The sequence below is a fragment of the Bactrocera oleae genome, chromosome 4, assembly GCF_042242935.1.
Source record: "Bactrocera oleae isolate idBacOlea1 chromosome 4, idBacOlea1, whole genome shotgun sequence".
Classification (NCBI taxonomy): Eukaryota; Metazoa; Arthropoda; class Insecta; order Diptera; family Tephritidae; genus Bactrocera; species Bactrocera oleae.
The window spans coordinates 18,540,842-18,666,593 of NC_091538.1; the positions used below are offsets into that span (position 1 = coordinate 18,540,842).

Genomic DNA, 125,752 nt, shown 5'->3' on the forward strand with positions numbered 1-125,752 from the left:
AAATAGTATTGCCAAAGTTATAATGCTCTAGTCAGCCAAAAACTTATTACAACCGCAAAATATACATATGTATAAGTACATACATAGGTATATGTACTATATGTACAAGTATATGAGTCTATGATAAAAATAGCCGAGTGCGTAAATGCGAAAACAAACATACAAACATATTCCATATTTAACGCAAATCACAGAAAATTTTCTCAATATCTCGCGAGAACACGCCCCTTCAAATATATGTGTATATCTTTTAGCATATGTATAATATGTATGTAATACACATATTTAGCTTAAAGTGTCGTCAGTGATAAGCCGTATCACGCCTTTGTCTCTTTGACTGGCCGTCAGCTTTAACTTTATTTATATTAGCCGGCCTGTGAATGGGGAAAAGTGCGAAAGAAATGTAAGTCAGTGAACTTTTATAGTAAGCACAGTGAAGACAAATATATGTATATACATATGTATATACTTGTACATACCATATAACTGCTTTGTTAATAATTGCCAACAGTTACCAAAGAAAAATGCAGCGAACAGATCATTCGATTAATTTTTCTCAGAGCCATAAAATTATTCACAATATAATATATTCTTGTTATTTATGATACGGAAACTCGCGTTAAGGTAGAGCTGAGTAATCGCCTACAAATTCGTTTCCGTTTTTCAGAAATTATGAAAAGTATCGAAACAAACAACCAACTGGTATAATTCGCATAAACTGGCATAACTAACGAGAGATGGGACATCGAGCAATTTTACTAGTTTAATGACGTACTAGACATATATGTATGTAACATTATACACTTATCTGTTGAATTGAATTCGAAAACTTTGTATTTGTTTCTAGAGGTAAATTTTTTCAGAAAGCATAAGATGAAGTATTCGATTGCCAACTATTATATATTAAAAACAAATTAAATGGTATTTTTTGCGGTTAAAAACTGTCTAGTATAAATAAATGTAATATATAAATAAAAATTAAATTTTGTCGGAAATTGCAAGTCCTACTGTAATTATAAATTGTAGATTGAACATATTTTCCTGCTAAAATTTAGCACATTGATGAACCTATGCATACCGGAATGAGTTAAAAATTAAGAAACAATATTGCATTCCGAGTAATTCAGCTGAGCGTTCGATTAATCGCTGTTCAACGGTAATACAATATTAGCAATTGATAACTTTGTATGACCAGTTGCAATTTATTATTATCAATTACAACACACGAGAGCGTTCCATTAAGTAGATGGAAGTATGTAGAAGAGTGAAAACAATTTAAAAATAAGTATAACATAATTTGAAATTTTCGATATATTTCATTTTTAACTTCTTGTTTTGGAATGGTTCCTGCTTGCTAGGTTTGTAAGCTGAAATGATACAATTTTAACCGAATCCTATCAATGTTGCCTGGAGCATGGTGAGTTTGATCGTCTTGTTTATTTCGGGTTTAGGGAACTAAGATTGAAGCTTTAATTTTATTTTTTAAGATTAGTCGACTCATTAGATGGGTTCAAGACGTTTCGGCTACAACAAAATTTTCGTTTCAAGAATCGTAGTATCACAAAGCCACTGAATGTGTCCAACTGTTATATTTTCTTTGGAGAACAGTTGCTGCTCTTCCATTAGAACCTTACTCAACCTCTTTTAATGAGTTTCACTTTTCTTTCAAAAGCTTCGATACATTGCTTATAAAAATAAACGATTATTTATAGTTTTCTCTTTATTGTTATTTTTCGATTCGAGCGAAGGAATAAAAATGTATGTACGCTTGATACTCCAGCAAAAATTTTAAAATTAAAAAATAATTAGTTTTACTAAATCTGTAAAGTAATAAATAAGATGGATTATATCAAGTTATGATCACACTTGTCATTAAATATTTTAGCCTGTACGTCTTTCTTGATAATTTAAGTTCGGTAAAAGGTACGTACCATAGTTTAGCCAGATCTTGAGTACTATTTTAATTGATTGCACTTTGATAGGCTAAGAGGTCATCCCATGTGACGGCATGTTTTTTTATGGATTTTTCAGAAATTTTTTTCTACGACCTGTAAATATGTAGAGCTTTTGGTTTATTATCATTTCTTAACATATATTTCGAGAGTATAAATTTGCATTTTAAGCTAAAAATATTGTGTAGAAAATGGGTTAGTGTTTTGAACACCCCGCCGGCTGATTGGCTTATCCGAAACAATAAAATTAAAGGAGTTTTAATCTGTAAGCCTAAAATGCCCAAATGAGCTATTATCAAATGATTATATCAAAAATTGGACTTTTGTTAGATATTTGAAAAAAAAAAACAGTTGCGAATTTTGCGTTTCTCTGTTTTGTTTTTTGCTATAAAAAAAATCGAAATTTTGGGAATTTTTCATTGATAATATTTCTTTCCATGCGTTTACAAGTTTTGCGTGTATCCTACAAATTTCAAGTCATTCGGTCAAGCCGTTTTTGAGATGCGTTGGAGGAAAGTTTGAAAAACACTGTTTGGAGAAAAATGCGTTTAAAGTCTCAAGTCCGCTTAGAACCGCTCTGAACAGCTCCTTCTTCTAACTGCTCTATCTTTAAAACGATTTTTCTTCGAGTTTTTAAAAATCACTTTACTACCGTATTCTAGACATGTTAGGATAGCGATTTATGAAATCAATAATAAATAAATTTGTTGAGCCCATCACATGGGATGACACCCTTAATAGAAGAGAAAAAACGATAAGATAGGAGCACTAGTAAAAAAAAATTTAATGTTGATCGAAACTGGAATCGAAGTCAAATAGCAACTTTAATCTTACAGTCACAATCACCGTCAAAAGAACATCATCTGCAAATAAAATTTAAAAAAAAATCTCAAAAATGAAAAATAAAGTTAAGGGACTATTATGAATAATTCTGAATAAGAGTGCAGATAACGGTTAAAAATGTTAGTCATCGCAACAAATCTGAAAAAATAACCAGCTGGGAAATAACCAGCTGGAAAATACCCAGCTCTTCAGTTTTCAATATTAAAATAACAAATGAAAAATAATGGAATAATGTGGTAATGGTAATGAATGAAGCACTTCCACGCGTCTTATCGAAATTCTTCCTTTCTTTTGTTTGCTTGTCAAATCTCTCCCTGTGCAATTAAGAGGGCGTGGAAAAATTTGTTTAATGAATATTTTTACAAAAATATGCACGAATTCACACACCTACTTCGAGTTGAATATTTGTAAGTATGTACATACGTATGTACTTATGTATGTCAACATTTAACCGGTGCTTTCTTGTGCGAGACCGAAATTTATTGAATGCTGACTTCCAAATGAGACATCACGGAAAATATTCACTCACACCTAGAAACGAAAAGAAATTGAGTTCTTTCCACGAGCCGAACGCGTGAATGGTATTTGCTAATTTTAAAAATGCATAAATAAAATTGGGAGTTTTGTATATATGTCAGTCACATCTCAGGTTCTTTGTTCCTTTAGCCGCCTTAGCTCTTAAAAAACGTTTGCCTTTTTTTATTTGAAAGTCCGAAGATTTTGAAATGAGCTAGTTGGTGAGCTTTCAGAACACCGCCGTTACCTCATGAGAACTTTTATAAGTAATTGAACATTTTCAAGTAATTACAACGGCAACACGGTAAAATTTGATGGTTGCGGAAAGCGTTAGCAGCGAGTTATTTGACTAATTAGTATCATTCCACCAGATCAGCTTCGGGAATGCTGCCGTTGGCAAAATTTTGATGCTCAGCTTAGCCGTCTTATTGTCTTACACGCACCTTATAGATCCAACCTGATTATTTAGTCCTCAATATAAAAATAGGACCTCATGCGAAAAACATTAAGTGTAAATTAACGGAAGGCCCTCGAAAATATAATAGGGTAGCAAGAGAATATATTTCGTAATTATATACATATTTACACGTTTAAAATTTGGTTATCACTTCATTTCGTTTTGCCACTTGCAGTTAATAAAAATAAAATGCAATATTTACTTTCTTTTATGATAATTCAGTGAAATGAATAGCAAACTGTTGGCCATGCAGCTCATAAAAGACTCTTTGTGGCTTTCAAATTATCCTTGCGTTCACATATAGAGTGGGCGAAATAGGTTTTTATTTTAACAACCCTTGTATAGAATGAATAGATATTTTAAATTGATTACATCACTGGCCTAGATAAATCCTAAAAACTTTAGCGCTTTGATAACTGAACTTTGCGGTCTAATCAGAAAAAAACATAAATGCAACTATGAAAATTGCGAGCTCTTTTGTTACAAAGTAGATTAAGAAACAGGTAATAAATAGTAAAAGAAAAATAAAAACATTTTTTTGCGTCGAACTTCAGTGCTTCCCAACTCGAAGCTTTCAGAATTTTTAAAATCACGCTGGAGAGAAATTAATTAATTTTATAGAAGCATTTCAAAGAGGATTTATATATGTGTGTATATATAAATATATTCCCCATAACTGATCAGCTTATAAGCTATTAATAATAAAAATGATTTCTTTATAAAAAAAAATTAAAACTGACTTCTAAAACACGTTTTGTTGGCGTTAGCAATTTAAATAAAAACCATATATACAAAACAAAAAAAAAACAAGTTCTGCACTATGTAAATAGAATACTAAATAAAGCAATAAAACAAAAATATATAAAAATTTTACTGGTTTTTTTAGTATTTTTTGTTTGGAGCGTTTATACACTATCTATCCATATCTTGTTAAAAGAAAAATACAAAAACAAAAACAGAATTACAAAAGAAAGAAATTTTTAGTAAGTTGAAACCCATCCGAAACGAAAGATAAAATGACAAATATTATAGGAAAAATAATTTACGGGCGATCTGAGGTCAGAAAAGGCAGAGAAGGGATGTGGTTGAATTTTTGAGGGTTAAACTACGAGTCCTATAGAAAACCGATATACGGCATATTATAGGTAATGAAAGAATCTATAACTTTTGTTTATAAACTTTTTTCGCATAACCTTAAAATTTATGTGAAAAATTCAAATAATCAGGTTTTTGGGTTTTTTATTTTTATCTTGTACAAAAAATAAGCTTATTTTTATCTTGTACAAAAAATAAGCTTATTTTTTTATTTAAAATATTAATTTTGTCTCCTCTATTTTTAACTAATACCGAATAAAAACCCCTAATTTTCAATCAAAAATTCTCAAATCAAAATATCAGATTTTTTAAAAAGTCAGTAGTGTTTATATTTGTTAAAGTCTCTACTTTATGGTGGTATATAAATTATTGTATATGAATACATAGCTACCATATGGTAAATTTTCTCAGAAAATACATAAATACATCTTTTCATTACCTACAACATTGCCATACAACTTTTTTCTATAAGATTCGTAGTTGTGATGGAAATCTGGATAAACCATTTTTAATGCTTAACATTCACTGGGATGGACGTCTGTGGTGTGGTTTTTGGCAAAGTTTTATTATTTATAAAATTTAATATACCCTGTTCAGGGTATAAAAATAATCATGAGAACAGCAAAAGAGCCGACATTCAAATGATTCGTTACCACGACGGCCGGGTCTACGTAAACGGAACGGATACGGATTTTTATCCGGCCAAGAACTGTCAACTCGGTAGTATTCTTCAAAATTATTTCAGGAATGTTTTCGGCCGCTACAACAACAACATATTCTCACAATAAACAGGATACAGAAATGTTCGAATGCAAAAATCATTAAGACCATCACAAAAAAGAAGTTCGACAACTGACAAGCGATTTCAAGAATGGTTACAATTCATTAGAGATGAGCTGATTCTTGACTGTCATCAAAAGGTCAAACTTAAACTCTGCTGACTGGTAACTGTTGTGAAACCACTTCTATTTATTAGGGAACTGCCATTCCCCGCACTGCTAAGTTGTCGGTGCTGCTCGAAATCATTTGAGATATCGTATCAGCCACTACAACAACATGAACAACGTGACACTACAAACACTTTTTGAGCACAAACCGAATAAACTGAACCCTTTCTAGAACTCAGATTGAAGTTGCTAGACATTTTTTTGGTATAAATATGAAAATAGATTCTGTCAAAGTTTTATGAACAGCAATAAAATGAGCTGTTCACCTTCTATGCTACAGTGCTTAGTAAATTAAAACTCACGTACGGACCCGAATGATTATCTGGCTAAGCAGCATTTGTTAAAAAAACATTTGGTGAATGTTCCACGACAAAAAGAATAATTAATTTAATTAATGATAGCATAAAAAATTGTCATACAAGTCAAAGGCAAGCAAGTTTGAATACATTTTAATATTCGTTGATTTATTTATTACCAAATATTATCATAGTTTTTATTTTTTTGCTTTGTCATTTCAATAATTACGAATTAGTTTGTAAATTTTGTATATTTTAAAAATAATTTCTTTCTTCATTCATATGTATGTTTGTTGGTTTGTTTAATACATATCTATGTATTTTTTAAATGTAATAATTGCTATTAAAAATAACCCTATATTTTAATTAATTCTAATGTTGAATTGTTTGTTTATTTTGTTTTGAACAAATTAAACATTAAATCTAGCACATTGGGAAAGCATTCTTTTTCATAGAGGAAACCAATCAAATTTACAAAACTGGCGCTAAGAGAGAACGACTGAACGGAGAATGAACGCAGCTTGCCTAGCAACTGCGTAACTAACCCTGCGTAACAACAATTATAGTGTTACCCGTCATATTGCCGTCCATACAACCCGAGCCATCTATACTGCCACCACCCGAGCCACCGGCACCATTATTGTCTCCGCCACCGTCACCATTTTCCATTGTTATCGTATCACTATGCACACCCGTCTGCACATGCGTATGCAGCATGTCGACATCGTCAAAATGTAAACTACATTCGCCACATTTGAATCTCGGCTGCTTTGAGTTGGGGTGTTTGTTGTCCGAGTGCGTACGCAACGTTTGTGGCATCGAGAATGTTTTACGGCAATTATCCACGGCGCAAGCATAGGAGCGCAGTTGATGCGTTTGCCGATGACGATACAGTATCGCTTTTGATTTGAAGCTCTTGTTACAGATATTGCAGGTAGGTGTGCGCGCAGCGGATTGATGTGTCTTCATGTGCATCTTTAGCATGCCTGGACCTTTAAAGCTCTTAAGGCAGATTTCACACTGCGGTTGTTTTTTGCAATTGGCACGTATCCAATTCGAATGTTGGTGCATATGATTATGCAATGCTTTAAATTGTTTAAACTCATGGCGGCATAGATTGCATACATGGCGACCGGAGCCGAGCAAACTCGTTTGCTGACTTATAATTTCGGCAATGAATTTTGGATCGATATCCAAATCGTCCGAGGTCCCTGATGTTGCTATTGAGGATGCGGTGGCAACTAGTTGACGTGAATTGGCTACAGCTTTTGAATTCGATTTACGTTGACGCTTGGGTGTCGGAGTTTGACTGCCTACAGATGCGCCACTACCTGATCCAACGCCCCCGCCACCACCACCACTTGCTACACTGCTGACTGTTTGATTAAAATCGACCACGTTCTGCATTTCCGATCCGCAAGCAGCTTGAAGAACTTCTTTTACGTCGCTTTCAACGAGCTCTTCATCGTCGGTGCCTGCTTCTAGTACAGTGTACTGCAGCGGATCCCCGTTCTCGCCCACCAAATGTTGCTGGCTTCCATCTTCATCACTAATAAATTCGCTACCATCTCCTTCCATCACATGCATCACATCTGCACCATCATCTTCCAGCATTTCCTCTTCATCCATGTGTATCTCTTCGATTATATCATCATCGTCATGCAGTTGTATATGTTGCTGTTGACTTGCATCACCATCACAATCGCTAAGCTGTTGATAGTGCTGAGTATGATGATGTTGCTGATGATGTGAATGTCCTACATTCGAGGTCGTTACAGTTACATCCTCAAGGTACTCCAGTTCTTGTGCCTCGCCTTGCGATAAATTATCTTCATCTACTATTGTATGGTGGCCAGCAAGCAACTGCTGATGCGTGATCTGATCATCTTCCACCACAATTGTTTCACAGATTTGTTCTTGTTCATCATCATCTTCCAGATCAGCTTCATCATCGATCAGGTGATGTTCATCAGGTGTGATCAATGTTTCATCATCAACTATCGTCGTGGTGCCATCTTCGGAAGTGGTTACCATCACGCTTGTCCCATTTGCTGTGGTGGCAATTGTACGCTGCGGCATTACGTGTACTAACTGCAGCGTTTGCTGCCCATTCGGCTGCTGTATTAGCTGTAGCGTCTGTCCGTTAGATGTTTGTATAATCTGTGGCGTGAATTGTGGTTGCGCTGCTACGGCGTTAGAGGCAGGGTTTGCTTGTACCGTTGAGCCATTCGACGTACTAATAATCTGCGCAATCTGTGGAGGTCCGGCGTGTGTGACAATTTGCGCTGTGGTAATTATTTGCCCATTGGGTAGTACAATTTGTTGTGGCAAGGCGGTTGTGGAAATTAGTTGCTGGGGTTGTGGCTGTTGTTGCTGCAAGGACGATTGTGTAGTTTGCAAATGTTGAGTTGCAGGTTGTGCTTGTGTGCGCGGTGGTGTTATATTCTGTACCATTGTTTGCAACGACACATGATCAAGTGTTTGTTGTTGTTGGTGCTGTTGTTGCTGTACCTGCTGAGGCAACAAATGTGATTTTTTCGACTGCCGTTGAGATTTACGTGATGTACTAACGGCCTTACGTTTGCTTGGCTCTTGTTGTTGCTGCAATTGTAAATGCTGTACTTGTTGCAGTTGTTGATTTTGAGGCTGATGCTGTTGCTGTTGCTGTGGTTGTTGCTGCTGTTGCTGTTGCGGCTGTAGAATTATTTGCTGTTGTTGCAATTGTAATTGATTTTGCTGCGTCTGTAATTGAAATTGCGCCTGCGGCTGTATTAGTTGCAATTTAGGTGGCTTCTGCGACAACATTTTTGGGGGAGACGCGTCCAGCTTCATATCATTGGTTTCTTCTATGACCACACGTACAGTTAAACTTTTAATATATTCCCTTAATTCCTTGTCGCTGCGTTCAACCTGCTTCTTGAAGGCATGACACCGCGACACAGCGTGTACGCATTGCACGCAAATTTTATCGGGCCAACCTTCAGTATTTTCAATATTTACAGTAGCACACTCCATTAGCATCTCTGCGATCTTTTCACTAAATAGTGGACGCATATCTTTACGTTCTGCTATGCATACTCGACAAATCTTATCCAGCTCAAGAACTTTTTTTCGTTCCATTTTTCTTCAGGTCTCCAACTTTCAGATGTGTATCAAAATTATGAAATCTGGCGCAGCACCTAAAATTAATAATGTTGTATAAATATTTGACTGAAGATATTTCAGTTCGAAGATGCAATTCTAAATAAGGTCGCTAACATTTTAAGTTTAGAGTAAATTGATAGATTGAATGCATTAATTTGAAAGAGAAAATTACGAAAATTATTGTTTTCATACATACAAATACATCTTTGTATGTATATCTGTAAATTAGTTTAATATTTACTAGAGAAAACCAATCTGTATCGCGATTTAAAATTTTTTAAGTTGGCAGTGTTCCATTGAAACAAATCTGTAAAACAAATGATAATAATTACGTAGAATATAGAAACCCTTTATCTAATATTTATAAATCATTAAGTTTTAACTTCTTTAACTTATAGTTTTTAATTAGTCACTTTTTTGGTCGACATTGGTTTTGAAGACGAAAGATTTAAAATGTTTGTACATATATGTATGCCACCCTTTAGGATTAACTGCTACAAAATAAATAGATAACATAAAAAACATTTCTCTTTGATTGCCTCAACTAGTCTTTAGTCAATATACAAAATAAAATTTAAAAAATAAAATAAAAGAATTAAAAAAAACATTATAAAAAATAAAAAAAAAATTTTAAAAAAATATAAAAAAAAATATAAAAAAAAAAATAAAAAAAAATTTAAAAAAACATTATAAAAAATAAAAAACATTATAAAAAATAAAAAACATTATAAAAAATAAAAAAAAAAAAACATTATAAAAAATAAAAAAAACATTATAAAAAATAAAAAAAAAATTATAAAAAAAAATAAAAGAAAATAAAACTTTTCTCTTTGTTGTCTCAACTAGGCTTTAGCTTACATAAAAAAATAAATAAATAACATAATAAACATTTCTCTTTGATTGCCTCAACTAGTCTTCAGTTAATATACAAAATACATAAATAACATTTAAAAAAAAAATTAACTAATTTGAGCGCCGAACGAGTCAGCACTACAATATCGTAACAAAAAAATAATAATTGGTGGGAACACTAGCTACGCGACATTTTTAATATTCGCTACAAACATGCAAAAATGAGATGGTGTTATTTTTAGTCTTGACACATAGTGGCACGAGTGAGTGAAAAGGAATATGGAACGTCTACTGAACACAAAAAAAACAACCAATTTAGTTGATTTTACATTATTGCATTGCACTAATTTTGACAGCACTAACAAAATTAAGCGATAGGGAGAATTGTTTGTGCTCTTTAATGATGCATCTATCAATTTACCAGTACCTTTTATTTGCACTTTCACATTGTAAAATTGCAAAGCGCTGTAGCACCTAACTTACCTGCTGCACTCTTTACTTATTAGGAAATATTCCAAATATCAATTTTTTCCTTTTCAATTCACCAAAGATATCACGATTCACGTCACCTTATCCAGATTAATTTTGCGCTTGACAACTTATGTCTACAGTCGATATATCTGCGAACTTTTACCAATTAAGTCCATATTTCCATAATAACTGCACCCACGATACAATTATAGCAATATAAACCGTTATAAAAACACTAAACAGTAAGGAAACGAAATAACTAGATTTTCTAATGTGAAATTTTATTGCAATATATCTGAAATTTCTTTTTTAATAAGAGCGCTTAAGCAGTATACGTCCTTTTGTCTTCTTCTGTCGTCGGTGAATCACAATGGCTGTCGTTTGCATTTTCTATGCGGTGCGCTGAATTCGTTTCGTTTCGTTCGTTAGTATGCTTCGTGCAAGAAAGACGATTCGATTGTCGTTGCTGTAGTCGGTTGTTCAAGTGGTTGTAGTGAAACTAGTTTTTGCTTTTCTTGCAAGCCATCTGCTCTTTTGCTGAACAAAGATGGAAATAAAGAACATTAAATTCATGCGTGCAACAGAGATGTTACTGAATGCTTATTTTATACTTATGGGGGACTGCAATCAGATGTTTTGTTGATATCATTAAGATAATGTTGCCAGATTATATTTCAAATGCGTTTTGTTAATATAATATATAATATTAAACCTGTGTTGTATAAACAAAAACATTGTTCAATCGGTATACATACGTAGAACCATTAATTAATACAATATAACTCGAAAGATTCAGCTTATAACCTTTTTACCACTTTAGAATACGAGAAATTCAAATATTAAACTTCAAGATAATATTACCTTCATAAAGCAGTACTTATTATCAATATATTAAGCGACTGCATTTACTTACTCGCGGTTTTATAGCTTCAGATTCAGTTAAAAATCGAGAAACTGTAAAAGTTTTTGTATGTATAAAAATATTTAAGGTAGTAATATTTTAATGCATCAGCGATTAAAAATTGTTTATAAACAATATTAAGATTTCACTTACCAGGCGACAACGCCAAAACCAAAAACTACCAACCACTTTACAACTCGCGCTCCATATTTGGGTGCAAATGTGTTAGAGAGAGAGAATTCACAGATAAATTTTGTGCGGCGCTTGCCATACGATTTAATATCGTGCACTCTTTTTTATTTATCAAAGCTTTTCCATTCACTCACACTTACGAAAAACACTTGCAATTTTATGTGAATTGATTTTTGATAGTAGTAATACAATAAATCGCATACCACCCTGTTATTCTAACCCCCTTTAATATGAGCAATTAAACTTTTCCAACTAGCCAACTTCGCGACTAAATTGAGAATTATTATTTGTTGCTTGGACTATTGTAGAAAGAACTTTTTAATATACTAACAACAGTGTTTGAAGTTGAACTTTTTCTTGTCTAACTTTTTGTTTACGAGATGGTTTTGGAGATTTATGTTATGTGAATTTCGCAAATATTTTGTATTTTATGTTTTTTTCACAAGCGAACCGAGAGAGAACATAAATGTCACATCGAAAGCTGAAGGAATCCGACACGAAACTAAAATTGTAAACGAATAGAGCAGTGCAACAGAAAAATAATAGCAACATACACAGGGGTTGTATTGGAATGGATCGTTCGTGGTGTTGTTGATTCTAGTTATATTTTGCCGCAACAACAGTAGTAGCGGAATTTGAGTATGTTTTCCTTTCATCTTTTGTATGATAGAAATTGAGCAACAGGACTTGCATTTGCAAATCGACAGACTATGCGCTAATATGCGTGAGTGAGATAGAAGGAAGAATTTTTTAACATGTTTAAAAGTGTTAAAAGCGGAAGGATTTTTGGTAGTGCTTCTTGTTGTTACGCGAATAATTAATGCTGCCAGATTTATAAGAGTGACATCGTTAGATTGATACAGTGGAACAAAGTAATAAAAATCATGTTCAAATTCCAATTACAAAATACGATTAAGTAGATTATACAGTAAATAAAATGAGATTTAGCTAGTTGGAATGTAAAATTATTTATTTCAAAATATTCATAATAATTTTTTTTTGTTTCTACAATTAACACATCAACAATTTAGTGAAACGAAATACAGCTCAAATACTAAAGCGGCATATGTTAGCTCTCGTTTGTGTTTATACAAAATGGATTACGTTAAATATAGCTAAATACAGCAAATAAGTATGTTACATTTATTGAAATGTATTGTCACAGACCTTTCGCATGCTGCGTACAGACATGTACATATATGTTGTAAATGTTTAACAAATATTAATATCTTCGATAATACTATTATAATAACAAAAAAAATGTGGTTGCCCTCAATGCATTTAATTAATTATCTCATTTTTTCATACCATTTCCACATGATTCTCTTCAAAACTTATGCCGATGAAGCGGCCAACTTATAAAGTTTCTTCTCCTCCTTCTTGCTCCATATGCGCACCATGTTGAATACCACCACCAACAGTACCACTGCTACTGCAATGCTACCAGCTACAAACCACGGATAGAAACCCGGATAAGGATGAGAATCGTAGTAGGTGTTAATATCCCAATTGGATGTTTGTGTTATATTTTCGGTGTCAGCCATTTCCAAACGTTCGAATTTTTTTTCTTCCGCCGGGTATAGTGTAATAGACGTAAGATGTGTGGAATCGGGTGTTTCATAAACTGGTTCGGCGCTCTCAATGCGTGTAAACGTAACCTCACCACGATGGATTTCATTACGGTAGCGTTTTATGCCATAACCAAAGTAGTCGAAGACATCAGCATTAAATTGTTGATGGTGCTCGGCCCACTGACCGATCACTTCCACCTTGACCGAAGTACGTGGGTCCATGAAACGTTCGAAATAAGCTTTCTATTGAAGGAAAGTAGAGCTCAGTAAGTATATACCTATTAGCATACAGTATGAATTCGTTTACCGCCGTTACATCCACACCGCCAATACCCAAATCATTCAATTCCAATACAGCGCCCGCATGCTCAAACAATAACGGCAAATGATCCAAATTTTTATTGTATATAGTGCTCACATTAACGTGGACCTTCTCGACAAAACTATATTTTACGCTGCCATATATTTGCTTCGCCTCACTATTCGGATTGTTGAGAGTTGAGCGATCGAGCAGCGTTTTGTAGCTGGTCGACACGTTGACCCAAGGCAAATAGGTTATGTTGCGCAATTCGTACATGAGCGGCTCTATTTCGACGAGCACATTAATATTGGAATCTTGTCCATACTATTAAAAATTGCATAGATTATAAAAAGGAAAGCTTATTAAGTTTAAATGTTTAGGCTTACAAAGTTGTCCTCGAAAATCATTACAATGCAGGCAAAGAGGTCGGATGTGATGTTAGTGACAAGATCGGTGTGGCTGAAGTGACAGAGCTCTGTCTTTGCACGATCCACATCAGTGGCTTTGCCAATATAACTGAGTTGCTAAACAGTGGAATAAAAATAAACGAAATTTAAATATAGAGTGCGCCATAAAATCAACTTTCTTCTTAAGGATCTTTCACTATCACTAAGAATAAGTAGTCTGGACGTGCTGAAATCTCTTTGAACGGTTTGAACGACCCGATAAAATCTAAACTTCATAAAATATCATTTCAATAGTAGTTTGTCTTGTCAATTTTTGATCCATCCGAAGTTAGTTCTAGATTATTTACTCGTCTTATAATGTACCCTTCCTTTTTAGGAAAATCGGTTTTCTAAGCGACATCTTTTAAAATATATTTACTTCGCATGTGGATTAATGAGCCTATTATTCAGATTGATTAATATTTTTGTCCAAAAATATTGTGTGAAATACATATTATTGCATCTTGCAAGAATGAAATCCAGGGAAATTCATATCCATTTCATTCACATCCATTTTCCCATACAAGAATGTTAGAATAATGCTACCCACCGAATTTGGTTGAAATCGGTTGAGCAAGTCCCGAGATATAAGTTTCACCAAAATATGGGCGGTGCCACGCCCATTGCCTAATTTAGACCCCGTCTCCTATAAAGCGCTCTCGCACCATCTTGGATGTGATATTTAATGTCTCTGGCTAATATACTTAATGATTTATAGCGCTTTTAGTTGTTGTTGTTGTAGCGGCAGAATTCTACCGAGTTGACAGTCCTTGGCCGGAATAAATCCGGGTCCGTTCCGGTTACGTAGACCCGACTGTCGTGGTAACGGATAGCGCTTTTTGTAGTTTTTAACGGTACCTTTATATGGGGAGTGAGCGGGGTTATCATCCGATTTCATTTTTACAGTGTCGGTAATGGTGCCTAAGGGATTTGTTCTGAACGAATTTCTTGATTATAGCTTGAGCTGTTTAGTAGATATGTACATTAAACCTCTTAAGGGCGGGGCCACGTTCTTTTTGTAATTTTAGCCCACAGGTGCCCTTTGCTACTGCGATCCCCAGTGCCAAATTACAGTTCTATATCTTAATAAAGTGCTGAGTTATGGTACTTTATAAGTTTCCGTTTAATGGCGTTTTGTGGGCGTGGTCCGATTACGTCCATCTAAGAACTCGCCCTTACTTTTTTGCCAACGAATACTTGTACAAACATCGTGTTCATTTATATACATATATAACTCCATATTTATGTCAATTAGTGAACAAAACTATTACTCTCTGTAGCAACATGTTGCAAGAGTATAAAAATAATTCACGGCGTGGTTGAATTTTTAAGGGTTAAAAACGGTTTGTCTTGATTTTCGACAAAACTACGAACCCTTATACGGCAAAGTTGTAGGAAATAAAAAGATCTATAACTTTTGTGTTCACATAACCTCAAATTTATGAGAAAAATTCAAATCTCCAAGTTTTTGAGCTTTTTATATTTTTTCATTGTACCAAACCAATTTTCTTCCACGGAATTTGGTGTAAACTTCTTATGTCCCAAAGATACGGTAATTTTTTTAATATAAAAAATTACCTTATTTCGACTTAAAATAGAAAGAAACCGTAATTTGTACCTCAAAGTATCAGATTTTTAAAAAAGTAAATCTTGTTATGTTAATACACCAAATAATTCGAGTAGAATTAGATTTTGCAGACAAATAAAACCTACGCATATTTATTTACAAATTTGTTAATATTATTAAAAGAGCTGTTTGCACTCTGACTGTCACAAATGCCTGCATTTGTTGTTATTTTCTAATCGAAGTGTGAAAAGATTTTTTGTCACATGATAGGTGTGCTGCCATCGAAGCAATGGCGCACTTAGTCATAATTTGATTTGCATTCAGTGAATACTTCTTAATTTAGTATATTACCGTTAATTTCGACTTTTCTCACCTCTTTCGGATTTAATTCTTGTGCGAAATTCTCCAGCACCATATTGTATGGCACCCAAGCAAGCAGTGGATTTTTCACACCATTGCAAATATCTTTGTGCGACCCGCGTCCTCTCAGTTCTCCATTGCGTAGTTTGAAGAAATAATAACTATCCTTATATGATGTGCCATGATCCTTACACATGGTCTCCACGAAAATGTCCTGCAATTCACAAATTTTTTAGGTTTTATTATACGATAAGCATATACGAGTATGTATGTCAAAATCAATTAAACGACATTTGATTTGATTGAGTGAATGATTGAATTATGAAAATATGACTCAGGTTTATAATAATGATACATTGACGATTTAAATGACGGGGGTGTATTTAGAGCATTTTACCAAAATTAAAAATAAGTCATCGTATTTGAAAAATTTATCTAAAACGTTTTTGATGAGTTGTAATAAAAAAAATTTTAAATTTGTTACTCATTTAAAGCTAAATCTAAATGGAAATCGGCGTCATAACCTTGTCAATATTAATTTAATAAAAAATATTGCATATACATACATGTGAGGTTGCGAATATTGCATTACAAAATAATTAATTTAACATTTAATTATTTTTTTATTTCATGATCCCGAAAATATTAATTAACATTTTTTTCTTATTTTTAATCCCAAATACTGGATGGAAAAATAAAAACAAAAGTTTAAATCCAAAAAGAAATTGTTTAATTCAAAGCTTATACTTAAAAATATAAAAAATTGATTGTTTTAGAATTTACATTTTTGGCATTTGCTTACTTCGTGTTTAACCATTTTGGTTATCTTTTGAGAAGATTTAGTAAAATATCAACAAAGTTCAGCTTTTTTTGCTTTATTTATATTTAAATGATCTTAATTGCAGTATTTCAGTTAGAAATATGTAAATCTTTGCTTTTCAACCTTTTTATTACAGCTTTCAATTGGAAAAATAACATTTTTATTTGTTACTCCAATTTGTTAATTAAAGAATATTTTCTCAATTTTTAATTCAAGATGTCCCAAATTCGAATTAAAAATTGAAAATTTAATTTTTAGGGCAACATTTTTTATGTAAAAAAGGCGCATCCTGCATACATGTGTACATAGCAATTTTTTTTCCTAAAATCCTCTTTAAATAATGAGTTTTTGCATGTTTGAAATATAAAAATATACAAGAAAATGTAAATAAATAGTACAACCATATATTATTTAACAACAATCAGCTGTTTATCAACCAACTAATAAGCTCATATTCGTTTTGGAATATCCCACGCTTTTTATGATAACGGCATTTCCTCGTTTAACTATGAGTTCTTTCAAATTTGATTTCTTATCATTATTGTCGCGTAAAGGCTTTCCGAAGAAAGCACTTAAATCCCATTAATGCATATAATTAGGAGCCGAAATCAAAACGAATGGTGCCAATTAATTGAGTAGATAAACACTCGAGTGTAGATAATATTGCTTTGCAAATAAAATTATTTTTGGTGAAACTTTTTTTGCAAATGTGCATTGACAGATATCTGAAAGGTTTACACTAGGTTATGAACATCTATTGTGTAAACTCAACGGGGATACTATATGAGGTTAGCAAATGTATACATATATCAACATATATTCTTAGGATTAAGCATAAGTCCGATAATTAGATATACTGTTGGTATAGGATACGATAATGTCAGTAAACAGTTAGTTGATGGAGGTGCTACGCCTTTGCTTTTTCTTTGCTTTCATGAGTTCTTTTCTGAACAAACTTTCAACCATAACAATTAAAAAAAGTGGCTGGCTATGATCTTTTAAAGCTATTTCTGCTCCACTAGATCATAAAACATCGTATGACTTGGAATCCTGTATAAACGATTACTACTTAGAATGTGTTCTAATGTTTAACCTTAATAGTGGCTTATTTGAATATTACTAATATAATATAACTGCTTTCATTTAGTCATAACTTATATACAAGTATGATCGCGATTTAAGTCATCTAAGTTTAAAACAACGATATACTCTTGATATCCGACAGGGACTAATTTTGGTTTCTACTAGTAAAACGGATGTTGCAAAAAGTCGAGAAAATTAATTGTAATATCACATTTTTTTTCAATAGGTACAAATTTTGAACTTAGTAATCTACAAGTATACGTATACTAATTACTATGTATGAATATAAATCCGTAACAGACACCCATCATAAATTTAAACTCGTGTTTTTTACGATAACGTTTACTTTAGCAAATTAATGTTATTTGACATTTTCATTGCTAAGAAAACTTGTTTTCCAGCCAAGCATTGCCTCATTGTTGCACTGGCGCACATACGTCCATATGTATGCAGGCCTGTAACTCCATGCTTTATTCCATGTACATGCAAGTAATACATATCTACGTACTCGTACTCATTTCTATGTCATGTATTTTTTACCAAATTTGGTTGGTTCTTGTCAATGAGGAATCTATTTTTGGTTGGTGTGAGGTAATTTAGTTGCACTGGAATATTTTGTTAGCAGCTACATATGTACAATGTGGGGTCATTGAATAGAACAACTCGCTGGCTGACCTTGCATTTTTTATAGAAATTGGTTGACGTTTAATGTCTTTATTAGTGAAATGAACTAATTTGTTTCACAAATATTTTAGGCCGGTTAACATTATAACGGAATTTCTATTCAAAATGAAAGTTGCCAGAAGCAAAGAATTTTGCCATGCTCTATTAACTCTTAATTACTGTGTTCTGTGAAGCCAAATAACAACGGTGGCGGTGATTTGGCCAGAAAAGTCCACAGAAATGGATTTTAAACTGTATTTTAGTCATATTAACAGATCCTTAAATATTTATTATTTTATTTAATACTCTGGTTAGGCATAGGCGTTAAAACCGCTATCGCTAACTGATATCATTTATATTAAAATACCTTAAAATAAAGGAAATATCTGAATATATATGTTTCTTTATTATTTTATTAATAAATTATTGCGAAATTTATTTTAAAAATTTTCAGTAACATATATTATGTCATATGGAACTTACGTGATAAAATTGAAATTCTACGGCGTGGACGGAGTCGAAACTTGAATATTTCGTAGCGCGTATCTCACTACCTTGTTAATGGTAAATATTTTAGTTTATAAGGATTTTTATGTTCAAAAACTTTATATAATATTTTCGCTACTTTTAAAAATCGTTACGCCACATTGAAAATGATTTCCGTATGGCAGCACCATTTTAAAACGGAAATGCAATAGATACGTTGTGATAAGGAGGCATTTCAAGAATAGTTTAACAATAAATCAGTATACGTTTTCTATTTCTTATACCATATAAGTGTATATCCTCACTCTTACCTTTTCCTTCGTGGTGAGCGTTGTGGCCAGCACTTTGCAATTAGGATCATCATCTATAGGATTCACATGCTTCTCAATATCTGCCAGCAGCATTGGTTGAGTGCGTATGCAAAATTTGTCGTTTTCCTCGTAAGTGTTGACCGCTGTAAGCAGCACTATCAACAAAAAAACACTTGCAAAATAACCCGAGTGTAGGGACAACACACTACCAATTGAGTGCATTTTGTGGCGTTGCTCTGACGTGACACAAAAATTCGAAGCAGTTTTTAAAAATAAATTGATAAATTATGAGTTTAATGTTGTTGTTGTTGCGGTTATGTTAATATATGCAAAATATTAAGTTCTTCAATACGCACAACTTAAGCATTAGCGGAAATTGTACAAATTCGACCGCGCGATGGAAACGCAAAAACTCAACTGAACAAGGTGTTAAGCATTCGAATTCAAATCGATTTATCAGCTACTGAATTAATATGTACACTGTATAAAAAGTTACAAAAAGCATTGAGTGTTAGCAATGAAGCGCGCCAGTCAGCAGCGCTTTTATTAAATTGATCTGTTAGCGCGCCATTGCAACTTTAATTTCAGTTATTGGATAGCAAAGCAAATATACATATGTACATACATTCAAATATTTGTTAGAATTTTAATAAAAATACTGTCGTTATCTTCTCTGGTTGAGACTAATCGGATTATTGTATTAAATAAATTCAGATAAGATAAATCTAATTGCATGGATTGTGATTTATATATGGCTAAACTATTTATTAACACGCTTTTTTTCCCTGAACAGAGGTAAACGTATCCAAAAGGAAACCTCGGAGACACTATAAAATATAAACATACATACATATATAAATGATCAGCATGGCGATCTGAGTTGATTTAGTCGTGTCCGTAAATCTGTATATACGCGAACTAGTCCCTCAGTTTATGAGATATCGATCTGAAATTTTGCACACGGCCTTTTCTCTCCAAGAAGCTACTTATTTGCCGGAACCGTAAATATCGGACCACTACAGCATATAACATATAGTGATCCTCAATTCTGCAGCCGCAATATGGTCGCCTGGATGTAGTGACACGCAGAATAAGAAGCTCCAGACTTGTCAGAACACTGCACTCCGGACTATCACGGGGTGCCTCTTGATGTCCCCAATCGAACACCTACACAGTGAGGCCCGTATGCTTCCGGTTAAGGAACATAATGAGCTCCTCTCCAAGCAGTTTCTGCTGGGATGTTTTCGCAGAAACCACCCCTGCAGACGCCTGCTTGCAGCGGAGCAGCCTCCTAGGAACATCAAGAGGTCCTTCCTTGACTACGTCGACGACATCAGACAGCACGTCGACCAGACTTCGGACGCAACTAACTTCAGACAAGCACTGACCGCCATTCACAGTGGAGCCATTAACACCTTCACCGACTCCCTTTCAGTGAATGGCGTAATACGAGTCAAACCACCACCCATTGCAGACACAGAGCTCGAGTTGCCTCGCGAATCTAGAGTGACCCTCGCGCAACTTCGTTCTGGATACTGTAGCAGGTTAAACTCCTACCTATCCAGAATAGACCCCGACATACTAAACACATGTCCTGCATGCAATGAGTCTCCGCATGACACTAACCACCTCTTTGCATGCCCTACAAACCCCACTCATCTAACACCCCTTTCCCTATGGTCCGACCCCGTCGAAACAGCTCGTTTCCTGGGCCTTTCGTTAGATGACCTCGACGACAACGAATCTAGAATTTATCACCCTAACGGGGATTAGATAATCGTTATAACAACAACAACATAACATATAGTGATCGATCAAAATCAAGTTCTTACATATATGGAAACTTTTTTATGGAGCTTCGGAGCAACGGAGTTAACGTTTTTTTTTTGTTTAATTCTTATGTATATATGTGTAATTTTGTATAAGAGTTGATGTTTAATAAGATAATCGTTTATTTCCCTAAATTTAGAAATACATTCGTTTACTCTTAACTTTAAAATACTTCTTAAAGATGACAGTGCAATGTACCGCATATGCAGCGCGTAAAAATTGGGTAAGGTTAACATATGATTGATCATTAAGAAACAAAATAAGATCATTTTATTCATAATTCGAGGTACAAATTTTATTAGATTTTAATATGTATGTGTGTATGTTACGTTTTAGCCATCGTTTTCGTTACTAAGTTGCTTTGTGTTGCGGGATCGTTGGTAACTATCAAACGCTGCTTTTTAACGAAATGTTCAATACGATTTTCCAAACTCTCTGTAAAATGTAATAATTTCGGTTGTTAAGTAATATATAAATAAATTAAGTATCATTTATCTTATAAGTACGCACCACAACGTTTGCGATTTAAAAGTTGTTGATATTGACGTGGACGCACTCCGTCTTGCAGCAACCAAGCCTGCGCTTGCACCTGTGGTGAAGACTGATATTCTTTTTGATAGGTGCTTTCTAATTGGTGCAACACATCGCGTATCATAGTACTTCTGAAACAATATCATATTTAGTTTGTAAATATCCGAAATTCGAAATAGAAAATTCCAATGGATACTAACTTGATATTGTACTGCATCCATTCACCTTGCACATTCTCGATGAGTTTTTGTAGGTGTTCATCACCGTATATCCAAGCAGTTGTATGCGAATCTTCTTTTTCTGAATTCGCTGAACCCCCATCATTTGTAATATTACCAGTAGGTTGTATGGTATGCTTGCGGAATTCACAGTGAAAGAGATTTAATGGCAAACCGATAGCTGGAGTGTATTGCGGCTTGCTGACGACATAGTTTTGAAAAATATTGTAAGATTTTTATTTGAAATATAATAAATACCAACCATGGGTTTTTGGCTACATCCAGCAATTCACTTATTACTTCCGCCTGCTCTTTACCCTCACCTATAAGCAGTAAAACTGCCATAATGCAGCGAATTTGATGCCAAAGAAAGGCATTAGCTCTGATTTCTAACATATACATAGCATATCCTGCTTAAAATATTAAACAATTATTATATGTTATTTTAACTATAATTTCATTGACCTAACCATCTAAAGAATTTTTTCCACATTGTTCCACTTCGCACCTTTGTACAGTAGCTTTAAAAACTTGCCTTATATAATTGGTCACGCCGTTGTTAACATCCATTTTACAAAAATTTCGGAAATCGGTATGTCTTGCTAGCAATTCACATCCTGTTTGCATCGCCTCTATATTTAAATCTCCTTTTGGAAAGTAATAACGATATGTGCGCCCGACACAATCGAAACGAGCGCTGTACACTGGACTGCGGAGCGGCATCCATGCCACCGCTTGTATGTTGCGGGGAAGGACACGGTTTAATAATGCACAATAATCAATTTCATTAGCTATTGATTCAGTTAAAAGCTGTTGTTCCAATGGAAATTTACTGCGTAAGTCTATTGATATAACTTGGCAGAAGGCACTTACTTCTTTGTCAGTGCGACCACAACGGTGATAATTGGCAGTTTCGCGCGACTCTATCAAGCAGGTGCGAATTAGCGCTTGAAATAGGTGGTGCTCTGTAAAGAATAATCGTAAATAAAGATAATTTAAAATAAAATGGATTATTTTGTACCTATTGTAGCATTTGAATCTTCTTGAGTTGCCAAGCCGTGGTAGTCCCAACCGAAATAAAGCAATTTCATCAGCACGTGCCGCTTGTGACTCCTATGTACAATGAACAAATTAAATGCATTTTGAACAGATACGAAATATTTATTTATTTATTTTATTACTTTTTAAAGTCGAATTTACGTTTTTGTGGCTTTTGAATTGGTTGTGGTTGAGTATGTTGAACTTTTTCTGTATTTTCCTCAGCGTCCAAGCTGGCGAGTTCTTCATAAAATTCGCAGTCATTTTGTCCCAACTTTTTTTGTAACAAATTTCTTATTTGGAAGTTATACGCATCCAATTGTAAAATCTTGGCTATCAGCTCCTCTCTGCTCCATTGAAGTATTTCTTCACGATTTACACGTCCCTTTCCGCGTTTGTTTATTTGTACCTTTTTATCAGTCATTGTCCTGCTAGAGTTTAGTATTGTAAACAATGTGAATGTTTAACGAACAAAGTGACGGTGTTTTGACATTTGTCAAAAAACTAAGCAAAACAAATTCTACCGTGAGATTATGTGTAAATTTTTTTGTGTGGTTATTAAAAATTATATTATTTTTTTCATATTGTGAAAATATGGAAGCAAGCATTTAATTCATGTAATTATATGAAGATATGATTTGAACATTTTCTGTATATATTATTAAAGATCTAATATTGGCCGATACTTATAAATTAATAACTTTAAGACAATAAGAAAGAACGTAAAAGTCCATTACGTGCTTATGAAAACTTTATTTAAGTATAATTTTTTCCTAACCGATGCAACCCTGCTGAACTTTTTGTATATTCGCCATTTTTGGGGAAAATTCTATACATCTGTCTCGTTCATGTCCATGAGCACAAGGTGAAAGACGACCATATTGAATTTTCATAAATTAAAATAGTGACGCGTCGAGATTTCGTTGTGTAGAAAAGTTAATATTTATTATGGAAAAAGTGAAAATTTTCTTACAAAAATATTAAAAAAATATAGTTGAATACACATTTAATACGATAGTGATAAAAGTAAGTAGCGGAAAAGTTGGAAAGTGCGCAAATATTGGAAGTGAAAAATTGTCAGCGGAGAGCTAGTTGAAAGTTTCCATGCATATATATTTCACAAAAGTTGAAGAAGAAGCAATAGGCAATTAAAAAGTTATATGAGCATAGAAAAGTAGCACAGAGGAAAGAAAGAAAGAAATAAGTGTTCGAGAAGGCAAAGGAGAAGAAGCGAAAGCAACTCGTGAAAAAAGCCAAACAAACGCACCAGGCATACGTGCTGCTGCGTGGCGTGTTAGTTTGTAGAAAGCAATCACTTTGGAGGTGCGGTGTACAACAAAACTAACTTCTGCTTTAGAGCAAAACGTTAATCAAAGAAAAATTAAAAACTTTATAAACTAGTTTTGTGGCACGGTATTTGCCTTCTGTACTGTAATGAGTGTCGCTGCAATGACTATGGACGATCAAAGACCTTTGATGAACAGTTACGATAAAATGTCGAAACAATATGAACAAAATTTGCATGGTAGTACCGGAGTGGGCGGTGGGGGTGGCGGCAATGGTTTAGGTGCTGGCGGTGCACCACCGTCTGGACCTGCCTCGCCAACGCCATCCGGTAGCGAAGAGCCTTCGCATCAGTACCATCATTCACATCATCATCATTCTCATCATCATCATCATCATCATTCGCGGCATATGCATCAACTTGTGGAACATCAGCCACCATCGCCGCCGCCAACTCAGCAACAGCAACAACATGTGCACCATCATAGCCAACACCATCAGACTCAACAGCAGCAGCAACTTCAACAGCAGCAGCAACAGCCAAGCTCTGTCGCTGAGGCCGTTGCTGCTGCCGAACATCGTCAGCGGTTGCTCGAAGGTATATATTGAATACAAAAAACAAATTAATAGTAAAAAAGAAGTAGGGATAAATTGACAAAAGGACAAGTATGAACAAATAGTATGATCGTATGCTTAAATACTCGGTGTGTGTTGAACTATGTTTTATTTTTTATATATTTTTACTGGTAAATAATGTACTTTTACTTTGATTTATTTTTGAATTGTTGACATTTTCTGTACAACAAATGTACATTAAGAATATTGAATAGACCAATACTCGATGCAAGTTAGCCAGCTATGACTGTAATCCATAAATAATGGACTAGTCGGGCTACGCTAAATTTGTGGTAAGTGCGGAAAATACGAAGTGTACTAAGTGGAGCGTGTGCAATGATTGCTTTTTAGAAACTCAATTTGTTAATCGATCAGCGAACACTCTTTTTGACTCTTTCAGAACATTTTATTCTAGTACAAATCATAGTTTGTAAGCGTGAAATTGTGAGGTTTTAAATCAATTTGTAGATATGATGAAAAGAAGTATATGTATGTTCCTCTTGAACTCTGGCTAATAATTGTGATTTTAAAAGGCATAAAAAAGATGTAGTGCGAAAAAAACTGTGAAAAAAATAATAATAATGTAAATAATGAAAAAATGAACTAAAGTGCATGACAAAAAAATTATGTGTCGATTTTTTTAAAATTATAATTTGTGTTATAAACACAAAAGTCTGGAGACAATATCAATGAAAAGTGATATCTATGAAAATACGCCTATTACAAAGTCATTTCTAATTACAATTATAAATTTATTTTGTGTTAAAATCGCCATATTAAACAATAGAAGTTTTCTCTACATATAATCATTATATATCTTAAGTCTCTATCGTAATTCACTATTTTAGCAACGATAATAACAAAAAAAATCAAGAAAACATAAAAAAATAAGCGGTCTACATTTATATTGTTAACGCCATTTCGCCACATCGTCGTCGGTATCATATTATACGTCGTGTGTTCTGTTTTATGCTGCTGTATATCCCTTCGTCCGTTTTCGTTCCTGCCACACCCACGTTGACGTTGGTATGGTATATTGTTTCTTATCCTGTTAAATCGAATTCTAACAGCTGTTTTATAACAAATTAAAACATATAACATGGAGAAATTAAAAAAAAGTTTACAGCGAAAAAATGATCTACTAGTACGAATAAGTATAAATTGAAAAACTATAAAAATTTTGTGTTATAATGAAGGTGTTGCTAATAAGCGTAAATAAGTATATATAAAAATATATGCAAAGTCATGTATGGTTATTACTATTAAATAGCCATTAAATAGCCTGGTATTGAAATGAATGCTGTGGTGGGATGTGAGTGATATAAAAAGAGTGGCGCAAAAAATATACATATAGTAATAATGGAAGCGGCAGAAAAAATATAGTTTATACGTATAAAGCTTCTTGGTTGTGTTAGTTCAGAAATCTATTGAAGTAAAATTGAAAAATAATTTCTAAACAGTCTTTCAAAATATCATAATCTGTTTACTTACAGATAAGCATATCGAAAATATTCTAAGCGTAATAGAAAATAATATTTAATCATTGAAATAAATTGTAAATTTTCATAAACATTGTATATATATGTACCTTACAAAGTGTTAAACCGGTATTATCTGAAAATGTCAGAAAAGAGTGTTAGTTGTCGATGTAATTGTGTTTCAAATATAAAGATATATCTATATATCTAAAATAAAAATATACGAGTGTCTCGCCCTAAAAAATGTGCGCTGTTGGCATTTTGATTTATGGAATCTAAAATCAAAAAGCATTTTAGAGAAAAGTTTATCAATACAAATGCATATATTATATATTTTAATGCTTATTTCATGGCACATAGAAAAAACTGTTTGTAAATAATTTGCAGTGCTGGTTGTGCGGGAAAAAATAAATTGAAAAAGTATTATTAAGTTCGTTACTTGTGTTTGTGTATTGCGAAAAATAATTTAGAAAAAATTCGCTTTGTAGCTTTTCTATACTGTTTTGGTAAAAAATATTGGCGTTTGATTCGCGTCGCAATATACATAACGATATGAACTGCTCTGAATGGTCTGTTGTCACACTCTTCAACACTGAGCTGACCGTCCTCCAAGAAAAATAAATATACACAACAACAACGTAACGTAACGCAACAAATCGCAGAGTCAACACACTCAGAAAACAAAAATGCCAACTCGAAATTCACGAAATGTGCGGCAATTCGCACACAAACGCACCTTGTTGCACCCAGTATTGGTATGATTTCGTATTAAGTTGAATTTAGAAACAAAATGTACATAATTATTTATTATAACTTGTTCATATAATCTATGTATGTATGTATATTCAATTTATGTTATATTTTTAAATGTGTAAATATTTTTCATCACATATTAGCTTATATTTAAATATTTACAACAAATTTTCGTACATTTCAAATTTGTTCCATGTATAATTTATTTATTCTTTTCATTAAATATGAAATTCTCTGCGTTGTTAATATAGATGAAATTGAAAATCTCAAGTTGGAACAGACGCGCCTATCGCAGCAATGCGTTGATGCACAACGTCGCGAAAAAATACTCATGCGCCGTTTGGCCAATAAGGAGCAAGAATTTCAGGATTATGTGGTATGTTGAAAGAAAAAAAAATTTGGTTAATTATATTAATATAAATCTCTATTATATTAAATTTCTTGCAGAGCCAAATTGCCGAATATAAAGCAGCACAGGCACCTACTGCATTGGCACTGCGTGCAGCTTTGCTTGATCCAGCTGTTAATTTGCTTTTTGAGAAGCTCAAGAAAGAGCTAAAGGCTACCAAAGCAAAGTTGGAGGAAACCCAAAATGAATTGTCCGCTTGGAAATTCACACCAGATTCAAATACAGGCAAACGTTTGATCGCCAAATGTCGTTTGTTATATCAAGTAAGCAAGAAAAGTTATATCAATTTAAAAGATATTTTATAATTTGTAAAAATTCACTTCATTAGGAAAATGAGGAACTGGGTAAAATGACTTCGAACGGTCGTTTGGCCAAACTAGAGACTGAATTGGCCATGCAAAAGAGTTTTTGCGAAGAAGTAAAGAAGTCACAATCAGGTAAACAAGCTATAAAATTAGCGAAATAAGTAGCTGCATCTTATATTTATTCTATATTTGTACTTAATTTACCTCTCTCCTTCCTGCCACAGAGGTCGACGATTTTCTACCCGAATTAGACGAAGATGTTGAAGGCATGCAAAGTACAATCTTATTTCTGCAGCAAGAACTGAAGACCACCCGCGATCGCATACTAACGTTGGAGAAGGAGAATTTTCAATTGAAAACTGGTAGTTTGGACAATGAGAATACTATAAAAGTCGCAGATGCAGAAGTTACTGATGCCAATATCTCTGCTCTGCACAGTAGCCACAATGGCGCTGTTGCTCCTTGCAACATAACAGTAAATGTTGCCGAAACCTGTGCCATACCCTACAACACTAACGCTACAACTATTAACAACGCTAGCAGCACTGCTCTTCCGCTAACGCACAATACGCTCAACAATGCCAACGAACTGAAATATGCTGCACCTCGACCTTTGGAGACCATCGATGAAAATTCTTGTCTACGCAACTATGGCACACCAAATGATTTCTACAATGGCAATGAGGAACAACCACATGTGCCAATCGCGGTTGGTAAACCGATGTTGGAAGCTGATGGCAACAACACTTTGAATCCCTTCATTACCGCCTCACCTGTTGTGGCAGGTGGCGCCATGCTACGCACAGTCGCCTCGCGTAAACGTAATTATGATTGCAGTGAACTGAATGATAGTCCAGCCGTTATAACGCCTGCTACGCCGACGCATGTAATCGCGCCACGTACGTTACCACCAAAAAAGTCCAAATTACGCCGCACTTCGGTGCAATCGAATGAAATCAATGAATATGACGCCGGCAATTGTCTTGGTAGTAATAATGCACAACAACAAATGTTGGGTGGCATTAATACCGTCATTGCCGCAGTGGATCCGCTAAGTATTGTCGATAATGCGGTGGTTGGTATGGCGAATGAAGAGCACACCAGTGGCCTGGCGATCGATGAGTCCGCCATGGATGTTGGTGGTAATAACGGCGGTGTTGCGCTGCGTATAATGACGCGAAGACGTTCCGTCCGCCAACAGCAAAATGGCAATATTGGTGGCGATAGTAATCATTAGGGCGGGTGTGTTGCATGAAAGCTGCGAAGTGCTGATGCGCGAAACTGAGCTAATTCTATTTACATACATACATATATCATGAAGATATAAATGCATATATTTTTATTGCGACTTGAAAGTTAAAGTGAAAAAGCGATACTATAGTTTACCATACGTTACTATAGAATATGCAGAATATAATGATGCTAAGGGAAATTAAACAATAACTGTGTAATAAAAAATAAATAAAACAAGTAAAAAATTTAGTAACCTGCAGCAAATATATTAAAAATAATTTGCAAACTTTATTTAAAGAAATATTACGGGTACTATATTCAAAAAAAAAAAAATAATAAAAAAAACAATTTGACGCTCTAATTAACTCGTATGTGTTGCTGAATAATGTGTGCACTTTTTTCTAGCTTTTTTTTTACCTTTCAATATGGTTTTTACATATTCAATTAGAAGAATTTTTGCAAAATATTATTTTATATAACAAATTTACTTTAGTTTATGCATTGTTTTATTTACTTAGCTGTAATAAAAATAAAAAAGAAAAAAATTATTGAAATTAACCGATGAAGTCGTGTTGTGCTTTTGCTCTGCACTCTATTTTGTTTCAATTTGTCATTAAAAGCAACAACAACAAGTAGATACGAATATTTTGATGTATTTCAAAGTGTTGAGATTTCTGTAGTGAGATTAAGGCCTTGATGTGGCATTAGTTACATTGAATGTTTAATAAAAAACACAAAAACAAAAAACATGAGAATATATAAACATACAAATAATATGTATAAATTAAGTTAATAAATAATCAGGTTTATCAAAAACAATTGCTGAATTTCATTTGTGTGGAAGCTGCCGTCGAAACTCGCCCTTCAAGTATTTCCGTTTGGCGCGTTGCTGCTGAGTGGCGAGAGAGTTTGCGCGTAATTAGTTTTCAAAACCAAATTGTGAAAATTCATATTTTTTTAGCTGCAAGTATTCAATACAGTTAAATTTCGAAATTTTATTTTTGAGCTTGAACTTTTTTGTCGCGAAACTTTTTGTAATTATACATTTCCAAAGCATATGCTTAAATTATAAAATTCTAATCGCAACAACAATATAATTATTAAGCGTTACTCAGCACGTTTGTAAGTAGTTTCGATTAATCGAGCATCCACTGGCATAATTTTTCAACTACATGAGATCTGCAGCAAATTTGCAAGGAAATTGGGAATATACGAATATAGTGTTATATCTTAAAGTTGCTTAAGTCGATTTAACGCATTTCAAGACAAATTGAGTTATTTTGTAGTTTATCATCAATAAACGCTTAGATGTGGTATCTTGAAAGTAGGTATTTTTTTACTGGAAATAAAAGCACCTATGTTAGATAAAATCGACTTCAACTACCTTAGCATATTGCTACAAACATATAAATTTGATGAGTTCAAGTAATTATTTGGAAAATACTTCATTAGTTGTTTGTTGATATAATTATTTTTATTTCATAATTTTATTATTATTTTTATTTCATTATTTTATTATTATTTTTATTTCATTACTTTTTTTTATTATTATTTTTTTCATTACTTTTTATTTTAGTGTTTGTTAAGTTTTTTTTTTATTTTGTTAGAGAAAAATTATTTTTGGTTTAAAATGTGTTAAAGTTTATTTTATTTACATAAATGACATTTTACAAAAATACGGCTTACCAATAATATATATTCATAATTTTATAACTCATATACACAAAATATTTTTTATACGTTTTTATATTATTTTAGACCAAATTTTTGTTTAATAATTTAATTATAATTTTATATATAATTAATTTTTGTGTATTTGTTATGTTTTCAAATCGTTGTTGTCCGACTTTTATAATTTTCACAATTATTATTAAAACATTTGTTTACTATATTCTCTTTTTTGTTATTTAAAACATACTTTTAATTTAAATTTGTTATTAATTGTACCTCTTTTAATTTTAAATTCTTTAAATTATGCTTATTAGTGATTTCTTCTTTTTTAATTTTAATTGTGTTTTAAGCATTTTATCTACTAACTCATTTCCAGCACACACAAATATACACATATAGATAATCTACCTTTGTAGTAGCATTTTTAAAGAGCAAGTAAATATAATTAAAATATCCTTATTGTAAATTTTATAAATGAAATGAAATCTGCAATCTTCCAAACTGGTTTAAACCCGTAAAGGCACTTATATTTAACCACTCCAGCAACAAGTAAAATTAAGCTTAAAAATGAGTGTAAAAAATACCAATGAAAAATATCAATATTAATATAAATAAATAAAAAGTAAGACAAAATTTACAAAACATTTTTTATTTAGGTTATTAAGTGATATGTAAAAGGTTAAGCTTTTAAATAAAATAAGAATTTTAAAAGAAAGAAAATGCTTAAAAATAATTATTAAAAAAAATAATAAAAAATTAATTAAATACAAATTTTGAAAATCATTATAGAATTAAAATTTTACTTTTAAATTAATATAAATGCAATTAATTAAGCAATTTAGCATATTTGCAATGGACGCCTGGTTATCTCACAAATATTAGTAAAAAATATAAAAATATATAAAATAATTAAAATTAAAATAATTAAAATAAAAAAAAATTAAGTACATATGTATGTCTAATTGTAAATTACTATAATATTAATAAAATTTATATATAATATAAATAGTTATATAACGCTGTATATAAGTAAAGAAAACACCAAAATGCACTAGTAAGTAAGTAATAATAAATAACTTAAAGCCTGTGTGAGTAAGAATTTTAACAAAAAATTAGGAATAAAAAACGAACAAAAACACTACAAATCATAATAATCCTACTTGTAAGCGTAAAGTATTATTAGTATATTTAAGTATACTCTTATAATTGTAACTAAAATACATATTATATGTGTGTATGTATACATAAAAAATTAACTATAATATGTAAAAAAGACAAAAACTACAAATTAAAAAATCTTATTGAAAAAATTCCCCTAAGAAAGTCCAAATGTTAATGCTGTCGCGTTGAAATTTTATGTTCTACCAAAATGTTATAAATTATAAAGTAATTGACGGAATATATTTATAAAAAAATAAATAACAATATATTTGAATATAAGAAACACATGTTTAATTAAAATTAGCGTAATTTCAATACTTCAGAGATTGCTTACCTAAATCAGAGAATGTTGATGAATAACATCAGAGAACGTAAATGAATAGAGAAGGAGCAAATGTTAGCAGTACCAGAGAATGTTGAAGAGTAGAGAAGGAGCAAATGTTAGCAGTACTAAAATGTTAATTGCTAAGAAGGAACATCGAAAACGCGCAAGTTCGAAAATAAAATGTCACCACAGCTGTCAATTTACGCAACGAACTACACCACTCTATAAGCAAAATGTATATACATACATATGCACAGATGTTCTTTGATATGCGCATAAACAAAAATTGAAATAATAAAAACGAAAGAAATTGACTTCTGACAGGAAAATTTAATAATCAGGGAAATAATATTAAAATAGAATTCAAATATCAATTCATAAAAAAGGGTTATAAAAATAAAAAAGGACTATATAATATATGATTGGATTTGAACTTAGGCAAAATATTTCACGTTGCAATAAAGAAGTCTGCTATACAAGCAGCACCACAGACAATATTCAATCTCTTATGTCTAATCTGTGAACTCAAACGGCTATTGTTGTTTATTTGCTTCAATGTTCATATGTCTATATGTGAATATTCTTGAAATTGCCTTCCTTCATTCGCATGTCCAAATATATTTGCATATATGTACACATATGTACATATGTATGTACCTCAATATGTCTTTCGCAAAAAATCAAACATTCGCGCAAGTGACAAAAAACGTAGACGCACCATCATCGACCAATAATATTCAAGCGAACTCGCGGCTTATTTTCTAAGTATTTCATATTACAACGACAACAAATTCATTCATAAGGAACGTGCGTCTGCTTCAAAGCAAAGTGCGCTTGTTCATAACTCTGCACCGCGCTATTTTTTCTGTGCGCCTGGTAAGCCACATTTGGTTTTCATATAGAATTCCTACGCATATGCGAAATAATATGAAATGAGTAAAACGAGAAAAATTCAATTTTACAATTTGACAGCCACCACTGAAAATCCTACCATCCCCCTCGCATTTGTATGTCCACAAGCTGCTTCCTCACAACATTTGCTAAAAATCAGAAATTGAAGAATTTGTCTGATGTTCACTTCAGAAAGGAGAATTGGCAACATGACCTATTTGAGTTTAAATAATATTTATATTTTTTCATATTATGCACTATTTATGGCATTAAATTATAAAATTTATATCAAATTGACATTCATATGAAATCATTAACTACTTCTATATATTCTAGGCACAGTCCATATAGTACTTTTATATGTTTACTTATTATCATTGTTTCATAGTTTTTCGATTTAGCCCATTTTATCTAAATACGACGCTATGAAAATGCAGCCCAATTGGTAATCGCAATATTTCAAAAGAGCATAAGTCAACTTTCAATAGCAAACCACTGCAAAAAGGACAAACGAGACAACATAGCCGATCGACATTGTCGCAAAATTGTCGATTGAAACAAATTTTGTCAACTCCGCGACGATGCGCAAAATTTGGCGTCAATATGTATGCGGGCTCGTCTGTATGTATGTATGTTTGTCGACAAAGTCGTCTTTTCGTTTTTTACAACAACACAATGTCTGCGCGAACTCGCCGTTATTTCGTTGGCTTGCCACCATACACAGAGGCGTGTCAAGTGAGGGCTCATAATATATTAATATGTTACTTAATGAGTATTGAAAAATACTGATGCATTTATGAATTATTTTCGTAATATAATATATATTATATATATATATATATATATATACCAATAAATTCATACCTATAATCGTTTTCAAACTGAATTCGATAAATAAAATATATATCTGAAATAATTATGTGGCGGTGCGCCCCAATCCCTCCTTGCCTGCGATCGTTCAACTCGCAAAAAGCAAAAAGCGTAGACAAAAGTCATTGCTTGTGCGGGGCAAGAAGAAGCAAGCATCAGCGTACGTGTATTTAAGAATGTATGTGTGATTATCACATTTGTGTAAATAGGCATAATAAGGAAATATTCAATAAACCTAAACATATGAACATATTATATTTTCCTGATATATTTTAATTATCTCAGGAAGTAAAATATGCTATTAAAGAAATTGAATTATGATATGCTTAGACTCCAATTAATAAAATAAAAAAATTAAATAAAATTCGTTTTAGGATTCGAACGTATAGGCTCGTATTCGGATTGTGCTTAACCCCTTCCCGCTTACGACCTAAGCCACCACAAAAGTGGAAACGTGGCCGCTTAGCCACCGTTTTATTATTATCATTATCATTTGTTTCATAAGTATATTGCTTACGCAACGCACATACATAAGTTAAAAAACTAGCTTATTAAATATTTATTTTACTATGAATTCTGGGGTTTTTACCGGTAATACAGATTTTTAATTCAGAAGGCTTTTCATAATTATAAATTTGTCATATCATAGAAATTGAAAACATAAATCTAAATAGGTATGCGCAACGATTTTTCATATAGGAATATTCGTTGTGTCTATTTATAGCATTTCGCATATTGTGTGGTGTATTTTTCTTTTTCGAAGTTATACTTTTCGATGTTCCCTCTTGTGGAATTACAAATTAGTACTCAAAAAGTTTTCATTTAACATTTGCTCCTTCTCTACTCTTCAACATTCTCTGTCTCTGGTTGTGTTGTTGTCATTGTTATTATTTTTATCATATGCCAGCACCGCTATTATATGCCGTTGTCCCGCGTCGTTGTATCTAGCTAGTAGACGGCAGATGTCGCTATGCATAGTATTAACCTTTATATGATTCCGTGCTTCCTAAGTGTCCATATATGATTTCTAACGGGAGTTTAGTAAACATGATGGCCTTTGCTACAGCTACTGGAGATATTTTCCACAATAGGGCCGGAAAATTTTCGCTAAAAGAGAAGAAAAGCTTTTGTCTGGCTAGATATTGACGCATACAGAGTTGTTTTTGGTGTAATGTTGTCCTAGCTCTGTTTACAAATATGTTGAGTTGTCAAAATGTACGTTATCTAACGGAAGTGCCAGTAATCGAGCCATCGGTTCGGAACATTACAAACGAGTTATATCTTAAACGACAATAATTGAGCTTTTCGCACAGAAGTTCGCTGCCAATGTTTTATACTCCCACTACGGTGTTCAACACCACTCAGTAGAATTGAAGTTAAAGCAATACAACTTCAGATCAACTCAACCCTCTTTTGGTATTACGAACTTCAACTATTTTCAGTCGATGTTTCATAGAAAGTGACAATTTGACAGTTAAATAAACAGTTGAAAATCTTTAAGAGGAAAAATCATAACAAATCAATTCCGTTAGTGCTCACGAAAGGTGAATAATTATTAAACTGAATACAATTTTTGATTAAATTACGATGACATAAATTCTGGGACCAAAAAAGGCCTTTGTCATCACTCAAATCCACTGAAACTTTTTAACATCAAGTAAGCAAAAGTTTTATTGACAATTAAGTGGCTTTTAAATAGTATTTGTTGCAGATTCATACGTGATTTTCGTTTAAATAGAAAAGCATTTTGGCTTCACTAAACGAGATGAAGAGACATTACCACATACCTATGGTAGTTAATGTGGTTTGAAAGGTTTTATGAACCCAAATGACTGAAGAAGAGCAAAACGCTTCAAAACTTTCATTTTACTCAAAAAGTATATTCATAGGGCTAGTAGATTGTATCGATTCTTAATGTTCGAAACACTTCCCACGATCCTTAAGTTTTATTTTTACTGTTTCCAAATTGTGGCTTGCCTCGTCCAGTTTCGGAATTTTTCTCTACGAGCAATAAAATATATGGTGTATATAAATGATCAGTGACGAGTTGAGTCGATTTAGCCATGCCCCTCTGTCTGTACATACGCAAACAAGTGCCTCAGTTTTTAAGACATCAATCTTAAATTTCAGATCCTTTTCTACCCCAAAAGCTACTCATATATGTATGTAGCTGGCATATATGTATGTAGTTCCCATACAAACGGAACGATCGGAACCAATCGGATTTATCTGTACGTATAAGTACTTTCTACCTAATTTCTAGGCTACCAAAGAAAAACGAAATATTTGGAAAAATGTTTTTATTTATTTCTTAACAAAGCCTCCTTTCAGCTCATTACATTTGATCCAGCGTTGCACCAACTTGCTCAACCCGTCTAAAGAATACGTTTTCTGGATGTCTGTAAAGTAGATCTCCGTGGTAGCTTAATTCGACTTAAATTTTTATTCGGAGAGTGATTATTGGAAATAGAAAGTAATTGCACGGTGCTAAAACGGCAGAATACCATAGATATGTCAGAAAGAGATAACTTCATTAGATCAATTTGGCAGTGGTGACGGCAGTCACAAACATTACTGTTTCTTCTGCAAGTCAATGACGAATAAAGTGAATAATTCGGCATAGCAAAGGTCTGTGAACGCTTTGCTCATCTCTAGGCAATCGAAGTGGATCACATCTTGTGCTAGAAAGCGGTGAACAGTGATTTCCAGATGATAGGACAGTCTTCGACTCTTTCGGAGCAGGTTCGCTTGGTCAATGCCACTTTTTCGATTGCTTTTTGAACTCTGATGTTCAGTGAAATTATGTTTCGTCAACGGTCGCGACTCCACGCAAAAACCCCTTTGGATTACATTTAAACAGCGTCAAACACGAATGCGCTTGTTGTCGGGAGTGAGCGAATGCAGAACCCCACCGCCGATATCGGCATGAAATGTTGGATGTGAGATATTTCACCCAGCATATGACCCACAGTTGTGTTTTAAATGCCCATTAACTAAACTATCTCATGCACCTTGAATTGCCGTTTTCGGAGCACCTGAGCGTGTTTCATCAAAAACTGACCTGTACCAACGTGTAGACATAGTGAAATAGTACTAAATACAGCCTAAAAATGTAATGTATGTAGGTATCTATAATTCATTGAACTACACCCACAAATTGGGATACAATATTTGTGGCAGAAAGTTATCCTTAAGTAAGATGTAATCGTCAAAATCCTTAAAGAAGCTTTTGCAAAGATGCGCTTAACTTTCATTTAATTCCAGACAATTTTTATTGGCAATAAAGTCATAAATTATGTGACCACGTGGGAGTCGCGACGAAGTGAAAATAAGCAGCAAAAGAAAAAAGAGCAAAAAACGCAATAAATAAAAGCTTAAGCGTCTAAAACTTCAAGTGCAGCTGCAACATAGAAACTCATTAAAAGTAAAAGTAGGGACACCAAATACTAAAAGGGATGGTCAGTACAGAAAAGTGAATGTAGAATGTCAGAAATTAAGCTACTTTGGGGATGGTAGATATCCATACAATATAAATACAAATTTCATCGCGAGTGTTTATAAAAAGTCTGCTGAGCTATTTCTTGAATTTAAGGTCCAATTGAAAATTTCAAAAACTCATTTCTTGTGATGTACATTACAAGTGGATTAATTATTTGGTATTATTATACTTGGAAGAATATTAAGTTTGGAAGCTTTCACTAAAGCTTTTCTTGCTTTCACAATAAAAAAAACATATGTATGTCCTACTGAATGACCCTTTAGATCAAACATTTGCGAGCTTTCATTTCATAAAGATACATTTTTTTTATTAGAGTTTTTATATTTACCTCAATCTAGAGCTATTACTAAAAGCTCTAGCTATAAACTGAAATTTTTACGAAATTTAATTTAACGAATAAAGAAAGTGAGCGTAGAAGCTTTTCCGAAAAAATCGTTGAATTGTATTATATATTATTATTAAAAAATTAAGCCGTTTAGTAAGTGAATGAGTTTTACAGAAAACTCTGAGAACTTCAGCATTTTTATAAAAAGAAAAAGATCTTTAAAGTGAGCTTAAAGCTTTTTATAAAAAAATTTGAACATATTTGTACATGTACAATAGTTGGTGAAAAAAAGGTTTTATATAGGGATTGGCAGATAATCATCTGCTGTAAGCTGCCTTCCTACGGCCAAACTTTTAATTTGGACCTGTCCTGTCAACAATTGGACCGTTTGCCCAAACGCAGCCAGCTTTGGTCAATAGGAGAAAAATTGAGGAGAGGAATAATGTACCATCAGGACAACGCCAGGCTACAAACATCAAAAGTAAACTTTTAAAACGTAGAAAATTACATGCGTCCTCGTTTCATTTTATATCTTTTTATTTATTCGTAAAGAGTTTGAACATTTGAAATACTGCATACAAAAAAGTTAAAATGAATATTATTATTTTTCATTTTTTTCGAAAAATATATGAGAACTACTCTGTATATATTAGTTAAAAATACATATAAAAAATTTCAATACTAAAAAATCATTAAAAATTATACTAATAATAAAAATTCGATGGATTTAAACAAAACAAAAATTTACACATCCGGAATTTCTCGTTCTCCAAACAAAAATTTAATTTCATTGCCTTATCGTTGTCTTATCTTCATGTGGGGCAGTAGTAGTTTATTTTTGTTGTGGCAGTTGCTGTAGCATTAATTGCAGTTAAGTGTGGGTGTGTTGGCGTGTGAGCATGTGAGTGAGTGTTTGTTTGTGTGCGTGCGTGCAAGAGTGTGCTTCAGGCGCTCCAACATCATTTAGCGTGTACTCCCTTAGTATTTGTAGCCGGGCCGGCCGCCGGGACCCTGCGGAAATTGTGGCTCACCCTCGTAGCTGACATCCGCGTGATAGCCAGTCTTCCAGTCGGCGGTATAGCGTACGATCTGTGTGCGACCATCGGGTAATGCAACGCGATATTCACCGGTCACTACATCACCATTGCTCGAAGCTTTGTGGGCATAATCGTTGGCGGTCTCAACATCATTGACGGCGTACTCGAAGTCGAATGGCATGCCGGGGACGTGAACGTGACCCTGCGGAGACAAGTACGTAAGAAAATTTTGGATGAATATTTAATGTTTGGATAGCACATAGTGATTAAAAGCTTTCATGCTTAAAGTTAATGAAATGTGAAAGAGAATACGTATATAATAAATGTATTTTTTCTCTTTGTAAGGGCGTGGTTTTGAAAACTTTTAGGATTTAGAACTTTTGAGGTGCAGTGTTTTAGTTTAGGCTAAAATTCTAGCAAAGCTTTCTGTTTTGGCTTCTTCATTTATTTTGTGAAAGCTCTAAAGTATTTGTACTTTAAAAATTTTTAATAAACAATTTTTAACATAATTTCAAAAGAAATGAATTCAGCGGAAATAAAAGCCTTTGCTGGCAAATCAAAAAGCTTTCGTATTCAACTTCTGTCTACTCGAATGTTCACTAACTTTTTTATTTTTATCTTTTATAATTCTTAGCTTTTTATAATTCTTAAGAATTTCTAATTTAGATATTAAATAAAAAAGTATACACTTCTTTTTTTTGCTGAGAAATTGCAAAGCTTTTGGAATTAACAATGAAAGCTTTGCAAATAACTATTGATTCAATTAATATTTTTATCGTAATTATCTTAATAAGTTTACTTACAGGCTCGCCGGGTCCAGGTTGCGATGGGCGCTGTGGGCCTGGTGGGCGCTGTGGGCCTGGTGGTCGTGGTCCAGGACCGGTTGGGGTTCCAGGTCGCTAAAAAGAATGAGAATGCATAAGTTTATTTATAGTGACATAGGAGAGTGTTCTTTATTTTCGGACATTGGAAGGTCTTTGCGGAAATTTTTAAGAAATGTTGTAAATCCTGGCTATTCCTCTAGCTAAGAGGTGCAGACATTATGAGTTAAAACTTTTCACGTTAAATATCAGCGTTATTCCAAAATGTTTAGCGGTGCCGTTCAGTTCCACGAAGGAATAAGATTCGAGGATTACAGCTATCTTTGCGGTCTTCATATTTTAAGAAAACATACTCGGTACCGTATATATTAGTTTCGTTGAAGGTCTGAACTTTAGCTAAAACCTCATACATTGATCAAATAAATGAAAATTAATTAGGAAATACTTAATTCATCATAAAGCTGTTCGACTAATTCTTCTGTAAGCTCAACTCCTCCCAATTTGAAGTTGTTAAGAAGATTTAAGTACTAGCAGCTTTAAAAAAGCTTTTACATGCTGGAAAAACATCATGAAACATTTCCACATAAAAAATTACAATTCGGAATTTTCGAAAGCTACAATCTCAAAAAATTTGACCAACTTCCTGAAAGCTCTGCAAAATTTACGAACACACTCAAAGTAAATGCCAATACAGCGAACCCTAAAAGGTATTTCACAACCAAATTAGAAATGCCAGCAGTGACCAGTGGCGCAAACATCCACCACACTACAACAACAACAGCGACTGGATGGCAGTACACATAAGTAAGGCGCTCGCCTATTTTCGGCGCAAGTGAGGTGACTCAAAATGACAGCAAAGTCAACATGTACGCCACACTGAGAAGCGGTGAGCAAATAGTAGTAGGATTTTAGCAACACATGACAACAATAACAACAACAGCCGTGTTACCAACAAGTTGCAATGTGTCGTAGGCGAATGGCGACATTCAATTGCCGTACGTTTGCCACAATTTGCGGCAAAGCAATGCGAAATGCGACGAAAATGCCGGTTACAGCAGCAAAGCGCTAAAGAATTGTAACGAAAAAAGAGCTGCAGCAAAAAAACAAGCTCGGTACTATTTTTTCTGTGCCGTTTTTCTTGCTGAGAAACTGGAGGTGCGGCTTTGCACACGCGAAAAGAATGCCGATGCCGCCAATAAACAAGTGTATGTTTGAGCGTTGGTGCAGTGTCGGTGTGAGTTGCTAGTCTAGGGAACGTGGATCGCACTGCACTAAGCGTACACGTATGTGCAGTTAAAGGGTGCGGGTGGTGCGGGGCGGGCGCTGCTTGCTGTCAGCCAGCAGGTTGCAAGCCACTTTAGGCCACGATCGGCAGCCTCAATTGCTGGCAAGCTGCAGCGAGAGTGCTTTGAGCAGCAGTGCTTTTCAGCTGCGAAATAGAAGATAAAACAACAACAAAAAAACAATAACATTGACAACAGTTCTTTTGCAGGTAGTCCGTTAGCCCTGCTGAGCCACTGTGACTGCTGCTGCTTGGTTGTCTGCTTTGACTGACTGTTTGTCTGTCTGCTCGCTCGCAAGGCTGACTGTCTGGCAGTTTTTATTGTAAATTGACGCTTTTGTTTTTCTTGTTAGTCTTCGTCGTGTTGTTGGCAGCAGTTTTTGCTGTTGGTCGCTTTAATTTAAAGTTCAAGAGTTTTTGTGGCATGTCGTGATGTGCGCTGGTGCGGGTCGCGAGTGGGCTATTTTAATAATGTTGTTGTTGTTGCTACAGCTTTGCATTTAACTAACTATTGACGCTTGTGCTTGACGACCGAGGCTTATGTGTGCATAAATACTGCTTCAGAGTCACACATACAAACATACATACTTGCAAATGCAGCGTTGCATTTTTGAATAAACAAATTCTTATTTTTTGCTTTTCAATTTCCTTTCTCAGTTTATTCCTCTTCCAAGTGCCTTTCTTAGGTTTGCCGCTTTTCTGATTTCCTCAGCTGCTTTTAGCCCCGAATTACAATAAAAAAAATGTGTGTTTGCAACACCACGTCTTTTTCTCTTTTCGTGGTTCAAACTTTTACTTTTTTACTATTTGCCTCAATTTTTGTTTTCTACTGTCATTTACACCTCCTCCACTTATTTTTTGTTGTTTTGTTTTGTTTTTGTCTTACACGCCTCTCACACAAACCTCGCAATGTCAAAGGTTCCAAAGACGGTGCTACAAGTAATTTGGCAAGTATGATAATTGTTGTAGTTTTAGAGCAGTTGTTGTTGTTGCTATTGTTAGTGTTATTGCTCCAGTAACTGCTAAAAAGGTCGAAAGGGGTTTCGCTAAATATTTACTACAAATAAAAAGTTGCGACACGAAACTGTGCTGCAATAGTTTGTGGATGCGTTGGCTGAGGAATTGTCAAAGTGAGGAGTTGGTTCCATTGCTTCTGAAAAGTGTTTTTTCTTTATGCAAGAAACAACTTTCCAGAGCATTTTAAGACCAGGGTAACTATCAAGGAGAAACTGAAAAATTCGCAGAACACTTCAAAGTAATATATCACAAGATCACTGATAGATTGCAGGATAAATGGTGTATGTTCTTCAATTAATATATTAGAGCTGATTGTTTCGAGTTTGAAACTTTGTAAATTGTATTTTTGAGGATCAGTATGACTCCTGGTTGATTCTGAAGGCATCAGTAATATATTAACATATTAATTGCACTCTATCTTTGAGAAAATATTCATTTCTGGATATATAATATGTGCCTATATACAAGTATAAGTATTTGCGCTCTCTCTCTCATATCAACTCGACCCTGCTGATATTAATCTGAATCAGACCGTCTATTTCGCTTACATTCTGGTAATTATAGTTCTTCGAGTGTTTCTTTTTGTGGATTACTAAATGCTTCGATGTGATTTGTATGGCTTCTTCTTTTCCGCTAAACAGTTCTCGGTTGTCGAGTGGAATCTGATCAAAAACTTTGTCTGCGACTCCAGTGATTTCAAAGGGTTATAGAGAGTGATTTTCTCGTTTTCAATATTTTTTCTATACTGCTTTGTCATTCATTATTTTATAGAGTAACACAAATAATATAAAATTTTCCACAGAAAAACAAATATGCCATGAGTGCAACATAACTTATACTATAATACTAGTTCACCGAAATAGCACACTAGAAATATTTTGTATTTTAATGGATTGCATTATTATTCGTCTTGAAACTGCATTTCCAAAAGCAACTCAATCTAACCTAACATTTCGTGTCTTAAATATGCAAGTTAAGGACTTTATAAAAACAAGAAAAGCTTCCATGCTCTTCAAGAATTTATACTTTTTTTGGAGCCTCCTATATACTTCCGCCTTTCCAAAAAATTTGTGGCAAGTCTTGCAAATGTTACAGATTGCTCTTTCAGCACAACAACACAACAAAGCAACTAATTAACAATAAAAATCCGTAAGTAACTTAATGCCTATTGCTCTACATACAAACAACAACAGCGGCAACACAAAATGCCACTTTTCGCAACATCAACGAAACCTGCAACTAATCTCATTTGTTGCAAGCGCAAATGAAGTTGTTTTTGTAGTTGTGTATGTACTGAGCAAATGGAAACGCTCTGTTAGAAGCCAGTCTGTGTGTATGCATGTGAACATATCGGAAATCTCGCCCAGCCTGCAACACGTAAAATGAAGTCATACAACGGCGGCTGTTGTTGCCACATTGCATTTTATGGCGCTTGCAACATATTGTTGCCAACCCAAGGAAAAAACCACTGCAAAAACTAAAAAGCACAAACAAAGGCCGCGCTATTTTGATTTTCGCCGCCTAAAAATGTTGAACTGCAACAATGAAAAGTCAATAAGAGCAACGAAATGAATAGCCAGCTGGAAGGAAGAAAGCGCTGATTTGGCAGCGGCAAGGCAGTAGTGACTGGGAGCAAGCATTTGCTAAACTATTAACTAGTGGCATAATAAAATAACGGTACAGTGTAAATGCGAAACAATTGCTATGGGTAACAGTGAGTGGTTGTTATTGTTGTTGCTGTGCCCACTAGCACATTCACCTACTAACCAAGTGTATTATTTGTTATTGTTACCTTAGCTTATTTACTTTTCGTTTGCACATTTTGGGAATCATCAGCAAAAATACATAAAGAGCGTGGAAGATTGCTTTGCATCGTTGCTTGGGTGTTGTGTCTATTTTGGCTGATTGCAACCATCACTTTGACGCGGCTGCCACTCCACGTGCCTTCACCTGCTAAGTACCTACAAGTACATTTCTGCACTGTCTGCTATGCCGTGCCTCTTTATTGTTGCCAATTACTTTGCTTTTTTTAGGGTAATAACTTCGTCTACACTTTGTACTCCCGGTTGAGGTTTGAATTTCCAAAAAGTTACGGGTTTAAGAGCTTGTCAGAACAATAAAACTATAAACTAAACCTTGAGGTGAGTGGTCCCTAATAACTACACAGTTGTCTGGACAATCTCGTTATCTGGTTCAACTAAAAAGTAGAGTAAACCTAGAAAGTTCTGTAAATAGGCTTTGTATTGTAACTCTAGTCTTGTTTTCATTGGAATAATACGATATAACATGCTTCGTCAACCGAACTTTCGATTGATTTACGTTTCGGTTCACACATTTCCTTCGATAGTTGCACCTTTCTATCAAGCAAGCTAAGAGAGATTTGCCAGGCAACCTAAAATTATCAAATATTTAGTGGGTATTTCCGAAATACTATTATCTCTATATTTCTTCTAGTTCTTTAGTGCGTTTAGATTCAAATCTCGTTCGTTTGTTTCCCCACCATGAGTATATATATATATGAGCATCAACCAATAAGAAAGCTTAAGAATTTTCGGCACTTCCATTAGTTTGATGTCTCGAGTCGTATGTCACGAATAAAAGAGTGCTTTCATAATTTTCGATTTGACGATAGCAACAAGCGATCTACCTAGACAGATCTGGATGGAATCGTGATTCATGAAGAAGTCGACAGGCGGTGCTTAGCGTTCTGTTAAGTCGTGATGGAAGTCACAGCGATGTGACTTATAGTTGAAAGTACGTAATACTCTTTTGTGGGGTCTGTATTGATCCCAGCTTGCCACTAATATTAATTTAATTTTCCTAACAGTTGGCGCCTGTTGGTGTTAGTATATTCTTTTTATGAAATCCATCAGTCATAGGGAGCTGGTTTTAAATTGATAGAACTAATTAAGAATAAAACCATATTTCAGCACAGATCTTCCAATATACTGATTATGTAGAGGTTCGGTAGTCTAGATATTTTCAAGCTCTGCAATTCTTAGCAACATGGTTATTAGTTTGTCACTTACTGAGTCAGCGACAATTAATACCTCAAATGGAAACTTTACCATTGTTTCTACGACACTGGAATGATCCTGAGTCTTTAATTGCCTATTTAGTAAATACTCGAACGAAAGGACTATGAAACCTATAGCTAGCGAAAAATAATATTTGTAAGTTTAATGTAGCAGTCTGTATTTGAGACGATCTTGAGTCGGTATTTGCCTATGTGATAGTTACTTAGGCGGAAGGTCCGTTAAATATCATTCCGGTGATAAATAATATTCGATATTCATAAGAAATAATATGGATCCTCAGGCAAATGGTCTGTGAGATTCATCCAATCAGGTTCACATTTGTAATCGAGTACCTATAGTACTATCCATAATATCTATTTGCATTGATTTGATCACCACTCGTTAGCCCAGAAGATCTGTAACGAGAGGCTTGAAGAAGTCTATGAAGCTACTAACTTCATCGAAAAGTGAACGCTGTTAGTTTTTTTTTTATTAAACTAAGACCTATCCACACTAATATGGCTAGCATAATTGCTGGGTCCGTTAAAGCTTATACTTTCATATTATTCCTCCAATAATTATTAGCTTAATTCATTAAGGTGAGCACTTTTTATATACGTAAGGGTATCTCTAGCAAAAATCCACAAAATGGCTTTCATTTTCTCATGCTGATTGCATCATAAAGTCATTTCAAAATCCAAATGAAAGGGCAAAAATTCGATTCGTTTGTAGTACCAGCCATAAAAACACTAAGAAACACAACAAAATGCAAACGTATTCATTTATTTGCCGCTGTATGTGTGTGTGTTGGTGAGTGAACAGCCCATTCATATTAGCCTACTTACCAGTGGATTCTTGGGCTCTGGGTAGTTGTAGCCATTTGGCTTGGGTGGCAGGTACATATTTGAGCCGGGAGCGAGTTGCGCGCAAACACAGGCGATCACGGCGATTGTAGAGCTCTGCAAAATCAAAATAAAAACAACAAATCAGAGAAGAGAATTGTACTTGTAGATAAAAAATATTTGCATCCAAGATTGCTGAGGGCAGTAAAAATAAATGTTGGGAAAAATAACAATAAAAAGGAAGCAATTAAAAATCTAAAAAAATAATATTAAAAATTAATTAGAAATAAAAGAATAAAGTACAAAAATGGAAACATATATACTAATAAATAAATATATTATTATGTCCAAATTATATAGAAATCAAAATTATGCAAATTCCCTTGCAACAATTGCTTTGTTGCGCTGCCACACCACACCAATAAAGGTTAAATAAATCAAAAAAATTTACAATCAATTTTAATTTTGGCAAATAAACAAACGATAAGTGCACGTAAAGATCTTTCTTTATTTTTTATTATAAATAAATTATATTGAGTCGCAGAAATATTGGCGAACCGAAAAATAACAAAACGTGTGCGATAACATCGCATTTGACATTCAACGCCTCCCTGTAAACGAACGAGGCAAAGAACTACAAATACTATTTGGAACAAAAACAACAGTAACAACAATGACAATTTCCATGCTCTTCATGTGCAGGTGCAGCGCCATAAATTGGGATTTCTTTTTCTGTGGAGTAAAGTATTGGAATTAAAGAGAAATAAAATTAGAATGTCTGGCAGAGTGGTGGTGCCTGAGAATCTGAGTGTTGTACTCATAAAAGGGCGCAGCCGATAGTTTGATATATGGCAGACCAAAGGCAACAGGTCGAGCCAAAATAGTAAATACTAAACAGCAGCAATGTGGCAACACGTTTAAGTAGAGCAGCGTTTGTGTGAGTTGATAATGGAATATACAGACAGAATAGTAAATGATGAATGCAGTTGCATTTAAAATTATTACATTTACATATGTACATATTGTGTATGTAAGTGTGGTAATGTACTGTTGGTTAAAAAATTGGATGGTCTGAAAAATAGTCCGAAACATTAAACAGTCAAAAAACTAAGAAATTGTATTGTAATTGTTTAGTAGTGTTGCCAGAAAATTTACTTATAGTCTCACACAAATTTTTTGTTTATTTGCGGGTCACCTAATTTAGTTCTATTTGCTTTGCCATTTTTAATTTTTGTTAACATTTTTAAATCTGGTTAATAAAATTTTAATTAGTTCTATGTTCTGTTGATCTTAAAAAATTATAAAAAAAACTACATATTATTTAATTTTTATTTGGAAAATATACTACTACTACTACTAGGGTTGAAAATAAGTGGATGAATGCAGTTAGAGTTGCCATTAATTTATGCGCAACAAAAAAATAACATGTTATTAGTCAGCCCCCAGAAGTCTTTTAGAGCCTTTTATTTAAATTTTTACTACTATTATTCCATAATATCTTACTGTTTCTAAATAAAAAACATTTTCAAAATTGACACAATGTCCAACTCATCAATCAGTGTTAACCACATGCTAGCAATACTAACAACCACGATAATGATCTACACGATCACCCCGTTACTGATCTTCATCACTCTTAAAAGTCATCATACTCATATATATAATATTAACTATAATTGCATTATTCATTATGAGTATCAGCATTGCGCATCATTTCAATTGTGATTGGCAAGCGGGAATGTAGTACGACAAAATCAGCAGGCGATTAGCAACGATCGCTACCACTTGCCGGCCACATCAGATCGGTCGATAGCTTAACCTGCTGCTCGTTGAATGGCTGATTTTGCTTTTGATTTATGCATGCAACATGTCACTGCTGTTAGTACGAAGCAAAAAAGTGGTATTAAATTTCACAAAGTGTACAACAACAACAATAAAGAGATAAATTAATATAAACAAATATTTTTGAAAACAGCAAAATGCATTAACGTAAGCAAAATAAAGTAGCTGCGCGGCTTTTTTCTTTAACCCATTACGGAAATCTATGATTGAAGGACAGCTACTGGCCAGCGGCAAGCAATGAACAGGAATGATCGCTGACGTTCAACGCATCAGCAATTTAATTAAACGTGACTTTTTTGCAAAGATAATTTTTTGTTTTACTGTTTTTTCAAATACCGTTTAAATGTTTCCCGTAATTTTTACAGCGCGCAAAAACTAGGAATGCTTGAATGCAAATACTTAATTGTCTTACACATAAATATATTATTGTGTACGTGTATGATAAAATCGTCGCTCAGTCGTGGGCCAAAGTCAAAGTCAAGCGCGCACGCGTTTTTACATAAATACGCTATATATTTATAGGTGTTGGCGATGCATGCTTGACGATATCAGGCGTATAAAAACGCTTGCAAAAAAGTAACGGAAGCCCGTTCATTAACTTTAGACTGCTCGTTGCGCTGGCGTAGGTGCTGATGAGTGCCTAATAGCATTGGGTAGTTAATATTTTGTAGTAAGTTTTGATTGATTGCTTGATTGATGATGTTTTTGGTGGAAGATTTATAATTGAAGCACAGCAGAAAATGATTTTCCGGCGTTTCGCCATTAAAGTGGACATGCATTATAATTTAAAATTAAAACTGGGAAAAAATTGATTCAATGTGTTGCTTGAGGTAATTGCTTGATGGCAAGTTAGTAAGAACTTTATTAAATATAGATAATCGGTTTTGATTTGTGAAAAAAAATTTAGTAGAAATATCTTTGATGAAAAACTTTTGCGGGCAAATTTGATTGAACTTGATTGAGAAGCAATTTTCTCAGAAAAAGCTAAATGCGCATGGTTATTAATGCTCAAAATGTATTTACTTAAAATTTAGTAAATAGAACATTTTTGCAGCCATCTATAAAAATAGAGAAAATGATTGATTGGCATTCGCTTGAAAGGTTTTGTATCAATCGTTCTTGGGAAATTTAAAAATTTTCGATTTAAAGATTTAATTGTGAAATGTTCAGTTCCAATATGGTCACCGCGGGGTTTCGGAAGATCAAAATTATTTAGCACTACTTTTGATTCTTTATAAGAGGGTACTACAAAACCCTCAATTCTATTGAAAATGTATGTATAACCTCCCCAAATAGCTCACATCTAACCTCGCATATTTCTCTTTCAGTTGTTTGTATGTTTGTGTTATTTAATAATTATTACTATTTGTTAGTCGTAATTTTCTCCAACTATTTGCTTAATGAGTTTTATTGTATAATTAACGGCTCGTCACCGTGCCGCATGATTTGCTGCGATTAAAATGCAAGCACCAACATTACATTGTTGTTATTATCACCATTTTATGACATAAATGCATATAAATAAATATCGGCAAACACACATAAAAATGATATAAACAACAACAGCAGCGCATAAAAGCTAAAATAAGCTTTATTTCTCAATACTCGTTATGTGTTTGCATGTCTCGTTTGATTGTGTGATCTTCCTGCTCATATTTCTATTTTAAACAGCTCTATGTCGCTGGCGAATTGCTTGCTTGCACACAACAACAACTGTGTGTTTACATTTGTGTGTATGTGTGTGAATTTCTTATATTAATTATGCAAATTGTCGCGTACAGCACTTGTGTTGTACTTGTGATTGTTGGAAAGTGTTGTTGTAGTCGCATCGCGGTATGCTAATTGTTTCTACTCGCATGTGCCTTAGTTCATCATACGCAACGTCATACCTTTGTCATTGAGCTGCGCGATCTGAGACTGCTTTCAGCGCAGCGCAAATACTTGGCTTGTGCAAACGAAAGTTGGCGCAGCTGCAAATCACTGTAAGTGTTGGAATTGTCTTTTAACTTTGAATTAAACGTCGTTGTTTTGCTATTAATATTATTTATGCATCTCTCATAATGGATTGTAAAGAGCACAATATTGTTGTTCACATAACGGTTATTTGTAGTAATGTTAAATAATTGTTATATCATAGATATATGGTTCTCGTTTTCTTTGGAACAGATTAACAAATATTTCTTCAAAGACAGCGCTAATAAGGGAAAAGTTAATTGAAGTATAATTACATAAGTTGTTTTTTATTAATTTTTTTGATGGAAAATAATATTAAATATTTTGAGATTAATCCTTATTAAATTTTATTATTAATTTTTCGACTCTGAAACCAAATTTAATTAATAAATATCAATACTGTAATCAAGTAATCGTTTAGATTTCTAATCATAGTCTAAATTTAAAAGCTCAGATTAATAATTGAAGGCTCATTTATCTTCATTCAATTTAGATTTAGTAAATAAAATTTTTTTTTTTTTACTTTTCATTGCCTAAACGTTTCTTATACTTTTAAGCTTAGTAAGCAAAAAAAGTAATTGAATTAATATAAATTTTATTTGCTATTGAAAAAAAAAATTAGGAATGTTTTTAACTATTTTTACTAATTATTATAATTATTGTAATGAATATTTGCTCGGATTAATAATCTTTATCTATGTTTAAAAGCTCAGATTTCTATAAATTTCTAAACTAACTTATTTGCACTCCGTGGAGGCGAAGTAATCAAAAAAGTAATCGAATATGTATTAAATGTTTTTATTACTTTTTTTTATTGAAAAAATGAATTACTAATTATTTATTACGGCAACATAGCAATTGTTTGGATAACTAATCATACTATAAACTTATCAGTACTGATTAATTCCTTTTTATTATTTTTAGGCCTAGTTATCGAAAAAGTAATTTAATAATTACTAATTGTTTTGCTATTGCTAATAATAGTCATTATGATTACTGTTAATCAAGTAATCGTTTGGATTACAAATCATAATATAAATTTAACAGCTCTAATTAGTATTTGTTGGCTGACTTATTTCCTTTCATTATAGGCTCGATAATCGAAAGGTAATTGAGTAATTATGAAATTATAATTTTTTATTTCTGTTAATAGAAAAATCAAGACTACTTCTAGATTATTTTAGTTCAAATAAAGACGAACTAATAGAATGAATTGTTAGTTGAACCTGATTACTTTTAGTTGTAATGAATAGCAATTAAAATAATGAACTATTAACATTACTGTATGTATGTATGTATATACTATGGTCGTGGTTACTAATCGTAATCTATATTTAGCAGCTCTAAGTACTTGTCGGCTAATTCAATTCCATTTATTATAGATTTGGTAATTGAATAATTAAAATCATTTAAAAAACCTAAAAATAATCAAGTGAACATAGTAATTATTTGGAGACACTTTATGCAAAGATTAATTTATTATTATTTTTACAAGATGCTTTTACGCTCTGAAACAATTTTTGGATGACCGCAATTTGAACTCAAACTTCCACAGGAGCTTTCTCTTCAACACGCAACCTACTCCGTACTATTTATCTATATTAGCAATATATTTAAAAACGATTCTTAACTGTTTCGTATTGGGACATATTGAAAATTTAATTAATAAGTATGACCATAATGAGACATAGTTATTAAACTTTATAGTTTTTATTGCATTTATGTCTCATAAGTATTTATGGATCTATAAAATTTGCAGTCTGCACACCATTCAACTTTGTGCAGATTGAAAAAACGCCTGTAAATTTCAAAGTTATATTTTTATTGGCTTGACAAAGCCAATTGCCTTATTTAAAAATGGCAGCCTATTACTCAAACACCTACTTTAAAAGCTTGTAAATTTTTGTAATAAATGGATAGTAAATATTTTTAATTATTTTTTATTTAAAACTTTTAGAACTTTTTTGTATAAGTGATTGTATTTATAGAATTTTATATGATCACAATTATCGCTAAAAACGGCATATTGTCTTCATTTACTTCTCATATTTTCCAAATGAATATTAAGAAATTTAAATATTGCTACATCGCTTACTATTCGCACTATCATTATTATTATTATTGACTCTAAATTTTGCATTATGTTAAAAAGCAATAAATTTAATTTTTTTCTAAATTCTTTATTTGCCAGCAATTTTAAAAGCGCGATAACTTCGCAGCGGAGCAGTTTACAATCGCAGCAGGCGGTCTTTACCTACTCACCTAGCCACGGAACGGTTGACAAGTTGCTAAGAAGAAAAAAAGAACACAAAGCATCACAATGCGAGTAGTCAACAATGCCGGCTGTCTGGCAGCTGCCAAAGTGCCGTTTAATGTGAACGTAACAGCTGATTGTTGTTGTGTCGCAGATAAAGCAATTAACTTAATTAAAGTGACTAACTTATAAGAATGCTCACATACACACACACACACAGATACACATATGAAAATGCAGAAGAACGACATATGTTGTTGCCATTTAACTGCTTCATTAACTGTCTAATATAAGTAATCGCACACTGCAATTCTTGGCATTTTTAATATACTTATTTTCTATGCGAAAATCTGCATCTCATAAATCTTACAAAAATGTCAAATAAATTGTTTTAACCACACATCGCCAGTTGCAACGCTGGAGAGTTTCAGCGTGGAGTGGCAACATTTGTTGCGCCTTAGTAACAACATGTGTTGTTGTTGTTGCAGCTCAAGATTTTACTTGCTGCCCATATAAGTAAGTACATACAGAGCTTTGCACATCTCAGCCGTTCTTCGTCTTATTTATGTTGTTGTTGTTTACTTTGTCTGCTGTTTAGCACATTTTTAGGTGCGTTTGCGGAGCTGGTGATCACAACATGCACTGCCACATGTGGTTCACCCAGCTTCGCGGGTCAAGTTTTATATTTTTTAGGAATACATATGTGTTTGTATGTATGGGTGTGTGCGTGTATGATAAACAATTCTGGTGCTTTGATTTCAATTAAGCACAAATCAATGTGCTAAAAGCTAACTTGTCGTTACAACAATAAAAAAAAGTGTATGCAGATATGTAGATCTACAAATACCGATCAAATTGTTGGTTTGCTTGTGTGAAAAGCCGGCGGTAAATGTCAGTTTTAGTTTGGTTTTCGTTGATTGGTGCACTTGTGAGTATGACATTATAATTTAATTCACATTTTGATTATTAGGTTTGATTTATTTTTCGCTTCGAGCACTTTTTTGTGAATTTTGTAGCCTACTCTGATGACTTAATTTAGTTTTCGGCGCTTTAGTGGTTTGGTTTGACCTTTGCCATGTCAAATTAAAGATGTAGTAAAAGTGTTGACGAGTAAACTGCATTTTAGCTGCATTTGGCATTGTCATGAAAAATACCCACGTGAGCGGAATATTTAATTAAGATTTAAGAAGTCTCCAAAAGTAATTCGAGAGCTAGAGATCAATTTATAGTCAAATCGAAATAATTTGAAACAGATAGTAAGACATAAATATTTTTGTTCTTATATATTTAAAATACAAATGTCAATTAAAGAAACTCTCGTCAGATGCTTATAATTCAGTTATGTTAATCTAAATATTAAAATGTTATATAATATTTGCTATTTTTGCATTGAACACCAGTCATTTGCCAGAAATCAATCAATTAATTACGTATACGCCTCCCCAACCACATTTGTCGGCTTTATATGACTTAAATATGCAAGAATTTGAATTTCAGAATTTAAAAAACCAAATTAATAATATCTCTTTTTATTATGAAAGGGAAAAATAAATATATGAAATGTGTTATAAATGAAATAGGTGTTACAAACAGTAATAAAAATAAAAATTAAAAAGTGATTAAAAAAATATTATTATTAATTAGAAATTTTAATCAAAAACACTTTCCACTATTTTGTTTATAAAACCGGAAGTAACGACAAAATACAGATTTACGTTAATATAAACAAGAAGAAATGTTAACTTCGGTTGCAACTAAGCTATTTTATAATACCCTTCACAGAACTTTATTTCGATCGTTCAATTTGTAAGGCAGCTATATGATATAGTGATCTGATCTGAACAATTTCTTCGGAGATTGCATTATTGCCTTAGACAACAACGCACGCCAAACTTTGTGAAGATATCTCGTCAAATAAAAAGTTTCGTATACAAGTGCTTGATTCCGATTGTTCAGTTTGTATGGCCGTTCCAGCAGCTTCTGAGTGAGAAAAGATCAGGTGCAAAATTTCAGATCGATAACTTAAAAACTGAGGGACTAGATCGCGTATATACAGACGGACGGGTAGACGGACAGACAGACGGACATGGCTAACTCAACTCAGCTCATCATGCTGATTATTTATGTATATATTTTATAGAGTCTCGGATGTTTTCTTCTGGGTGTTACAAACTTCGTGGCAAACTTAATATACCTTGTTCTGGGTATAAAAATCAGCTAGTGGAAAGGAAAAATGTAATTTTTTTAAAAATTTAAAATTTTGATTAAATTTAATGAACAAAAATGTAAAATTATAAAAAAAAAACATAAATACAAGTAATTGAAAAAAAATTCTCTAATAACAAACTTTTTGGAATCAAAATATATTTAATCTACTTTTTTACCAGGTACAGAAATGTAGAAATACTAAAAAAGTTGTATTTATTTATATAAGTGTAGAAAACTATTTTTTATCCATTAAATTATATACAAGTATCATCATATCTTCGTATTATATATTTATATTACAAGTATTTAATACATTTTTGATTTAAATTTTTAGTTGCAAAAAAAAATTAAGGTTACATATAAATTTGTGCAACCTTTAAGAGTACATAATAAAAAATCAGCGTAAAAATATATATTTATGAAACCTTAAAGAGGCGGTAAAAGGAGTGTAAACAGAAGTATAAAATGTAAATATAAATAATATAAAATATAACGCTTTAAATTGGGAAAAGTTGCTTACCCTGTGTCTGATGATATTCTGTCAATGAACATTAGAAATTTCACAATTGAAACTTTTTTTAAACTGCAATATTTATTTAATAATTTTTATCAACCGTGTTAATATTAAATATTTTAATGAAGCAGACCCTATAAAATATATACGAAACTGATCAGCATGATGAGCTGAGTTGATTTACCCATGTCCGTCTGTCTGTCCGTCTATTTGTCTGTCCATCTGTTTGCAGCATATAGCTGCCATACAAACTGAATAATCAGAATCAAGTGCTTGTATGGGAAACTTTTTTTTGACGAGGTATCTTCACGAAATTAGATCGGAATCCAGTTCTTGTAAGAAACCTTTGTGTTTGTGAAGGGTATTGTAGCTTCGATGCAACCCAAGTCAACGTTTTTTCTTGTTTTTTATTTGATTTAAATTTAAAACGAATTATTTTTATCCAAAATGTATGCAAATAATAAAATTCTTAAGAGTTTTATATAAAAGATGTATATGGTCGATAAAAAACAAAATAATATAAGATAAATTTAAATAAATTTAAATAAAAAATAAAATAGGGTAAAATAAAATAAAAAGGTTTATTTCAAAGTTTTAAAAATAAAATACTTTTTTAACATGAAATATGCATTTAATTGCATGAAAAAATAAAAAAATGTATAAGTGTGTATTTTTTACCTAGCAAGATTAGAAATATTGTTAATTTCTTTTAATATTAAGAGTTTTTAAAGTAAGTTTTTGTTATTATTAAGGTTTTTTTGTTGTAAAAAATAACAATATTAAAAAATAAATAGTTCATTGATTTTAGTGTTTATTATATATGTTTCTTACAAATTTGTTTATAGTTCAATTATACATATTATTGTATTATAACTTTATATTTTTTTTCTCCATTTCAATTAAAAATACTCTTCTTAAATGCATACTTCATTAAATAATATTTAAATCTTAAATGATAACTTCTCCATTTCTCATACCATAGCACTTTGGAAGATTTAATTAGCACAACAACTCACAAAGCCGCCAATATTTTTGTGCAAATCTCCACCTTTATGCCATAAAATAGCTACCGTTGCTTTGCACACCACAAGGCAAATCAATACAAAGCGATCTTTTGTTTTCATCAATGAATAATTGCATAAATGATTGATGTGTTGAGCGCATGGCCATTTGAAAGCATTTGCAACAACAACAACCAGTACAACAGCAACGCATAAAAGCAGCTAACCAGCCAATATATGCTCGTTTTTATGCTTATACATGTATGCTTGTATGTTTGTGTATGTGGTTTTGCGCACGGGTGTGCGTCTCGTTCGCAACGGTAGTGCGCTTTTAGTGCCAGCCCACAATAATTTAGCTACATAATTTTTTTATCGCTGCTGCTTGCATCTTTTTCTCCTTTGTATGCTGATGTGCAGTCAAGAGGCAATTTTGCGAAAATGATTGCTCGTGCACAGGTAGCCAGCCGCAGCGAGTCTTTTATATGACTTTATGAGCGCCTATTTCATATTTATTATTATTGTTTTAGCGGTAATTCTTCAACAACAAAGCAGACTTTGTCTGGCCGAGAGTGGCCATCAAATTTTGCGGCCGCCCTCTTCCTGCTCATTTGTTATTATTTGTACGCGGACAACATAGCAGCTGAAGTGAGTGGGCGTTGCAGTGGCAGCATGCTGCAAATTTGAGTGGTAGAGTTAGAAATATTTGCAACAATATGCAGTGATAAACGCGAAAAATTCCCAACAGTTGCTAATGCATGTATAAATTTCGAAAATAATAAGTAAAAAATAAAAAAAAATGCGGAAAAAAAGAAAAATTACATTTTTGATACCTTCGTCGACGCCATTTAAACATATTTTCATGCTAAACAGTTAGTTACATGTACTGTTAGCTCAGAAACATATTTTTTATGTGCAACACACGCTTAATTGTAGGGTTAGAGGCCACAAAAGCAACCACTTCAAGCGCCCCGCAAGGCAAACGATAGACTTAAGCAACGAACTTGCTCCACTTTTGCGCCGAAATTTAGTTGGTAATATGACAGGTACTTAACGCAGCGGAAACATGCCACTCAATTACTGGCAAGTGAGGCAAATGCTGGTGTGTGCTTCAGCGACGCAATAAGAAACTTAAAACCAACAAAAAAGGGTATTAAGGCAAAAAATGACGTTCAAAGTACATTTTTTCTAAAAACGCTTCTAAAAGGCACAAAAACAAACCAAAATATATATTTTACCATGTGTAGAACATGTAATTGAACAAAATATTACAACTACAACACTATCACCACATTGTTTACAACACTTGCGGCAACTTGAGTATTCATGTCCGGTACGCAACATAGCCAATTTGTAAGACAACAACTGTGTCTAGCTACATAAAATTCCACAAATTCTAATAGAACAACGTGTACAGCCAGCAGAGGAAGAAGAAAAACCCAAAACAACAACAAAACTTACTTACAACAAACAACGCTTGTTATTAACTGTCTTCGGTTACCATAAAAAGCCACAATAATTAACATTTCAGCATACTACAACAATAACAACGGTAAAATCAATACACTTCAATAATAATCACAATAACAACAAATGCTATTACTTTATTGCCACTAAACATGGCTTTGTTTGGGCGCTCACATGCGCTTAGCGTGTTTTCTGTTTGCTATGTGTTGGCTTAGTGGCAAGTCCGCGAAATGCCGCCTCGTTGTTGTTGCGCCGGTTTAAGTGGGCGCGTTTAGCTGTCTTTGCTCAGTCGATTTGGCTTAACCATTTGAGTTGACTGTGCGGTGGCGCGCAGGCTGTTGCATGGCACTTAAGTGTGCTCATCCGCGTATGTCTATTTGCATGAGTGTGTTTGTGCGCATGCGCACTTGAATTCGTTGGCGTTTTGCGTGGCGTGTTTGGCATTTGCAGTCAACCATACAAATATTGGTTTGCGGAAAACAATTATAAGTGGAAATTAAACGACTTATTGAACTTTAATTTTTGGTTAATTGAAAACTTAGGAAATTAAAAAACTGAAGTGTTACTAATAGACATTAAGTTAGAGTATATTTAAGTTTTTATTATATATTATTAAATTATCCACTAGAGAGAAAACGACCTTAACAACAATTTCGTCAAGAAATATTCACCAATATTTTATAAATTTTCCCCATGCTGTGTGGTGTGTCTCAATATCATTTAAACGTTGCTTACATTTGGGCTGAAAATGAATACCACATTCCATGGTGTGTTTTCCTAATAGTAATTCAAGCTGCGTTTCAAATAAAAAATTTTAATTGAATTTTGCCTATATTTAGGCTGAATGTGAATAAACTAACGACGAAAATATAAAAGTAGGTTGGTTAAACAGTAAATGAAATAATTCGTGCTCAAAAAGAAAATTGAGCTTTATTGCTCAACATTTTCTAAGCGGTAGCGATATGTGTACTGATGCATCATGTCATATATCTGGGAGACCTCATTTTTATATACTATATAATTAAAAAAAACAATCTTTATTTTTTTTGTAATTTCATTGGGTGAAAAACTCGAGCATTCAAAGGTTTAATAAACAAATTTTAATTAATTTAAGTTTTGATTATTGTACTATTTATTTTGGAAAAAAATTTTAAAACAAAAAAAAAATTATTTCTTGTGTATTTTCTTTTATTGCAATTCAATTAATTTTTTGAAATCGTGCACTTAATTTTTTTAGTGGTTAAATTACAGCAAAAAGAAAAAATAGTTCCAACCAATTTGACTGCGAAAACACACAAAATGGTTAATAGATTTCAACAAGCTTGTTAGCAAATCTCAACAGCAAATTGATACTTTATCAATTTAACACAAATCAATCGCACAACAATGTGCAATTAGTTTTTTCAGGGAAAATAGTAACAATATAACAAGTATTGGTGATATATGTATTAGTGTCTTTGACAAAAAAAAAAAAAAAAATGCGTAAAACGAAAATTAATTTTCTTTTAAATTTACGTATATATGTTATATATTAAACTTATAGAAAACATTTTGAAAAAGAAAAAAAAAAATAATGCCTAACATTTACTTGAAGCAATTTCTTTTTCTTTTCTTTCTTATTTTTCATATTAAAAAAAACGAAGTCTTATTTGTTAAGCTGTTGCCTTGATACTGAAAGTTGTTACTATATACCTTCCACCCCTCGCATGCTCTCTGATTTTCTAATTGTCTGCACGAGCTATTTTTTCTGGCAACAGCGACTTAGTCGAAGATTAAAAGGTAAATTGACTTACAAATGATGGAAAATGAAAAAGAAAAGTGTAAACTAATATAAAAATAACAATAACATAAGGAAAATTTGGTAAAAAAACAAATTAAAAATACTTTATTCTGCCAAGGAGTACTTAGGTAAAGTGCATGTGTGTTTTAACGAATCAAAAAAGTTGTTGTTGTTTTACTATTACAGCAACTATCAAGCGCCGTTATGTTGCAAGTCACAAACATTTGCCGTTCAACTGTAATGGCTAGCAGTACCTCAAGCTTTCGATACTTCACACAGTCTTATTTCTGCAGTGATCTTTGGCTTTGTCTTGAAATAAATTGATTTGAACAAAATAAATATTTGTTAAGTGCTCAAAGAAACATGAAAGCAAAGTTTCTATGTACGTATGGAGAGATAATTGAAGAGAAGGGGCTAACTAGGTAATAAGGAGAATTGACCCAAGTCTTGAGGCGTCGCCCTTTAAGTCATAAAAATTCACAGAAAAATTCGGAAAAAAATTAAATTTTTAGAAATTTCAATTATTTTTACTGAATTTTTTTTAATAAAGTACCAGAGGCTATCAGAAAATCTTTACGTATCTATATTTTGAGCGTTTTTAAATTGTTATTTCAAATAAACGGTATCTCTTTTAAACAAATATTGAAAAATTTGAATTTTTTTAGTTGTTTTTTTTTTAAAATCATTTTTGGGCAAATTTAAAACTACTACATCATATTTGTTGAACTAGATTTTAAAGCCTTGAATTTTCATTTTCCCGCAGTTCGCCGAACAATTTTCAGCTAGCTTTTGCATTTATTTTATTTTTTGCACATGTAACACTGTGCCATTGTAGAAGACGATTTGTGATCAGGCAATTTGTACTCAATTAATTTGCTATTAACTTGCTATACTCGTGTTTGATATATTCAATTTGTATATATGCATATGCTCATATGAAATTATACATATATATAATATATACAGGTAACAGTAAATATGCAGTTATGTGATTTCTTTCCTAACATCCAAAAGTATCTTTTAATGAACCTGTGTTGTGTCTCATACACACATACGTACTTACCTATATACATGTATACATACAAATCCATATAAAGTTTCACGTTTAACGGTCTCATTGAAGTGGGGAAGGGAAGTCTATTGCGAACTATTAGATGTATTAGCATTTTGAAAGTTTATGTTAATGCCTTTTAATGTTGTATATTTACTTAAAGATTAACGGTAATTGCCATGAAATTGTGGCACAGTCGAATTATGGGCCACTCACGTGTAAAATCGTGTGAGTTATGAGCTACTGAGTGCTTATATGAGCTGTGATCACATCACAAGTCTGGCAGGTGATATAATTCTGTCTTTAGGGAATTGCTTAGTGACTGTTGCATAAATATATTAAGTTAATATGCTTATTTATAATTTTTGTTTTATGTCATTTTTACGTTTATAAAAGTCTCCGAGTAATTTGATTGCACGATGAACTAAAATTGTTTGTTTCAACCAACTGTTTTCATTCAGTAATCTTCAAAGCTTCTAAATGAATTGCCCTTAAACGATTTTTTATTTTTTTATTTGTAATAATTTTCTATTGATTTTTATTATAACTAAATACTATTGCTCTACCCTTCATACTATTAACTGCTCATCCATTCAAATGCAGACCATCCTTTCACTCACCTTGAAATATTGAAATGGCATTCATGCAAATGCATGAAGTATAAAAAATTTCATTAAACCATAACAATTTCAATTAAGTGCCACACTCAGCTGTTGCAAAGCTGACCAACACCTCTTAACCCACTGATCTGCAATGAATAACTCATTATTTCATTTTCAATCAGTGTAGCATTAGTCAGCACCCCATATATGTATTCATATATTTACTTATGTAGTACTTGTATATATGTATGTATACAAAACAACAAGCCACAAGTAACGTGCGAATTCACTTAAAGTCGACACCATGAAGAATTGGAAAAAACTAAACGCTTATAATTACACACACATATCAAAATAGTTGAAAAAATATTTAATATTATTAATGATAAGCCACATTTACAATTCAATTAACTCAGTTGAAAAATAATCACTCATTTCACTTTTAAAGTGTAATGCGATATAAAGTGATTTATTAATATATACTTTTTGATTAATAGAGAAGAAACTGAAATACCGAATTCACCGAAATAAATTGCAATAAAAAAATAAATAATAAAAAAGTCCATAATAATACTTACAACAGAATCGGATCCTAGTTTCATTAAGAAACAAAAGTCGATGTAATTTTAAAACGATAACTTTTCAAATTCTAATGCCATTAAAATTGTTTCCCTTATATTTATTGGTATGTCGTACATTACTTTTTTACTAGTTTTTAACAGAACTTTAGGCTTTGATCTAAACTTTTGTCATATTCTTTTATTTATTCCGTAGTAATCGAATTTCTGAGTAGAAAAAAAATTTCAATATATTATATCGATTTGTTTGGAAAGCTACAGTACATGCTGCACTTAGTCCTAAATATTTTACTAATAATGATAAGATATGCACTTATATAAAAATTAAGAAAATTAGAAGCTTCCTAGTTTTACTTTTTTTAAAACTCAAATACCCATGTTATTCTATTTGCTATAAACATTCGAAATACTTCTATTTACTTTGATGGATAGTTTTCAGACTCATGTAGGACAAGAAGCGTCATTTTGCTCAAGCGTTCTTTTTCTCGTCTATATCTTCAATCTTTTTCCCAAAAAAACCTTAATTAAAAGCATTGGTTGCCGCTTAACTTTGCGAGTATATAATTATGATCATATAGTCCCACCAACTTTTTTAAGTCAATTAGAATATTAAGCCCGCTGCGATTTCGCACTTCGGCTTTGAAGGTCCGGAGTATATGCGGAGCATGCTAGAGCTAAACGGTTTGCCTACCTCACTTGGTATACGGCATATCATAGTTCGATAGGGAGAGTCGGATATGGTACAACACTTTTAGTTAAAAAGTTTTAATATAATGTCATTTAGCAAAAAAAAAAAACCTAATTGCTAAATCAGTGCTTACTTTTTTGATTACCCGCAATCTACTAAATAACTAGAAGGAGCTCATACAAAGAAATATTGATCGAAGTAGATGATTTCTGTCAATTTATTGATTATTGAATTACACAACTTGTGACGTTAGCAATGGTCTGAGAGAGTTTTTGAAACGAAACGAAAAATCTATAATTTTATATCAAAAATCATAACTTGAAGATAAAAAAATTACTTTTTTTTGTTTTAATGTGTTAATTAATTATAATGTCTTCTTCAAAAACTCTTGCCGAAAATTTGATTGAATTATTTTTCGAGTGATTATGGTAGCATGAGTTGCACTGAAGCTCAGCAGGTGTCTACAAGTTTGCGTTCAACAATTATGCGAACAAGCACATGTGAAACACAAATATTTAAGGCGATATACAAGCGGATATATATACCAACATATATACGTACGAACACACCTGCCGCATAATATTTAAAAATAGATAGCGAAATCTTCAATTGCACGCTTACTTCATGCCTTCCTTCTTTGTTAATGTTTGAATTAATACAGATTCGATTTTAATTTTGAGTCAAGTGATTGCAGAGTTGGCAATGTTGCTGAAGTGGATTCGCAGAGCCAAAAATATTAAACAAAAAAATTAACTTTAAATTGTTTTTAACATGCTATCAACAGTACACATGTTTTCTATCATTCTCGAATTTTGTGAACTCATGTGTAAAAATTAAGATTGATGACGTGAATTCAATTAAAAGCGAACACATATTTTGGAGCAAGGAAACAAAATCTAAACTACTGTTTTTGTTTTTTTAGGAGTTACTTTGAATAGTTAGCGAGCTAAAAGTTATTTGTGATTACTAAATGTTTGATAAAGAGTTAAGAATTTTGAAAATATATTTCTTATACATATTTATAATTTAATTTAATATTTGAATAAATAAAAATTTTTTGAAAATCGATGTTTCCAAATTTTCAAATGTATTTTTAAGAATTATTCTTTACCATAGAAGGTTGGTACTGGCATCATATCTTTTAAGAACATAAAAATGTAATTTTGAAGTCAACACAGTTTTTTTAAGAATACTAATGTAATTTGAAAGAGATAAACATTTTTAGTTTCAATAATAAATTTACTTTAACTTAATATTTAAGATGCAAAAAAAAGTGAAAAATAAATACGTTTTGAATTATTTTACTTTCTCATGAAATTTCAAAATTTTGTATCTCATTAGATATTTTAATAATTTAATTGAAAGTTTACGACCAAATATTTTAAATTTTTATTCAAATGATCTGGGTGTGCTCGAATTCGCACATGCGCATATATTTTCCAGGCAATCAGTTATTCATGAATTACATTTACTTGTAACCTCCACCAAATTTTTAGCTAGTCTATGCAAAATTATACACTCTAACTGACATGTCAAAATCCAGCGATTTTCATATCAAAACTATGTAAATTCTGTGGTTGTCACCTCTTCTAATCATGAGTAGTGAGCGAAACTTCGTAGTTTGGGAAAATGTATGCAAAATAGAGATGAAATCTGATGCATTTTGTGATTTTAACGATTTCAAATGAAATAACGGTGCAGTTATGTGTTAGGGCCATTTAGCATATTAGATGGAATCGTAGGACGTGAGAGGAATAAGTAAAGTGAGAGATCTGCAATAGGAATAAAAATTTCATACAAAAAATTATTTATTTATTTATTTTTAACATAAAGTTATCCCTACAAAATTATATATACTTATTTATTGTTAAATAATAAAATAATTTTATTTAATATTAAACAGTTTTCTTTGCAAAAATTGTAAAAACTGCAGTTTATGTGCAGTTTGATTAAAAAATTAATTGTTATGAGTAAATTAAAAAAAATATTAATGGAAAAGTAATAAAAAAAATGGTTTTATTTTTCCAATACAAAAAAATTATCATATGCAAATTATAAATAAAAAATATTTTTAATAAGTTTAAATTTGTATATTTCATTTTTGTTTACATACAAAATTTCCTTTTTGTTATTTTTATAACCCATTTTGATAAATAAAATAAAAAATAACTTTAATAATTTTAAATATATGACAGTATTTCTAGTTTGGTTTAGATATAAAAATATTTTTTTATTATTATAACGTACAATTTTTTTTTTATTTTTGGAAATATAATAAATAAATTTTAAACATTTTTTTACATATAAAAATTTTATCCTAAATATTTTTTGACAATTGTAAATATATATGAGAACATTTTTAATTTTTTTACATATACAAAATATATTTTTATTTTATTGCTTTTAAATTTGTATGTACCATTTTATAATTTTTCAGTTTATATTAAAAATTTGCATCGTTTTAAATTAAACACTTAAGCACTGCTAGATAAATATAAAAATCAAAAGGAAATCTCCTTTCTGAAGTTCTATATTAAATTGCCAACAGTCACTAAGAAACATACACTTTTGCGTGCGCGAAAACTATGTGCAGCACGGAAATATATGCAGCGCTCCATGTGCAACATGCATATGCAACATTTATTGCCAATGTTATTGTAACGTATCAACAGCTGAAATTTTGCAAATTTATTAAATTTTTTTGTCGATCTTCTTGCTACTTTGCATATGCCGCGCCACTTTTGATATATGCAAATTCGTGTTTTTATTTGTCATTTAATTAAATTATTGCCAGGTTGATTGTGATTGGGCGACATTTGAGTTTGGCGTGCCAGCATGCAATGTCAGCGAATGTGGCATGCAACCAAATAAATATTGGTAATATTTTGACATCATTTGAAAGGGAAATAAAAATTAAATAAAGCGCAAAAATTACATCGAAATAAATATAAGTTGAAATAATGGCAAGAGTGCGCCGTTGCGGCATGCAACCACTGGCAAAAAAGAGCAAATGGTTATCATTGAAAGCAGAAACTAAAAGAAAAATGTGCAGAAATTCGCGGGTATGCATAAATATGAACTTGTACGCTTCTGGCAAGACATTGTTGCAAACACACACATTTGTCGGTACATGTGTTGCAAGTGCACCGAAACTCATACGAAAATCTGACCTTTGCGCAGCATTCAAGCGAGCTAGTTCAACTTGCATGCATCATTGCGCCAACCGTGCATATAGACACATACACTAATACGCATTTACAAATACATTCGCACATGCGCGCATTTTTTCCTAAGCAATCTTCGCATATCTTTCGCTACTGCCTTATTTGCTTCACATTGATTTTACTATTGGCTGCCTTTTTGTTAGCTTTGTTGTTATTGTTTTTGTTGTTATTTGCATTTGATTTCGATTTTTCTTTCGACCTGCTTCACATATTGTGTGCTTTTTTCCTTTTGCCGCTGCTTGTAACATGACAACCAGCCAAAACACAAATATGGTTGAACAGTAGACATGCTACAAGTGCAACAACAATAATACTAACAACATATGGAGGTACTTCAGTGAAGCGAGTATGCCAAAAAAATGTTTTTGTTCATTTCGGCTGCACTGAATTTGAGGTTAGATGCGTTTTTGGCAGCAGCAAGAAGGGCAAATGTTTCCCGCGTCTGTTGCAAGTAGCAAGCGCACATATTGCAACTGATTGTTCTCATGCAATATGACGCTAATGGCGGTAGATAAGAATGGAAAAATTTAAATAAAATTTGGTGGGATTTGTATATAACTTTAATATACAACAAAAGTCACAGAAAAAAAAAAGAAAAACAGAAACAAAAGTTAAGAAAAAGAAAGAAAAAAATACTTACTTAAGTTTTTTTTTGTAAACATATTTTTTTTTTTTTAAATTTCCACTTTTTAATATTTTTACTCTTATGCAATACTCATTTTTTGAAATTACTTTTAGATTAATAAAGTGTATTATTGATACTGATTAATTAAGGGTTTTGCCACCAATTATTTTTTAATTTCCCCATTCCCTAACTGTGCAAATTTGATGAAAGATTTGTTGCATTTCCACAAAGTTTTTACCATTCCGATGAATACTTTCAATAAAAAGGTTAAGGGTTTTCGGTAAAAGCGATTTTTAACAGACACTGAGTTATAGACCAAGGTGTGGTTACAGACATTCAAAAAAAGGTTACAGACATGTAAAATTATGACCAAAGCAGTCGACAAAAAAATTAATGTTATTGAAAAAAATTTATATAATTTGGAAATTTAGTTTTGGCTTTGTAGATATTGTTGCCAGATGAAGAAAAATTTCAGAACTAATCAAATCTAACATTTTTTGTATTAAATACCACATTTGATATTTCGAAATATTTTCCACTAGAGTTGCCATCATTTATAGAAAAATTTTAAAACTACACATTTAAAATAATTAAAAATAAAGTAAATATTTACTTTTACCTATTAAGCTATGGCTCAATAACTCCGATAAATATTTGATCATCCCAAAATTTTTTTTAAGGAGGGTTACCATTTAAAAATTTAATAAATAAACCAAACACCTCTATTTGAGTATAGAGAAATGTAAGATTAAATTATTCATTTCTACGTTGGAAAAAATTCAGGTATATAAGTTAATAATTATAATTTTTCAAAGTTATTTGTAAACGTGACACTACATATAGTATATTTAAGCTCCTTTACTCAATACCGGTTTTCGGGCTCCCAGAGTAAATCTGTGTGTTAACAATTTTTAGCTGTTAAGTTCAAAGTTATTTAACGACACATTTTCTAATTTTTGTACACAAATTTCGGAATCCCGAAATGCAGTTTTAGTACTTTTTATCAATTGAATTTCTAGAAATATTCGAAAACTTATATTTATGATTTTTGTATTTATACACTGAACGGAGTATATTATTGCCATGAAGTGTGTAACACGCTGAAGGAAAAGTCAAAAACCCTATAAAAAATATACGAATATGATCAGCATGATGGGCTGAGTCGATTTAGCCATGGCCGTCTGTCTGTTTTTAAGCAACTAGTACCAAGATCCAAGAATCCTCCAGAGAAATTATTTAGATCGAACCATTATAGCATATAGCTGCCATACAAACTGATCGATCGAAATCAATAAAAAGATGTCTTAACACCCTTTATTGCTATAAGAAATAGGGTATCATAGGTTTGGTGCAGCTAAAATTAATGTGTTTTTTTTTTGTGGCAACTAATAGTATACATAAATAGGTTCATAATTATTATTGCAAATAACATTTTTATGTGACAACGTGGTTCTAAGCAAGCGCGGCCGAAATATATAAATATATCTAATATAAGTGAATTTCATATTTGCATACATTATTACAAAAGTTACACAAAAAGGCACTGAGAACATATGAAAGTTAATGCTACAAAATTCATTGTTTAGAACAATGATGCCACATAACTACCTTAATAGGCATAAGTATATTGCTGTCTACTAAGTACGTATCGCTACTAAATGCTTGACACCTCAGTCATAAGCGGCTGAGACCAATAAAAGTTTGTACAAAAGATAAACGAAAACCAGTAGCCGCAGCCATAAAAGCTACCAGCTATAATACATACTTACATATGCATGTTCGCATATTGTATACTATATCCATATATTTATAGTAAATGCAGTTATAAATTATGCATGCATGGAGAAACATACATATCTGTATATTAATTATGCAACCATTAGTGTTCTTAATGTGAATTATCTCACGCATATTATTGTTCTTTATGACAGCACTTGCCTATGTGTACGTGCGCTTATGTGAGCACGTGTAGCCGCAGTCTGTATCGGGTTTTTTTGGTTTTTGATATTACAAATTTCCTTTGGTGTCGTAACTTACGCGAAGCTGTGGCAAGAAATCTGATGCATGTTGCATGTGGCAATATTACGGCGCTAATGATATCTACGCCAGCAATTGCTTGCGTGTTTGCATGTAAATGAGCGAAAAAATGACCGCATTTCAGGGTAGATGTTGAAATTTGATTTCGAATCAAAAAAATAGAATTGCTGTTTGAGTTAGAATTTGCAGTGCAGGCAATTAGTTGGAAAGGTGATATGTCTGATTGATTTGGTAGCGTTATAATTAACGGAAGATGTATATTTACAAAAATCCGAAACAAATTTCATCGAAAAGGGTTTGCAAGCTTTTGTTTAGAAAAGAGTATTTTACATAAAAAAGTAAATTTATATAATTATACCTAGTACAGAAAATTTTATTTAAATGGTTATAAATAGTAAAAAAGTTAGGGATGATAAATTTTTTTTTTGTAGAAGTAATATATGGTACGTATACCTGTAATAAATAAAATATTTTATTCAAATTTAAAAAAATTAAAATAAATATTATTAAAATAAACTTTTTTCGAAAAGAAATTTAATTTAATTACAAAAATTATTTAAAAAAATACTAAAATTGAATATATCACCTAAAATAAAACGTATAAAAAAATTAAAATTATCTCTTCTTTTTTAAATAATATTCTATATTATAAAATTTGAACAAAAGAAAACAAAAATTAAAAAAAAGAATTGAAAAATTAGAAAACATTGAAAAATGTTGTAATTTCAAAAATATTCACTAAAATTTTATTCAAAAAAGTTAAAAAAATTCTGCTCAAAATTCTTTTTATTAAATTTTATATTATTATAAACTAATAGCAAAAAATGTTCGTATTTTTTTCATACGATACAAATGAGCTAAAAAACTATTGCTAGTATAAAAAATGTTTGTTTAAAAAATTACAAATTTTTTGAAAAAAAATACAATTTAACAAGTAAGGAAGGGCTAAGTTCGGATGTAACCGAACATTTTATACTCTCGCAAAGTCAAATAGTATACTCGTTTGAGATTTCTTTGTGGATTGACTGATATTTTCGGTAGAAGGTCAACTATAGGCACTGGGGTCCACATATTTAGTACTTAGGGGCTTAAACAGTTTTGGTTCGATTTAGACAATTTTTGGCCACAAGGTGGCATACTTTAATTGCATTATTCACGCAAAGTTTTATCCCGATACAGTCATTGTTGCCTGATTTGCATAGTGGAAAGTGAAATAATCAGATGGAATTTAAAATGGTGTTATATGGAAAGTAGGCGTGGTTGTAATCCGATTTCGCCCATTTTTGCACTGTGACATAGAAACATGAAAAGAACGTTATGCACCGAATTTGGTTGAAATCGGTTAAGCAGATCTCAAGATATGGGTTTTCACCTAAAAGTGGGCTGTGCCACGCCCACTGTCTAATTTTGAACGCGGTTCCTATAAAGTCATCTCATACCATCCCAGAGATAAAATTTAATGACTCTGGCGTGTTTAGTGCTTGATTTATCGCGCTTTTAGTAGTTTTTAACAGTACCGTTATATGGGGAGTGGGCGGAGTTGCCACCCGATTTCAACTATTTTCACACCGTCAATAGAAGTGCTAAAAACATTTGCTTCCAGTGAATTTTGTTATTATAGCATTAGCGGTTTAGGAGATATGCACATTAAACCTATTAGAGGCGGGACCACGCCCACTTTTTTAAAAAAAATTTTAACTGCAGATGCCCCTCCCTAATTTGATCCTGTGTACCAAGTAACAGTCTTGTATCTTATTGCGGAGCTTAGTTATGGCAAGTTATTTGTTTTTGATTAATGGCGTTTTGTGGGCGTGGCAGTGGTCCGATTACGCCCATCTGCAATACCAACCGTCTCACGGTACCATGAAACATGTCTACCAAGTTTCATAAAGATATCTCAATTTTTACTCAAGTTAGAGCTTGCACGGACGGACGGACGGACAGACAGTCACCCGGATTTCAACTCGTCTCTTCATCCTGATCATTTATATATATGTAACCCTATATCTAACTCGATTAGTTTTAGGTGATACAAACAACCGTTAGGTGAACAAAACTATTATACTCTGTAGCATCAGGTTGCGAGAGTATAAAAATATATAAAAAAAACTGAAAATATCAAAAATTTATTTTTAATTTGTAGAAATGGTATTACAAATTGCTAACATTTTTTTTTATTAAATTGTATTGGTTTTAAAGTTTCTGTTCGAAAGACTTGGAAAAAACTAAGCAAAATGAAATGTATCAGTTTCTGAAATTTTCATGAGAGGTTGAAAAGAAAAAATTTTAAATTTTTTCTGAAACAAATTTTCAAAAATAAATTTTTTAATTATTTTCCTTGTTGATTTACATCTATATTAACATTTTTTTTATAAAATTTTATTTGAAAATTTTTATAAAAGAAAAATAATGTTATAACAAGAGTTTTAAGCGATGGTGCAGTCTTCAATGGCAGTGCCAAAGTGGCTAATAACATATTTGTATATACATATGTATAACGGTATTAAAATTTCACATTTAGTTTTGCTGAAGTCATTAACGTAAAATAATTGCCAATGTATTTGCATACCGATACACATATATGTGTAGATTCATATATTACTATATTCAAATTCTAGAGTTGGCTGAGCAGAAAACAGAAGTCTTGCTCATTAGCTCCAGGAAAATTGAAGAAAAAATATCGCTCACCATAGGAGAATGTCAGATAACTTCACATCCACAGATGAAGTATCTTGGTGTAATATTCGACTCGAGGCTAAAATTTTAAGAGCACTTGGAAAACACGGCGGGTAAAGCAAATAAAATCTATAATAATTTATCTAGAATGATGGCAAATAGAGGCTGTGTGCGTTCCAGCCGACGATGTTTAATAGTTAGGGTGAGGAGATCAGTTATACTGTTTGCGGCTCCAATATGGAACCAGGCGCTAAACACAAAATCATATGCTAGATTAATAATCACAGTGTAGAAGACTCTGAACATGTTTTTTATAATTGCCCTCGGTTCTCAAGCATAAGAGAAAATCTGAAAACTACACTTGGCGGTAGTGTCATGGTGGAAAATTGGACAGCACCTATCTGTGAGTCCTCTATTACATGGAAAGCTGTCAGCGAAGCGTCAGCTCTGATTATGACAAGATTAAGACACTTACAACAGATTAGGCATCAGTCGGGCCGTACTATAGAGGAGACTAATCTCTACTATAAAGTAATACTTAGTCCAGTGGTTCCGTGAGAAAGATATAAGATGGGAGGAGGATTAAAATTTCACACTTCGGCTTTCGATGCTTCCCCCTATTATAAAAAAAAGTAAAAAAAAATATGTATATGTGTGTGTGGTGTACGAGTTTTAAACTAATATGCATCTGTACTGCTGTCAATAATCTAAATACGCATGTGTGTGTATACATTTCGAAATCCATGCAATTTCCCAATACAAATGCCGCAGAGTGTGTTGCAAGCTATTGTAATAGAGACGGCTCAAACGCGCCACAAACTCACGCAATCGCGGCGCCCACCTTCTAGGCAGTACCGACACCACCAACGCAGCGCCCCACACTTGTCAATCATAAAAGTGCCATTGTGTGGTTAGCAGTGCAGCGCACACACACACACACACACACAGAAATTTGGCAATTTGCACTTGCCACTTCAAACTCATCATCGTCATCGACAGTAGCGTTAGCAAAAGCAGCAGCTACAGTGAAGTTATAATAAACATAAACAGGAACAACAGTAGCAACAACAGCAACAGTAACAAAAACAATGGAAGACTATGAGTGGCTTGCCGAGTGGTTGAGCTAGATTGGTGTAACGCTGTGAACGAAAACAAGCGTGGCTGTGTGTATGTGTGTATATGTATGCGTGTGCGGCGTAAAAAATGCGTGCGGTTTTGCTGCAACAATGCAGCGTTGATTATTTGTGGCAAGCGCGCCAACTCGACGATACACATACGAGAACATGGCTATTTCCAACAGACGAATCAGCAAACCAAACTGCGCGTAACTCATTGCCACTCAAATGTACATATGTACGTTGGTGTATGTATGTGTGGCGGTGATGGTACACCACTCACTGTCAGCGCACGCTCTTCAACTACGATTCGATAAATTTTTTCCAGTGCTGCCACACTTATACACGCACAGCTACACAGCTAATCAAATCATAAAACAATAACAGCTGCACGAACAACAACAACAACACTATCAATCAATAAACACTCGAATGATTTGATTTGCTTTGAATTTGCGCTTGGGAAAATTCATAATAATTTGTTTTTGTAAATGTGTGAAATTTGCACACTATTTTGTTGCAACATTTTGTGGCAAACATCATTGCCACTCATTGCGCTGTTGCAATGCCGCACTGGCTGAGTGACTAATACATTCAATTACTCGCTCCATCATTTAATCAGTTTGACTGCGCTTGCATTGTTCAGGCAATTGGGATTTATTGCACATACGTCGCTGCTGCTTCTTCTTTTTCTGAAATTATCAAACCTACACCCAAAGCGCTAACCCCCTAGCAACTTTATGCTCAGTGCAATTTAGCATGAATTAGCTGCCGGAGGAATTTAAAGTATGCGTTTATTAAATAAAACTGCAGCCAGTGTTGGCGAGGAGAAGTGTGGCACAGTGGGTTGAAAGTGGGTAAATTGGTGTTAATTTTTGTAACGATTTAAAATAAATAGTAAATATTTACTTGTGAATAAAAAATGTTTGATTTTTCATTGAAACTTAAAAATAATTTAAGTAGAAATGAAAATATAATTACTCCGAAAATTCTTGAGCAGTGGGTGCTCGTTGTGCTCACTCGCATATATCTTTTCGTAGAAATTACTACCTTTTGTTTAAAAAGAAATATAACCTGAAATATAATATATATACTCCGAAAATAAAATTATTTTAATTTTTCCAGTTTTATAAAAGCAATTAAGAGTATTGTTATAATTTAATGTGAATACGATAACTCCTAATAATAATTTTTTTTTAAATTAATTATGTAAGCAATTAGAATCTTTAAATAAATTCAATGTAATTATGTACTTCAAATATTTGTGTCCGATAATATTTTTTAAACATTAAATCTGAGAATATATAGTACATTATTTATTAGTACACATTTTAAAATTAATTATATTTTTTTTAAATGTTTTATGTAATCATTTAAAGAATTGTAATGAAATGAAATTGTGCACTTCGAATATTTGTAATTACTCCAAAAATATTTTTCAACCATTATATCTGCTGAGCAAATGGCATGGAGAAATTATTTACACAAACAAAAAGTTTAAGCATATAAAATGCTTATCTTTTCCATCGTAACCCACTGTGCATGAAGAATTTCCCATGCGAATCATGGAAAAACGTTGCAGTATGCAAAAATGCGGGCTATGCAATGGATCTTCCACTTTTGGCCATGTAGTATCTTAGCTTTGTTGTTGCGTGCAACATGCGGTTGATGTTATTAGCATTATTCATGGTTGTTGTTGCCGTTGCTTAGATTACTGCATGTCTCAACACAACAAATTTTCTTTTGAGCTAGCAACAGAAAAAGCAAAAGTCATCAGCTGAAATGTCTTGACAGGCAAACTCAGGCAGCCTAACTTCAATTGTTTTGCAGATCCGTTGTTGTTGTTGCTGCTTTCGCTTTTGAAGATGCTACATTTTATCACACACTTTATGCAGGTGTGTTGGTTTGGGCTGCTGCTCCATTTGTTGTCTAATTATTTTCCAAGTCACTGCACTTGCCTCATCATCACTCCGGCTCACTGCCTCTATGACTCTCGCCAACCACAGCCACTTTTGCGGCTGCCGCTGTGTGTGGCGTTTCCACTTTGTTTGCATTTTGTCTTTTACATTTTTGCTTAAATTATTTTTGTTGCTGCTATTGCCAACGCTGTTGCACTTAAGTAATTTAATTAATTGTGATTTCATTTGTTTAATTTATTGTAATTGCACATTTCTTGTTGCATTTTGCATTTTCACGCAGCATTAAAACTTTTAAGTGGGTTGCATTACAAACTCTCGGCCATAAAATGATCGTAAATACACATCTATACATGTATAAACTTGTATATAAATGTGTATGGGCGCATTGATACGCATGAATTTGCTGTTTGTGGCTGTCATTACTATTATTGCTACTGCGATTGTTGCCACTTCACATATCAAGTATCTTACTAAAGTTTTGTAGCATGCTATTTACATACACGCAATTGTTACAGTGGGGGAAATTTAGTGAATTATTTACCGTTGAAAGCTCTATTATTACTCATTAAAAAATTAGGAGATAAATAAGTGTAGAAGTTGTTTTATTGCTTGCTGCGAATTTTTTCGGAGAAATTCGGAAAGGTTCGGGATAACTTAAAAGTAACAAAATAGCAAATGAGAAGCGACAAGTGTATTTTTTAATGACATTTAATTATTTTTACTATCGGAATGACTCCGAAAATTTTCGGAGTAATTTGGATAAGTTCGGAATAACTTAAAAGTAACAAGAGTGAAGCGATAAGCTTTTCATTTGAAGCTGAATGAAGTTTGCATACTTCCGGAAAGTGAAAAAAACACGGTTGTTTTAAAGTCTTTTAAGTAAAATTAAGCAGTAAATAGTTTATAGAAATAGCAAGCAACAATTTAGCAATAAAAAATAGTTACTTTGAGGGTTATTCAGATGTTATAAATAAAATAAAAATTTTATTACATTTTTTTTAAACAATTTAGAAGTCGTATTTGGTATGCCATAACATTTATTCTTGCAACTTGTTATAAAACGTACACATAATTTTTAGTTTCTGTACTAATTTAGTACCAAATATTCTAATGTGTAACTTAAATTTAATTTAACTTAGTAACACCACGGAAGTGATAATGTATGTATGTACGCGTATTTTTTTTATGATGTAAATTGTATTTTTTAGTACAAAATTTGATTATCAAGCGCTCTGACAATATTCGGAATATTTTCGGATTAGAAATTCTAACATAATTTTTTTGTTTAAATTGCATTAATTATGGAACTATGTTATTTGGAACTGCGTTTCCATTTATGTTCTATTTATTAAATTTTAGTTTTTTAATTTCGAATTGTGTTTCGGTGTTAAAGATTAATTAAAATTAGAAGTGTTTTTTTGAAAATAATATTTTAATTATATTTTGGGAATTGCCAATTTGAATTAAGTTTACTTTGAGTTAAGTTTCGTTAATGTTTTTCTTAAAGTATTGACAGATATAGTTATGTTATTTTATATTTTCTTGAATACATTTTTAATCAACACCTTTAATGCATATAAAATAAATTGAACTAAGTATCTAGTAAGTATTTGCTTCTTACCTCTTAGTCTTTAAGTGCTTTTCGATTGGGTGTGGCAAGCAAGAAAGCAAAAACTCTGCATTTTCACTGCCAAAGGCTGCAATCGTGAGCCGCCAGAAGGGCAAATATTTTATATTTGCACACGTTCTTACACAAACACAGACTCACATTAGTACCGTTAAGTACATTTGCAGTTATAGACAGTCCAATTTTTAAACGATTCCAATACATGCCACACACCTTGACCCCTTTAAACAGGAGGCAGTCTAAACTGACTTTTATGTTTTCACTCGAAAACAGAAAAAAATCGCATTAAAAGCGTAGCCAAATGTTCCCAAAATTACTTATATTTTTATGTATGTGTGCCAAGCCTAAAACTGCTCAGGGTTACTTTATTTATTTGGGAGATGACTGCCCACTTGCAGCCGCTATTAGTAATCTTTCGGTGTTCTTTTTTCGTTTTCGTCGCGAGCAGCAACATTGCCTATATCGTTAGCAAGGATAATGTCTCATACTCACATGTATTTATAATTGTATGTGTACGGGCTGGAGATCCCTTAGCAAAAGTAAATAAGAGTGCTACGGAAAAAAGACACAGACCGACATAGACTATGCCGCAAACGTTTACTTCGTTATCAAAGAAAAAAGAGCGAATAAAAAAAATATTAAGTATTTTACTCTGCGGTTGCCATTGCTGCAATAACAATGTGCAACAAGACGTGATGGCACGCGCATTTTGGGCGTTTTTAATTGTCTGTTCTAACAGCAGCCATTGTCGGTGGTGGTGGTCTTGGTGATGGCGGCGTCTAGACAAGCTTGACGATGCTGCTGCAAGGCAAGATATTTGTGCGTTGTGTTGTTGTTGCAGTGAAAAACTTGCGGAAAATTGTTTGCGGAAATAAGTATTAGAAAAGTCGACGAAGAAGTCAAGTAAAAGTGCCACGAAAAGATAAGTTGTAAGAACGATTGCACAGAAGGTTGAGTTAGAGAAAGTCAAAAACTTGTACAAAAGCCAAGGAAGGTAAATAACGCGTTGGAATTGTTTAAGTGGTCGCTGCGGTTGGCAGACAAGGCTTATATCTTTTTAAAAATGTATTGAAATAAGATATAATAAGCAAGATAACTAAAACTGAGATTGAACAGTGTAAGAAAACATTTTTTAATATTAGGAGTAACTCTGAAAATTCTCAAAAAAATTAGAACTAACTAGAAGAAGGATACAATAAAATATGTTTTTTCATTTTAAGGCAATACCATTTAAGCATACCTTTAGGCGTTCGAACAACTCTACCAATGCTTTTATTAAAATCAATAAAACTAATTGGCAAAGCGTATAAATATTGTTTGTTAAGCATTTACTTAAGCTGTAGACAGCTTCGAATAAAGCTGGCTATCCAATTGCGTAAACATAGTCGGTCTATTTAGCCATTTTACTCTACTTCCATATTTTCTAACCCAAAAGCTAATCAGCATAAAAGTATTTTACTTAATGTATGAATAAAGTTTCTCTATAAAAATTACTTTTAGTTTATTCGTTTATATTTGCATTATATTATCATTTTATATTTGAATTTTGAAAAATTCTTCTCGCATACCTTTTTACTACATATGCTGCATTTTGTTTTGTTCACCACAGAAAAATGTTCCCACTTTGAAGCGGTTTTGTTGGGTTATATTTATATGAATTTGTATATGTTGGCTGCTTGTTAACATTTCGCATGCTTTTAGGCGGTTAACCGCGCTGCTAAAATGCAAATGATCAACACACTACTATATTTAATTGCATTCGCGTATTTAAGCATATCCTTTTGTCTACTATATCCATTACTAATGGCCCATGAATTTTAACAATATTTTTATTAGTTATAAAAACGTTTAATAACGCTTTGAAGTAAAAAGTATTGCACACTTTTGTGTGGTTGGAATGTTTCGCACTGCCATTTAATAATAACTGATAAGTGCGCTGTACTTTCTGAGTAATTAAAATATCAAAGTTAAATTTATGATATTTGAAAACTATTTAGAATGCTTTCATAAGGATACAATTCGTAGTATTTTTTTCTCAGTACAGTATAAACATACATTTTAAAGTGAAATAATACTAATTTTAATGTATTTAAAATTTCGGAGTAACTCCGAACTTCATTTAGTTTATGCAGTAACGCATATATAATATTTGATCTCAAATAAACAACGCTCTGGATCTATATTTTAGGAGTTTAATAAATATTTAACTTTTCGGAGTAACTCCGAAAAACATGAAAAGCATCTCTGATTAATTGCGAGTGATAAACTTAGAAAATAAAGTTTTTTAACTAACACTCAATGTAACAAGACTTTCATATAGCGCTCAGGCACTAAAATCGAAATAAAAGTTTTGTTAAAGTTGCTACTTAGTTCTTTCACAAAATTTATATTTTTATTTTTATGTGTGTGAGCTCGACAAGTGTTAAAAGTGTAAATAACATCGCACTCACAACATAAACATACATATGCCTGTACGAATATATGTATGTACATACATGTCGGTTATGTATGTAGATAAACATGTCAATAATTTAACTAAAGTCCTGGTTTCAAGCAAAATTTCCGAGTGCTTAAACACATATCGTTTATTTGGCCTGTCAGTGGTTTTTGCCCAATTTGTTATTGTAGAAGGTTTCTGCTATATGCTCTATTGTTATCCTTTAGTACATCATAAAAAATGTACACCCTTTTCAATAAAGAAGCAAAGCAAATATTTCCAGTTGACATTAGCACCCCTCAAAGTACATCCATACACAGCTGTTGTTGGCAGGGTTGATGAGAGCCAGAAAATACACATTTGTGAATACTTGTGTGCTGAAGAGCCTTTTTCGGTGGACATAATTTGTTGTTAGGTTAGCGAAATTCTAATAAAATCAAACGCGACACATTTAACCTGTACGTAATTTTTGGTTTTTTAGTTCATTTTCGAAAGTTTTACCCATTTTTTATTGTAACTGAATATGTTTCCATAAAAATATAAAAACTGGGGTTAAACAATTTCAAGTTTTAATAATATTTATCCACCATCGGTATTTCGAATCGGTTTTCAAGTGCTTATGACACTTAACGACAACTACAGAAGCTTTTGCGCTTAAATGTATGCTTGTAGGTTATAGCAAACATTTGCTGTATTACATGCTTGGCTAAACCGAATTGCGTGAATGAAAAACACACGAAGTGTTGCAGATAAGTAGGGAATTTTTGGAATAAAGCTGAGATATACTATTTTTATTTCAATGCATTAAAGTTGAGTACAATGCCTTGTAAAAAGTAAAAAAAAATGTATAATTGGTCAAGTATAAAGACAAAATGAAGAAAATTGTTGATTTTAGTCCAATAAAATGGAAGACGTTTTAAATAATTTGTGGAATGGTCTCAGAGTACGGTTGAAGTGTGCAAAATGTACTACAAAAATAATTAGCAAAAGCTTTGTAATTAAACCGAACACATATCGATTTTTAGAGTAGCTCCGAGTTTTTAGGAGGTGTTCGGACTAAATTAGGAATATTTTTATACATACAGACATAAAAATATGGTCTTTTTTCTTATCCATGTAGATAATTATAAAACTTTAAGCAATTGTTTTCAAGAAATTTTCGAGAAAAGTCTTTTTTTACTACTAATTTTTTTTTAAGAAGTATTCAATAAAGTTAAAAATGTATTTTATTTACCTTATTAACAAACCCATTTATCACAATCTTTTTTGCTAGCACCTAATTTTCTTAATACAATTTTCTTGTTCCACATTTTTGTTTCGTTTATATTCACTATCACTCCCTTACACTTAATGACATTTGTCATCAACAAAACATGTTCCTGCTCTTTTTTTTTTGCCTTGCAATATGGTACGTGATTTTTTCTATTCTCTAGTGCGTACGACAGCTGTGCAATTTCAATTTACTTGTAGTGAGGACACGTACTAAATACAGTAAGGTAAGTAGCACGTAGCATACTTCAAGGCGCATGTACTTCATAATATCAGCACATCTTCACACTACATTTTGCCACTTAGAGATTTCGGTTGTTATGTAAGGCTACACATATATACATAGAGAGATTGTTTTTGTTGTTGGATAGAATTCAAAAGCAAGAAATATTTTGATAAAGCATATAACTAAATGAAATAAAAGGGGATTTGAAATAAAAAATGTAGATATAAATTAGTTGTTGAGTTGATGAAACAAATTGAAGTCTAAGAATTCGAAAAACATAACTATCTATATAAAGGTATATAATAGCGTTGCTATCCATATTGAACACATTAAAGCATATTTCTTGTTCCGAAACTAGAGAAGTGTATACATTATTTACTTTTTGGCTATTGAAGTTATATTTAGCTTATTGAGTTTCTTCTTCGTATAGTAGATAATTCACATGTAGTTTGAAAAAAATATTCATTTAATAAAATATATGTTTATTCTTTTTCTTTTCAGTTATATTTAAAATTACCTGCAGTTCAAAAGAATATTAATAAGGCGATGGGAATATTTGTTATGAAGTTGATGCAGTTGTCTGATAAGGTTTATATATCTTACAAAACACATCCGGAAAAAAATAGTTTTCTTAATTGTACGCAACAATTTTATATGTTCGAAGTACCTCCTAATTTTTGTGATAACTAAAAATGGATGGAATTAATTGAATATAATAAACTTGAATTAAACTTCGAATTTTCGGAGATTAATTGAATAAAATAAACTGAATTCATACATTTCAGAGTTACTTCGAATTTTCGAAACTAATTGGAAATTAATTTAATATAATAAACTGAATTATTACGTTTCGGACTAACTCCGAATTTTCATAGTAATTAGAATTTATTTAACTGAATTTATAGCTTCCGGAATAGCTGCGAATTTTCGTAGTAATTGAAAATGAATTGGAAATTCATTGACAATTAGTAAATTGAATATAGAAAATGTAGAAATAATTTGGTATTAGACAATGTGTGTAATTAAAAAATATTATATTTTTCAAAACTCTTAAATAACTACTTTTAAAATATTTTATTTTTACAACAAACTTATGAGAAGTTAAAATTTTTTTTGTAAACCTCATTGCTTTATTTTTTAATTTAAACGTTTTAATGTTAAACCCTTTTAAAATTATTTTAAGTATGCTAAATGAGTTTGAATAAATTGTATACAATATATTTGACAGATATGAAAGATTTTAAATTTTGATTATTTGTTATTGTCTACAATTTTTCTTAATTATAATATAACAAAAGCATAACTTTAAAGTTAGTAATATTGAGATTATAGATTCTTTTATAATATCTCTTTTTTAAATTTTTATTTACTTTATCTTCAACTTTGAATTTATATAAATATGTTTTAAAATTGGATATTATCAGATTTGTTTTGAGAAGTTTTCTAAAACCTTGAAGAAAGCCATTAAAATATAATTTTTTTATACAATATTAGCTACTTTTTCATGCAAAAAATTTTAATTTAATTCAAAAAGTTATAGTATTAACTTTTTTTTTTAGTATTTATTAATTATAATTAATATTATTCCCAACTTAATTTTTTATTTTATTTATATATACAATTTCAAATATTTTATAAATTTGTTTTTAGTATTTTATATAAACTTTTTTAACTTTATGTCAACAAATCTTTAATAATTATTTCATAATATAATATTAATTTCTTCCTGGTTTTATGTTGTTTCTTTACATTTATTTTATATTATTTGTTACTGTTTATTTTTTCATATTTGGTTTACATAATCAATTAGACTAAGGTAAGTCTAGATAAATATTTAACAAATTTTAAAATAGAAAAATTGAAATTTTTCAAAATTTAAATTTTAACATAAAAATAAAAATCTTTTGTACTCACAATAAACAGCAATGATTTCAGCGACATACTTTTTCCCGATTATTTAGTTTATGGATAAAATTGTTTTTACTGAAGAGAAACTGGTTAAAACGCTGAGAAAACACAGTAAAAGTTTGAAATCTTTTGTGGTTGCAAAATATAATATCCTCGCGTAGTATCCTTTGATATCTGAAGCTGAAGAGCTTGTTGTCAGTTCTGCACTACACTTTGTAAAGTATATTTTTCACTAGTCGCACGCTATGAATTTCTTTAAAAATATTTCGTTTTATTGCTGCAACAGCTGATAAATTACACCGAAAGTATATATAATATTTTTTTCCAATGAATTATTTTTCAATTTCGACGTTTTTTCGCAATTTTCCTTTACCGGGTTCGCAACTTGAATCTTTTGTTTAGCGGCACTGCTACTTTTTAGTACACACGATCGCTATGAATTAGGGTTCCACACGACGATGCAACGCTATTTATAACGACAAACGACCGACAAAGTGCCCCAGCACCAGCGCGCTGAGGAGAAGCGCAGCAGCCGACACAGAGATGGCAGCAGCGGCGGTGGCAGATGAGCGTCAACGACTAAGCCATAGCAGATGTGGGGGAAAAATGCGAAAAAAACATCAATAAGCTGCTTGAAATGGGCGCGCGTTGCCAACTAGCTGTAAGAAACCATATCTACGAGATGTTGTAGAGAAGCACCAAAACAAAAGCAACAACAACAGCAAGAATGTTAGTTGCCTTAGTAGTGACTGATGATGACTCGGCTTGACTTGACTTGGCGGCAAAGCTCACTCATCTTCATAGCTCCGGTGAAGCTAACTACAATAAGCAACTACAACAAAACTGCGCTATAACAATAAGCAGAGCAATAACAGTTGTACAATGCCGCGCTCACATATTAGCAGCAAATAAATGAAATGAAAATAATTGAAGTGTTGCTTGAGCTTCAGCAGCGGCAACTAGCAAGACAAGCAAAAACAAAACCAAAAAACAATAGCAACAACAACGAGCAGCGACAAACAGCTTCAAACAAAAATTACAAATAAGCAACAACAACAGCAAGTGTAACAAAACGCCAACAGCGAGCATGAGCGCACATATTAGCAGTTAGATACAACAAAACTGACAACAACAGCGCAAATTATAACAACAACTAGCAGTTCGTGAAGGCAGCTGAGGCATCTCACCGCCAAATGTTCACATGGTAGGTGCGCTCTTCTTTTCTGACTACTTCGCAGCGTGCAGCGAACTGTTTGCCGTCGACTGCGCCGGTCGGCAGCGACGTTGGCAGAGCTGTTATCGTGCAGCTGCGCAGCGAACACCGTTAAAGCACCGTTCGTTTTTCAAATAAACCGCTGTGCTTATTTAAATGTATGAGTGTGTGGTGTAGGGGTAGGGGTATTTTGATTCAAGCACATACACACACACACACATTCATGCATACCAACACACACACAAGCCAAATCGCTACAATTGATCTTCTAGATCAGCATTGTTGTAAGTAGTAGTAGCGAAATATTACAACAACAACAATCGTCAATTTGCTTCCAAATTGGCATCAAAAACTTGGCAAACACACCTACAACAACAAAAGAAACCATTTTTGATTTTTTTCTATAAAATTAATTCACTAACAATGGCAAACATCGCATATTCCACTCAATCTCTTTGCTGAGCGCCAACTACAACAACAACAACACAGGTTTTTGTTAGATTCCTATAGAATTTGCATCAAAGGCAACTGCTATGGATCTACTGATCGCATCACTTGCTCGCACAATGCACATACTTTGCCTATAACAATGGCAGTGTTGCCAACTATTTCTTGTGCAACAAATATTGCATGTGCATTTATACATATGTAGTATGTTAAATTAAATTATTCTTGCATGTTTGCGTACAGAAATTTACATATTTTAATATTCTATTGCACGGCATTGCACTCCTACACTTACTCTGCATGATGCTTGATATTCTTAGCTCATCATCCGCTAACTGTTCTTATTTGCGTGCGCTCTTTTTATTTTGCTCACTGTGCGTCATAATGCTCTTTCTCTCGCGGGAATGCCAATTAATTTTTTTATAAATATTACACTGTTCGGACTCTGTATGCAGCGCAAGTCCTTGAAAGCCCATATTTATAGCGATACTCATTAACTTGGAATATGTAAAGATTGTTTTACGTTATTGTTTTGTTGGATATTATGAGAACACGTACAGTTTTTCGAGCGCTGTATTGTTTTATTCGAATGAGTTGACTGTATGGAAGTTTTTTGGCTTTGCGTTTAAAGTATATAGGTGGCTTAAGTATGAGCTGAGTAAAAATAAAAAATTTTGCAGTGAATTTAACAAAAAAAAACATTTTAACAAAACAATTTTAATTACATAACTAACTTTTCAGGTGGTGGATATTAAGAAGACAAAAACAAAAACACATTTATACCAAGTCGCTAAAAATTAGATTCTTAAAAAGTGTTTAACATACATCCCGAACATATGGATACATTCGTAGTCTAATCCTAAATATAAAACCTTTTTTAACTTATCTTACAGAAAATGTTGTTTCACATACATATACATTTGAGTTAAGAAAAACTGTTTAAGGAAATCTGTTCCAAATTATAATTAAGGCCGCCAACTTCTATATCAGTGTCGTTAAAAGATAAGTGGGGTTATGGTAATAATATTCTCCTCTGCTAAGTTTACTACCAAAAATGCTTTCCGAGTAGTGGAAGATTGGTGGTCGCTCTAAAAAGCTGCTGCTTTCGATACGTGTCATGGTATCGATACTTTTATTATTATTAAAAGTGTACATATATTTCAAATTAAATGGTGGGTACAGTTTTCTACTGGGAACACCATAGTTATGACTATTTGACTAACTGTTAGTTATTGCTGACAGTAAAAACTTATCTAAAACACTTAAATTCGAGCTGGAAGCACTTGAAAAGGCAATAAACAAAGTAGAATTTGACGTAATAAGCTTTAAAATTCACTCGACAACAGTTTACAAAATTAAATCGAACTAAAAATCTAAATTAAATAAGCATAGATAACCAGATAAGGAAGTTATAAATATCGTGTAAAGCTTCCTTTGATATAGAAGAAATACCCGAGCACGTAACTAATGCCTACTTATTTATTTTTATGTTGTTTGAATACATTTCGTTTTCCCCAAAAAACGTTATTTGTCATTTAGTACATATAATAATAAAAAAGACATTGTCATTATCGCATTAACTACATGGCTCTCTCATTCATTGAGCGTCATCCGCAATCACCCACAACGCAAGCGAGCATTGACAAATGAATTGTGCTTAATCGCCGTCAAATTGTTGTAACTACTACTTTAATATACGTATAGGTTTGTAATAATACATTTTAAGTACTTACGTATGTAATTATACGGCATTTTATAAGTTATTATGCATGTATCTGTAAGTGTGAGTATTGAAAATCTACCGGAATTCCAACGATGCGATCTGCGCATGCGCACTCATTCAGATCTGCTGTTGTTGTTGTCGTTGATTTCGTTTTGCTTTTCTTTATTGCATTGATTTTGCATGTTGTCACCTTGTTGTTGTTGTTATACCAAACGGTTTTTGTTGTGATTCCCATTACAAATCGCATTGTTGTTGGTGTATTTGTCATGTTGCACTGTCTAGCGGTCGAATTGTAATTTTTGATGCTGTCGCTGCTTTGTTGCTGTTACTCTTGCCTTTGTGTTTTGTTTCCCAACAAAATATGTTGATCGTGACTTAACGGCGCTGACGGCGACGGCGTTAAGTTTGTGGTTTAATGATAATAAGGAGGCTGTTGATGATTGAGATGATGTGAGAAATGCTGCTAACGGTGTTGCGGTGTAAATTGGTGAACCTTTTTTATTGAAGTAAAAGAAAAAGAAAATCAGTTAAAGTTAAATTAATAAATGAACTTTGATGAGCGCTACAAAATATAGAAAAATATAAAAAATATTCTTGGAGTGGCAACGCTCATTTAATCTTTTTCAAAACTGTCTGAAAACACGTGTGTAAAATATTAGCTTTGATTTCGAAATGGTTCAAAAGATACTTCAAGTAATAGACAAGCGCGTCGATCACGTGTTAGTCGCTTATTAAATCCATCATCTCAATCTCTGTCTAATTCAACTTTAATTTTGTAAAATATTAAAAAATGTCTTATGTGAACCAAAGATGTTTATAATTATTCTGATTCCTGTCATTTTATAAGTGAAATTATGCACAAATCTTACGTTAAAAATCGATTTTAAATTTCAATCATTGGAAAAAATTATTAAATTTTAGTTTCCAATGGCTTTCTGAGGTTCACATAGAGTGAAAAAGCTACTTTGCACACCAGTGGACGGTATCAAGTGTGACGTGTTCCGCAGAAACATGGATTCCTGCCGCATTTTTCTACATTTTTGAGTGGTTCAATCAATAAAAAAAACATTTAAATATGTACCAAAATATACTTTTTAAACGAACTTTCCACATTGTTTTTATTCTATAAATAAAAATTCAAAAAAGCGACTTTTTTCTAGCCTCTAATTGATCCGAGCCCCTAAAGCATATAGTATACAAATTATTTACATAATTAAAAAAAAAACTGTTAATTTAATTATTACTAAAGCCTCATCTTTATCCATCCAACATTCAGTTGCCAAAAACAGTGGTGCCTAACCGATTTTAATAATTACACTTTTCTTAAATATATAACTCTTATTTAAGCGGAAACATGTCGAGACACCGTGATGTTTTTGTGAATCAAATTTTGAAATCAAATTGATTGAATCCTCTACCGGTTGAGTACCCTGGCTCTAAATAATATAACTTTTGAAATACGAGAATGTGTTGAAAAACAGTGTTGCGATGGCTGATGGTCTATCTATGCAAGTTTGGCAACTTAAAATTGGTGCTTTAGCTTAGATTTTGACTTACTTTACAAAGATGGAATTACAATTTGGAGCTCGGGAACAGATATATGACAAATTGTGAATTATTTTTAAACTATTAGAATTAAATGGTGGATCGTTTCCAAACTTTATATCAGAACAGAAGTGTATACTTGACTATTAAATTTAAAAGGGTCAGTGTAGATAATTTTCGAACTATATATGAGAACAGTTTTTTACTGAGAACATTTTAGTGCAAATTTGACCGTTTTTCAAAGGCTGTTAATATCTAAAAATATTTGAAACACTATTACAATAGGATTGGGAAGATTTATCTAGGTGGGAACAGTTTTAAATTAAAATATATTTAATTATAGATGTATGAAATTGTGTGCAACAAAAGTTATATAAAAAAGCTAAATTATAAATTGCCGGTAAAGCCGGGGGAAAGAAAATTGTTAGATTTGTAATAAATTCTTTCAACGAACAAAATAGAACATTTTCTCACAATACCCCATCTTATATACATAAATATATATATTTTTAAAGCATGGACGTTTACATTATCCGATATGACAGATTTTATGATGTCCAAGCGCAAATCTTTGAGAAAGGTTAATGACCCTGTCCGAAAAACATCTAACCCTGAAAATACTCATTGCCAACAGAACTCCCGCATAAGCATTTTTTCATTAAATCATCCTGTGATTGTATTGCTAAATTTAAGAGCCTACAATAATAGGCACAATTTCGAACAATTCAAATAAAAATAAATAACAGAAAATACTAAAAGACGAAGAAATACACAGTTACAAGTGGGAAATATCCAAAAATATTGAAATAATATAAATATTATACAATAAATGATGAGGAAGGCTTAGGCTTGGCCGGAACGAAAGTGAAGACAACATTTATACCTCAACAAATTGTTCACTGAAAACAAAAGGCAACAAATGATTTCCTTGAATTTAATGGCATTTATTTGGGCAGGCCAAAGATAAGGAAAATATGAATAAAAGGGCAATGAGCAGGCAAAAAGTTATAATTAAATTTGGTTAATGAACAAACTGAACACTAGAAGAAATAAAATGGAAATAGAAATCCAATTTTTTAAAATATATTTTGATGGTAATATTATTTTATTTTAAAAATTTAAAAAAAATATAAATAAATTAAAAATGTTAAAAAATAATATAATTTTTTAGCTAAGAATATACAATTTGAGTTATTGACGATAATAATTACATATTTAGAAAACCAAAAATTAAAATTGTTTTTAAAATCTCTACTATTAAGATATGGTTACATTTTTTTTAAATTTCGATCTACATCACTCCTTTATTGTACATATATAGAGTTAATCTAGAAATCTAACTACTAGTAATAGTGCTTCTAATAAATGTCTAATTTTATTACCATTTTAATAACTCTTTCGTTGTAATATAAATAGCATAATTGTGTACACTTATCTACGCTCATCTAAAAAAACCCTCAATTAAGCAGTTGCATTGACAGCCAACGAAAGTGACATTTAGAAGAACATAATTGCACAAAGAAACCCTGAAACGAAAAAAAAACCAAAACAACTACCATGAAAAACTGGAACCAAAGCATAATAAGAATTGTAAAATGTAAATGCCAATATTGTCTTATGAGTGCAATCGACACGAAAATTAAGTCACAAAAATGTTAAAAAAATCAAAGAACAAAAATAAAATCGCTAAATATGGTAAATTGGTTTGCGATGTGGCAGGTATAAAAAATATGTATGCTCAAAAACAAGTAGTCGCAAAAGATTTAATTGATTCATCAATTTTTTCCTTACACCTTTTTATAGTTCCGTAAGACAGTAAACCATATTTAGCGTACTCACTGATTTTGGATGATGAATGGACAGGTCCATTTTTTCATAAAATTTGTCTCAATAAATTGGTGATTCCCATGGATGATTTTTTATATCGTCCTGCTGAAATCATACTACTCTTAGATGATTACCTTGGACATGGGGAACAAATAAGTCTCAAATAATTTATCTGTAGCGATCACTATTGCTTGTAAGGTAGGTTCATTTTGTGGAACAATGCTGACTTTTGTAACTTTGCTTATGTTGAAAATGTTTTGATGTTATAACAGTAGAATCCGAGTTTTGGATATACAGTTTTACACTTTTGAAAGTTCTTCGATCTAAGCGTTTGCAAAGAAAAATTAATCTATTGTTTTGTGTGGCTTTACGGATCTTTAAGTATAGGATATTTTAATTACACTCCTCTAATTATATTATAAATACACTTTAAAAGAAAGCAGAAGACACTTGAAGCTAGATGTAAAAAATATGAAAATCCCGTATGCTCTACACATACAAATAATTCTATATCCCATTGCTGCTTGGGTTAATTGCTCACTTAGTAATTAATGCAGTGTTTGTGGCACCTCAAATCAAATCGGCTCATCTTCAGCATGCACTCGTATTTCGCTTGTGAAAAACGTGTTACTCACAAAAATGTGCAAATAATTTATTTCGTGAAAAAGTGCATATTTAACAAAGTATGGCCTTAAGTACTCCTATTAGTTGCCCTACAACAACATTCCTTAACAAGTACTCCACGAATAGAGTCATTAAATGTATATTAATGGTCTGTTTAAAAAGATGAAGAATTGCAAAAGGGCTAGTCACACTTTTAGCATGCAGAAAAATTTAGTTTAATAAAAAATTATAGATGTGTAAATAAAAATTTAAAGAATAATAGTAAAATATATTGAAAATTTTGAATAATTAAACAAGATAGAAGACGAAAAGTAACACGTATTTAAGCCATACTTAAACGTAAAACCATATTTTCTTTTTCTAGAATCCTATTACAAACAAAGTTCGAGCTATTTACCCAAAGATGTATAACAATTATTATTTTTTTTTATACAAATATCTCCGTCTAAGTCCTCACTAAGCTGAGGTTACAAGGCATTCTTTCGAAGCTGCTGGTCTTTTATTTACTTTATCGCTTTGATTTGTTCTTATTAAGCTGAGCCGTCCTATCATAACCTGTAAGAATACTTACTTGGAATATTGTTATATATAGGTATATATCTTAGTTTGCGGCCTTAAAAAATCCAACTCGTGCAAGAATTGAAGCCGAACGACCATCAAGCGCGTCGCACGTTCGGTGAAGGGGCCCAAAATGAGAGTTCAGCAATGTTGCTCACTTTTGGTTGATATACAAAATTGTCGCAAGTGAAGTGATAATAATCCACAAGCGAAAAATGAGCCGTTACATCCTAAAAAAATTATTTGGTGTGCTCTATGGGCAGCGGGAGCCATTGTTTTATATTTCTTCAAAGATGAAGCCAGCGTTGTACCTATGACATACAACCAACGAAACAAGGAAACTTTTGGTGAGCGCCTGTGGCGTGACCTCCATGATAGTGCGATTTAATACCGGTGCACTATTTTTTGTTGGGTTATGGAAAGTCACTTGTCAACGGTCCCAATTGCTGTAAAAAGTGGTCGAAAATTGTGCCTTTCGTCAGGAATTTATTCGAGCCAGCCGTGATTGTCACTTGCCCGAAACATACCCCTGTCTTTAAAATAAAGCTAAATTCTAAATTCAATATTAATCTTATAGCTTATGAAAGGGAGACTATATAGTATATAAGATTCCATAATTTCGTTAACTGAAGCTTGAGCTTGAGTTAAGCAATATGGAGAGCTTGAAACAGAATTGTGGTTCTTCTTAGACGACTTTATTTCCAATTTATAGTTATCGAGAAAATCTCTCCAAGATCTGCGTTCTTTCTCCTTCGCAACAAATAATTAAAATATGTATGTACACAAAAATGTGTTTATAAGTGGTACAAGCGCTTTACAGAAGGCCAAAATGTATTATATCCGAGAGGGACTACTTTGAAGGGGACAAAATAAATATTGATGAATAAATAAGTACTTTTCAAAAAAATTCAAATTTCACATTTTCCTATGAACACACCTCGTATATCTAAGTTTGTTGTTTGTTGTTATTACAGTATTATTTGGTGACCAATATAAGTCTTTAAAGGAGTAATTTATTGGGATACACTTTGTTTTGAACGAATGAGTTCTTAATATTGTCTTAAAACAAAGGAAGAAAAATTTATTCTGGACATTTTCCTTTTTCATATATAGTTACATATGTATCGAGTCACCATTAAATCACGAAAGATAAAATTAAAAATATTGAAACATTGAAGTAAGCTTTCGTTCAAAGATCCTAAGACTTTGAGAAATTTAAAATTTAGAATAGGGGTGCCATATAACAGGAAATGGTAAAATTTATAATTTAATAATTTCTCTTCTAATTGTAAGAACTTTAAGATAGCTTTCTGAAAATAGTTCAGGTAGGCTAAAATGAAAATATATTTTCTGATAGAGTTACCATCATTGACAATATATAGAAAAGACAAGAGTTCTACAAAAAGATGTCCGGCTTATTTTCGGAACGAATAAAGTATACCACATATATTGTATCATAACACTTTATGATTTTGTGTTCTTTGATCTTTGCAGATCCTGCTAATGAAATTAAAACAGTGAGATGTAATCATTAATAACGAAGAAATATGGTTGAATTCCTTACAAAATATTGTTCAAATATACATAAATAAATTCTTTTAAATTCAGATGTAATTTATATCTTTTAGTGGATATAATTTAAACTATTTAATTTCCAGTAAATTTGCCCCTTCTATTTATTATTTCAAAGCAAGCCACTTTATAGGTTCCCTCCTGATCACTTGATTTATGCGCCAATTACTGGCGTCACTATTACAATATTACGATCATCATCACCGTTATTACAGGCAATGGCTTTTCGCGGCTTCAAAACGCGATTTTATTGCCATTTGTCGTCTGCATAACTGCAATGTGCAACCTGGCGCGATGGCGCTGCCTTGGTGATCTCAACCGAAGATCAATCCGAGTCGCAAATTGAAGCAAAAGGGCCGAGCAAAAGTTGAATAAATAGTCGCAATGCGATTAAATCATAACGCGAAATGTCAGAGCAACAAATAACAAAAACAAAAAATATGAAATCATACAAAGCGAGCAATCAAAAGGTGGAAAACGTAAACGATGAGACCAATGCCATACACGTAGCAACTGTAATAAAAATATGACAGCATTATAAAAAGAAAAAAATGGAAAACAACAGTTTACTGAATTCCCCTCTGATTTTCGATTTTTTGCAGAAATTTACGCCAATCGAATGGAATTTTTCTTTCGCGCGCTGCGGGTCAGGTGCGCGATCTCCAAAGCCGACAACACAAGCAACTTGAATGCTCCGAAATAGGTGAGGTTATACGTAAGTGAGGGAGTATCCGCAAACTCACACACATACACACAAACAGGCAAACATAGAACACCAGCGTTTAACTGCCAGCGTCAATAAATGAACTGACAGAATTTGAAGCACTTGTTGGCGTTGTTCGATTTAATCGTGTTGTTATTGTAATTGCTTTTGCTGTTGTTTTTGTTACTCTGTACGCTTGCTGTATTGCCATTGCTTGAATTATTGGCTGGCAATTTTTTCACAAATCATCAGTCAGCGAAGTGATTGTTTGCTCAAGTGCTTCTCGTTGTTTTTGTTGCTATTTTTTCCAGTGAGCTATGGTGAAGAGAATTATGAAGCGATAAAAAAATGAAAAATATTAATAAACTGGAAAGTGAAAATTGATTGATGATTTTTGCTTATATATTTGGAAATCATATTAATATGACGATGACGAATTCTTTTCTGAGATTTCCTGATTTGTGAAGAGCAATGTTTTTTCGGATTAATTCTGCCTTTTTCCCATAGGCCATTTTTGGCTAAGAATTCATGAGCAAGTAACGAAGTGTGAACTTTTAATAAACGAAAATCGTCAAGCTCATAAAAATACGTCTAATCTTAGCGGCTGCTACAGATTTTATCGTACTTCGGGGGCATGTATATCCAATATAATAAAAAAAAATGACAATTGCAGAATCCACCGCGAAATTTAAAAATTCTTTGTTTTTGAAGACGCCTAGTGTAAAAAAGAAGGTTTAAAAAAGAAAAGAAAATTTCGGAAAATAATTTATCGTTTAAAAAATACTTTGCAATTATGATTCAGCCAAGTCAAGAGCTAAAGTGCTTAACCATCCCTAAATTTCAAGGCTGCTATTAAAAAAAGGAATCGCTGGATAGTTCTCAATAAAAGAGCTCGAAGATGAAAGGTCTGTGTAAGATAATAACTATTCATTTAGTATGAAATTTATAATATAGAATTTTAAAATTCCTAAAAATAAATTTTTGTGTTTTTGCATATTTTGATAGTCTATGTTTTCAAAACTAACATACTAAGATTTAAAATTAATATTTAAAATATTTTAAATTTTTAATCAGGTTTTATTCGATAATTTTTGATTTTATTTTTATACTCTCGCAACCTGTTGCTACAGAGTATAATAGTTTTGTGCACCTAATGGTTGTTTGTATCACCTAAAACTAATCGAGTAAGATATAGGGTTATGTATATATAAATGATCAGGATGAAGAGTGTTGAAATCCGGGTGACTGTCTGTCCGTCCGTCCGTCTGTGCAAGCTGTAACTTAAGTAAAAATTGATATTTCTTTATGAAACTTGGATGTGTACCAAGTACCGTAAGATGGTTGGTATTGCAGATGGGCGTAATCGGACCACTGCCACGCCCACAAAACGCCATAACTAAGCTCTACAATAAGATACAAGACTGTTATTTAGTATACAGGATCACATTAAGAAGGAGCATCTGCAGTTTATTTATTTTTTTTAAGTGGGCGTGATTCCGCCCCCTAATAGGTTTAATGTGCATATTTCCTAAACCGCTATTATAACTAAATTCACTGGGAACAAATGCTTTTAGTACTTCTATCGACATTGCGAAAATGGGCGAAACTGGATTACAACCACGCCTATTTCCCACATAACACTATTTTAAATTCATTTAAAATTGTATTATAAATAAAATAAATAAATGAAACCTTCAAAAATAGTATGTTTTTGTGTCAAAAATTAGTTGAATCGGATCAATACTTCCTTTAATATAAAATAATTAAAGTAATTTCCCGGCTTTGATCCTTGCAAGTTGCGAGAGTATAAAATGTTCGCTTACACCTGTACTTAGAACTTCCTTACTTGTTAATTTTGTATTTGGTATAACTCTTTTTCAATTAGGTATTCGGGATTAAAAATTTCAAAGTTTCATATAACTGGGAAAAATCGAACAACTAGCTAACAAAATTTATTTTTTGCAATTCTTTGGGAATATTCAATAATTGTGTATAAATATATTCTTAAAATTTCAAAACACTTAATACACTTTATATTTAAAAATATCCCAAAGACCATCTCTTTTCTCAGCGATCGCACTAGGTGTGCCACTTAATTGAGGAAAGGCTTTACTTCTACCCTCCGAAGTCTTAAAGATTTACGGTACAGTTTTTTTAGTCATCGCGAAATTAATAAATTATACTTTGCCTAAATTATTAAAATTAAACTAATAACTACTGAGGGTACTACTATCTCACATATATATTTTCCTTTTTACTTCAAACTATACTCTAGGGGTCATCAATAGTACTTAGGCATTCAATCCCCGTAGCTATAGCTGCAGACGAGATTGAAAATCTTGAATACGGCCTGAGGAAGATATAAGCAGGAAAAGGAAGGAAGATAAAAATGAGAACGCAGAGTTCAACTTCATTTCAAGATAATCTAGTTGATAGGTAGTTTATTCGATCTCGAGAAAACTTCAGTTTTTTAAATTATTATTAGGTTTTATGACTGTGAGAATTTAAGGGACTTCATTGACATCTTGCAGAATGAATTGGTTATTTCTTAAACATCCTCTGGGGTCCATTAAACTTATAATAACGGGATTGTTTCAAAGTGGGTATTGTGTTAGTTGGTGGTTCGGTTCCATATCGTCGATATTCTTCTACTCTCCACATCATAAGCTTTTCAACAAAAAAGTACAATTGGGACTAACGGAATCATCAGTTCAAAAGTTGCATCACTGTTATATTTTAATGAGTTTCATGCCACTTGAAGGTACTACTTTGAATTGGTATTACATATAGAAGAACTGAATCCAGTTCGGCGTAACCAATGTCCGCCATGGTACACCAACACCTACTTATTTTTTGAGAAAATCCGCATGTGATGAACTCAACCAGATTTTAAGTATTTTTTTAATTACTCAAGTAAATAAAATAGATTTCCTACGAAGTTAATGCAATTCCCCAGCCGTAAATGCCACACACGTGGCTGAACTCAACCTCAAAAGTGACAAAAAAGTGCTCAAATCGTGCAACTTAGCACAATGTGCAACAATGTAGGTATACAAAAGAAAAATACAAATACAAAAGCATGAATTAAGTTCGAAAAAATTGGGAGCATAATGCGGCATAATAAATGCAATTTCCACAAACGCTTATGAAAGCTTTGCCACTGTGTTGACTTGCCATACCAACAGCCTGCGATTGCTGCTACATATAGGCGTATAAATAGAAAACGTTGCAATAAACAAATTTGTCTATGTGTAAGTTTGTTCAAACATAAACACTGTTTGAAATATCCGATGTGGAAATTGCCGGCAGACATGCAATCTGTCGCCGAAATAATAGCGTAATATCGCACTATGCTGCAATCAGCCATGCCAGGGGTTGAGGTGTAAAATGCTGTAACACACACTTGCACGTTTGAAGGGTATATTTATGTGCTCCCATGAACATCAATTTATTCTGTTTTAACAAACATGCATTTATGAGAGAATCTAATCTGTGATGATACTCAAATTTCAGCATAATCGTGCATACTCGCACCGCACATAGCAAGCCATGCACTTTTAACATAAGTATAAAAAGTGGAATAAATTTTGTATATTTCTGAGAAACTCGATTGTGTTGTATTGATGTGGGTGCCAAAAAATCAATTGCAGTGGTGTGATACGATTTTGCTTTTAGCGCGTTCAAAAGGCCAGTTGATAATCATAGAGGAATGTGTAGGTTGAAAAATTGCTCATATCCTTGGTTAAAGCTTTTTTGCTTCGAGAGTTTTTTATTTAACGAAGAGAAGCTTTGAGTGGTCATAAAGCACTTTGAGGTTTTACCAATTGTACTCTCTCTAGCGACTTTACTATTTAAACCTTATCTAAATCGAATATTTTGTATCGTCATGTTTATATTTTTTATGTACCCTATATTTCATTCATAGGATCACTGCTTCAATTATTTCTATTACTAATCCTTATTTGCTTACAACGTACATTTAAGACGTACATGTCTACATTTAATAGACATGCACAGGTGTCCCACATACACATAAACAAACATTTGTAGAAAACTATTATACAACTTTAAAGTACATTGAAGAGCTTTTTGAAGAAACCTGAAGTGGCCACTTCGAGTAGAGTACTTTAAGTGGGTTATTTCTCAGGAGAGCAGACGTGAGTGCGTTAAATAATATACAAATAAATTTTATTAATTCACCAATGAGTGATGTAGAGCATCTAAAATAATTTCCTTATTTGATCAGGCTTTAATTATCAGTTGTACATTTTGGTATTATTTTCGGGTATTCGGTGTGTTGATACGTTACGTCGTAGTATTGATGCTAGGAGGGTTATTTAGGAAGAAGATATTAAAAAAAAATGTTTAGTCCTATTCCGCAATAGGCTGGTTAAGATGGCGCAAAAACCATGTCAAAATTCATACTAAGATGTTATTCATGTTCAGGTTATCATTGGTCCATATATATATATATTTATTTAACAAGTAAGGAAGGGCTAAGTTCGGATGTAACCGAACATTTTATACTCTCGCAAAGTCAAATGGTATACTCGTTTGAGATTTCTTTGTGGATTGACTGATATTTTCGGTAGAAGGTCAACTATAGGCAATGGGGTTCATATATTTAGTACTTCGGGGTTTGAACAGTTTTGGTTCGATTTAGACAATTTTTGGCCGCAAGGTGGCATACTTTAATTGCATTATTCACGCAAAGTTTTACCCCGATATAATTATTTTTACCTGATTTGCATAGTGGAAAGTGAAAGAATCAGATGGAATTGAAAATGGTGTTACATGATAAGTAAGCGTGGTTGTAGTCCAATTTCGCACTATGACATAGAAACATGAAAAGAACGTTATGCACCGAATTTGGTTGAAATCGGTTAAGCAGATCTCAAGATATGGGTTTTCACCTAAAAGTGGGCTGTGCCACGCCCACTGACTAATTTTGAACGCGGTTCCTATAAAGCCAATTTATACCATCTCAGAGATAAAATTTAATGTCTCTGGCGTGTTTAGTGCTTGATTTATCGCGCTTTTAGTAGTTTTTAACAGTACCGTTATATGGGGAGTGGGCGGAGTTGCCACCTGATTTCAACTATTTTCACACCGTCAATAGAAGTAATAAAAGCATTTGCTTCTAGTGAATTTTGTTATTATAGCATTAGCGGTTTAGGAGATATGCGCATTAAACCTATTAGAGGCGGGACCACGCCCACTTAAAAAAAAAAGTTTTAACTGCAGATGCCCCTCCCTAATGTGATCCTGTGTACCAAATAACAGTCTTGTATCTTATTGCGGAGCTTAGTTATGGCAAGTTATTTGTTTTTGATTAATGGCGTTTTGTGGGCGTGGCAGTGGTCCGATTACGCCCGTCTGCAATACCAACCGTCTCACGGTACCAAGAAACATGTCTACCAAGTTTCATAAAGATATCTAAATTTTTACTCAAGTTAGAGCTTGCACGGACGGACGGACGGACAGACAGTCACCCGGATTTCAACTCGTCTCTTCATCCTGATCATTTATATATATATAACCCTATATCTAACTCGATTAGTTTTAGGTGATACAAACAACCGTTAGGTGAACAAAACTATTATACTCTGTAGCAACAGGTTGCGCGAGTATAAAAATTAAGCCGGTCATAATGTCAGTGGGGAACGCTATAGAACCATGATTAGTGACTTTTTCGTGCCTGAATTGAAGGATGTGCATGTGGACGATCTTTGGTTACAACAAGACGTCGCCACACTCCCAATAAAACAATCAATTTATTGAAGGAAACTTTTTGTGAGCACATTATCTCGCGTAGTGGGCCTCCAGTACCGTTCGATTCAACACCGCTAGATTATTTTTTGTGGAGTTAAGTCGCTTGTCTACTTAGATAAGACGAAACGATTGACGCCTTGGAAGATAATATGTGGCGCGTTGTAGCAAAAAGTGGTCGAAAATTGGGACACTCGGCTGGAATTTATCCAATCCGATATCATTTTTAAAACAAAAGAGCAAACCCTCATCTCTATACTAAAACTAAATTTTTGGCCATAGTAATAAATTATATGCATTTTATTTCTTCTTGTAAACCACATGTCTAAAAAAACACCTTAACAAGTGTTAAATAAATACACATTGTTTCAATAAATTTTATTTGTCACCAACCTCATAAGTTAGCTACAGGCAGCCGCGTGCGATATGATCGATCATCTCGGAAGATTTTTTAAATTTGGAGGCTTTTCCCTTACAATTTTTGAAGTATTTATCGGCATTTATCTGAGTTGAGTCGTCTTTGGCCATTCGCTCAGAGCCACAGGCCATATCTCTTTGATGGGCATTTAACTCTCTGTGTCCTTCCACTAAAAACCTGCAGACAAAAATATATTATTTTTATATCCGCAAAAGTTAGCAACCCAACATCATTTCTGACATCGCAATTACACTTGGCATAAATATTTTGACGCCATCAAAATTACGTAATTGTTATGAGGAAATATAGAGAAAAATGTATATATGTATGTGTGTACGAAAAAATTTGCGCACTTAACCTTATTTCAATCAAACTATTTAATTGTTGCAATTATTGCTTATTTCTGTTCGCTTGTTTTATTTTTTATCAACTGGTTATCTTTATTTTGTATCTTTAGTCTCATCCAAATGTTTGATACCCAAAAGTCAAAATATTTTGATATTACAATTATGCTCATCAGATAAAAAAAGTAAATAAAAACTTAAGCCAAAATGGGAAAGTGATAATATATAAAACGGGTTGTTGTTTAGACTTGTGGTTTTGAAGAAGAAATATAACGCATATTATTTAATGTTATGGCTAAGAATTTAGTGACCATAACAATTTAGTTAAAGTCCACCCAAGAGGCCATTTTCGACCACTTTTTGCAGAAATTGGGACGGTATGTCAGCAATAACGTGCTGAATATTTTCTTTCAAGGAGTTAATCGGGGCTTATCTGCGCAGACTAGCGACTTCACATAATCCCACAACTTAACTTAACTTAAGTTGCTTATGTTAAATAATAATAGGTGAACTAACGTGAGACAGAACTTGTTATTGGCACATTTGATATATATAAAAGAATATATATAAAAGTTATTATATCCGATTTTCTAGTGTTGGCCCCCAATGTGCTTTATATAATAACAAATCAAAGGTTGACCTTAAAAAATCGGCGAAGAGAGTAAAAGTGGAGTTGAAAGCGGAGTATCAACATTCGATTTTTTCCTCAAGTGAGTTGTAGAATATGGAATAATTTCTGTTAAAGTACATATTTAATAGGCTGGCTGAAAAGTTCCTAGAGTTTTAAAAAATAACAGATATTAATTTTAAATGCGATTTGATCATTGAACTTTATTTTCGAAACCATTTTTGTAGTACGAATGGTCTTCTTCTTCAAAAAAGGTCTCAGGATTGGCAATTTCTTTTGAGCGACCACCCTCCTTAGTTCTGTGGATAGAAAAATGTACATCCGGAGATCACTGTGTATACGGAAGCAAATTGAATCCAACTTGCCGTCGTATTCATTGATTTGAAACACAGTGAATCTAATTTTTTTATCTCGTACATACTCAAAATTTCTTGTATGAAATGCCCAATACATTTTGATACGCTGTAAAGGTATATTAAGTTTGCTGCGAAGTTTGTAACCCAAAGAAGAGAAATCACCATATTCTCAGAAAAAGTTCTGGTAAGCATTGGCTAGAAAGCTCAATAATTGTATCATAAACAGGAATGTTTGCTTGAATCTACTCGTATGCTGATTTTGGAATTAAGTGGGGATTAGCACCAAAGGTACAAACTGGGTCGCGCTGAAATTCTCCCTTCCTTCAATTTTATCCCTGAAAACTTGACAATCGCATCTCAGAGGCTACTCCTGTTGGGTGTTACAGACGAGGAATATATAGACGTCGAGAAATCGCTAGAAAAGAGGCGCAATGAGCTTTTCCACGGGTGGGTCGTAGCTAGGAGGGAATGATGGAGGGTGAGTCTTCTGTAACAGCTAAGCTTTAGGTTACCGGACTACTGTAGTTTTTTTCAAGCAAAATGTGCTGCTATTAAAGTAGGAGTAGACTCACATCGGAGTAGAATTGAGTTGGATCGCCGTTGTTATCTTGTGTAATAGCACGGGTGCTATGCACTTCGCGTGCGCTTAGCAGGAAACATCCAGACATTTTCCCCTCCATTGTCCAGCTTTTGCAAGACTGAGGTTGAAACATTTCGACAATCCTACCATTGGCAAACCATGAGACATAGCCGAAACTGACATTGACCATTCCAACAAATTTGTGATCCGATCAAAGCGCTTCATCGATTTATGAGGATCTTTGTGTACAATTTTAGGAGTTCTAAGTTCTTCTAGGGATACCTCGAAACAGTAGTTTAGCCGTTTTCTTTATTGCTTCCAAGTTATGTTTTAGTATTTATCATTGTGAATGACTCAACATTTTTTTCTCTTTCTCTTTTTTAATTGTTTTCTAAAATTTGATTTGTTTTGATATAAAATATAGTTATTTATACGCAAACGTAAGACTTGAAACGCAAGGTTGCACTGCAAGTACTGCCACTGTAAAGTTTGTTCGAACCGCCACTCTCTAAGGCCTGGTGAAACGAAGTCGACTATGTATATAATAATCCAAAAGTAAAAAAGAGTTATTCACGTATGATATGTTCGTCTAATTTTTAATTAAGCCTTACATTACTTCTTATTTTTTTTTTGTATTAGGCTTTTCAAAATCGCATTATTAAAATATTTTTTAAATTTTTTCCAAAGCAACAATATAAAAATGTTTCTTTTTGAAGCGCTAAGGTCAAATTTGCGCTATTTTTAATGTTATATTCCCATTTATAAAGTGTGAATGGAAGTGTGAGTGTGATTCAATGTTTAAAAAACAAAAAAACTAACTTCTTGAAAACCATTAAAACAAATGGCGAAAAATTATAAGTTAGACAAACTTAATGGGCTCACCTTCATTTCTGCAAAACTTCACTGATATACAAGTATGTACGAATATGCATTTATAAAGGTAACCACTGTGCCACAAAGCAGTTTTGCACCTAGTTTTAAGCATATGTTATGTATGTGTATGTATATATATGTGTATGTTTAATAATATTTCTATTGCCATACACAATGTGGCATTTTGCAATTATCGCCAATGCAATTGGGTCTACATAAAGCGGAGCTCATGGCTGCCCGCATTATATTCACACATCCATATGTATATACTTGTATATAGTTAATGTGATAATTCCGTTTAGTGATATATGAGCAGTCATCTGCAAATGTTCATAAATACGAGCAATGACTGATGAATGTGTGCAAATTGTATGCAGATAATATATATAAGTACACATGTGTACATAGGTACATGTGTGGATGTGTGTGCTGTGGAAATCTACTTCATACAATGACCGATATTACGGTAATGATACAAATATTAACCTGTAGCAACAATAGAAGCGACCACAAATTATAATTTATGTATGTATGCTGGTCTGTAATGTTTTGGCAACAACAACGATACATAAAAGTAAAGAGAATCATAATAACGTTATAACGATATCAAGTCAAGTTGTTGTTGTTTTTCTTCTGCAGCTTGTTTTGGCGCCTTTGTGTTGTATATACATATATATATGTGTGTGTGTATGTGAGTAAAAATCAACCACAAGTGTGGCACAGAAATCAAGAGCAACCGGTAACAATAACGCTTACAACATATGTACATGTGTAAATTTGTACTCATACCTATTCATATGCTTAAATATATATATATAATATCCATATATGTATTTATGTGCATATATTTATTATTATAATATACATATAAAAAAAGCTTATATGGTTGGTTAGTTTGTTGCAACACTTTTGAAAACAAAAGGTGCTCATCAACGCTGTTACCCAAAATAAATTCAAATAGTCACCACATTTGCTATAACATACGTGGTTGAGTGTGTGATAGACTGACTGACAGGCTAAGCATTGAAGTGTTAATTTATAATTTTAATAATTTACCTTTATTAGTACTTTATACATTTTTTTAAATTAATATGTTAAAGAGTTTTGAGGTTATAATTTATGTTGATCACTCGGCGAATTTTTTAATTTACACATAAAAAAGCAGGCTATAAGCCAGTTAATTTAGTCATAAACTGTCATTCATGTGGTCGTGGCTCCAATTTCATCCGGGATAAAATTCAAAATGTATTAAAAATATTTTTCTAGTAATGGAAAACTACTCCTCGCTCTCTTTTTAAGCAAGTCTCTGATTATTTGCTAATAATAAAAAACTTCACTGGACAACCCAACTGACTTTCGAAAACGGCTTAAAACTGGAAAAGCTTAAACTTTTTTATAAAAATATTACATGTGAAAGCAACAACAAAGTTATCCAGCTCACTTCACTATAAGTGATTTTGTGGATATTTTATTATGCTAGTTTATATCAGATTGTCGTCTTCTGAGTTTAGCGAATATATTATATATAAGGATAATTTTATGGTAAAGATACGATTATTTTTCCGGTGGATAGTAAGCTTCAGTTCTGGCGGCAGTCCTATTCAACACTAGATTGTCTTTTCGACTTATAGAACGTTACAGTTCACCAATGTGAACCAAGTATCATATAGACAAATAAATGTCTTTGGGTGGTCCAGAAGAAATTTTTTTAAAATTTCTAATCATAATTAATGTAAATAATTGATTATTCAAGGGATATAGATTTTCTCTCGACACTCGGCAATATATCTTTGAAAAAGAAGAGAGAGGCAGAGTGAAAGAGAGGCAGAGAGAGAGAGAAAGAAAAGGGGCGAAATAGATTAAGGTTTCGAAAAAGATAAACATAGTATGTTAGACTCTACTAACATTCCATTGCATCAAAGTGTTAAATTAACGAGGGTTTATTTGCTACCCTATTTAGAAGAGCGTTTTCAGGGAATAAAACTTAATTATAATGTTATATATGTCATTATTGAAAGTCTATAACATGTATGTCGACGGATGTTTCCAAATCTTACCGATGAAATTGTTTCTGACAAAGGCTGACAACCGCGCGAAAAAAAATATTTTAAATAAATTGATAATTTAAATTATTCTAATATAATTGTAAAAAGCGTTAAGTTTAGTTCTAACCATTATTTGAAAGTGGATTGCCACCATGTTCAAAGCAAACAAAAAAATTAATTTTATTGATGGAGAAGTGTGGGTATCAAAAACAAGTCATTTAAGGAATATTTAGATCGTAATTATTAATGATTTTTTTGGATAATGATAGTTCTCTAATCTAATCAAACTAATATGCCATAAAAATGACATCCAATGTCATATATATCTTCTTGAAATCCGGCACTTTAATTCCAAGCACAATATCTAATGGAATATTTGCAAACCTACACTTCAATCAGCCGGATCTTTTCACACTACAAACTCGCTTCTGTTTGTTGTGCTGTAAAATTGTCAATCAACTCAGCTTTATGGCCGTTGATGTGTGATGTGAACCATTTATGCGCTCTCCGCAAACCCAGCTTATGAACACATATACATTTATATAAAGATGTACGTTTAAAATATAAGTGCATTTTTTAAATAAAAGCGAGAACTTTACTTGAACTTACGGGGAATTCAAATGATTTCAACCAAAACCCACACATGTTGTTTTAATAACGGAAAAAATCAAATATAATTCAGCAGTTAATCGACACCTTGAACAAGTCACAGATTAGTGCATATGAATTACGAATTTTATTTTAATTGCAATTCCATTAACGGGTTTTCCATGCATATGAGTTTCGCATTTTATACAGTGTTGCCATATGTCTACATATGTTTGTATGTATGTAGTATGCTTAATATTTTTGTCGCTTGCTGCTATGCTCTTTTATGTAACCATTGTTACCTTAGAATCAAACATTAAAAAATCATTAAAACGGCATTTTTATGTCTTTTGACTAATTTATTAAATGCCAATTTACAAATCAACAATGTTGGAGGCAAGCGAACACAATAACATCTAAAAGTATGTATATATAGCAATATATTTGTATATGAGTATAATACGTACATACTAGTATGCACAATTTTGCATTAAAAATTACAACAAAAACAGAATGTGATGAGACAACTGAAGCCTTTGTGTTAAATGATTGAATGTCACAAAGAAGTTGGCTATATATTTTTGTACTCATAATGTTTGTATATATGAATTTATACATACATTTCCCCATTTTATGTACTTCGTTTAGGTTACCCTACAAGAACAGTGACAGTCATTTGATCGGTAGTATGACAGTCACAGCTGAAAAAGTTTTTTTTTCAGTGCAGAGCAAAGTTTCTACCGTTTTCTTAAGAGCCTTTTGCAAAAAGTGATGTGTGTGATTTTGCATCTCCCTTTAACACATGGACATTCGGAATTGATTCACTATATATCTATATTGCGCACTCTCATGCCTTTTTCTGAGTAATTGCTGATCATAAAAATATCAAAGCTGAAAATTTTTAGTTAAGACTGTAAATCTATCACAAATGAAAAATTATTTTAAATTAATTTCAAACTCTTAATTAAAATTAGTTATAATAATGTACATAAATATAAAAAAATATAAAAAAGGGATGCAACAAAAATATAATTTAATAACAAATAAAAAGAAATTTTCACTTGATTCCATGCTTGCTCCTATCAAAATCTATGTTTCTCCAGTTCATGGATATTTCGAATTTAAAAAATCCCTAAATAAAAATGAAAATTAACTAAAAATATAATGTTAATTGAAACTTAATTATAACTAACGTATATTATATTTGAAAACTTCTTCGTTATGTATTTATTTTTTTAACACCAAACGAGCACAGGAGGCCGCAACACTTTTGGTTTATCGAAACTTCTATGGAAATGTGTGCTGTCTCTTTTCGGCATATACAAAATTTGCTTTTGTTAAAATCGTAAACATTGGTAGTAATTTCACTGTTTATTTGACTGTCAGTGGTGACAGTACTAAATAATGCAGCTATTTCTATCTTACATATGTAAAGCTATACATAATAAACAATATAATTTGTAAGGGTCTCGTTTTAACAACAAAATTTACGGTCAATTGACGGGTATATTGACCGTCAGTACTGACATAACAAATATGAGTGTATCGGTGAGCCCATCAGCAGTTTCTTGTAAGGTAATTTGTATTGAAAAGTGCGCGGGGAGACCATTGCGGAAGCCATAAAATCACTGATCATGACACATGATAAATGAGGCGAGCGCACCAACTTACAGACGAAAGTGACAGAAAACTTAAAACATAAGAAAGCACAAAAAAGCTATAAAAATATATTGTATTAGAGTTATAAAATTGTAAATTATGATGACAAATATGAAGATGAAAATGATTTATGTAGAAATAACTTTTATTAAATAATAAAATTTTATTGAAAGAAGATATGTAAATTACAACAAAAGAGTAATTATTTAAAAAAAGAAGTAAATTTGTTTACGAATGTGAAAAACAAGAAAACAAAATTTTTGTAAAATTAATGTTTTTTTATTTTAGATTTTGTATAAATGAAAGCAAATATAATAAAACAAAGTATTTCAATGAATTAAAAGACATAAATAAATACTTGTTGCAACGGAATTTGAATTTTTAAGGTAAAGCCATAAATAAGTTTTAACATAAAACGAAAATTAAAATAAAATTATAAATCTTGAAAAAGATTTTTATATTAGAAATAAATATAAGTATTTTATGTATTTTTTTACCTAAAACGGATTTTAAAAATGATATATGTAATATAATATTTTTATACATAAAAATTAAAATTTTAGTTAAATATTTAGAAATATTAGTTTAGTAAAAACGATAAAATTTTTGAATAGGTTGGACACCTAGTAAAAAAGTTTAGTTCAAGAAAATGTATAAGATAAACAAAATATTGAAAAATAAGTGTTGGAAAATGTTTGTAAATAAATATGTTTTGAGGAAGGTTACTATATTTTTAAATCGTTTATGAAATTAAACAAGAAAAAACGTTTACTTCGGCTGCACCGAAGCTATAATACCCTTTACAAGGGTTATATGTTAGGTGAGTGTGATGTTTCATTTGGCAATATCCTTTAGTGGTTCAATATCGGCGGTTCCCACAAATTAGCAGCTGGGGAGAAAAGGTCGTGTAAAGGACCGGTATGAGCATATATACAATATATACGAACAAACAGACGAATATGGCTAAATCTTCTTATCTCGTCACGTTCATAATTTATATATATAAATAAAGAAAAAAGAATATACAGTGCGTTTAAAAAATAACGTTTTCCTTTGCGCGATGAACTCGCGAAAAACTCTTTTTATTTTTTTGCAAATCAACACATGTTCAATTGCGATCAATTTAGCAGTTTATCCATATTTTTAATGTGTCACGTCGTGCCATAAAATAAGAACAATTAAAGCTCAATATAAGAAAGCAGCATTTTTAACGAAGCATTGTAAAGGTTCCTACTGGACTATTAAAAAAAAAGTATTTAAATACGAGTTGTACATTTGTGAAAAGGTGGTTTCACCATAATTAAAAAACTGGGAACGTAGATGGAAAGCCAAGAAAAGGGAGAATTCACGTGACATCTAAAAGTGAGGACAAAGCTATTGATTTCCTTTTTGAGAAGAAACAGCTGCTCAGTCTAAGAGCAGTTATAAAAAGTTTGTTAAAAAAAGGATTAGATATAATGCTAAATACAATACGGGATATACTTATGGAGGTCTGGCATCAAACGCAGCAGTACTGTAATGAAACCACTACTTTAAAAAACACATTGAAAAAAGGTTGGGCTAATTGAAGCAATCTGATATTAACAGATGAGTCAACTTTTGTATTGTTCAATTCCTTGATGTATTTGACAAACATTTATTCCAGGGAGTGTTAATCACCCCCAAAAGGTGCATGTTTATGGATGCTTTTCTGCTCATGAATTTGGGGTTTTGAGGTGCTTCACAGATAACATGAACACCGTTAGAATGATAAGATAGTATAAAAAGAGCTTACGGAGACCAGATAAAATGGAGAATTACGGCAAAAATAATGATAATGTACTCAAGGGAAAGAAGAAAACCATATTGTTACATTAGATTGGCCATCACAGTCGCCGGACTCCAATCCAATATAAAATGTTTGAGCTTTAATGAAAGCCAAAATATCAAAAAAATATTTAATGCCAACAGAAGATTTTATTCTGCTACTCCAACATACCTGGAGGGTGCCTCCTATGGAATATACGGAAAATTATCAAGAAAATATTTAATGCCAACAGAAGATTTCATTCTGCCACTCCAACATTCCTATGGAATATACGGAAAATTTAGTTGCAAGTTGCCATCAAAGATGGCAGGCTATACAGGTAATAGATAACGCGGGAGATTAGAACAAGTATTAAATATACTTCAGCTATAACAAAACCATGTACTCGTATTTTCTATAATTACAATATTTTTCTCGCTACCTACGCTACCTACTTTTTGGAAAAAGAAAACGTTATTTTTTGAACGCACTGTACATAACTACAATCATAATAAAACAAGCTTATTAAAAGGAAATAGGAACTCACTGTTTGAATGACGCAGTTACAAGTAAAGCAAAAAAAATAAATAACAGAACTGGTAAGTGGAAATGATATAGCAAAAAATGGAAACATTTACCATAAAGAAAAATTTGAAAATCTTATTTTTAATTTAAAATTTATACTTCTTAGAGCTTACCGCATTTATGTAACATCAATAACAACAACCTTACAATAGCAATAACAAGCAAAATATAACAAAATTTTGGTCGGCGACAGTTGCTTCTTTTTTGATGTTGTTGTTTCAATGACATTGCTGTTGTTGTTGCGCCAAGTGTTAATTGATTAGGTTGTGCATGAGTTGGCAAAATTTGTTGCATTAACAATGTGCGGCATAAACGGAAATGCGAGGAAGGGATGGATTTTAATCGTTTAATTGTTGTGCTGGGTTTATTATATTTGTGTTATGCTTTCAATATTTTATATTTTACATATAATATCCAACTGTTATTATTTAAATTTAGTTTGAATTTTATTTGTGGTGTTTGATCTTCTTTTATATTAAATATATTTAATAAATTACATTTTACATTTATTATTTTATATGTTGTATTTGATATTATAAATCTTATTATATTAAATTTTTAAATCCAAGTTTTCTTATTTTAATTAGGAATCACGTGCAATTAACATAAATTAAAGATTGACACGCGGTAAGACGCTTTCAAATGGAAAATTGAAGGTGAGCAATAAAATTTCTTAATATAATATATAACCTAAAAAACGGATAGTGTTTGCCTTAACGTAGCTATTTTTGCACAAATTTGTCAGTTGATTAATTGTTTTACAGCGCAGCTGTAAATGGAGTGATTAAAAAAAATCAGACATTGTTACCTCTAATTTAAATTGAATAAAGAACTTTCTAAGGCTATAAACACGAAAAGTTTGATTAAAGATGAATTTTGAATAATAATTTTTTTTTGAGGATTTGAATATTTAAATACAAAAATTTGAAAAATCTTAGCAAAATTTTTTACCTACAGATTAGGTTGTACCAAAAGTAACGCCCAGTTGGACAGTTGTAAACCCTGGTCCTTTGTGTTTAAAAAAACTCTTAGATATTCATTACCAGACCCTTATAGATCGACAAAGCGCTTGAGGCTTACCAAAAATCGTTAAGGCAGCTACTATTAATAGATATGTTTAAAGCTAGGTCTGGCAAAAGCTGGACTGCCTCCGGTCATATGTTATTACAGGCAACTGAGCGCGCAGCAGTAACTTAAGCGATTTCTCACTAAACGTTCAGTCACCAATCCTATTTCTCAAATACACCAGAAGGGAAATCCTCTAAACCTACAGCATTCATGACAGCCTTTTACGTTTTCGTTGAAGGTTCTCCAAGTAGGCCTTCCTAATCTTAGACATATATAAAGCGGGACTAATATAATGCCCAGTTAGCCCTTGAACCACTTTTAAGGTTTTTATTGAAAAGTTTTCTATTTTAAGATTTGATCTCCGATAGAATGGTGCCTACCATTGGTTTTCGCCTTAACCTTTCCGAGTTTTTAGAGGACACGAGCTTCATAGAGTGGATTTACACATAGAGCTGCAGATCTCGATGAACTCATCAATCGCGCTGGCGGAAAGCATAGAGCCCTGACCTGGCGCTACCGGGAGAGCTGATCGAAACTTCTTACAATCCCGATATATGTACTTAAAGTTCCTACAGGGTTTACAAACAGTAATTGAGCATCCTTCATTATTAGATTAAAGGTGTAGTTTCTCTTGATGGCAAGATAAGGTCAAGGACTTCTTTCCTGCCAGCAGTTAGTTAAATAGGTCTTCGCTTCGAATGAAATCCAAAAGAGACGTACCTCTAGCGTTCTCCAAAAAATGAGTTTATTTCAAAAAAAAAAAAAAAAAAACAAGCATAAAAGAATATTGTTAAATAAAAGTAAATTGTAAATTTAAATGAAAGAGTGTTGCATATACATATATAATTAAAACAAAAAAAAAATAATGTATAAAATTATAAGTGAAATAAAATAAAAATAAAAAAGGATGAAAATAATTTAAATTTGTGTAAAATTAAATATATACATATATGTCTATATAATAAACTTCGTAAAAAAGTAGTGCACCTTCGATGACATAACCGCAAAGTAGTGCCACTTGACTCAGATTACAGCGCATGCGCAACGCGTACTGCCTAAATAACAACCAGCGCATGCGTGTAGAGCTCAGCGGGCGCACACACATAGGCACAATATTATAGCCACAGTGAGTAAGTGTCAATGCGTATACGCCTCGTCATACTCATTTTTCATTGCGCATCTTCATTGCACTTTATGCCCATTTAATTGCCTATTAGTTGATTTACTGTGCACAAAAGCTGTTAAAATAATAAAATACACAAAAATACTAAACTCCATTGTAAAAAAAAAACGACGCAATTAGCCGCGTAGACTGGCAATCAAATGAGACAGGTGCCGTTATGGCGACCGCTGCTGCTTGCCACTTTTTCACACAATTGATTCCAATGCACATATGTACAAGTATATATGTATGCATACGCATTGAACTTTTTGTTGTCGAGTTTGCCGTTGCTCTTGCTGTCATTGCCTATTCTAATTGCTGCTTTAATTGTAGCATAGCAATGTTAATGACAGCGTTTTTGACCTTTCCGGCTTCCTATTGGCCAGTCCGGTGAATATTCATGTATTCTACACATATATTGTTGCTTTTATTGCGTTGAAGCATGCATTTTATGGCTGTATATACCATATATCATGAATGCGTTCATGTATGTGTGCGTTTATTCGAAAATGTTGTTAAAAATGATGGATTTACATAGTTTTATGAGATGCGGCAAATTGCATCGCCTTCGCACATACACAAACACACACATACATAATGTGTAATTAAAATCTGCATTAATTAATTTTATTGACTACACATATTTTATGAGAAATCATGTTTATGTATATTAATGATTTATTAAGAAAGTTGTACATCAGTTTTGCCTAGAGGCACAACAAGTTATGGCTCATATATGCGGTTTATGTTGATGGGTTGGTCCATATAGTGAGTTTTTAATCATGTATACATATGTTACTTAGACAGCTGCAAGTAATATTTGTTGGAAGTATTGATAGAAGGTTCGCGTTTTATGTCTAAGCGAGTCGTTTATAGAATAAAAAAAAAAAACCATAAAAAATATTCAATGAAGATTCACATTTTTATATCGGCAGTTATATGGCATGTATTAGTAAATTCTGTGATGCAGTGGTTGCAGGTTATAATATTAGCTAATTCTAATATCAAAAAGTAGTACTGCGTTGAAACAGTTTCGTATGAGTTCTATATACCTTCCAAGTCTGATTAAAATCCGTATAATATGATGGCCTGTTGTCAGATAGCAGCAAGGCGTAGCCCTAAAATGCGAGACGAAAGCTGGACCAAGTATCTAGCATGTATGTATGTAAGCGTCATCATACAACAATATCAATTTCTTTTGAGTTTTTACATTAAGCTGCGCAGTTTAATGGAAAATGAAAAGTTGGAAATCCAAGTTATTGCTAAGATTATAACTCATAGCTTATGAATTCTTGAAAACTACGAAAGGGTTACCCTATAAAAATAATTATAAAAAGGTTTAAACGGTTTTGAAATTGCCGCGTGAATTTTATTACAGAATTTAATAAATTGCCAAAGTAGGGTTGCCATGTTGTAAAAATAAAAATTAGAAGGTTTACGAAAAGCTCGCTATGTGTAAAATGGATCTACTGGATACCGACAGGATGAACTTTTGAGCAAACAACTTATACGAAGGGATAAAGTTATTTGTTCTAGCTAAATTTTTCGCACAAAATTTTAAAGTCAGAAAAGAATTACCAAACCTTAAATTGATTCGACTATCCAGATATGGTAAAATCTTTCAATCTTAGTTGAATCGATGAACAGCATATGACTTGAGAGAATAGCGAAACGCCGGAGCCTCTATAAAAAAATTATTTATACGAGCTACGTGGTGCCGGGGTGACGGAAATCGGGGAGTTATAACTTTAATATGAAGAAAATCTCAGCCGATAGTCATCACATTGTGGTGGAGGCTTATGATGGACATGCTCTAGATTAGAAGTCGTGATTTCGGCATGGAAAACGAAGAACGTCCTGAGCGGCTAAAAAAAATTTGAAAATAAGAAACTGGAAGCATTACTCGATGAAGATTGTTGCTAGGTATAATAGATCCATTACGACAACAACATCCAAAAACAAAAAATCCCATGTGAATCATAGTTAATCAGCCAAACCAACAGTTAAAACAATTAATTAAATTGAAAAAGAGATTACCGAAAAATGCCCAGAATTCGCGACTAAAAACGAGGCCAACGAGATAACGATGATTAATATTATATAACGTCTACCAATAAGGATGATGTAATTTTGACAGCTCGTAGCGGCAACGCTTGTTTATGGATTTGTGTAAAATTTTGCCATTGTCACAAATTCACGTTCATCGAGAAATCATCTTCTCAGGTGAGCAGATGAGGGCTTCGTCATCAAACAAAATTGTCACTATTGCATCCCTAAAAACTGACGGTTTGGTACGGGCTGTGGTATGGCGGAATCATCCGACTTTATTTCTTTCGAAATGAAGCAGCAAATGCCGCTACCATCAATAGCGAGCGTTCGAACACGTTTTTGACCGAGTCGTTAATTTCTAGAAATGGACCAGTCAAATGGCCGCCAAGATCATGCTATTTAACGCCTCTAGATTATTTTCTCTAGGGGTATGTTAAATTAATCAGCAACGCCCAAAGAGCTCGAAAACACAATTCCGCGCATTATAGCCGAAATTCCAGCCGAATTACCGTAAACGGGTGGATATATACAAACGGAGCCGTGGTGGTCTTTTGGCCAACGTTTTGTTTAAATCATAAATGGCACAAAATTATACTATACCTATATACATAAAAAAAACAGCACCGATGTTGACCAAATTTAAATGTTTTATTTCATTTTAACATAACGCCGTTCTTATTCGTAGATATATACACCTAAAATCATTGTTAAAACTGATGTTTTAAAGCTGAATCTTCTGAATCGTTTAATAGGTTATTTTTTGCATTTTCTGAAAAACTTTATCATAGTGATGTACATATTTTTTATACCATTAAAACGTAGATATTTCACCAAACCTAAAGCCTACTGAGCAATTTTATATTCAGCATGTATTATATAAAGTCTACTTAGCTTTTAAAAAATTTGTAAAACTGACGTGAGAATTTTTGATTTAAAAATTTGAAAAAAAAGTTTCTTTCGATTTTAAGTCGCAAAAAAAATTCAGTGAATTTGGGATATATGAAGGTAAGTTTAGTATGAGGGTTGTTTGAATATTTCCCATAAATTTTGAAGTTATGTGAAACGGTAGATATTTACATTACGTACAACTTTTTTCTATAGGGCTCGTAAATTTTCCGGAAATCGAGATAAACCGTTTTTGACCCTTAAAAATTCAACCACGTCCCTTCCCTTCCTCTTTCCGGCCTCAGAACGCTTGTAAAATATTTTTCTTTAGTTTTTGTTATTTTATCTCTCGTCTCCAATGGGTTTCAACATACTTCTAAGGTTCATGCACTAGTCTATAAGCAAAGATCATCAATTAGTACCTTCCGGAAATGCGGCAAGTCAAGTTGTTTTGGCTTACAGAACAAATAGCAAAGAATTGACATCTCCTTCTGTACTTCCTTTTTAATGACTGACGGCAGTTTTATATTCATTTGAGACGTTTATATTTTATATTCTTATAGCATATGTATGGGTGTAAGTGAATGCTCCAATATTATTTTGTTTTTTCATATTTGTTTTGAAATGGCATAAGCATTAAAGCTAATTTGGTAATATATTCTTTTAGCATATGTATGGGTGTAAGTGAATGCTCCAATATTATTTTGTTTTTTCATATTTGTTTTGAAATGGCATAAGCATTAAAGCTAATTTGGTATAATACTCAATTATTTTATTCGTTTTTATTGCGTTACTCGCCCTTTTCAACATTTTGTTGCAAGTACTTGATCGCCATTGAACGTTTATTAGCCGAAGTTCCGCTTCTCCCGCGCGGCCGAGTTGGCCTAGATGAGAAAAACGTTGATCGATTGCAGAGAAACAAAGAACTTAAGGCACAAACTTGAGTGTCACCCACAAATGAATGGAAGAGTGAATGAGTCGTTAAGTATATATAATTTATACATATCTGTATATGGATGAGTGTGTGTGAATGAACGGATGCATGTGTGACCTTGACAATAAGAGCACTTCGAAGCTGATTCCAAATAAGAGAAGTGCATGAAAAATTACCAAAAGCCGAACTATTACGCTTACATACAAACATATTTATACATTCCAGTATGTACCATAAGTATGTATATGTATACTGCGAGGGGTCTTGGGCTAACGACACTGCTTGATGAGGCGCAGCAAATGTCAAATATTTAAGTGGCAAAATAATTATTTAATTTTGTTGAACATTTTTGTGTTTGTTACTCATATTTTTATAATCGCTTTTCGAAATCAACGCTTCTAATAGGAAAATTGCTCCGCGACAAGTGGCGGAAGATGCTAAGAAACGAACAAAAACATAAAAAATTCAACTACACAAAGCCTTTATGGGTGCGCAGTGGAAATAAAAATAATAAAAGTCATAGCAAGCGCATATGTGTTTGCATGTGTGTAAGTGTATCAGTATGACCTCAAGCATTGCGCGGTGAATTCATTTCCAAGTGAGCGCAATTTGTTACTCCGCTTGCGATTGGCAACATTGAACTTTTAATAACTGAAGCATACGTGATGTTATTGTTGCTGTTATAGTTGTTGTTGTTGTCACTGCTGGCTAATGGTTGGCTGCTGTCGCTTCTGCCACAAATTGGTTTACTATTATCTCATAAAAATCGCTGCGACTGTTTGGGGGGCAAAGTTGGAGCGCAAATGTGCCACATATTGGCATATATTTTATATGGCGGCAATATTCATGTGCGTGCGCGTGTGCATGTGTGTGTGTGTGAGTGGGTATAGAATGCAGACTAATAAACAATTTATTGCCTTAGGCTATAAAGTAGTGTACCAGTGATATTAAATCGACGCAAAACAAAAACAAAAGACGTACAAAGGGTAGAGTAACAACAATTTCCACTCCCACAAATTGAATACACGATTTAACATGATTTTTAGTTAGTTAGACAAATACAAATGAATATTTTTTCTTTTTGTTTTTGTTTTCTATTGCTTATGCAGCATTATATATAGAATTTCTAGCATATGAGTACATGCTACCCGCGGCGTACATTTCAAAGCGCTGAATTGATGAACCGAATAAAATGAAAAACAAATTGCGAAGAATGAACTTCCTTAATATTATACTTGTACAAAAGAAAATCTTGTAACAATGTAATTATTTCGAAATTGAGAAATACGTATATAATTTTTTTTTTTTTTTTTTGATATGATAATTTACATAAAATAAAGCATTTACGAAAGTTATTAGAAATGCTTGAACTGTAATTGTTTTTTAAAATTGGCAAAATTAATAAAAAAAATTTTATAATACCTTTTTTTCTAAAAATATATAGTACCTATATTTTATACTATGGCCAGGGTATATTAAGATTGCTATGAAGTTGACTATGACTATGAGCTCAAGCACGGTTACGACTGACTTTCTGACCCAACACGAAACGAGTGTCAAACAACTTATGGGCGACTTGAGGTCGGGAAGAGGAAATGAGAAGCATGCTTGAATTTTTAAGTGTTACAAACGGTTTACTTCGATTTCCGGAAAAACTACAAACCCTAAAGGCTGCCATTATCTATTTGTTATCTCGTAGTAGTAGCTATAAAAGAAACAGTTTTGAATCGTTTAGCGTTTTGCATTTTCTGAAAAAACTCTCATAATAATGTATATATTTGTTATACCATCAAAAAGTAGAGATTTCATGAACATAAAGCTTATCTGATATTTGACATAAGAATTTTTGAATGAAAATTTTGGGTTTTATATTCGTTTTTAATATTATATAAATAATTGGGTTTTTTTTCGTATATTAAGTCAAAATAAGGAGAAGAAATAAATATTTTATATAAAAAAATACAGTGCGCATGAATAATAAAATGGTAAGTTTATACCAAATTTCTTCAAAGCACAAATATTTTCTGTAAAAGATACAAATAAAAAAAAAACTCAAACATTTTTTATTTTAATATTTCACATACATTTTGAGGTTAAGTGAAAAAGGTGTTAATAAGAAAGTTGTATATCGTTTTATTACCTATAACTAGGGTAGCGAATTTTTTAATGGGATGCTGGGATTAAAAATCAGATTTTCATATTTGAATCAAGATGTTGGGATTAATAATTAGATTTTAATTTTTTCATAACATTGTTTTGATGAAAAATTTAAATTGCACTTTTAATTCAAGATGTTTGAGTTTTAAAATTGGACATCTAATTTTTTGATATGAATGAATGCGAAAAAATTTTGATTTTAAAACAAATTCTTTTTTTAATTCTTAATTATGTGCTTGAGATTAAAACAAGTTTCTTTTTTATTTTTCAATCCGGTAGCATCCAGTTTTTGGGATTAAATTAATTAAAATGTGAATACAATTATTTTGTTAATGCATTATTTGCAACCCTGCCTACAACTTTGTCGAAAATTGAGTTAAACTAGTTTTAAACCTTAAAATTCAATCGCGCCCCTTCCCTTTCTCTTTTCGTCCTCAGATCTCGCGTAAAATGTCTTTCTTTTAATATATGTTATTTTGCATTTCCAATACGTTTCATCCCATTGTGATTTTTTTTGCTGCCAAAAAGTATCTACCCTTTATATATAAAAATGCCTGACAAACGTATCGCAAAGTAAACAAACAGTAAATATGTAAGTATATAAAGAAATCCTGCAATTACATTTTTTTAAGAGCCGTTGGAAATTCGGTTTAAATACAAATACGTTTTAGTCCATCAACTTATTTTAATTACTAGAATTGTTCTGTCTAGGAAATTAATTGCAGCAACTATTTATCGATTTTAAAATTTTTGGCAATCTTAAATTGTGATATTAAATTATTTTGATAGTCTTTTGTATTCATATTTTGTTATTTCATTTTGAATTACTTTAACCAAAAGCTTCTATTGACATAATTAGCAAATATTGCAATTATGCCGTTAATGGAGTCATATTAACGAATACTGTGCAATGACTTAAATTTTACATTCTTTTTTACAGCAAAAAAAAAAATTGGAATTTTAATTGAATTACTAATGCATAGTTCAGATAAGTATTTAAATTGCCACCATACCGACTCACCTAAATACGACAGTAAGCCAGTGAACAATGGTTAACAAGAGCGAGCGAGACCAACTTGCTTCAGCATGTTTAATTATTTCCTAAGTAACATTTAAACGCATATTTATGTATAAATGTAAATATATATAAATATATACATGACCGTAACATTCCAAAAATGAGTTCATTGTTTAACCTTGACAATAATTTAGCTAATCATCAATACGAAATCTGACAGCAGTAATAAAACAATGCACTGGGGGTCATATGGAGAATTCTTATAAAAAATATTAAAAATTGCTTACATTTACAGTTAGTTCGGGAATGCGGTGGGCTTCGGTATTAAATACTCTTATACAGTAATTTTAAGTTTCTTTAAACTGTTGATGTTGAGTTTTGGAAGAGGTATTTAAGTATACGGCTAAAGTTAAGTTAAGGTCTAAGTCTAACTATAAGACTAAAGATAAGTACTATATTAATGATAAAGGAAAAAAAGCTAAATATAAATATTATATATATATATAAATATAAATGATATAAAAATCATAAAAATTATTATTAAGAATACCATTACGATTGCTCTTATGATTTTTATAATTATTACCATTACAATTACTATTACGATCACAACTAATATTAGAATTACGGTTATAATTGAAAATCCCATTACCATTATGATTAACGGTACATTATAATTAATTTAACTTTCTAAATTTCATTAAACTAAACTTATTTTCAATCAAATGATATTATTTGAATAATATCTCAACGATTACGACAACGCTTAAGATAATCATTACGATTACTATAATTATTACCATTACAATTACTATCACGATCGCAATTAATTTTAGAATTACGGTTATTATTGAAAATAGCAGTACCATTATGATTAACTTTACATTATCATTAATTACACAATTCCTTAATATCTCAACGATTACGATAACGCTTCAGATAATCATTACGATTACTATAATGATCTTCTGGCATACAAAAGGGAAAAGCTGTGGGAGCTAAAGAAAATGTCTGAATACAACAAGAGTGCATTAGATCAAATAAAGAAAGATACGATATCAGCATGAGAACGACGATGGGAAAATGAGAGTCACGGCAGAGGGACGGCCAGGCTTATAAGAGCTCTACACTTCTACACGACTTCTACATAGCACAGTTACTATCCGGTCATGGATACTTCAAAAAGTACCTCTACAGAATGGGGAAAGTCGAAGAGCCGTCATGCCTATACAACGATGAGACTAAAGACGACGCTGAACATACATTTAGTGACCTGCAAGTGGCACATACCGTTGTTGTGACGACAGCACTGATGATGCGGAAGGTATTTTCCACCCCCTCACCCGCCAAAAAAAAAAATTTACTATAATTATTAACATTACCACTACAACAATTATTTATATTATGATTACAACTACGATTATCAATGACATTATGCTTAGAATTATTATTGAAAGCACCATTACAATTACAATTATTAATAATATTGCGATTATCAAGGAAATACGATGAAAATTATTATACAAGTCCCATTATAAATAACATTACAAGCACCTTTACCGTTACAATTGTCACCAATATTACGATTATAATCACGATATGATTCTGTATCCTGTTTGCATTTCTTACCTTTCTTAATTTCAATATACTAAAACTATTTTTAACCAAACCAAATTACTATATATTGTATTTGTATAATAACTCAGCGATTACTATTTCGATGACTATTACTATTACGACTACTCTTTCGATTACATTTACTATTACGATTACTCTTTCGATTACTATTACGATAACTATTTCAATTACTATTACCATTATGATTATGATTACTTTTTCGAGTACCCTTATCATGACGATTACGACTACAATAAAATTAAATTTTTTTTTTTTTAATTGATCTCAACTGGCGTATTTTTCTTTCTTTCTTATTATACCGTTATTTATCATGGAAAGCTTAGGAAATCGAAAGAGAAAACTCGAGCAAAATTTTGTTCCTCTTCTTCATACCCCGTTTTTCCTATGAGTTTCCAAAGAACATCTTGTGGTTACTTAAACTCAAAGTAAATGGATACCGTTGATTGCAAATAAAAAATAAACAAAGTCTCAAGTATCATGAAATAAAAGCAAATAAGGTACCTGCCTTTCTTAGACTCTTTTCACCAATCAAAAGGCTCCAATATCCTTTTCTATAATTTATCATAATTTTGTATTTAATTTTCCAACTAACTTTTTTATTTACTTTTTTGTGCATTTTTCCAACTACCTTTCTCATAAAATATTTCATCTCACTGTCATATTCAAATTCGTTTTCATTTTTCCTTAGCAACTTATTCAATGAACTGTCGTCGTCGCTCCTTTGATAAACTTCTTTTACAAATAATGGTAAATGAAATTCTTTCATACCAAGATCGAGATGCGTACTGATTGCATAAGGGAATAAATAGTTGGCGGATATAATATGAATGCAGATATATTGTAGCAGAAACGCAATGTGGGCAGACAATTTGCAAGCGATAACTTTACATACTCATACAATTATAGAGGATGTTCTGGAGGAGAGAGTGAACGCTTGCTAGCTGAGGAGCGTTAATATGATAACCTTTGAACTGAGAGTAACTTCTGTGGGTAAATCGATGCTTGTGGCTTGAAAATTAAGATTTTTAAATTAAAGAAAACTGTAAGAAAGTATAGTTTAGGCGGAGAAAGCACAGAAGAAATAAATGAGAGTAAGATTAATTTGGAGAACTTTAGTAAATCATTTGATAAATTCACGATATCACGACATTTATGAATTTAGTGCAGCTAAGCGATCAGTCAATCCAAGTTATCTTCAGACAAAAAATTCTTATGTTTGTTGTTAGACCAAACTCAAGACAAATAGATAGAAATACAGAGAAAAAGGGAGAGACTGATCGCAGTATAGATAGAGAGAGAAAGATAGAGTGATTGAAACTACAAAAAATAGAGGACATAGACATAAGGTAAAAACTTAGACAGTGAATAAGTTGAAGACCGAGGAAACTCCCGAAATGGATAAATATAAAAAATGGAATCAAAAAATAATAATTCGTTAAAGATAAAGCATATGAAAATACATAAGCGAAAGAAATAGATAGAGAGAAAAAGAGAAGGATAGACATGGAAATATTGGTATAAATAAGAGTGGAAGAGGGATTCTTATTTAAGTGAAAATAGAAAAAATTATTAATATAGATATTGTTATAAATAAAGAGAAAGGTCTATACAAAAATGGAGTTAGTAACAAAGTATAAAAGCCAGACTAAGAATGAGGAGGTGGGGGATGCATTTACAGATTTAAAATATATAAGAGACATAAACAGTGAATGTTATGTAGTAATAAATAAGTGGCAGGTATTGAAATGCAAATACAAAATTTGTATAAAGACAGAAATAGAGATATATAAAGTGAGATAGAAATAGAGAAAAAGGAGTAAACATGCAAAAGTAATAATTAAGAAATTATAATTGTAGAAAACGAATATTTTGAGATTTTGAAGAACAAGAATTATTTACTTTTTACTTAGTCCGTTATTAATTACTGTTTTATTCTCTGTTGAGAGCACCGGTAATCATTAAGGTTTTAAAATAATATTTTGGATTATTTAATATGATAATAGTTTATGTACTCTAATGCAAGTCGTTGTCGATTATGGTTCTAGTAGTTGTTTATTTCACCACATATTTGTATAACAATTTGTATAATAGTTCAAGGATTACTATTTCGATTACTAAAACTATTATGATTACATTACTTTATTCAATAATATGTGTTTTAAAGCAAGCCCTTTTCGATTTTGATTCTACTAGGTAGTTAGACCTACCATCACCTGTGCATATTGTTGCATTATTAAAATTCTTTTGCAGTTTCTTTTTAGATCATGGCAATTACTTTCTATGACATAACTTCCTAAACCAGAAAAGCCTTTTTCGACGCAAATTTCCTGTAATTCACACATCATCGAAGACTTCCGGCAAGTAGAGAATCCCCTCATGCCAATTACTTTACAAAAAAGTTATAATAAATTGTTGCTGTTGGGCAGCGCGGCCAATAAACTTGCTCAACTCAGTGAACTCATAAAGGCAAGCATGCTTTTATGTGGACATCATATATAACATGTTCAAAGGACATATGTATATGTATGAGAACGAAAAGAATCAAAAAAGTCGCACACACTTATTTTCTGAGCCGCAATCTGTGGCGTTGGCCAAGTCAAAAGTTTTTGGCAAACTTTCTTTGACGACCACAAAAGCAAAAAACAAAAAATAAAACTTCCACTAAGGGCAGCCAATTCCGGTGGTGGTACAACACGCCCAAAAGAATTTTCGTTGTGAAAAAATAATGCCGACAATAGAAAAATAAAAATATTTTAAGTAGCAGAAGTAAGCAATTAAAAAGTGCTCATCATGCCGGTGGGTGTGGCCGGCAAGTGACCAGAAAATATTAAATATAGCGAGGAAGCAGCAGAAAACAAAATAAAGAAAAGACGCAAGTAAATTGCGAAAATTTTCGATAATGCGCAAAAGTTGCTTAAAGTTATCGCTAAACTTAAATGGGATTTTATTATCGCCGAGCAGCCGCTGTATTAGTTGGTATATTAGTTGCACTACTGAAAGTATATGTGTACTTGTATATGTGTGTGTTGTAAGGTTTGCCGGCTGGCTAATATTTTTCGTGCCCGGAAAAGTTTGCTTCTATTCTTGGCGCTGATATCAGCGGACGCGTCACTTGCCACAGCTAAATAAATTTTTCTTCTTCAATCTAACTAGATAGAAAGTCCAAAAAGGAAGATTTCATATAGTATTGGCTAAAAATGAGGAGTTGAAGTGGGGTATTAAAAGTGTTCATAAAAATAAATCCGGGCGTGTCGCTTTCTTTACTGACACTTCCACTCCTCATATTCGCACTCTTATGACTTTTTTCACTTGCGTTACCATTAAATACTGTTCTAGGTCTCTCTTACAGCTGCGCGCTCCCTAAATACCATCGCCGATTAGCATCATTTTTCATTTTGTTAAGCAGTTCGAGCACATTTCTTGCATACTTTGTGGCTGCTCATATTTTGTCTATAGCTTTGCTAACTTTTACCACTCCCACCTCTCCTTTATGTCCTAATTCGCTCTCTTTTTCATTTCGGTATTTCTTTATTTTGCGCTTCTCCTGCAAATCGCCTGCCAACTTGGCACTATATCCTGCTAATGATGCGATTTTCTCGGCGTTTGTCTCTCATTATTTGGCTTTGTGCCTCTTTTGCTGTCCAACGCCTGTTGGTCACATGCATACGTCTCTCGTAAGTGGCTGGCATATTATTGCTTGTGTTTAATGGGATTTCAATGTAAGCTGAAGTGTGGACAATTAAGATATATACGCATATGACAAGAAGCATTAACTACGTATTCGTGACTTAATAAATTCAAGAATATTCCGGAGTTTCTGGCGATAGCGTCAAAGTCTTCCTTTGCATTCAAAACCCTTAGCTGGCGTTAAAAGAAACTAAAGATGAAATAGACCAGAGTTGTTGAGGTACCAAATTGTCATCTGACCCGTAATTTTTGTTAAATATTTCACGAAGATATCCGACTGTCTAAACTTTGTGATCTGTAGACAGCATCGTTCCCTTTTAATTTGTCCTCTCTTCGGAGAACTTCTTTGATGTAATGTGGGTTTACTGCAAATAATGGATTTGTCCTTGAGACGACATAGTCAGAATGGTACGTGATACCGTCAGTTCAACAAATAAGCCAATGCGCCGGGTTCGTGGAAAGTAACGCAACCGCTATGCTGGACAGTGAAGGAGAAAGTATATTGATGCGTCCTCCAAAGTTTTTAGCATCATCGTCTTTACAGTTTCCGACTATTCCGCTGTGCCCAGACAAGTTTAATATGAAAGTAATTTGATGCTACTGCTAGTGAGGTCATACACTTCTTGACTAGCTTTGAGCTCACTGTCAGCGAGCTCAAGGCCTGTAAGGCAACTCTGCTGTTCCAGTGGATGTATACCTCCCTAAAAGAAGCCATTTCTTCTTGAAAGATAATGCTGTGGTAAGTCTAAAGTTTGAAAACCTCAAAAGGGAGAGCTTTTTGCATTAAAATCAACCCATCGTTACAAGAAAATAATTCTTCGGAGCAGGTTCATACTGGATCATTATTTGTTTCTTCAATATTGTGATTTTTAAGATTATATTTAAATTAGTTACTTCGACTCCTTAATGTTAAACATTTGTTATCTAGCATTTGACCTCGGTGCTTTGCGTGGACCTAGAGGTTTAAAGCATGCAGAGAATGCTTCCGGGGTACCCCATATCCTTGTAGAGGAGAAATACTATTATCTACGTTCGATACTTAGAATGCCTCTATCTAATTGAATTTCACAGAGTTGTTTTTTTTTTTTCTATTGAAATTACAAAGCCTTATTATACAAGGTGTGTCCTAAAAATAACCGAATTTTTTGGATATAGAATATTTATTATATTTCGGGTTTTGACAACCCTATTATTGCAATCTGGTAACTCACAATTTTTTATAGTAAAGTTTGATATTTTTGATGTTATGCATACTCAGAGCGTTTTTACATACGAGCGCTAATAGGTTAAATCGCGAACATTTTCGCGCGACAGTGCATCGATGAACTTAATAAAATGAATTTCCATCAAGGACCAACGATTATCCATGACATGTTGAATTCAATCGAGCCTGTAGGTCACTCCAAGACGTATTTCGTGAAGGTCATCCAAAATCAGTTGTTGTTCCGGAAGCTATTAATGTGTGTGCTGTGTAAACTGTGTGCAAACTGATATTGAAAGATCGGCATGTGACCTATCGTGAGATTGAGAAAGGTAAATTCATTAGTGGGGCCAGCATACATTCAATATTGCATAAAAAATTGATTGTAAAAAGTATTAAACGTTGATAGCGGTGCGTTGAAAGACATATATGACATTGTAACAGGTGATGAATCGTGGATTTACACGTATGAAGTCGAAAGTAAACAGCATTCAACTATATGGGTGATTTCAGATAAGCCTAATCCAATAAAAGTTGTTCGCGCACGAAGTATTGTCGCAACCATACCGCTAAAACAACAGTACAGAACAGTAAATTAGTGGTACAAAACCATATGTTTGTCAATTGTCTCTCAAGAAATCAAACATCGACTGAAATAGATCTTAATGCAGAATATTTTGAAATACAATAAAGCGATTTTCGATGATTCATATTTGTTTTTGTTCTCCAATCCCGGAATATAAAAAGCAACCCACGCATTATTATTTATTTAAAATAGGTTCTTTCTGTTACTCAAATTTTCGGTTACGATTCTCCAAATAGGTTTTTATTCGGATTTAATCTCTCAGCTAACATTCTCGTAGTAAAATTTGAATCCATACCAATAGTTTACGAACTTTTTCCACCAATTCAGCATGATTACTAGCTTCTGGATGACCTGGTCTTTGGTCGTCATGTAAATCTTCACGACATTTGTTAATATATATATAGCGAATTAAATTTTAGAATTTAATCCTTCAACTGAACCAGTCTCAATAAAAATTTCTAGTTGACAATTGCGTCATGTATTTGTTGTAGAATGGCTGCTATGAACAAATAACAACATATATATTGTCGAAAATATTTGCACGAAGATTTTAGCGATTGCAAAAAAATAATACAGAATAAATGATTATAAAAAAGTTGATTCGAAACTAATATGGAGAAAAAACAAATGCCATTAAACTACATTTTTGGCAATGTTTCTGCGTTGATCTACTAGCATTTGAGTCGCCCCTCGCCGCACCGCGCCACCAGCTTGCGCACCTCCGACCCAAGCGCATGCGCGTATTAACCTAAATTCTTAGGCAAAAACCCCGAAAAATCAATTCTAAACACAAAAATCAAACGAATTTTATATTCGCACTTCTTGTTGTTGTAATTTACGTTAGTGAGCTGATTGGCTGCAATAAACATGCTGTATGCAATGCGATTATATTTATTGGTGCGCTGGTATATATATAAATGTGTGTGTTTGCGATTGCTGTTGCCATTAAGGTTGTTTACACTGCGATTGAACGAGGAATTGCTGCACGCGATTTGTGGCCGCATAATCACCTGTCGTTGTGAGTGCATTTGCTGTTGTTGTTGTTGTTATTGCTTTTGTTCAATATGTTGCAAGTGCTGATTCTTCGAGTGTGCGTTGTTGTTGCTGCCTTCATGCTGTTGCTTGTCGTGGCGTGTTTAAAAGATCACCAACAAGCAGCAGCAGCGACTGCAACAACAACAACAGCAATAATTCCTCTAGTAACAACAAGAAGCCACCATAAAAACGGCGGCATAACCTGAAGTGCAACAACAGAATTACAATATAAATCGGCAAATCGGTTAAGAGAGCAATCAGTAATAGAACAATTGCAACTGCAACCGGCGGCGGCGCTGCAGTGCAGCAGCACCACTTGCAATTGTGGTGAAAACGAACGCAGTACGAACATACACATGTATGGATCTAATGGGCGCAGAAGAAGCGGCCAGACTTGCCGACGGACCGTAAAATGAGAAATAAATCGAAAAAGGCGTAACAGAAAAAAAATAGAAATAATAAATATGCTAATAAAAAATTACAAAAACAAGAAAAACATTAACTACGAACCACCGAGCACCGAACCTATAATACCCTTCACAATTACAAAAGATTGTTCACAAGAACTTGATTTATATCTGTCAGTTTGTATGGCAGCTATATGTTATACGATATCGTTACGATATCGGCGGTTCTGACAAATGAGCAGCTTCTTGGAAAGAAAAAACATGTGCAAAATTTTAGAGCGATATCTCAAAAACTCAGGGATTAGTTCGCGTATATATAGACACACGGGCAGACTCAGCTCGTCAAGCAGATCATTTATATATTATATATATTTTATAGAGTCTCCAACGTTTCCTTCTGGGTGTTACACACATATTATACCCTGGACAGGGTATATGAAAACAAACAAAAATAGAATTGCAGCGGCGCACCCCTTTGAATGAGTGAATTAAAATGCAACATTGCAAATCAGCTACTTTTGTCTTTCGTTTTTATTTATTATGGGTTTAATAGAATCAATTCGGCGCCGGCTAAAATAATGAAAAAGTCAAGTAAGGACGCACTGATACGTACGCAATCAAACATTTTATTAGTTCTATAATCATAATCGCGCTTTTTTCAAATTTGTAAATTTATTTAAGAAAATCATGCATGGTAGTATTATTCAAAGTATTTGCTATTGTTCTGGCAGTATGTGTATTTCATCCCATTAACTATGCCGGCTTGGCGACCAAAAATGAATCAACTCAGTTTTTGATACCCTGTTCTAATGTGAACCATATTCCGGTGGGGGCGTTGTGCATCGACCGAAACAAATGATGGTCAGAAAAGGCAAGGTCTAGGCTATAAGGCGGGTAAGGTAACATTTCCCAGCCGCTCTTTTTTAGCATTTTCGTTGTTATCTGTATTATCCCTTTTATAGTTATTTTCACCAAGTTTTAGAAAATCATAATACAGCACGCCCTTTTGCTCGAACTAGACACAGAGCATTTAACAATTACCTTGTCGTCATGGCTATTCGGTTTTGCCGTTGCTTTCGCTGGTTGGCCATAAGATATTTTGCGTTTTGGATTGTCGCAATTGATCCATATTTTATTACCAGATGCAAAAACAAATTCCATATGGCATCCTTTCCTTATATGTTTAAGCGTTTTGAAATGACTGCTTGAGTGGCTCCCAAAGACTCTGCGTTTTTGTGTTTCGCAACAATCTTAATCGACTTAAACTTTATTTGACTGCCCAGGATGTCCTTCGTCTTCCATGCCGAAATCACCACTTTTAAATCGCGCAAACCACTTTTGGCCCGTTCGCTCAGCTA

At 32.6% G+C, this 125,752-nt stretch overlaps 5 protein-coding genes and 2 long non-coding RNA genes across 12 annotated transcripts; 2 read left to right on the forward strand and 5 right to left on the reverse strand.

Moving 5' to 3' along the window:
- Positions 1 to 6,247: 6,247 nt before the first annotated feature.
- LOC106616479 (uncharacterized) lies at positions 6,248 to 12,141 on the reverse strand. Of its 3 annotated transcripts, none has more exons than XM_070109265.1 (3): positions 11,628 to 12,141; positions 10,586 to 11,110; positions 6,248 to 9,285 (listed from the first exon to the last, which is right to left on the reverse strand). In XM_070109265.1, exon 3 carries the CDS (start codon positions 9,224 to 9,226, stop codon positions 6,647 to 6,649), a length of 2,580 nt encoding a protein of 859 aa, XP_069965366.1. In that variant the 5' UTR covers positions 9,227 to 9,285; positions 10,586 to 11,110; positions 11,628 to 12,141; the 3' UTR covers positions 6,248 to 6,646. The 3 variants fall into 3 exon arrangements, with proteins under 3 accessions (XP_069965366.1, XP_069965365.1, XP_036231690.1); XM_070109264.1 differs by lacking the exon at positions 11,628 to 12,141 and adding an exon at positions 11,185 to 11,319; XM_036375797.2 differs by lacking the exons at positions 10,586 to 11,110; positions 11,628 to 12,141 and adding an exon at positions 10,109 to 10,212.
- Positions 12,142 to 12,615: 474 nt separating this feature from the next.
- LOC106616465 (uncharacterized) lies at positions 12,616 to 19,704 on the reverse strand. Its single transcript, XM_014233129.3, has 5 exons — positions 19,275 to 19,704; positions 15,925 to 16,125; positions 13,925 to 14,062; positions 13,545 to 13,862; positions 12,616 to 13,480 (listed from the first exon to the last, which is right to left on the reverse strand). The coding sequence occupies exons 1-5, from the start codon at positions 19,494 to 19,496 to the stop codon at positions 13,001 to 13,003; spliced, it is 1,359 nt and encodes a 452-aa protein (XP_014088604.2). The 5' UTR covers positions 19,497 to 19,704; the 3' UTR covers positions 12,616 to 13,000.
- LOC118683256 (uncharacterized) lies at positions 13,374 to 20,299 on the forward strand. The gene is made up of 3 exons (XR_004979192.2): positions 13,374 to 13,503; positions 18,932 to 19,041; positions 20,068 to 20,299. It is a non-coding gene; the product is annotated as an uncharacterized lncRNA (long non-coding RNA).
- Positions 20,300 to 21,341: 1,042 nt separating this feature from the next.
- Positions 21,342 to 23,411, reverse strand: LOC106616466 (tRNA pseudouridine(38/39) synthase). Of its 4 annotated transcripts, XM_070109269.1 has the most exons (8): positions 23,035 to 23,408; positions 22,875 to 22,966; positions 22,727 to 22,818; positions 22,324 to 22,663; positions 22,116 to 22,266; positions 21,836 to 22,054; positions 21,615 to 21,766; positions 21,342 to 21,539 (listed from the first exon to the last, which is right to left on the reverse strand). In XM_070109269.1, the coding sequence occupies exons 1-8, from the start codon at positions 23,313 to 23,315 to the stop codon at positions 21,430 to 21,432; spliced, it is 1,437 nt and encodes a 478-aa protein (XP_069965370.1). In that variant the 5' UTR covers positions 23,316 to 23,408; the 3' UTR covers positions 21,342 to 21,429. The 4 variants fall into 4 exon arrangements, with proteins under 4 accessions (XP_069965370.1, XP_069965369.1, XP_069965367.1 ...); XM_070109268.1 differs by having other exon boundaries at positions 21,615 to 21,763; positions 22,324 to 22,818; positions 23,035 to 23,411; XM_070109266.1 differs by having other exon boundaries at positions 22,324 to 22,818.
- A 359-nt stretch (positions 23,412 to 23,770) lies between these two features.
- Positions 23,771 to 29,787, forward strand: fl(2)d (female lethal d). Its single transcript, XM_014233144.3, has 5 exons — positions 23,771 to 24,773; positions 27,273 to 27,397; positions 27,469 to 27,693; positions 27,759 to 27,867; positions 27,960 to 29,787. Exons 1-5 carry the CDS (start codon positions 24,326 to 24,328, stop codon positions 28,970 to 28,972), a joined length of 1,920 nt encoding a protein of 639 aa, XP_014088619.2. The 5' UTR covers positions 23,771 to 24,325; the 3' UTR covers positions 28,973 to 29,787.
- Positions 25,511 to 32,158, reverse strand: LOC118683258 (uncharacterized). Its single transcript, XR_004979195.2, has 3 exons — positions 32,135 to 32,158; positions 26,379 to 26,404; positions 25,511 to 25,860 (listed from the first exon to the last, which is right to left on the reverse strand). It is a non-coding gene; the product is annotated as an uncharacterized lncRNA (long non-coding RNA).
- Positions 32,159 to 38,229: 6,071 nt separating this feature from the next.
- On the reverse strand, positions 38,230 to 81,176 carry Cpr50Cb (Cuticular protein 50Cb). Its single transcript, XM_014233135.3, has 4 exons — positions 80,731 to 81,176; positions 45,730 to 45,843; positions 39,551 to 39,646; positions 38,230 to 38,949 (listed from the first exon to the last, which is right to left on the reverse strand). The coding sequence occupies exons 1-4, from the start codon at positions 80,755 to 80,757 to the stop codon at positions 38,689 to 38,691; spliced, it is 498 nt and encodes a 165-aa protein (XP_014088610.1). The 5' UTR covers positions 80,758 to 81,176; the 3' UTR covers positions 38,230 to 38,688.
- Between the last annotated feature and the right edge of the window lie 44,576 nt (positions 81,177 to 125,752).

Coding starts and splice junctions, on each gene's coding strand:
- LOC106616479 (XM_070109265.1), bottom strand. CDS start 9,226: ATGGAACGAAAAAAAGTTCTTGAGCTGGATAAGATTTGTCGAGTATGC.
- LOC106616465 (XM_014233129.3), bottom strand. CDS start 19,496: ATGCACTCAATTGGTAGTGTGTTGTCCCTACACTCGGGTTATTTTGCA. Junction 14,063..15,924: donor AAGAATTAAATCCGAAAGAG/GTGAGAAAAGTC, acceptor TCCACTGTTTAG/CAACTCAGTTATATTGGCAA. Junction 13,481..13,544: donor GCGGTGTGGATGTAACGGCG/GTAAACGAATTC, acceptor TTCCTTCAATAG/AAAGCTTATTTCGAACGTTT.
- LOC106616466 (XM_070109266.1), bottom strand. CDS start 23,315: ATGACTGATAAAAAGGTACAAATAAACAAACGCGGAAAGGGACGTGTA. Junction 22,055..22,115: donor GATGTAGCCAAAAACCCATG/GTTGGTATTTAT, acceptor CTATGTCGTCAG/CAAGCCGCAATACACTCCAG. Junction 21,540..21,614: donor TTTAAATCGCAAACGTTGTG/GTGCGTACTTAT, acceptor TACATTTTACAG/AGAGTTTGGAAAATCGTATT.
- Cpr50Cb (XM_014233135.3), bottom strand. CDS start 80,757: ATGTCGCTGAAATCATTGCTGTTTATT. Junction 39,647..45,729: donor CAGAGCCCAAGAATCCACTG/GTAAGTAGGCTA, acceptor CATTCTTTTTAG/CGACCTGGAACCCCAACCGG. Junction 38,950..39,550: donor AACCTGGACCCGGCGAGCCT/GTAAGTAAACTT, acceptor TTGTCTCCGCAG/GGTCACGTTCACGTCCCCGG.